Genomic DNA, 144,179 nt, shown 5'->3' with positions numbered 1-144,179 from the left:
TGACATTTCCACCACTATCCATGGTGCAGGAAAATCATTTCATTTTTCTGCACCTCTGCAGGCAATCCCAGGCAAAAACAGTGAGGATGATGACGAATATCCTGGGATCAATAAATAACGGTGCATAAGAAGTGTGTGATTAGCTCAGTATCATAGAGAAGCTAATAGAAATAGTAAAACCAATGCTGATGTTGTTAATGCAGTGGAATTGAATTCACACCTTTTTTTAATAATACCAGGTTTAAGTGCTCAATTCATCCAAATTGCAGGAAAGCGGTTGTCTTGGTTACCTGTAATGGTAAGATGAAGTGATGTGAAAATGGCTCTGATTTAGGTATCCACCTCCAATCCAGTGGAGGTGGATGACTTTTTTTGTGGTGTTCATAGTACTGAAACATCAACAGCACTGCCTCACTGTGTCGCGTAACTGAAATCTCAAAGACAAATATCTCAGCAGTTGAAAAATAAGATCATGAAGCCAAAAGTATCGATATGACATTAATCAAAGTGCATGGGTGGTTTGGAGCACTTCTCAAAAGTTTGTGTGCACAGAGCTGTAAAATTTCACTGCTTTGCACTGTGACGAACGCTCACATAGCCAGTTTGTCTGGAGCATTCAGACAGCAGTAGGCTTTTCTAATTTTAGCATGTTTTTTAAGCTATGCAGAGAAAAAATGAATTGCATTTAATTACAGTCATATGAAAAATAAAGTTTTCAAATATACGCAGTAGTAACATGCAAGGGTGTACTTTCAAAAATACAGCCTTATTGTTTCTATAGGAATTCCAACTTTTAACCAACATCATGGATGGGTGGTGATCTGGCCTAAACAACCTGGGCAAATTCCAGTCATTAAGTCAACCATGAACTCCTTATACACCAAAGTATACAGTCCTCTGGAGTCAAATGTGAGCATCTAAAAATTGGACAAAACTGAGTCATCCAATAGGACATTGATCCCAAGCACAGCAGCAAATCTACAGAGTGGCTGAAAAAGTTGCAGTCAGACTCCAGTCATGAACCCAACTGAAATGCTGTGGACTGAAGCAGCGTTGTAAAGAAGAGTGGGCTAAAATCCCTCCACAACGATGTGAGAAACTGATAAGGCCATACAGAAAATGATTACTTCATGTTATTGCTACTCATAGTGCTTTCTACAAGCTATTGAATCATGGGCTGTACTTAGTTTTTCACAGGACTGCATGGAGTCCTGTGAAAAGTTTTTTTTCACAGGACTGTGTGTACTATCAACCTCATTCATCCGTCCTGCGTCAAACAAAATGGGATGTTCAAATGACATTTCTGTCTTAAACGGACAGAGTAAAAGTGCCTAAATACAGCAGCCAATGGCGATGAAGCAATGAAGATTATGGGAACAAAGATAAACAATGTGAATGTTGACTGATGTTAACAAATGGAGTGGAGAGTTAGTCCAGACAGGGTAGTGATTATGTGCCTACATTAGCTGATTGTTTCATTCAGACTTCCAAATTGCTGGTTCATCCATCGCCTGTTTAGATACGGGCTGACTCGTCAGGTCAAGTCATATTCACGCATGTTTGTGGGGCTCAAATTTTAATCTTCTTAGCGCTCTTCTAATAGGCTCACAGTAATGCTCCGGGTCTTCCACCCCTGCACCCTCCTCCACATGTTTCCTGTTTATGTTGTTAATTTAATGCATTTTGCTCGCAGCTGAATCCTTTTTGCTATCACAGATTTGTTAAGAATGGTTCCTTTTCCTTTAAATCTAAATGTTGAATCATTTGCTATAAAAGGCCAACCACTGTTCAATCATTTCCTTGGCTGAACAATGGCTGTGATAAAGTTGGTAATATTAATAACAAATAGTGTAATGATGATGATCATGGGGAAGAAATGGTGACAGTGTAATAATGATGATGTCATAGGAGAGGTACAAGCTTTTATGATGATGATAATGAAGATAGGAATTATCATTACGAGGCTGATGTTAACGATGACAAATAAGGTGTGATGAGAGAGGTAATACACTTTTTAAAAATAACTGCTTCAGATAGGAGTTATTTCGAGGAGTCAAATATTTGTCTTACTGATACAGGTTTATTTCTCACCTTGGTATTTTGGGGATTTGTTTCAAGCGTGACTGCAGAAAGGTGAAAAGAGAAAGTTTGCTTCTTTCTTTGATGTCCTTAAAGCTTTTAGGCATGTCAGTAGGGAACTAGGTAATGTGTGGACTGTCATGGTCCAGGATGAGGGTCTTGGTTGGACTGTCTTCTCTGTATTCAGGTCAGGTTTGGTTCCTCGCTCCAGGCAGGGTCAGGCCTTGAATCCCACTAAACTCACCAGCTCTTCTTAAGCCGGCAATCATGAAACTGTTTTGATTACAGTATCTTGTTTCCTTGTGTATTAATCACGCAGTTTCTCTTTCTCCAGGTCCTCTTGGTCTTGAGCAAGAGTTTGTGACTGTCTGTTACTCACCTGGCCTCTCAACACTGGTCCCGTTTTTCTCACACAAGCCTCTGGGATTCTGCCTCCCCTGTCTCACTCATTTCCGGACCTCAGAAAGGATATCAGAACAGGCAAGGAACTCAGAACCTACAAGCCTCTGGGACCCTCACATGACCACCCCACCCTTGGGAACTTGACCCCCACCTCTCTAATTAAGCTCACTTATGCATTATCTCCAAACAAAGTAGTGGTTACTCTGGACAGTAACCACCATCTTCTAAAAACCCCTGACTAACTGCTCTCCTCTCTTCTAGAAAGCTGTTTCCAGTGACAACTGCTCCCAGTGTTCCCCCCTTAAATCCCAGTTAATGTAAATAAAACCAGACCTGAAACTGTCATTTCCTGTCTGCGCCTGCATTTGAGTCAGAAACCCTCTTAATGGTCTAGCTAGCCCATTTTTACCTTTATATATTTTATATACATGGGGGTTTTTTGGCCATATAACACATAATGCAAAGGAGCACACATTTTTTAACCTCATTAGACTGTTCTGAGTGGGGGGAAAAACTGTGTATATTTCTGTCTGTATGGCTGTAAACAAACGTCTTTGCTGAGTTTTTGGATGCGCCCTCTTGGGACACCAACATTATAGGAGCAACAGAGCTCAACTGAACTTGCAATCAGTGATTTCTTGTGGTGCAATCAGATTAAACCCAGCAGATAACAGCACAACCCTGGAGTCATGAATTATCAGCTAGCTAGCAAGCTTGGTTCGCAAGGGGGATCCACAGAGTGAATCCACACGGGTGTTTCTGAAACTTTTTTTGTTTATGTGTTGCCTATATACACTCTTAAGCCTGTCCAAGTCTTTATTATTTATTACTGCTGCCAATGTAACATTTATATAATAGTTATGAACTTCAGTAATATTTTAATATTTCAATCTCTTTGTTCAAAGTCAAATAAATTAATATGCACAATATTGTCAGCCTCTTTTTTTCCTTTTGTAGACACAGTGGATCCAGTCAAACATAACAATGCAAAAGATTAAATGCATTTTCAACATTTCAGAATTAAATTCCCCTTTTACTTAGTTATTAATGTTTAATATGAAATAATCTCAAAAAGCCAACAGCAAAACATGTTGTCAATAAAAGAAAGGCAATATATGGATGTTCTGCTATAGTAGATTCCAACATGTTAGTCTAAGAAACCCGTCTTTTACCTAAAACTCTGCAAATCTCTGGCTAGGGAAGGAAGCAACCCTGTTCTATTTGCTAAGATGAACAGCAGACTCCTGGAGTCAGAGAGTCAATAAATATCTGAAAATGACTCGGTTCTGTAATGTGTGCTCCAGCATCATGGAAAGCGAGCTCTAACTTGTTATTGATGCAGCGAATGGCGTTCAGGTTAGGGTTGATCTTTCACGTAGGAGAGTGGCTGCACCATCACTTGCAAAACCAACAAGCCGTGCACATAACATTTATTCAGAGCTGCCCAGCATATCAAGCCTTTTTAACTCGACTTCACAGACAGCTGCCCCAGTGCAAATGCAAAGTTGCAGATTTCTCCCCTTTGTAGGCAGCTCTGATGTAGGTAATCGGCACATGGTTGAGACAGTATTTTTTTGCGAGGCTCAGGTAAAATATGCAGATCCAATGCTATGAATGAATTTCATGTATTCTTTTATTTTATATAGTTATCACAGCAAAAAAGCACTACTTGGTGGCATAATGAAAATTTAAAGTGGAATGGGATCCGAGATACAAAAAATTATTCAACAGAGGCATGTAGACTATAGGAAGGGAAATCCCAGCAAATCCACGGTATCTGCTAATAAATCCATCCATCCTGTCAATGCCAGCTGTCACAGGTCAAGAAGTAGAGTACACCCTGGACACTTCATCAGTTGATGCAGGTTTAACAAAGAGAGCCAGAACCGTTTACGCTCATATTTGCAACTATGGCTGTTTTAGAATCACTAATTAACCTAACATGCATGTCTTTGGGAAGAAGCCAGAGTACCTGGAAAGCACACAGGCAGGCCACACAGAGGGACGTCAGCCAGGCTTAACCCAAGATCTTCATGCCACCCTTGCTGCAAAAACAACAACAACAACAACAACAACAAACATGCAAATAAAAGATTAAAATTTCAATCTTCAACACTGGAGCACAGACTTAGGCAGGCTGTTAGGGAAATTAACCACACAAAAGCCATAGAGACTGCCACTCGATTGAAGCAGAGTCTTCTAAGTTTTGTTATCTGTGAAAATACTTTGAATTGTCTCAACGCGTTTTATTGTTTTATTGTTTTCTGTAACTATCCCAAAACATTTTCACATTTTTATTTGAGCTCCAAAATATTGCGGGACTTGATTCTATAATTATTAGACATCCATGCTTTGTCTTTATAATAATGATAACAAATTGGTTACTGCTGAGGAAGAGACTGGTGAGTGGATATAAATGATATAATGGCTAATATGATAATGATTGTGCTAATGATGAGAATGACATGACAAATGAAATGCTAAAGAGTAAAGACAGCAGCACTAATGAGGGCAAAATGAGAGGGAATAGAAGCTAGTGGCAAGTTTGCACCAACTAAGCCAACAAGTAAGCTCAGGCCTGTCTTCATATCAGGGAAACAGCACTGAAAAACTGCTCCCCATCGTGAAACAAACAATAAAGAGAGCTGGAAAGCAACCATAGCAACCATTTATCTCAATGTAATATCACTGATGGCATAAGGGTCCAAATTAGATACAAAGCTTCAATTCATACTTGCATTTAGCTAATTTCCCACTGAATTATCATCCCCCTTTATCTCAAAAATGGCATCCCAATTTGTCTCTCTTTTTAGGGGATTCATTGGGATTTTGAAGCAGGCCCTATCCCTTGCGGATATGCATCTCCAAGAACACAGATGCTGTGTTGTTTGCTTTGCCGAGAGCCTCAAACTCCCCACAGATGCGCTCATTTCCCTGGGCAAAGGGAAATGACATGCTTCTGTGCAGAATTTGGACATATTCCCACTAATGATATAGAAATACTTGGCTAAGCAATTCTGCTGAGGACAGTTCCTGTCTCATTTGGGCAAGAGTCTTGTTTATATGAACGCAGCTCTACTCAGAACTGTGCTCTTATGTCACTTTCAAGTAACAGTAGTAATTAGGCTGCAGACTGAAAAAAAGGACCGCGTGTTGTGTGATCCACCGAATGAAGTCTTAAGCGCATATGCAAAATGTGGGCAAGAAAAAACACGTCAAATTGGAGGAATAACTGTGCCCAGTGCAACCCATATGCCACTGACTGTGGTTTCTCCAATTGTCTTGTGTAATTATTTAGCAGGAGAACCGCAGAGATCTGCTGACCACAACCTTGCCCTGGGACACGCTGCCAGCAGAATAATAATAAAGCACAAGAAGAAAATTGAGGCCACTCTCTCCAGTCTCAGGTCTTTCATTCGACATGAGTCAGACAGCAGAATGTGTTTGTATCATTTTGTGAAACCTAAATTAAATCTAAGTAGATGAGAGCAGGCCCCCAATCCTCTGAGGACTTTGTTTCTGTGTGAAAGAAGGAAGCAGGAGCCGAATTTAATATGGCTGAAACTAGCATTTGTGTTGGCAGTGTTGATTGTATGAGAGAGTGGTTTAAAAGAAGCCAGGCCAAACTGAACCACTGGAATAAGCTCTGGGGATAAGTTGAAGGATTAAGGGGGGGAAAGGAAGACCGGGGCAACGGGAAAGAAGTTTCAAAAACGAGAGAAAATGTCTACAGCATCGAGAAAGAGAGAGGGGAGGAGAGATGAGTGAGAAATGAAGATGAAGTGAGGCAGAGAGAAAAAATGAAACTGTCTAGAATGTGTTGAGACAGAGGATGAATGTTTGAGGCTATAGCTTTTAAAAACTCCAATAAAGCCAGCTGGCTCCTGGCCGCATTGGAAAATGGAAAAAGTAGGCTTTGAGTGGCGAGTCCAGGGGCCAGTGGAGCGAGGAGGGGCCCGGTGAGGCCAAGCAGCCGGGCAGCCTTCCTTTGTGAGCGAGAACTCATTTACAATGGTTAAGGCAGGGTGAGCTGCACTTAGCTAGGCCAAAAAGAACTGCAGCTTTCATCTTCAGTCTTCAACAGAACTCCGATCCATCATGTGTTTGTAATGAAACACTACATAGCATTTGTTAATCATATTCCTAAGACATGAATGCAGGAACACTTTTCGCTGTGCCTTTTCCTTCCACTGCATGACTTATATCCAGCACAAAGCTTTGCTTTAAACCAGCATGGGGTGAAGTTGTGGAGGAAATGAGCCTGCTGGGCAATGATATGACTAAGAAGCTGCTCTGCTCACAGTAAACACCAACCCTGTCTGGCCGGGCTGCAGTAATGACTGAAGAACCCTGCTGTGCCCTGACAGCCTGCTCCTCTCCACCTTCAATATTAACATCTTTTCTCAAAGTCAGGCAAAAAAAAAAACCCAAAACGCATCTGGCAATATGTTTTTGTTGTTGAACACAAAAGGTGAAATCTTGTTTTTAAGGCGTTCCCACAAACATCTCTTAAAGAAATGGTTTTTGGAGGACTAAACGTATTTAGTTCTTTTTGGTAAATTGGTTTGGCTAAACAGAAAGAGTTGAGCTCGTGAACAGCTGATTTTATCAAAGTGAAAACGAACAACTGCAAACACCTCTAAAGCTTATTAATTAAAATCTTTACCCTGCACAAATTGAATCGTGAAAAGGACATTTTGTGTTTCAGCAAAGCAATTTGCTGTAACAACTTTTTGGCAGACAACGTCCTGATGCAATTATTGTGCTCAGCATCCCAAAGCTTTGTCATTGCTTTGATATTGCTAGTTTTGGTACCAATATGCCTGCACAAACAAAAGTTAAAAAATGTGTGCGGTCTTAGTTTCTGGGATCTTTAGGCATTTATTATGTTACATTTGTAGCCAATTTATATTATAGTTAATCTTCTACATTTTTTAATATTTAATTATCATTTGTGTTCCCTGTCTGTGGTTGCCTGGTTTCCCTGAGAGACCAGAATGAGCCTTGTTCTCCCCAGTTAGTCATGTCTCTGCACCCATTTACCTTTTCCCTGCCAAGTTTGTACATCCTACGTCTGGGTCTCTGTCTAAGTGTTATGCTTCCTGTTTTACTTTGATAGTCTCTCGTCTTGTATGCATTATGTTCAGTTTTGCTTCCCTTGGTTTATTAGTTGGATTCTGTTCAGCCGTGTTCCCCAGGTATCTCCACTCTCCCCTCATCTCATGAGTGTATTTAAGTCTTCAGTTTCCCTTGTTAATTATCACATCATTGCCAATCCTCCCTTTGTGTTCTGTGTACAGCATGAAGCCACCTTTTTGAGTTTATCATCAGTTTTCAGACTCCTGCATTTGAGTCCACTCCCAGCATTGTGACAGTATTCCATGTCATTATACCACTTCAAGTTTTAATATAGTAATTATAATATGAACATGGTGGATTGAACCATCAGAACTTGTGACACTGGAGGTTACATTCAGGTCAGATCTGTTTTGCATTGTCACTGCTGCATCACTATCTATCGTCATGCTATTACTTTATACTCCTTTGACTTTTATACTGGGTGCAGCATCGCCCAGAGGCTTTGCTGTGAAAGTGGTTTTGCCGTTCATGTATTCCTAAAAGGTATTAACCATCTGTGGTTAAATTCCAGTTCTTTAATGGGGTCTTCACTCTGAAGAATGGGTGCTAGCACCAGGACACAAAAAAACGCAAGCAGCCAGAAACAGCTGGTCTCCGTGGCCCTGACACATCGCAGCATTTTTAAATACGTGCACATCAGCAGTGATGTAGCCTGCAGTGTAGCATTAGAGTCAACACATGTGGGCATGTTATGTGAAAGCTCTACCCACTTGATTAAAAAATATTGCTCAAAGAAAGCAGAATTGTTCAATATAATTCAGTTGTTTTTGTACAGCACAAAATCATAACAATCACCTCAAGGCTCTTTATATTGTTATATAAAATGCTACAAAAATACAAGTTTTCAGCCTAATCTTAAAAGTAGAGAGGGTGTCTGCCTCCCAAATCTAAACTGGGAGCTGGTTTCACAGATGACAGGCTGAAGCCTCCACCTCTCATTCTACTTTTAAATATCCTAGTAACTACGAATAAGCCTGCAGTCTGAGAGCAAAGTGCTCTATCGGGGTCATATGGTATCAATTGTTAAGCTTTACATCTTTAAAATACAGAGTAGATCCACAACATTAGAAACACTGACAGGTGAATTTTTAGTATCCAAAGTTCCATTGGGAAATACTGCGAAGTAAAAACTAAAGGAGAGAAAAGTTTTTTGTGGACTCAGAAATATTTATTTTGCAAAGTCACTTGAATAAACCAAGGGTGAGCTGCAGCAGAGGTGACCACAGGTGAGGTTCAGTTCACTAAACGGGGGCAGGTTTCTGTCAAAGAGAAAGACTTGTGTTGAGAATTTATTTTGCTTTTGTTTCCTTAATTTAAGGCAGCGAGAAGGCTGACTGGTCAGGAATTTTCCAAGAAGAAAACAGTAGAGGGTGGGCAAACCGGTGAGTTTCTGGAGGTAAGGGAATTCACAACTGCTCTTTCTGCAGGAGAGAATCGGCTCAGAATTTGAGAAGTTATTTGCACAGGAAGAGTCCTTCAGCTGACGCAGCAGGTTGCTGAGAGGCAGAGAGAAACACAAGGAGTTTTTAACCATCATAAGAGAGGCTGATTACCACAACCACTTTCAACAACAAGCTTGAGCTGGTCCTTAAGTACTAGCGAGTGATGAACAAATGAGGAGCAGGTGTCTCAACCAACAAGTGGGAAACCAGTAGGTGGAGTCCAGGGCAGACCCTGCCTATCTCCACGTGAGAGCAGGGAAAAGGCAAAATCCCCAGACCATAACAGTTTAATGGAAAGTATGTTTCTGAAAACTGCTCAGTAATGACTTCAGGAACACAGCAAAACCCTTAAACTCCTAGTCCAACCAAGGTTATGCAGCATACACTGGAACAAGCCTCCACAGGGGCTTCACCCTGCAACCCATAGGATCCAAGTATCCACTGCAAGTGTCCTTGAACACCGCCTTAGGTGATTTGTTTTAATGTTTTGTGTAAAAAAAGAAAAAGAAAAAAAAAAGTCTACTTTTGATCCAGACTTATAAATGTCAATGGATCGTGACCTGGTCAACGTAAGAATTTTCAATAATTTTTTTTTTAGATATAAAAAAGTGAAGGTATTGAGTATTAGATGATCAAAAAGCAGATGTATTTTCAGGATTTCATTCATTTTGCAATCCTTCACTTTCATGTTGCAATTCATTACAGAGCCCCATCCACCTGTTAGGAAGCAGCTTTATGCCACAAATGTGTCAGGTATGTGCATAAAAAGCATTTGGCTATATTCAGAAGCAACTCCCTTGGGAGGAAAAACATCCATTTTAGGGACAAGAACACAGTATTATCAAGGCCAAAAAGTATTTCCTGAAGGTATAATCAACGTTTGAATATATTTAGCAACGAAGCAAACGTGTATTCTATTGCTCCACTTTTCCCCTACTTGGAAAGAGCTGAAAAGTTTGTAAGTGAAAACACAAGAGAGGTATTTCTCTGTCACAGCTGTCCAAATATTTCTTCCACGGTCTTGTCTTCTTGGCAACACGGCCTTCTCACCCTGATCTGCAAATATAGAGCAGGACAGGCTTCATTGGAGAAACTGCATTTCCTGGCAGTGCAGTGTAGACAAGAGTGAAAAGGTGCTACATCCACAGAGAGGGCGTGAGTCAGTGGATTTGTCTGAAATTAAGAGCCCGTGCCCAACGAGAGATGGGGCTCACCTCGATGTCATACATAAATCCCAACTGCTCTCATTATTGAGTGAATTCATCTTGTCAGAAGCCGAGACGTGGCTCAATTTAGGCTCCAGATTGCCATCCAGTTTTATTGAGTGGTGTCTCTCCCTAGTCAGAGGGACGAGACGCCCTTGCCAAACAAGGCTGGGGTGATGACGTCCTCCGTCGACATCTTTACAACTTCATCTTTCACTGACTTTGCATACGCTTGCACTACATATTCTCACATTGTGCTGAGTCACAGTGATTTGGTAGAAGGGGTTTGTTTTTTTCTGTTAGGTTAGAACGGTCTGCATGTTTGTAAATGTGTGGGATTGCTAAATATGTCAATTTGTAATGTGAGGTTTTGGGTTTTGTTCTTTGCTGCAGATGTGACCTATTTTATATCACTGTTGCTAACTTTCTCTGAAAGCACCGAAATCAAACTCAAGACACACACCTGTCTTTGTGTTGGTGCATTTCTGTGGGCGGTTTGTCATTATTTTTGCAGTCTCTTTTGCATAGCATAACAGTGGGAATGAAGCCCCAACTCCAGTCCTGCTGGTTAGCAGACTGAAGCCAGCATGGTCACTGTTGCATCCATGCTTGTCACTCTGGGTGTGTTATCATTAACAGAAGACAGATAGCAGAGAGGAAAGAAACAGGAGGCCACTCGACGATCGATGTGGCAGGTCTCTCTCTTTTCGTCTTTTGCCCTCTCATTGTCAGTCTGAAAGCGAAAGGACTGTTTTTCTTCGGCATCTTAGGCTTCGGTTTGTTTTAAGAGGGCTGGATGTTCTGTTTGATAAGCTGGGGTAATGAATTCCTGGTGAGTGGGTTAATCTTGGGTCTGTGTACTCCACAGGAAGAAAATCAATTGCGGTTTTACTTAATTTCTTTTTTAAATCTGTGTTCACGCTCAGCTGGAAATTTGGTTAACTTGTGGAAATAAGGTGTGGAGCTTTTATCACAATGAATTTTGTAGCCAGGTTTGTAGGAATGGTTTCTCCCTGTCTAGGCTGGAGTGTGGAATGATGTAAAGGCATGGCATTTTAATTATGTTTTTCGTACTGCGAGAGCAGATGGCATCTTTAAATTAGCCTGTGGATTTTTTATTTTTTTTTTTGTCTTGTAAACAAACAGTTATATGTATTCAGTTTTTTCTCATCACGATAAATCGTGCTGTTTTTGTTTGTTTTAGGTTGGTAGATGAATGGATGTTTCCTGGCACATCGTGTTGTTCATTAGACCATCGGTGTTGAGGAATGAGGACGTGTTTACTTTCAATTTCAAGTATATTGATTGTGATGTTGTTGGAGATATTGGCTGAACATGCAGCTTAAGCCTTACTAATAATGTGTGTTTTTCCATAAAGCCATTGTGAAATCCATGAGTTTAACTCAGAATTAGACTCTGAAATAGGTCCAGGAGCTATTTCAAGATCTTATTCAACTCCTTGCCTATATGGCAAAAAGAAACTTCCAGGTAAATATGAAGCTTTTACTTTGTCACATTGGTAAATTACAAAACAGCCACATTTATGTACATTAGTTTTCTTATTGCAGGGCATCAAATAAGCCAGTGGTCCTGCAGACAAATGGACACGATGCCTTACCTTACAGGTTAGGCCAGTAACAAATACCCTGGGTAACACACTTGCAATATCAATCTAGCTACGAGCACATTCACATGAAAGGTGTGGCGTTGGCAATATATATGACCAGTCAAAGACAACGGGCAACAGAGCAGCTGATCTTAAAAAGGAAGATAAAAGATGATATTTGAAAAATATTAAGAGGTTAACGACACGAAACGGCAACACAGAGCGAAGATAAATCAGTGCTGAGTGTGTGTGAGAGCTCACAGTATTTAAAGCACTGTATGAATGTGTGTGGTCAGAAAGACTGTAAAAGAGCTACCATATTAATAAAGTCTAACCTATTTGAAGCCAGGAAAGAAAGCTGATTGTGTAGGTTAACAAAACTCATAACATGACTAGTGTAGCAATTTGATGATGATGTGGTTTCATTTAATGAGAATTAGAGAATTTTACGATTGCTATTCCATGAAGTTAATGTTTATATGTCCGTTTTATTCCTTCAGCTCCAGCCACAGTGGTGTTTTACACAGTGAGAATAAAGAAATGGAAAAACTGAATTCAAATGTAGATTTAGCTCCTTTGTTTTAAGGTGCACAGGTGCAAATAGGTGCTCTATTTTAGGATCATATATGAATGCTTGTAGAAAAATAACATTTTTGGAACTCGAAAGAATGAAGGAATAAAGTTGCATCTAAGAATCAGTATTTATTAATGATGCTTGTCAGGGAAACAGTACATGTGCACAGAGCTACGAGGCAACTTCCAGGAATGCTGACGCCATTTTCGGTAGAATTGATTGGTCAGTAGATGGTGATTTCATACCTGTTGATCTCTTATCTCAAACATAACCTACTTTAAAACAGCTTAGGTCTGCAGCGTAAGTTAGCATGGCAACATACCTTTTAGCCACACCAGAAGCTTGGGTTTTAATTTAACTGCAAACTGCGATCAAGTGAGTTGACAAAACTGAAAATCGCGAACAACAATGACGCCTTCTCTCTTGCTCTCACCTTAATGTTTTCTTTAATACCTTTTATGCAATATTACTGTCATTTTTATTATCTCACTTCACCCGTCTCATCTTCTTGTGGAGTGTCTGTACCGTAAGCACACGAATGTGTAACATATCTACATCAGATCAGGCATGGAAAAAGCCAAAGTCCACATTAGGAGATTTGAAGTGCTGATGGAGTAAATCACATGTTTGTTAGCCAGCATAATGTGGTTTATGTCCCATTTCACCCATCGTCAGTAACTTTTTTTTCTCCACTAACTAATTAACTGGTGTTAATTAATTTTGGTTAAATATGCGTCTTCACAATATTAACTTTATCAAATAAAACTATGTAAATTTTTAAACGTGATGCCAAGGGGTCCTTTACAAGCATGCATATGTAATGAGTTGGAAGTGAAAGTCCCATCTCACTGCTGCCGTAACCTTGTGCATGATGGCACTCATGCAAAGCACAACTTCTTCATATCTGTGAGATGGAAGATATGGGCCACATGGGAATGAGAACAGGCACTGTGTTTTTCATTTCTTGTTTAGAGTTTGCTTCCTGTGGTTTCATGGTATTGGTATACTGTGAGGCCAAAAAAAGGCTGGTTTTGTTTTTTTTAAATGTGACATTTCTTTTTACAAAAGGTGGTAAACAATGTTAGAAAGGTTGCCTGTATTTGAGATGTATTAAGCAACAGATCATCATTTAGCCTTTAAAAAATTTAAAAGCTATATACACATATGCCTCTGTAGATTTTTCAATAGCATTGACAAGGTTGACAATATTTTTTACTGCTGGTGAACAAGCTTTACTCTGCATAGTAATGTTAGAACCCTTTTCTAATTTCCAAAGAAAATATTGAATTTCTAGCACTGAAAAAGCAATTTTATCTAACAACACGGCCACCTGCTTTGGCGTGATTGACTAGTAGCAGGCACAGCAAACTCAAGCTCCTCTGAGCAATGTTCATCGACAAGATTGGTACACAAGAGGCCATGCAGATTCCGACGGTCAAAAATGGTACTTAAAACCTGAGTGCATACCATAAAATGAGCCTGTCTACATGTAGAGGCAGCTTCTTGTAAAGTTTGATTTATATAAATAGCATGAAATTGCTGAATAACCAACACCATGATCCGTGATGTAGACGGGCTTTTAACTTCCAAAGAAAGTAACTACACAACTGTGATAGATCCACCACTAATATGCCCAATAAATACAGTTTATTGATTAGCAACAGGATAATCCTTAAGTTAAATAAAATGAAACAGGCCGTTGTATCAAGTTTGGTCACAATATTGGCAATATCCTTCCAGTATATTGCCAATGTGTAGTACTGTGTGAAACGTTTTTAAAGTGTTGAGCAATAGTTACTTTTTCACTTTTCCCTGTTTGGTGGTTAAGACGTTAAATACTGACTTATAGCTGAATTGAATGAAGAATAAAAAGGCACTTAACCTAAGGCACCAGTGGTTGTGTCCACACATAGCAATCAATTTTATCAGAAACAAAATTTGCTTTGTATCTAAAGGCACTTTGTTAGCCTGTTGCGAAAACACATTATTTTACCACATTTCTTTAGTTTTATTTACATTTTGAAATTTAAAAAGTATAAAATAGTATTTTTTATACCTGTTAGTAAACAAGGTGATTTCCAAAGAGATATTTACCAAAAACATGTCACATTTCAGCATGACGTGCCATGTGTCTTTATAAAAAATTAATGTAACCTGGACAAATGGAGAACAAAAGAAGTGTCAGGCCCCAAAACCATCGACAGCAGATAAATATCTTTTCAAAATTGATGGAATTCTGAGCATAGGAAAGTACTATCAGATTTTGATCCATTAAATACCATCTGGAGAGCATTTAATTGACAATGGCTTCATTTTTCAGCATGACAATAATCCTAAACACTGCCAATACAGTAAAAGCGTCCCTGGACAGAAAAACACAAAGTGGAAAACCATCAGGCTGTCATATGTTGGCTGTGAAGCAGACAGGTGGGACCCAAATCTGGACTCAGCAAACAGAAGGTGAATTTAGATCGCAGCTTTTTTGCTGATAACAAATTGAATTAATAAATGATCAAACTTGGCAAGTAGAAACTGGCTGGTTGGGAGATTAAGACTAGGAAAGAAACATATGGATGGACAAGTACATGACAAATGAGGAGGACAAAACAAGGAATAGAAAGAGATGCAGACAATATATACACACACAGGAGGCGATAGGAAAGTGGAGACACCCACACACCCCACACAGCAGGGGCAAATCAGGAGTAACGAGGCATGGGAAGCAAAAGAAACCATAAACAAGCCACCATAATAAAACAGGAAGCATTAACACTGAGGCAAAAACACACAAACTTGAAAAAAGGTAGACAAACATAACGACAAGACAACACAAACGCAGACCAGACACAGAAAAATCTCGAATAACTAAAAATTATAACTATCAATACTGAATATGAACAAACACACAACCTGAACAAAAGTAATTTTAGATAAACTCAAAACCGGTTCAAGTCAAACAGAGAATATAATATAACAGAAAACAGAAGTCCAAAAGTGAAAACATTGGGTCCAAAACCCAGGATCATGACACAGACATGGATTGGTCTCCCTAGAGTCCAGATCTCAACATTACTGAAGCACTGTGTAACCTATTTCCCATTTTCCTAGCAAAATATAAAGGTGGCTTCAGACTTTTACACAGTACTGTATGTCATTTTCGTATTTTCATAGCTGTGACGATCCATGTACAAACTCAATTTGTTGGAGTCTTTTCTCGTTCTCACACTGCATTTCAGAAAAAGTGACTTGTTGTTTAAGATCCATTAACTCCAAGTCCAACATGATCACCTCAATTTCAGCTGTGTTTCAGAGCAATCCAGACGCACTGATGCACAAATATAAATGGGAATAAAACATCACCCAAATAAGCCAAAAAAGGAAGTTGTTTGGTTAATAACTGTCATTAATTCCCCATTTTTCTCTGTAATTTACAGATATTATCACATTGTGATCTAATTACATAAGTCTTTTATTTATCTGTTGTGCTTCTTTTGTAGTGCTTTCACTCTCTCCACTTCATTTGGTGGGTTTGTGCCCATCTAGAAAGTTTATCAGACACTCGAAAGAAGTCTTTTTTTTATAACTCTCCTTAATCTTTCCCACCTTTTTTATAAAAAGCATTTAGTGTGACATGAAAATAAAATACATGCTCTCTCCTTCTGTGTGCTTTGGAATTCATTCATACGGTCTGCAAAGACATATATATTAAATGCTGATACCTGATACACACACACACGATGCACACAACACACACTGTATCTCTCCAACCATTCACTGCCTCTGCATCTCCCATTTACAGCAAGAGATCTTCCAGATAACCCACTATCTCACAAATTAGAATAGTCACTCAGCCAGCTCCTCTTCAGCACATTCCTTAACCGCAGCAGATTTGTGACAGTCTCCACCACCAGGATTCAATTTAACTCTCCACTTGACATGCTGAGTATGAGATGGTGCTTTAGAACAATCTTTCTTGCGGAGGTGACAAGGATTTTCCACCGAGGCAAGTTTCACTGCTGACTATGGTGCGTGATTTGGAAATGCCCTTATGTGCAGAGCTTGACCTTGCTTGCTTGTTTTACAATGCAGTCAAATGGGTGGCATTTTCAAACTGAGTGTAGCTACTGATGAGTTTCATAGTTGCACAGCTTTACTCCCTCATTAAGTCTAAATGTCAGGCACTGCCACAGATGGAGTCATTTAACCTAGCTTGTGACAGTAAACACAGCTACTGCTATCAACCAAGAAGCGGTGCAGGTACAACAATTTGGTAGCAGATGTCAGCCTCCCTTTCAGTACAGCGCTCTTAAAATCACATATCATAAACCTTGAACCCTCTCAGCATAGTCGAATACACTGAAAGTTCTTGACCTCAGCATGTTGTGAAGCAGTCTTTGCTCTGTGGCGCAAAAAAATGTGACTCAGTGGCTTTTATGGGAAATAAAGGTATGAATCACACAAGAGAGATGAAATTGAAAATGCTGGGAAGGGTGGATTGAAAATGAACAAATGCTGGGAACTCGCCAGACAGCAGAATTAATGAACCCTCAGGAATGAGTGGTAAAATAACTGACAGGCTAAACTTCAGATGTACAGTATATTGTGCACCTTATTGCTTTGAGGGCAAAGAAATGCTTTGTTTCCAGTTGAGGTTTTAGCCATTACCACTTGATACAATACACTTTTATGGTAGTTTTTATTATTTCATTTAAAACCTTAAAGTTGCTCTTCAAAATTTACCCGACACGAACATGTTGTTTATTACCTTGTTTTTTCCTAGCAATGCATCCCAAAAGCCGGAGATATAAGTGATATAAAACAGACAATTAACAAATCCCCACATTTGAGAAGCTGGAAGCAGCTTTTGATGCTCTTAAATTAATCTGTTATCAGAACTGTTGTTGTGTTGTTGTATTGTTCATTCCTAATCAGTTAATTGTTTTGGCACTATTTTCATCAGTGTTTTCATGTTCTAGCTCCACACCTTGTCAAACAAACGCTGTCAGTCCAATGGCTAAATAATTTCCTTGTTTATTGTGTATGGTTAAAAGATTGGTTAATTAAGTGATTATTTTAATAATGCATTAAACAGTTTGGTAAGTTTCCAAGCAAAGATGCCAGACATCCCCTAGTCTCAGTATGTAAGATATGAGCTTTATGCATATTAATATAGAGGAGCAAATTAAATCTGCAGGCAAGTTCAGGCTAAATTTACACTGTGTTATTTGCGCGTAACATGTCTGACTCTCCTCGTGTCATAACACATTCTCTCAGTTTGGCAGTCTGTTTAAGCTGCAAACATCCAGTCTTCTCCTCATATTATGTCTCAGTCACGCTAGAGTAAAAATAGGACGGCAATCTCTTTGCAACTATGAAAAATGAAAAATAAAAAAAAAAAGGTGGTTACCCGGTGATTACATTGAATTTTTTTCACATTTAGCCACCAACTGCAAGTCGTTGCAAGTCGTTGCAGTGACCGGCTGGTCACATAGATGGCAAAAAAGTCTGAAGGTTGCAAATAATTGCCTAATTTATAAGCACGGACAGGCTACTAACACACTACAGCCAGTCTGTACCGATCTGCAGTCCATGTATTTGCAATGAGAGACTCGACTCAGCTGGTTGTTTTTTGCCTACACTCCTATATAGCAGCAAGGTTGCCGAGCACCTATGTCACTTTGCAGTTAAATTGCCATCCAGCAGCAACTATATGACTCATTGTGAAGGAATTTCTGAATTTACATCTCAAATCTGAGCTTCTAGTTAGACTGTTTCATACATACTTCTGTGTATGTATGTTACAAGAAATTTGCAACAAGCTTTGATAGATTTCATGATCTATCAGTTAGCTGCTGAATTATAACAAGCAGACTGGATGGAATTGGCAACTTGACCCCATTCGATCAACATTTTATCGCCATCTCATGCAACAAAGTCTGTTTGAAGACAGAAGCTGACTGTGAGTGATCACAGACCTGGTCCCCATTCTCGAAGCAACCATTTCAAAAGCAATGAGATCACAGAGCATACTGCGCACAGTCACAGTAATTTTGGTCATGACATGTCAGTGCTAATTTTTCTTTCCGCTGCCATCTGCTGATTCTCTTCCACCAACCCAGCATCCACCTGTAGGCTCCACCGTAAAATGTCTTGTTGTTCCCATTTTTTATTCTCCCTGGTTTCGCTGTACAGTCAAAAATTAACTAATTAAATAATAATAATAATGATGATGATGATGATAAATAACACATGATAGCATTTTTCTATGTTTATTATATAAATCCATTCGTTTCAGTCTGATTTTTCATGTTTGATCTTTTTTTAAAAACTATCTTCATTATCTTTCCATCTTCATTCATTTATAAGCTGCCATCGACATGTCATCGTGCCAAATTCCAACATGATTTAAAAAGATGATGACATTAATGACAGAGGTGACAGTAGAAACTGAGCTGCCTAATCACAGCACAGCTTCCTCTCAAGTGAGGAGGCTTCAGTGACACCTGCTGGTGTCCAGAGTTTTCTAAATTTGACCAGCAGAAAAGTGCCACATGATTTCTTTTGTGAGTTTAATCACCAGGTGTATTTACATACCCCAGGAGTAAGCACTGGCGAGGTGACACTGAGCAGAAGCACAAACGCCTGAGAACCGAAGAATAAACAAAGAATGTCACAGCCTATAATCCAGACACAGAGCTAAATACAATATTTAAATAAAATGGCAAAAATCTAATGACCATAATGTAGAAATGTCTGATTTACTGAGAGGACAATGAATGAACTGACGGTCATGAGAAATAAGACATGAGAACTTATGATACATCGCCATCTAGTGTTTAAATAAAAATGATAATTAAAGGTAAATGTCACAGAATATTTATTTTCTTACCAGTTACTTGCTGCATTTTAAAGTAGTTTGTTGTTCATTAAATTCCCCCAAATTCCCTAACGTAATATATAAGATAAAAATAAGAAGATTTACTTTTATGAGCATTATGTTTGTTTTGTATCTTGTACATTTATAACCTGCGCAACATGTTAGTGCCAGTGTCTTTATTTTTTCTTTTTCATTCAAGGTTGTATCATTTATTACCATATAATTACAAGACATTATATAACCTACATTAAGAATTTAAAGCAGCTTAGAAGGACTTAAATCTAGGACCTCCTTAGGACTTCCTGTTCATGTCAAGTTCAGTAGTCTACCAATAATTTAATTTATTACAATTTAAAAAATTGTCCTGTTGTTCATTTATTATTTGAGATATATTTATTTTCATTTTTCCCCAGGCTTATGTAACCCTTGTATTCAAGAACTGGAATTTCATTTTTATGCACAAAACACTCAACGAATCTCAAATGACCTTACCTTTTGAATTAATCACTAAAATTATCTTTTGTTGTAGCAAAAACTCAAAAATTGCAAAATATTTGCTTTCATAGAGAAGCCTAAACTCAAAGAAGGGAAGAAAATCAATGTAAGCAAACTGGCAAATGAAACTGTTGAATTTTTTGCGTTACTGTTGAATCTGTTTTACTAATAACCTGCTTTGTTTCCCTATTGTAAACTGCACTTTGAAAATTCTCAAACTAGTAAATTAGACAGCTCATTTAACTGTAGACCCCCAAGGATCATGCTGCATTTAATGCATTTATACCATGCAATGTGCCATGAAATTTTTTGACAAGCACAAAATGTACCTTGCTGCCCCAGGTGCAATGCGCTGCACAACATAAATAAGGTGAAATGAAGGGATGCAGCGTAAGAGGTGTATCAATATCAGAGTAATTAACGATGCTTAGAGAAAAGCCCCTTTTCGACAGCGGGGAGTCCAGTGTGTATGCAGTAAAAAGAACCATTTCATTAAATAAACTCTTTGGCTTTGTGTCTGACTTTATAATGTAAACTAATAAAAATAAACTTTACGTATAATTAAAAAGCCCAACAGACCAACATATCTGTTCTGTAAATCTTGTACATTGCAGCAATGCCCAACGCTTTCAGTGTAAAGAGAATGCAACATCTCTGATGGCTGTCAAATTTATAACCTCGTTGAATGTATGCAGTATATAATGACATCGGCTAAACCTCACACAAATTGCTGTTAGTCAATAAAAATAATTATTCCATCTGCAGTAATGTATTTTTGGTAGCGTGGCTCTGCTACACATGAAGAACGAGCACACCTCACTGCCCATCCATGCACATAAATTAAAAGCCTAAGGAATAGAAATGAGCAGCAAGATGTATCCGCAGCACATAAAAGAAGCAATCAGTGACAACAGATATGACAGTAGTAGTTAGTTCTGACAGCAATATAAAGAGAAAATAGGGTTACATTTCGCTCCTAATACCTTTTGGGGTGTAGAGTCAAGCTAAAGTTTAAGTGTCCTGTATGAGATTTGGTAATTGGGTGTGTAGCTTGATATCAGCTGATATATCCCAATTGGGCTGATTCTGCCCTGACGTTTCTGAACAAGTGCTGGAAGTAATGGTGAACCAGCGATGGTCTTAATCTAGTTGAATCACCGTTATCATTATTTTAAACACTGCTTAAACCTGTAAAAAGTCACAATCAAGTTGTAAGAATCAATACCTGCGCTATCTGTAGATTAATGAGTGCAGTTATAGCATATTGTGTGTTAATGTTATCCTTTGTTCACCCATTTCCTATTACAACTGAAAAGCTGTGACAAAGCTCTTAGCGTAAATGTGACTTTTTTTTAATAGACAAGAAATATTTTCATTCACACTACAATAAATCAAATGACAAGAAATTCCAGCAAAACACAATACAAGCATTTCATCCTCATACAGTCCCAAAAGAGTTAAAACATTAGTGTGTTACACGCAGGCAGAGCTGCACTCATAAACATCTGAGTGTCAATACAGCGCCTAATTAGCAGCAGTGGAAAATGAAAGCAGGCGGAGGCTCACGCTGCACACATCAGTGAATCAATCAGTATGAATCTGTTCAGTTTGCATAAATGTAAACAAACGCTTCTTTTTTTTCATCTAAATCAATCAGTTCCCCACCTATGAAAAACAAATGTTATTATCCTCATTAAACCATCATCCACCCATGAAAGATATAAGGGGGTCTCCCTTTAACCTTAACACTGGTGTTTTGGGCCCTTGCCCCCACCCCCATCCTTTACAGTTCCAGGGCACTGAGTAGGTATTTCAGTATTAATTAATGAATTCCTTCGGCTGAATGTCCCAGCATATAAAAATACTCAGGGGAGCAAAAGTTATGCAATCTTAATGAGCAAGCAATTTGAATCTTAAGAACTGCTGTCTCTAACAGAATCAGCATTATAGCTATCATCAATATCAGCTCCAGATCCATATCTGTACTCTTTATGTGTGCCCAGGATCACCATTTTCAACATCTTTATTCGTTTTTTTTTATCCTGATTTCCGTTTTTTCATTTTATTCTGTTTTAAGTTGGGACAGGTGCTTTTTCTTCTTTCAAATATTAAATGTGTTGCTATTGTACTCTGATTACCCCATTTTTAATGTGCCTTTAAAAAAAAAATGTATGCCGAATTCATAATATTCCTCATATTCAAATATTATATCCAAGTATATTGCGTTTGAGCCCTACCGCACTACATAAAATATAAATACACATTTCATAAACAGTGCACAGATATTTCCATGACACCTAAGCTCAATCTTCAGCAAGTTGACATCATTAAAAGCAGGCTAGACATTCCACACAGTTAAACAAGTCATAATAACGCTTTTGTTATAGATGGAAATGTATTCTCTGCCAACATTTGATGCTGGAGGAGTTTTATCCGTTTTCACTTGACTCCATTTACAATTATTAAAACTTTTGACTTGTAATTTCCTGCAACTCAACCTTTTGTTATACAATAAATTCTTCTTGTTTTAAATACAGTACACTTTTAGATCCTTAGAGGCCTCAGTCATCTTAAACATTATTCCTACTATGTTTACATTTAGTAAGTGGGATCCAGGTGGGATCATTTTCTAAATCCAAGGAATGGAATATACTTTCTAATATATTATATCTGATGCTATTACTCCAAGTATTCTGCATTGGAACAATTCCCAACTCTCTGCACATGAATTGCACTGTGTAGAGAGTTTACACTCACAATATCTTGTTTCATTAATCATGTCACTTGGGGGAAAGAGGGTGTTACCATCCCCAATGCACTCATCAAAAACAAAGCTCTCCAGACAGAAGTGAAGCAGGTGTTTTCTATTACATGTTATGAATATGAGCTCTTTGACTGTTCACCACCAGGACACCCATTAAATATCCCATATGTCATCACCTCTGTTCAACTGTTTGCATGAAGTTAAAATTTGGTTGTCACATAATTTTCTTACATTGAACGAGAATAAGACTGAAATCATAGTCTTTGGTAGTCACACTCCGCCAGACCAGTTAGCTGATGCCCTAGGCCCTCTCGCTAGCCATCTCTCGCTCACTGTAAGAAACCTCAGAGTGTTCCTGGATGGCTCGTTTAAACTTGAGAAACAGGTCTCCACTGTGGTAAAAAACAGCTTTTACCAGTTGTGTCAGATATCTAAAGCAAAGCCATTCCTTCCTTTAAAGGACCTTGAAAAGCTTATCCACGCATTTATTACAACCAGAACACTCTTCTCTTTACCGGCTTCAGTTAATTCAAAATGCAGCTGCGCGTCTTTTAACAGGTACGAGAATCTATGAACACATAACTCCAATTTTAGCCAAATTACATTGGCTCCCTGTTAAATATCGCATAGATTTTAAAATTCTTTTGTTCACTTTTAAAATTCTGAATAATTTAGCGCCCAGCTATCTTTCTGAACTACTCCACTTATACAATCCCAACAGAGCACTTAGATCGTCCATTCACAGGTCAACCTAGGTCTCGAATGAAGTCGAGAGGTGACCGGGCCTTTGCATCCGTGGCACCAAGACTCTGGAATAACCTCCCTGTTCATATTCGTACTGCCGAGTCTATCCAGTCTTTTAAATCACGTCTTAAAACTTATCTTTTTACTTTGGCTTTTGATTCTGACTAGTTGGCTGGTCTAGCTTGTTGTGTTGTTACCTATTGTTTGTTGTCCTCTTTTATTGTTTGTTTTAATTGTCTCATGCTTTTACTGACTGTGAAGCACTATGGTCAACACTGTTGTTTTAATATGTGCTATATAAATAAATTTTGGTTTGATTTGATTTGATCATTAAAATGTTGTAAATGTCACCCATTCATAAAAATGTTTTGTTGCACTGAATACATTTTGGAAAGTGTCATGGCAGTGCTTCTCTTCCAAAGTGTTACAAATTCACATGATAATGATATTCTAATGATACTCTAATGAGCTTTTAATTAGTCTGCTCCATTTTGTTTCTGTTTTGTAGTATCAGATGGATTTCATGGCCTGAAGAGTGATGCGTGCCAAGCCTGCTTAAAGATTTTTTTTTTTTAATCCAATAACTTTTAATTTCATGTGTTATAAATATAAGGCAGCACTCGTGCTTTATTTCCTACTGCTACCTTCAAACTCAGGTTTTACCTTAAGGTGAACAGAGCTCGTGTGTTTTACTACAGGAACTCTGTATCTCAATCTGAAAAGGTCAGCACACACCGAAAGAAAGAAGAAAAAAAAGGTCAGGAGGGATCGACCTGTCTTTGGCCTGTAGAACAGTGCTGAATATGGCATCAACAGCCTTCTGTTGCTGGAGGTAGGGTGAGTGTGTGCGTGTTTTTGCTATACTCATATTATATTATGGGGCATTCAAATGTTTACATTGTGGTGACCATTCTCCTCTTTTTCAATAACAATAAATAAATATATAAATAAAAGCCTTCATTGAAATGAATCTATCAGTTTAGGTATGAAGATTTTGTTAAGTGTGATAGTAAAGTTATCCTTCATTTTCAGTTGGGGTGGATAATTATTATGATTAGTCATGCATTGTTTAGCCTGTAGTTCCGGTTAGGTTGGTTGTCATTCCTGAAATCTATGAAGTGTGCATGTGTATACGTGTGTGTGTGTGTTGCTAGTTTGAGCCTGGAGGATGAAGCAAAAGTGAAACATCTTCTTAGTCACACCTTTCTAATTAAAATACTGCCTACAGTAGCAAGAAAATACCTCATTTCTTTACAATACTGAAAAGTTGCCTTTGCACCACATGATGGCGCTCTGGCATCAGCTTTATGACTCAAACCACTCAAGCAAACTTGTAGGTGGGGGTTGTATTTGTGCTTTAACCCGTTCGACCGCCACTACGTGACGGTTTACGGGCAAGACCGGGCTTGCTCCTGCCACAGGAGAGAGACCTCTCAGAGGCACAACTGATATTTTTCAAAGATGGATGGAAAAGCAGCAACAAATAAAAAGCCTCTGGGCATTATGAATTTGATTTACTGGCTTATTTCTCAAGTGAAACTGAAACCAGTGGATAGAAAAACATCTGTGTAGTAGTTCATAGAGAATAGTACAGATGGATTACATCTTTAAGGGTATCCATGCACTTCCCTTCCCTTTTTTTCAGCTATTGCTTGGCAATATTTCAAGCCAAGTGGGGTTAATTTAGAGAGATACAGCAAAAGGCGTACTTACATTTATGACAGACAGTATGTTTTTTTGTTGCATCAGCTCCAAGTTGATGACTCTCTGTGCATAATGTTAGTGAGCTGCAATTAAAAATGAATATACTGTGACCATGACTGTGAATGAATAAATAAACAGGTCTTGGCACGGACAGCTGAGGGTGATCATGCACAACCTTCGCAGGAGTGGTTTACAGCTGGGTGACTGATGACTTGTGCAGAAGCAGAGTCCACTCAGAATGCTGTTACCGAATGTAAAATGAATGAGCTTTGCACCAACATCACAGAGCTGCATTACATAAAAATCCTGTGCATGACACTTTGCTACACCTTTATGTTGTACTGTCGTCTATAGTGTGTTAGTTCAATAGCTTTGTACAGGCCCCCCAAAACAACAGATTTTCTGACTGCTCAGTGGCCATCTAACCTTAAGAAGCGTTTTATTTATGAAATTTAGGTCATAGCCCCGTAGCAAATTACATACATCCAGTTTCCTAACCAGAGTCAAGGTGGGAATATTTTAGCTGTCGCGGAATAAGAGACAGGGTACAACCTAGACAAGTCACCACTCCATCACGGGGGCTCTAACACAGAGAAATAACCAATTTAGAATAACCTATTATCCTAACAGTCTTATCTCTGGACTGTGGGAAGCTCAGGTACCCAGAGAGAGCGCATGTGGGCACAGGTAGAACATGCAGACTCTACACTCAGTGGTTTCAAACCCAGGTCTCTTTTGACAGTCCTAACCACTTTATAAAAACATCTTTGGGTCTATTAATATCTCACATTCTTTTGTATTTAAGGTGAACACACACACACATTGCCACACACATTGTGGCTAAAACATCGTTAAAAAAAAGCATTACCCAGACTGTAAAATGCTCTAGAGGCAAGTCCTTGCCTGTGTACTGTGCAGTTCTTCGAGTTGTCATTTTGGTAGACGGATGTAAAATATTAATAACATAATTTGGAAAATCTGTGTCAGCGAACTACTGAGAAATGACTCACTCTAATGTGAATTCCTGTCATCCCTTTACCTGGTGGAAAAATGTGGGATAGAATAGTTTTCTTCTTCTGTCTACACATACTCCCAACTGCATTTACTTCGTAAAGCAAGACAGAAATGTTGGATATTAAAGCTATTTGTCTTATCGCTCAGTTTAGACATACGGTTATTATGAGGAAAGAGAATATGCCAAGACTAATGCAAGAGGCTGTAACAGATAAGTGATGGCGAGTGAGAGCTGGTGACCTAATACTGTGCACAGTGTCTCTATTCTATTCTGTACCAGTCACAAGGTCGAGTACCACGCTTACGGGGGAGTCGTGCCCTCCTTTGGCCGGTAACACCGGGTCTGTCAGTCTGTGAGCTCCCATGCAATTTACCAATCCAACACGGGTGTGCGCACTGCCGCTTTCAAGTCAGCGATTCCCATCAGAGTCTGCATCAGCGAGAACGACGCGCAATCAGGAAATTAGACCTACGCGCCTTCAAAATAAATGAAACTATATGGTTTGCAAATGAACTTCGCACTGGCACTGAGAGTACAGAGCAAGTACAGATATATTATAAACAGAGGAAACACGAATCAAAATAAGGAAGAAACAGGACAAAATAAGGTTCTTCTGTACCCAACAGGTTGATTTTGTTCATCTGGACGTAGCGTTTTCAATGGGAGAAACGTTTCGTCACTCATCTGACTTCTTCAGTCTCATATCATTTACTTAACTGGATGGTTGAGCATGCATCAAGATGTCAAGACAAGGTTCTTCTGTTTCAGAATAAGACGAAAAAACTCGGATTAACTAACCTGGGAAAATCAGCAACTGTAGGGGTATTTGAGATGTCTTATTCCTTTCCAAAACAGAAATATTAAATAAGTTTTCGTTTGTTTTATTTGCCAGACCAGACAATACACTGAACACAGGTTAAAACGACAAGTTGAACACACTGTGGTGTTTAGAAATGTACTATGAATTTGTATCTGTTTACAGGTTTGTTTTATGATTTATTTGTTGTATTTTTAAGTAAAACTACATAAAGGATAAATAATATATTTAGTTCCAACCTTAAAGTGTATATAACTCCACCTCCACTCTAAGCTACTGCACCTGAAGCGCGCGAATTCTTTATTTTGAAATTATCTGACCGGATGTGGAGTCTCATCCCCCTCCCCTTTCTCCGCTCTGTGTTGACACCGGCCATTCAGCAGATCCCCACAGAGCAGCCTCGACTGCCGGATTCACAGACCCCAGCTCCCCTCAGTTCCTGTTTCCGCCGCAGCCGTCCTACTCAGTTTTGTGGAGCAACACGTCTCGGCCGTCTGCTGCTTCAGGACCCAGCCTCCGCAGCTCGGGTTGGATGCCTCTGGAAGCCGGCGTATCAAGTCAAGGTAGGTAGCAGATCACGCTGCTCGCATGGCGGAAATGTTGAAGCAGCGGAGGCAGTGCTCAGCTCGTTACATCCCGGCCTGTTGACTGCGTCGCTGGTTAGATCAAACAGCGGTCACGGTAGGAAGCGATTTCAGGTCCCGTTACATCCGCGCTTTTTACTCTCCATCAGGGGGTCTCTCTTGTTGACACCTGGCTGCTTTACATACCCACAAACTGCCTTGCGACCCCCCCCGTTTTTTGTTTTTTTTTTTATCGCTCGTTCGCGTTGAGAAAAGCAAGTGCTCGGAACAAATTGGTTTACAGTGTGACCGCGTCAGGACCCGGGTAGTTAGTGTGAAAGCGCCTTTTAAGACCCAATAATCACCTGCATGAACGAGCAGCGGGTTAATTTTTGATATCAACAGTGCTGGAAATGTGTAGCCTATATGCTAGCCGCTTTTCTGTGTGTCGTTAAATAAGGATGCAATGCTTTTGACCTCCAGTCTCGCGCACACAACGTGTTAATAAAGACACATGACACCGGCGTGTGTGTTTGACAAGTGTGTGCCTCCTTTCCTTTGCTGTGTTGTATTTATGCGTGGCGGGCAGACAAAGCAACTGCCTGTGTGTAAGCCTCAGTGCACAACTGCTAGTATCTGGAATCGCTTTGTATCACCAGAGCCAGGCGTGCGTTTGTTTTCGGTATCTGGAGGTGTGGGTAGTGTTTGCTGAGGCCTCTGATATGGGATTTTTGGGAAATAAAAACTGCTCAGTTAAGTTCATGCTGCATCGCGTCAGGTAGGTCAGAGGGGGTGAGATCTGCTTCCCATCTTCACTCGCACGCGTGCACGTTCCGATAAAGCTGGTGATGATGTGCACGGCATCGCCCACACGCACGGAGGAAGTATGTGTTTTGTGTGTGGTGTAGCTCAACTGATAAGAGTCTGGGCCGTCAGGGCTGGTAAGGCCTGAGGTTCAACTCCCAGCAGGGGCACCCATTAGAAGATGTATTCCTTCATAGTGATGTGAGTACCACCAAATAGCTCGTGATAAATGTACAACTTAGGCAGCAAAAGCTCTTGGTATATGAATGGCTGTAATACTGCGATGATGTCAGAGCTCGAGCTAAAATCAAAGCATGTCAGAAAGAAGCATAGTGAAAGGCTCTTTTTAATTGTGTTCCATAAGACAGATTATAAGTGCGGTATCTTATTTCTTTTTCATGAAAATCGATTCGTAAAGCATGGCTCTTTTTTTTTTTGCTTGACTTTATTATTTCATATCACTTAATGTCTGGAGCAGATATTACAAGACATATTTCATCTCCATGAAGCACACAAGTGATTTTTCTTCCTTCAATGGCATATGGCCCGACTATAATTTATTAGTCTGTAATGTTGTATAGTGCCACAATTATCCCCAGAGTGTTGATCCATTTGCTGCCGATATTCCTTGTGCTCCCATTTGAATTGTATTTGCTGACAAGGGAGAAACGCAACACCTATGGACAACTAATTCATCATTAATGTTATCTAATAAAGTCAGCCTTGGTAACTGGAAGCAGATTGATTGAGTTAGTAGCCCTAATCCATTCATGAATAAGTAAACAGCTGTATATATTGCTGGGACAGCAGTCTATGCCACGGCAGGGGAGCTCGGTCTTGGATTCCAGTGGCAGCCACTGTGCTGCTTCAGATAGACGGGTGGTTATATTTGAGCTGCTTTAAACTGTCAGGGGGCAATTATTTTACATAAAAGCAACTGTGACTCACGCTTTGGCAACAATTTGCTCTGATCTGGGCTTTGCCATCTGAGAAATGAATGGGCATAGCCATGGGTGGACCCATTTATACCAGCCAAGTATTAATAATTTCATTTGAGTAGTTCATTCGCGGGTGCCTTATTTGGATGAAGCACTTAGATGAAGCAATAGTGATAACGCTCACATGCAGTTACCCAGAAAATTTACTTGGCATGTTTGAACTTTTTTTTTGTAAAATGCCACCCCTGATTGTGTTCCTTCTGTTTGTTGGGTTTATTAGAATAGACACATATTACATTTGCAGCTATGTAGCTACTGGCACGCATGATACTGCATCTATAATGCACGAGAATGTGCTTTCCAGAGAAGTACACTTCAGCTGATCCATTTCCCCCCCCATTCCCCTTTTGTTTCCCTGCCTCTGTCTCTGCCCTTTGCGCTTCCACCTTCAGTGCCTCATGCCGCTGTCTGTCTTCATTTTTTTTGACTAATGACTTCATTAAACATATTACTGTTGCTCTGGCAAAGAGGTTGGATGCGGGGCGATGAGCAAAAATGGGCGGTGACTCATTTAATAGGTGTATTTAACGTGTGCACATTTGTCACGTGGCGAGCACCGTTCCTCTGTTTGGCTTAGCGCAGCGAGTCCCTGCCAAGTGGTGTTTTTATTTAAAATAGCATTTGGATTTGTTTTTCATTTCAATTCTTTCTGCAGCACCAGCCTGTCACCTGCACAGCAAGCGACTCTGTTTGCATGAAAAGCCATTCTAATTTCAAGCATCACAGTGTTTTGGCTTAGTGTACAGTTTGTGTGTGTATAATTCTTGATGTTGGCTTCAGGGTGCTGTGTATACATCCCCTTTCTCCCCCTGTTGTCCCAGATATATCCTTTTTTTTTTTTTTTCTTCCCCTCTCTAAAAACGTCAGACGGATGAGAAGGCTGAATTGTGCTGTGGAGGAAACAAACAGCACATTTTGAAGACATGCTCCTAGTTTTGGGGTCTCATGCTATAAACACAAAGAACAACTGAAGTGAAGAGGCTATGCAAGACATGGCAATGCTTGTAGGGAGATGCAGTAACAATGTTACCAAAAGAGGCTCATCCGCGAGCATTGATTTGTTGGTATTGTTAATCTCTGTGCTGGGTATTCGAATTCCAGACAATGTACTGTAAATAGAGCAGAGGCCATTGAAAAGAAGCTTTTGCCTTTGTTGTCCCTGCTTTTGGGAAGAAAAAGGCGGAAATGATTATGTATGGAAACATGGACACATACCCATTTTTGAGCTGTATTATTAGGTGCTCGGTCTGTAAAGATAGAAGAGATAAAGAATAGCTGGTTCATGAATGCGGTTCAGTGAGCAATTGCTGTATGACCAGTGCTGGCATTTGGCTGGCATTTTTCATATTAGAGTGGTTGTTTGGGGTTTGTTTTATCTCTCTTTTGCCCTCTAGGATTTGAAAATGTCCTTATGGAGATGAGAAAATAATCACTAACATATTAAGATATTAATGAGTTTGTTGGGACTGTGTTTTGTGGGTTTGGCTAGGATCTGTACAAGAAACGAGCTGAGCAGCATTCAGGTATTGTACTTTTTGTGCACCTGCAGAATGCAGCATTTCTAAAGGGCAAAATCTGTAGGAAAAAGACCTTTCTGCATCACTCTTCTCCTGCTGTCATCCTGCTGGAGGGCCATTATTATCCGTATTGTAAGACAGAGTGACTGTCTAGTGATTGCATGAGCCAATCACGGGGCGAGTATAGGGCAGGTTTCCATGGTGAAAAGCGGGCTGGCCCGTGAGGTTGCTGAAGCTCAGCTTGAGTAGGCTAGCCTGATCCAGGCTGATAGCATTCTCCGGCAGCAGAAGAAGAAAAGGGCCCTGGAAGGCCTGCCCTGCTGTCTGCCTGTCTAAATGTCTTGTTGTTTGTCTTCCCATCTTTACTCACTTGAATATCTAAGGACAGGATAGAAGAAGTGGGGTTTGGAATAGGAATTCAGTCAGACAGGCACAATAGGAGCTTGAGCCGATAGCCATGTGCCATCAGATTTGATTTGTGTAGGGAGTGGAGATAGATCACATGTCTTTGCTACATCTATCTCGGGTGGGTTTGGAGGATGTTAGAACATGCACTGGGGTTGAGGGATAGCTCTGAGTGTACCCTGTGTCTGTTAATTTTGTTGTGACCAGTCAGACATTCGGACCAGGGCTCCCCCTAGAAGAGTATGCTGCCCCCTCTCTGTTTGGCCCTGCAGGGACGTTGCCCAGCCTGCAGTTCACCCGCATCACTGAGAATGTGTACTTGTGCGTGCACACTCACTTGTGTAGGCTTGCTTTTGCTTTTTCTTGGGGAGTTATTGCTGCAGCAGTCTGAGGTGGGAAGTGGGTCTTACGACATTTCTTCTCGGCTCATTGGAGCCATCCATAAATAGGCATGTACCCATCCACTTGCAGCTCTTAAATTCCCTCCTTCCCCTGTTTCTTCTGCTTTTCAGTAGGAGGCACTTAAGTCCCCCTTGCTGCACACTCTCCCACGTGCCTTTGCATTAATTTATGTCTTTCTATGTAATATATGTATGTATTCTAGTTTTGTATCTCTGTGTAAGCGTCACACGAAGACAAGTAGAATGCAAGCGGCGCCTTCTGCTTGTGGAACTGAATTCATATGGGTATGAGACACAGTGGGAATTTTTAGCTCATCACAAGTTGCTCAGGGATTCACTGTGGGACTCAGACAGCCCCCGAAACCACCCATCTACCCACAAAACCCCTGATGCTCAGTGCCCATGGCCCATCAAACAGCCTTGTTAGCCCCTCTGAGTCCACAGCTCAGGCCAGGATCAGCACAGGCATGGAGGGCTGGAGGGATTCAGAGATGCTAAAAATTCTTTGCCGTCTGACAAGTTTACTGTGCTGTGTGGTTTTTATGGACCCTACACTGTCTAAGTTAAAACAAGATCTAAAATTATCAGGCTCTAAGGAATGTTTCTAGCGCGGGAGACTCCAGAAAGTCGTCACTAGTGTCATCCAAGGCTGAACGGGACAGATATTTTGGAGTAAAGAAGAGGCAGATGGGTATGGATGGAAAATTAGGAGGGAAAAGAGTCTCAGTAACTGGGGCAGCTGTGTAGCTTGAAGCACAAATTCTCAGATTGCCCACCTCACCCCTGCTTAAAAAAAAAAAAAAACCAGAGTCGGAGAGCCAGATGCTGGACATTAGGATCACAGTGACAATAATTTGCATTCATTCGAACACAGAATGCACAGGCCCTCCACAAGACACACACACACACACACACACACACACACACACACACACACACACACACACACACACACACACACAGGGTAGAAAAGAACACGACTATGAGCTCATCTGACAGAATGGGTGCATTTCCCACACTTGGGTAAAAAGGTTGTGTGACAGGCGTGCACGGGGGTTTGTGGATATTATTCTGTTTTCAGCATCAAACCAAAATTCCCAGCAGCACACAAGGACTGCTGAATGTCCTCCATTTAGCCAGTGGTATCCAATGGTACTAGCCAGTATTGGATGGCCTGCATGTGACCTCTATGCAGGTCCAGAGAGGGTTCAACCCCAGGCTCCTGTGAAAGTGGGACCTGGACTGTGATGAAAGGCGTGCATTATCGTTCTCCCAGGCAGGGGGCCTATTTGTGTCACTGTTGCCAGTTCTGCTTCCTGAAGGGTTTATTTGCCTTGGTGGGGAGAGTGTTTGTGGATTTTTGCAGTCGCACTATTGATCCTTAAGGGATAAATTCATCTCTGTAACCTCCATTGAGAGGTCAGAATGCAGGGTCAGCCACACTGTGTAACCATTGTAGCTGGAAGAGATGCCGTGTTTAGCGCTGAGCCCCCCCCCCCATGTGTGTGCCATTTGTCCATCTCTATATCTGTCACAGAGTTCACTATGAGTGTGTGTGACATTTGCTGCGTGTGTTACTGATGGTTGTCAGTGTAGGGCGGCGGCTGAGAGGATTGAGTGGGATCGTAGAGGATTGGCCTGATTGGATTTCCGTTGTAGGAGGCTTGTCACCTGGCACAGCATGGTGCTCTGGAAGACAGCAGGGTAGCAATCAGACAGCAGTCACACTGTGAATATACAGCAAAATTTGCATTCAGGCATTGCGGACTCAAGCATTCACTGTAAAAAAGAAAATATTAGATTGCACTTTCTCTGTACCATAAATGATGACTCACAGATTTATTTATTTATTTTAACCAGCCTCAAGACACCTGAATACAATGCAGTTAAAAGTTATTTTGTGTTTTCTGAGTAATACTGGATAGTTTAGAGCTGATTGTAATTTGTAGGTAGTATTCAGTACACCAAGTATGCACTCGGTATGTTAAAGTTAGATTTAAAAGGCTAAAACGACGGGGCATTTCTATATTACGATCATTAGTCTGTATTTTTCAAACTAGTGATGATATAGTCATCCCATACTGACGAACCGATACACCAAAAAAGATCCTAAAAGCTCAGATATGCCCACTCTCTTTCCCTCCTAAATATGGACTGTCTGTTTCCCCTAAGCTGAATAAAACAGCTTGCTCCATTGAGCTTGTCGAGCCTTTTCACTGGGGGTTGTTGAAAAGCACTCTGGGAAATATAGGAAATCGCTAACTGAAGTAGAATTAGATGAGGAAAGCTGAAGGAAAGTGGGCACAACAAAATAGTAATTATAAAAATCACAGAATAACTCCTGGAATGCATTGTTCATCACATATTGATGGTTTTCAGTGCTGTGAGAGCATCTTATAGAAGATTTTTTTGTTGTTGTTTTTAGTTGTTTTCTCAAAGCTCTCTTTTAGTGCTTTCCTTTAGTGGATTTAATTGAAGACACCAGCAAAAAGTCAGATGGTAGTTTTCCTTTTTTTTAAACAAAGAAGGACTGGAATCTTAACTAGATAACAGCAAAAGGTGTGTTCATCTGTAATCATTAACATACTTTAACCAATTAAGTCCTTAAACCTAACATATTAAGGTCTGTCTAACAGATTCAAATTGAAGTGGATGTAAGCAGCCATCTCCTAGTTTAGTTTCTATTTATAAAGCCCAGAATCTTGGAAGTGTCTTACTGCTTTTACGGTCAAATGAGCGGCATTGTTGTTTCCTTGGACTTAAACTTGTACAAAGTGCATATTTTATTAAAATTTTAAACACAGCTACTTTTAAAAAATCCTATTCAAATGCAGAAAGAATAAAACATGACGTGTGTGTGTGTGTGTATATATATATGTATTTTATTTGGGGGGGGGGTAGATTGAATCCGTTGGAATTCAAACACTGTCTGCTCATCCTCCACAACTATATATCTGGTAGATAACATCACATCAACAAACACAAACACAGCCCAGATCGGTGTGCGGTCCGTTTTTTTTCTTTAATTTTGTCTGTCTGCTACTCTCATAAATCTGATCTTTGGAAGGACTGCAAGATGTCAGCAAATTATCCTAAAGCACTGCAGTCCTGGTGTTCCTCAAAGACAGTAACTCAGTATCGAATGTGGTGGACAGAACCTTTTTTTTTTTGGTGTTAATTTTCCAGATAAAGAGAAATGTTTGCTCATTCTGCAAACTGGGGTCTCTCAAAACAGATTACAGCGTGTTCCTCGCGATGATTATACCTGTGCAGTGTGCTCGCCCAAAGACAAAAGAGAGCAACACTGCAAAATGGGGACAAAGCATCACATCAGCGCATTTGACACATACTGCAGTTGCGATGCATTTGCAGAATGGATTCAAGGTTTTAATAGTTAGCTTAATAGATGTAACTTGAAACACGTCCAGGAGCTTTTGCTTTTGGAATATAGTTGAAATGTGTCTCATCGGACCTCCTTGATGTCCAGTCTCATGCTGGTTAATGGTATTTCTGGGTATTAAGGAGTACTGTGTGCCAGAGAAGTCTCACTTCCAATCTTTCATTTATTGATTGAGTTATAAAATGAATTTGTAATGCTCATGTTGCAGGCTTTGCATTAGAGCAGTGTCAGGATGAATTTCCAGTCCAAGTATAGTGCAGACGCCAGTTGTTTGTGGGTTGCAGTACAAAAAATGAGTGTGTGTGTTTATTCCCAAGACATCATTTACATCAAGTTGTCCATCCATCAAATAGGAGCACATTGATTTTTTTTTTCTTTTTCTCAGTTCCACAACACTCCTAAAATATGTAATTGGAGAAGTGAAAAAGACGTTCTTTTGCAAACGGTAACCGCAGCTGTACAAATAAATCAAGCTGTACTTTTTGGTACAAAGTGTCTGAGGGTTTTACATGCGTCTTTTTTGCATGTACTGACATCTTTCCTGTAAGGTTACGCCTTCACAGTTGCTTCAAAAAATAATGTTTAAGGAACAAACATCTTCTTGTGTTATTTGTTGTTGAGCGTAGTGTCGAAGTCTGCTGCAGCAGAGTGCAGTTACTCGGGTACAACTTGAACTAGTGGCTGCTACAGTGCAAGGTTAAGTGTTCTCTGGTGTTTCTGTAACATCAACCAGACTTCTATATATTAGCAGTTTGCTTGGAGGAAGAAACCAGCCTCAGACTAAAGGTTTTGATGTGGAGAAGTGTGTTGGAAGCTCATTTTATTTCTGACAGCCGGAAAGAAAGGAGGAACAAAGCAAACATTTTCATTTTCATTTTCTCTCTCATCATGTAGCTTTGTCCCAGCTTTGGTTCCTACTTGCTTTAATTTCTGATTTTTTTTTTTTAAATGTTTTTTTTAGTTCTTGTTGGAGAGGAGGATGTTATTTCTCAAAAAAAGAAAGAAAGAAGGAAAGAAAGAAAGAAGGAAAGAAAGAAAGAAAACGCAACAAAAAACACTGCAGCTGTAACATCTTGCTCTGTTTGTTTACCCGGGAAAGACTCTGAATCCTGCGGGACCTGTTCTCCAGATCCAGCACCTGTGCTTTAGCTCTGAGTCAGGTTCATAGGCCACCTTTGCTTTCCCACATCAGCACTTTTCTTTTAAATTTTGTATCTTGCTGTCTCTGCAAGATCGTTGATGCCACTGAGTTCTCCTCTGTGTTTGTAAGAGTGGCAGCACTGGCATTCACCTATGGCAAAGCCCTTTGGTAAACCAGCATGAGACCATTTGCATCTGACATTCTTGTCATGTTGCTCTAGAGGTGTTGCATCATATAGCCTCACCTCCTACTCTTCCCATCTTTATGTGCTGTCGCTGTACCATCCCCACCACAACCCCACTGCTCCTCAGTACCAGAGCTATCAGTGCAGTGGACTTTAAAGGACCTGCTTGGCAGACCCATTTCTCAGTTTTAGCTGTGGTCTGGGAGAGTAATAACAACATGCCAGTCAGATATAAGAGCCCCTAATGGGGACTCAGTGAGATGACACAGCAGTCCAAGGCCTATTATGCAGTTGGAGCTGTGGGGACAGATGGGGAGAGAAGACAAAAGAGAGCAAGTGACCGACTGGATCAAAAAAGGAAAAACTTGAAACATTCCTCATAGAAACGGCAGGAAAGTGGAGCACAAGACCGAATAGACAGGATGGAGGTATTCTGAAGCAGTGGGATGCATTCTGTTTGTCTACGTCGGTGGCCCAGAGCTAGTTTTGACGAGGATCGAGGAGACACTCGTGTGATGCCAACCACATGACCAGATTTTCAAATATGCATCTGTGAAAAAGCTGAGTGACAAGCTGCTCCAGAAACAGAAAACAGCCTCTCCTAGCCTGATTTTCTTTCTCTTTTTTTTTTAACTTTACTTTGATCTTGTTACAACAGCAAAGAATTGAAGTTGGCACATCAACTCAGTGAGGCGCTTTTCAACACCTAGCAAGGGCTTTGCCTCCTCACTTTGATTTGTGGAGTAAATGAAGGATTTTCATAGATGAATCAAGTGTTATGGTTGTCCTCCAACTTTTGATGTTTATATAAAAATGAAAACAGTTGCAGCCACCCGAACGGCGGTGCTATCATGTTGGAGGATGAATGAAGAGAGCCGCAACCCCCGGACGCCTTTTTATTTCTCGCCACTCCACTTGCACAGCACAGAGCGTGTACTCGAGAGTCACAGTGTTACCCTATAGTTGTGTCCTTGATTCGAGAGCTGATTTACATATCCCCTCTTGAACTACTTGTCCTAGTGAATGAGCAGGTCTTTACAGCATGAACAGGGTCAAGCCCGACGAAGGTCAAGCTGTAAAGGTCAAAGTTCATCTGTAAGCTACCCCATCAATCGAAAGCTGACCCATCCACTCGACTGAAATAACAAAAGACCTCATGCACTCTGTCTCTTGTTCCTTCATGGCAGCATCATCCGCCTTACTCACTTTTTGCTCTCCTCTGGCAATTGGCGCCCTAATTGAGGCACTCTTGAGCCATGTTTATCACCGTGGCAACGTTGCCCTGCAGATAATCATTGTCTTGTGGATTAGCATAACAACAGAGAAGAGGCTTTTGCTTTAATTCCTCTAACACTGGACCAAGCTCCTTTGTGTCGGCTCGCCTGCCAGGCTTGTCTTAACTGGGATTAGAATCATAGGCCCTCACATTGCGCTCCCGCCCCTGTCCTCATAGTTATTTGAACTCTCTCAGTGCCTTTGGATGTTTCTTGCAGAAATGATTTTTACCTAATCATTTTTGACCATTTCAAAGTTGGGAGGAAAAATGTGAATCTCCAACATCTATTCAAGTACTCAGGTCCATTAACTAGGCTTCATCCTGCCCTGCTCTCCTAGGATTTGAGTTATTAAGATTATCTATTTATAGCAAGAGAAAGGAAAACACAACTGCTAGCTTTGTCCAAGCAGCTTGTAGAGTATTGTTTGTACAAAATGGATTTAATGGTCTTGGGTCTTAGGTTTTGAAGATAAATCAATATATTTTCAGATCAGATAAAGGATGAAACAGTGCAGTTTATCGCTACAGTACGTGCAAAAATATTGAGCCTCCTGTCATTTTTTTTTATATTTTACTATGGAATTGGTGCCTAAACGTTCTTGGGCAAGCTTTTTTCTTCCAGGCTTCGCATGACTCTTCCCCTACATATTGATAACAACTTGAACAAAAGATTTAAATTTACATTCATCACTCAATTGCCACTGATTTTCATTCCAGTTGTTTTGTAATTTGTCATACCTCTGCCTTTTGTCCCTGTTTTCCTTCCTTAAGAATAGCTTCTTTAAATCTACCCTGCAACTGAGACCTTTCTCAGGAGGTTCAGTGGTGAATCAACGCAAGGCCCAGATGCATCTCTGTGGTGCTGTGTCAGGTGTAGTTCTTAAAGAAATGACTTTCAAATACTGTTTATGTGATGTAGGCATGCCACTTCTCCTTTTTGTCCTGCTACCTCAAATTTTTTAAAGGATACACTGCACACCATTTCAAGTTTTCAGCTAACAGCTCTTTGCGACAGACTGCTAGTAACAAAGCGTCTAAGAAATCATCAATTCTCTTGCTAAGTTCATCCTTATCCCCTGAGTTAGGTGCCTTGCTCCTGTGCTTTAGTGTTTAATAAGTTGGTGTTAAGTGGCTGAACAAAAGGGGGGGCAACATTCTTTTGAACATGGTCACGTATATGGACTGAATTGAATATGAGTGAAAAAACAGCCCATGTCATACTCCTCATTAGAAGTATTAAGAAATGAGGGCTAGTGCAAGATTTTTGCACAGTACTGTATACAACTTGATATCACATTACATAAAGTTTTCTAATCTGTTTTCTGATGTGCCAATGCTTGTAACTTTCAGGCAGCCCTGCCCCTACACTTGCTCTGCACCTCCAACTCACTCACAAATAACTGATGCTCTGTCTTCCTTTGACCCATTTTTCTAAAAAAAAATCTCTTATCTACCCGATTGTTTCCTTAACCAATTATTCTTAAAATGCACCTCCTTCTGCTCGCTCCAGAAATAAATTGTGTGTGAAAGCACGTGGTTCAATATGCTTCAAACGAACTAGTTAATATTTGCCCTGCCAACAATTTAAAAGTGTTTAGACCTTTCAGAGGTGCGAAAAAAGTTGGTACAGAGACTAAATTTAAAACTCTTTGTACTTCTTAAATCTTTGGATACCTCACCACAGTGTTTTTTGTTTTTTTTTAAATGCCTGTCTACATGAAGGGAGCGTGCTATTCAAATGCTCAGTTTGTGTCAGAATGTTACAAAAATTGTTGGAGGCGATGGATATTTCAATTCCTGCTTGAGCACACTGACACTTTAATCTTTGTTGGAAATCGTAACCTAGCAGACACCAAAGTCTTACCTACAAATGTGAAAAATATTCAAACTAATTCAAATTATGCCCATGTAACATTAATATAACATTCAAAATGGCATGCAGAAATGCCTGGCTGGATTTGTGAGAAGTGAGTCACAGCTGGGAGAAAGTGGGCGGCTGGTGGCAAGTGTAGGGAGAGGAGGCAGGCATGTAACAGGAGCACGCTATGATGTCCTTTCCTAATCTGCCGGTGCACTGCAGAAGGGGCTCCCATGGGAGATTGGGTGTAACCACTTGTCTGTGCCTGCTGGCAGAGGGGAGCTGGGAGAGAGGCGGAGGAGTGAAGGGGAGAGGAAAGGCATATGGGGGAGTGGGGCCAGCCGCTGACCTCGTAAGCACACGAGATTAGGAAGAATAATAAAAAGAGGTCTTTGCAGTGCTTCACTAATACGCGTGGTAATTTAAAGACACTCCGAAAAGAAATGTCAGCGATGTGTGGGTGGACACATTTAATGTGTGCGTATGAGTGAGAGCGAGAGAGATGGAGAGAATGATGCACACGCAACAATCCCCATGGAGGATTCCTGTGGTAAACCATTCTCAGCGTCTCAAGCAAACAAATGGTGAGCCGTGCAAACGGAATTTCAGGCCCTCTTAAAAAGATGACCACACCATTAAAAGGAAGCTCCTTTTTACGATTAGCAGACTCTATGTGCTTTTGCCACACACACAAACACAAACACACACCCTTCCTTGTCCTTTTTATTTTGTGGGATGCTGGTTTCACACGTTTTCCTGCGGCTGAAATGATCTAAGTGTGTTATCCCTTTGCCAGGCTTTTCCCCATTCTGATTAGCTGGTTCTTAAACCCAGGAGCCAACAGTGTTTAATTCAGTTTAACTTTCACTTGGCAAGACCTTGGCAACATAACATCGCCAGTAGCTCTGCATAACATTTCTCATATTAAATCTGACAAAGTTTTGCGACCATTCTTTGACCCAACCCAAAAATCTAAATAATGATTAACACTCCTGACTAGTTGTATTCACCTGCAACATAGGGCTGAGCAGTGGGGGAGGGCGAGTGGTATGAGGTAGGCTGCTGGAGGAGGTGACATCTGTGACCCAGCACAACAGTGGTGGATGCTGGACACATGCTCCTTCCTCAAAGGCTACTGGCACCCTTTCTGCCTCATTGGGCTCATGCCCATACACACACACCACATTTTTAAATACATCAGAATGAAGCCACTGTACATTCAGTTACTGTGAAGTGAAATTGATTCAATTTACCTTTAGGATATAAAGACTGTTTAAAATATTTTCCCCATACACAATCATTTTGCCCGTTACACTGTATAGATTTTCTTCTTCATTTGAGACGGTTAACCTATAGTCAACGAGCTGCCAGCAGTAACTTTGCAGAGCTGATACTAGCTCAGTTTTTCCTAAAGTCAAATGGAAAACCCATCTGAGGAATGGCTGCTGCTCCACTTTCTTCATTATTATAACAGTAGAGAAACACACACACACACACAAAATGTACTGCACATGTGCATTCCAAATTTAGAACTTTCTCTTGCTTCAAAAAGTGAAAATCAGATGATTGATCGTGCTTGCGGAGTTATTAACCCATTATATTTACAAAGCCATTAGCTGCCTGATAATTGAACTGTTAATTAAAGAAAAGGCCTTAGTTCCCCCCTACTGAGTCCCAAACCTCCCTCGCTGAGATGAAGACTATTGCATACAGTAAAGTCCACGTAAGCCACACACACACACATGGACACACTTGTCATTACAAATGCTGAAATCTCAGAATAAGTCAAAAGTGTTATTCTTTAATTTTCTTTTTTAAACACAGCTCTACACCTCCGTGTTGCCCTTTCCGTCTTCCAAACTCTCTAGAGGGAGTGTGTTTCTCCTCCTGGTTTCTTTTTGCATTCTGATAAAGCAAACGCTCCCTCTGATGTGCTTTATCTCCTCTCATCTCCTGCAGTAAAGACTGTCTCTGTTTGTTTTATGCTTCCTGCCAGCTCTTTCTTTTTACTTTTTACTTTTTTTTTTCTTTTTTTTTTTTAAAGCCTTCTCATCTCAGGCGACACCCAGTGCTTCATCCCAGCACACAATGGATCAAAATTGTCAGAATAACTAAATGGTGTGCTGACCTACCTCCCGACCCTTGCTGTTTATCAAATTCTATCATATACTGTAGCTGGATACCCTCTACCCCCACCCCCCTCCATCCGCAGCCTCCCATTCTGTGAGAGGTATAGATTTGTTGCTCCACATCTCTGGCAGTGCAGTGCTCTGTTTGCTTACTGCCGTTGACATAGTGTGTGTCCAGTGCAGGCTACGCTTGGCTGCATCAGGGTAATGCTGCTGGCTAGCACAGATCCAGCAAACAAACAACATATATTATATTGGAGGCAGAGAAAGAGTAGTTATATAGCCAAGGGGTCCACAGTGTGGATGTTTTTGTATGCATACTAGTGTGTTTTTATCCATGATTGTGTTAGTTTGTGCATTGACCTACTATGGTGGCTACACTGCAAGAAGCACTAGACCCAGACTGTGTCCAGGTTTAAGGCAGTGGTGTAATGGCATCAGTCAAACTTGCCAGAAGGAGAAACAGGGGACCAGTGCACAGCGGGCAAATTTGTGTACACTCACAGCATGCAGCTTTGCATTGCTTGTTCATGTGCGGTCTAAAGCATTGGTCAACATAACTCTGGGAAACAGGAAAATAGAGGTTTAAATCATCAACTGATTAAGCTGAATGAGAATTAAAATAACAGTTTTGAGTTTTGTAAGCTTTCAGTTTAAAAAATCTTTGAGTTTTGGAATGTCAGTCTGTCCATAAAAAAAGAAAAAAGAAACTAAAGGCTCTAAACTGGAGCTATGAGATAGGAGATATTTCATTGTTTAGGAACATCTTTTTCCAGCACTACTACACTAATGGAAACGGGTCAAGTCAGGCACACAGCTAAAACACAGTTGGGTAAAAGAACAGCGGAATGAATCACTATATGAGGGGATGCTGAAAAGGTGAGGAAACCCTTTTATCAAGCTAAGCAAGTAATGCTGTAAATGATACGCTTTGAAAAAGCTGACTACTGGATGCTGGAAAGACGATGAAAACGCTGGAGCTGTAAGCCTCTCTGCAAACGGGACCTATTATGTTCATATTCAACTTCATAACTTTATTCCTGGGCCCTGTAAGAGTAGCTTTGCGGTTTAAAAGTAATCCTTATTTACCTCATGCAGGGTCTTTGTGCAGCCCCTCAGTTAATCCACTTCCTGGACAAAGCTGTTTCAGCTTCCTTCCTGCTCCCATTAAGGCTGATTGGCTTTCCTTTGCAACCAGAAGATTTAAGTAATGGGTAGGTGGTGCTCCTGTACGTTCAGTCTCCGCTCATGCACATCGTATAAAGCCAAGAGTTGTAAACAAATAAATAAATAAATAAAACTGAACATTTATAGCAGGTAAAAAAAAAGCATAACAGCTCCTCTTTTTATAGAGCTGCATCTTAACCTTACAGATAACCAGTTAAATGAAGGTATAATTAATGTTTCTAAGTCAGTCAAATAAAGGCTGAGTGCAAATAAGTTAATAAATAACTGCTAATGTGAAATTTGAGTAAATCTGAGATGCTCCATCAGCACTACACAGTCAGCAGTCCTTTAGTGAAGACCTGCTTGCAAAGGACTGGCTCCAGGCAGCCTTCCTGTCCGTCCACACTGTGAACTCCAGTGCCACTATGGAGCTTTGTTTTCTTTCTCTAGCCTTAAAATTTAAAACTTTCTGTCTTTGAGAAAGCACTGAAATTAATTTTACAGTAGGTTTGCCACTGGCTTTAGAGGCAGTTAGCTCTGCCTGAGAGGGGCCGCTGCCCTAGAATAAAGGTGGTGAAGGATTCTAGCTGGTTTTCTGTTCACTTCCCTTTTTCCGTAAAGCATTGATCCCATTTAATTCCGTGGCCATGAGATTAAAAACGTAGCATTTTTTTGTTTCTCGTCGTGGATTTTTCTGTCTCCTGCTACATTAATATTTTCATTTCATGTCTTTCATCATATTTGTCAGCCTCTTCGTGATTTTCTGTGGCATGCGAATGCAAAAGGCTCAGGTCATGTGATTAATATCAAAGGACCAGCAGTTCTGTTAAGGGATGCCCCTGTCAATATGATCTGACACACTTACAATATCTCATTTTCTCTCCATCTGTCACCGTCCCCCTGCGCTTGCTTTATTTCTCACGGCCCGTTATATAAACACGGGTTGCTGACAGATATGTAGAGTTACACGAACTCATCATGGCCTCCTGATAACTGTAACATTGCTTGTACTCGATCCGTCTCTTTCTCTCTTTCCACACACATGAAGGCAGACACTGGCATGAGCTCAGGTGTGGATATGAGGTGACAGTCTGCGCTCCCTGTCAGATCCTGAGCTCCCACCAACTTTCCAGATGGCCATTGGAGTCGGCTCCACGCCTTCTGCTCACATGACACTCCCCGTGTCCTTCCAGCCCCTGCTCCCTTTAGCAAAGTACAAAATTACAAATGAAGAGAAAGATGTTTTGCACACACAAAAAAATTCTCATTAGTATTAATCTTGTAGCAATTACAGTTTAGGGATTTCTGGCACTTACTTCCAAAGTGAATTACAAAGCGAAATATAGTGAAAAGGTCAAAGCTTCAAAACACTTTCTATTTCTAGTGAAAAGCTTAATTCTGAGAAAGCCACAAGCCAGAAAACCTTTAAGTTTATATGTGTAAATGAATGACTGTGGATAGGGATAATGTAATTTTGATTTGATAACTTTGATTACTGTGGTCACTATTTAAGTCATTTAAACGTAATTAGGCCATTTCCTTTGTGTTTAACTTTAATCCAACTGAAAACCAGATAGATAGATAAATGGGGTGGGTGTGGGTGGGGCTTGCACCATCTGCTAGAGTTAGGCCCACACTAGAGGGTGTTTTTGACCCCATCTCACAAAAGCCACTGCCAGTCCCTGTTGGCTGCAGCCTCCACCACAGTAAAAAAAAATTGCTGCTGCTGCTTACCATTAATGATATTTCCACATGAGGAAGGATACATAAACTTTGCTATGACTCTCCATTATTTTGCTTAAGCAGTTTGGGTGAAAACACTGCTGTAAAGTAGAGAGATGTGCTGGATTCAAAACACAAGACAATACAAGAGCATCATTATGTCATTACACAACCTTGTGGTAGGTCAAGCCCAGAAACACATAACTTAGCCTCCAGGAGGTTTCCTGGTCAGATGGCTAAACCACTTCAACTTCAACTTGATGTTTTGTTACCCTTCCAGAGTGATTGAGCTTTTCTTCTTTTCTCTTAGGGAGAGCTCAGCTACCTTTTGGAAGAAGCTCATTTCTGCTGGTCTACAATCTAATGCTTTCGGTCTCTACCTGGAGCCTGTGGTCATAGGCGAGGGTTGGAACATAGATCGACCAGTAAATTAATGGCTTTGCTTTAGCTCTTAGCTATCTCATCATCACAGTAGACCGGTGTAGCATCCCTATCACCACTGATGCCTCACCAGTCATTTTGTCAGTCTCTTTTGTTTTTATTTTTTATAGTTAAAATTACTTAGTCCCGTCTTGAATTACTTGAAACAGATCTGGTGTCCTTTTGGCCTTTTTGGCGCATGAAGTCTGGGAAAAATCTCTGGAGAATCAAGCTGGGACGTTGTCTGAAGTTGGACATCACACTAGGGACCTGGCAGGATAAGGATCATCATGCAATTCAGCATCTGATATTTGGTCAAATCGAAAACTTTAGGGTTTAAAAATAGCTTGTTTCCTGATGTTCTGTAAACAAAAGCATACTAAACGGCCAGCATTTCAAGCAAACTCTTCCTTTTTTCAGTCAAATTCTAGATTTGCATTTTCGCAATAAGGAAGTAAAAAAAAAAAGAAAAAAAATCAGAAATAGAGAATCATGTAAATTTGTAATGCAAAAAAGGAAGAATTACTAGCAGGTTCCTGGTGCAAAAGCTTTAGTCATGGGAAAGACCCACCAGGCACTCACTATATTTATCTTGTAGGCGAAAATGAAACGGCTTTTATAAATGGTCCAAAGATTGAATTTGCTGGATATGTCAGCAACACAAAAACAGGAAAAACTGACTTGAATTTTTTTATTTCTTTCTTCTTTTTTTTTAAACACAGATCATTAAATTATTCAGTGAAAGTCTGCAGAGGATGTGCGCTCTTGTTTTGCAATGCCCTGTTTCACATTCATACAGCAGCTCAGATTCACTGGGGGAGTCCTGCAGGAGTCCTGCACATGTTTGTTTCTTACAGTACGCCACAGCTATGCCTGAGCAGATTGGATAGTGTGTACTTTACCAGTGGGTACATGTGAGAGTGGGGGGAAAAAAGGGTCATTTAGCATCATTGGGGGAACTTCTGGTCACACTGCCATGTGTGCGACTTGTTGCTGGTCTTCATTTATCAACCTTGATTCAAGCCACGTGTTAATCCTTTAATTTGGTTCCCATCATCACACCTTTCGCTCATTATTGCTACAAGCCTCAGCTATTCAAAAGATGTATTCCCATTTGCTCTCTATGCTCAGCAGCACCCCTTTTCATTATCGTGCTTCATTCACTCCACACTGTTCTGTTAATACATTCCTCCTTTCACCCCCCAAGTGAATTCTTTTGTGCTGTATATTATAAACTCCCAATTTTTTTTAAAATCCCCATCATGATCATCTCTCCTGCTGCCCATTCCCCCTGTTCCTTTTCATCCCCTCCCTTTTAGTCTTCCTCGCCATGTGCTCTGTGTACCCATCCTCCCACAACCGCCTCCCCCTCTCCTTGCATTTCGCTCTCCCTCCCTGTCTCCGTCCTTACTGCAGGGTTGAATCATCCCCGTTTCTGCTTGCCTTGTCACGTTTGGCCCCCGTGCGCGTCTGTCCAGGCCTCATCACACGGTGATGGCGCTAGCTGGGCTGACATCTCGCCGCAGAGCTACAGGCTTCTGATGTCCATGGCGCTGGCGCTGACCTGTCCCTCACTGCAAAGCACTGCCATCATCAAAAATGAGACACGTTTCTGCCCCGGGGGTTATTAATTGCCAAGTATGGTATGAGCATCCATGCCATTTTCAGATTAAAAGAAGAAAGAGACATTTTATATCTTCATCCTCTTTTTTTCTCCCCCTTTCTTTTTCTTTTATCAAAGACCTGCACTAACTGGCTGCAGATTTTTAGGCCTTTTCATGTAGTTCGTATCCCGCTGTCTCCTCACTTGGTATTCTTTGGTTGTTGTCGGTTAGAGGGACCACATCAGCACTATTCTCTTCAGAGCTGTCCCTCACAAGGGAGCTACCTCTTCCACGCGCACTCGGCTTCAAACGACACACCTCAGATCACACGCAGGCATATGCTCACATGCACTCTGAGCAGCAGAACTTCCACCCTTGATGTGAAAGTGCATACAAATGGCAGCAGCGGCAGACTCCTCGGTGGAAAATTGAGTCATGGTCCTTCTGCTCGCGTACACTGACAGACAAGCCAAGCAAAAAATGGAATCAAAATGTCACTATATTGGGGAGTGTGTGGGCATGAGCAATGTTGCTGCGTGATTCTGTAATAAGCACATGGAAATCAAATCAAGCCAACCCCAGGCTCATTAAATAAAACATGGGGGTAGGGACACATTCCTCCTCATACTGTAACCTTGCACATTCATAATAAGTGCTCCTCCCTAATGTGAAGCGGATAGATGTTATGCAGGTTGACATCATGTGGCTGTGTGCTTCTTAACTATGTCCTGCTGTTCTGCAGGGTCCTGTAGTATGAGGTCATTGTTCAGATTTGGCTTCTGCAAGACTAATTTTGGCTTTGTGTGGTCCTCATGCTGGAATATTATTGCGTGTTGATCTGGTACATACTTTCCTTTTATAGACTGTGCCACCAAATTTATCTGCATCCTACAATCTGTTGCAGTGAAATAATAAAAACCATAAATAGTAGGTCTTTCTTTTTAGTTAAAAAAAACAAACAGAAATAAGTAATAAAGCATGGAGCAAAATAAAAAATTAATATGCACTAAAAAATGTAATTTGACTTATTTAAGGGCTCTTAAATTTTAGGCCATTGTGTATTTAGGCCATTATTTTAGATATTTCAATAATTTAAGGACAAAAACTTGGTTGAGATTGCTCCTCCACTACTGGCTAGGAGTTATTTGTCAGCAAAAGCATTCAAATTGTTGTTTCAGTAATTACTGAGGATGCAGCAATCTAACATTTTATTCCTTACACGGTATTAAATTGCTGATGTTATCTTGCAAATACAGGAAACGAGGGATACCAGCAGAAACTGCTAGCACTGAAAATCACTTGATGGGCCGTTACTGAATAAAACACTAAATTTTACAGTTTAAAAGATGGCCTTTGGCACTTTCTTGTAACCACACAAAAGTTGCTTTTAGGATTACTGACTAAAACCTAATATGTGTAGCAAATGTGTTAAATTCATTTCCACCCCCTTAAAAATATTTCTAAAGACTACCTTTGTTGGTTCTTTACTGCCAGCTGTAAACGACTGAGATATTGTGCAGCCACTGGCAGGAATATATGCCGGCTGGTTGATGCAAAGAAAGTAAATAAACTGGTACTTCTCCATTTTTAATGTCATGTTGTTATAAGATTTTCATAAACACAGTAATAGACATGTAGAACCATAAAGAGATAAAATACTTTAAAATTAAAATTCAGTAGCACTCTAATCCACTGATATATCCACACCTGAGTGGCATGAAGTTTGACTGAGCAGGGAGTACAGTATGAATCTTAGTAACTGTTGCCAGAGCTAATGAAGGCTAGTATTCTGCTCATGTTCAAGCAAACGGTGCTTCTCTTTTGTTTATGTATTTTTGTTATTTAAATACCACATCCTGTTTTGGCTGTACCACTTAGTCATGTGAAACGGAAAGTTTTCACAGGACTCTATGCAGTTTTCTGAAAAAGTACACCTCTTTGACTTCCATTGGAATTAAGAGGCTCAGTAGCACCCAGGTGCTGCTAATGAAATGAAGCGTTCAGGTGTGTGTTAACACAAGAGCTGACGTCCCAGAAAATGAAATCCAAGGTCAGGCCGTGCAGTGCAGATAGTTTAAAAAACAAACAAAAAAAAGAAAACCCTCAACAGCTACATCTCAGACCTCGGTTAGCATGTTAAAGTTCATGAGGGTTCAGGAAGCTGAACAAGAATGACCTGTTTAGAAGGGTTGCCAAGAGAAATTCTTTTTTTTTCTAAAAAAGTACAAGGCAACACAGCTTAGGTTTATAACGTTAAATTGTAGTTCCTGAACCACAAGTTCAGGAACAGTATCTTTTGGAAATGGGGAATCTGACATATTTGGAGATATTTGACCATAAGGAACAGCTTAAGAAAAAACACACACACATTTTCTACCAACTGTCATGCACAGTGGTTGGAGGGGTGATGATTTGGTCTTTTGTGGCCACATGATCTGGGCAACAGAGTCAACCATCAACTCCTCTGTACACCAAAGTATTCTAGATACAAATGTCTGTCAAAGGCCAGCTGTCTGACAGCTAAAGCTAGGCTAAAAATAGATCATGCAACATGACAATGATCCCAAGCACAGCAGCACATCTGCAACAGAATGGCTAAAAAAGAAAAGACTTGCAATGGAAGTGTCGCAATGGCCAAGTCAGAATCTAGACTTCAACCTGTGGTTAAAGAAACCTGTGAATAAACAAATGCCCACAAACCTCAATGAACTGAAGCAATCTCTCATGCAGCACTTTCAGTTTTTATTCATTTAAGAATTTGAATTCTTCGGTATTTAAAGGTATTGATGTACAACTAAATGCTGATTTTATGTTTTTTTTCCTTTGCAGGCATAAAGCAAAAATCTTGTCCACTTATTTTGTGGACCATTTTAAATTTCAAAACTTCTTGAGTACTGCAATATCTGTAATATAGTTCATTTATCAAAATCTGACAGCCTCTTGCAGTATTAGACGTCACCTCTCTCTCTTGATTTGATTTAAGCACTGCTAGGATAGCTGTAACAAACACTTCTGGGAGATGGGCAGAGAAGCTGCTGGGTGTCAGGATTTGATACCCCCACTGATCTTGGCGATCTCTAGCCAGCGCAGCACGTCATAGGAATGAGAAAAATAAAAGGAAAGGAGAGCCCATTTAGATCAGGCCATGCTGATCCATCCAGAGTGATGGCTGAGAGATCTGCAAAGAGGACTGCGGCTGTGACAGACAGTGTTCATTAATGTTCCAGCTTTTGCTGTAGAGTCCAATCAGAGGTCTCCACACACAAGCACTCTCAAAGACCTAAACCTCTCTCACATACACATGACCATCCAAGCAATGAGACAGGCGGGCTAAGCGTAGGCACTGATGGCTTCACTGCCTCAATTGATGGGTGCTTAGAGGGGAGTGGAAAAAGGATAGCAGGAGATGCAGGGCCAGGGACACTGAGCATGAGAGAGATGAAGCGGCGGGTCTGCTCTGTCGATGACTCTCTGATAGCCTGAGATTAACGCCACTTCTGTTCAACATGCAAAGCCATTACATTAACCCACATGCTGCCCAGCTGTTTCTAATAACTGCTTTAGCTCTGAAACTCTTTGGGTGTCACCAGGTACCCTACAACTTTAATAAAGCTGCCTCACTGCTAGGTGCTGAATTATACTAGTCAAAAGATGTTAGTCATTTAGCCAGTGCTTGTATCCAGAGTGAGTCACAAGGACAGCAACAATGGAATTAGTTTATGGTCATAAATTGCCAACGGTACAGGGTGCCAATATTGCATAAATTTCAGTCTGTACAAGGAGCTAGCATAGCTGCGTTGTGGCAGAATGTGATCGTGAATCTACAGTTGCTGCAGTGTGACAGACTTGGCAAGGATCAGAGCAGTGTCTGTCACAGCACCGCGTGTGTTTGTACTGTCATTCAAATGTTTACCTCCCAAATACCCATCTGAAATGTAATCAGCAATGTGTGTATTGATTGTAAGCCTGTTTGGGGGTGTGATTGACTCAAACGCTGGACAAACAGGCAGATTGCCTGCAAGCTTTTTCCTTAGCTAAAAAAGGACAAATGCAGAATGGGGTTGTCTCTCTGTGATCTGTCCTTGACCTAGCTAAGGACAGGAGTGTAAAGTAATTAAAGTATGTTAGGGGTGTTTTGTGAATGGTTTGCTTTATAGAGATAAGTCAATTTTTAGTTTAATTTGAAAGTGTCAAAATCCGCTTAAACATCAATGTGATGCCATTGCTGTGAAAAAGAACATTTTTTTTAAAACCATAATTAATTAAAGGATGTCTTGTTTTTTGTTGGTCTGCTCAAATGGATTGGAACTATAAGCAACCAGAGCAAGTTTTCTCTGAACAAGAGAAACAATATGAGGAAGAAAACAACTTCCTCATGTGGAATAGAGTTTTTGCAATTCCTACCAACAGCCGTATTTAATGTGAAGCAGGAGATTACCACTGAAATATGTGTGGAAGATTACAAATTGACAAAAGTAATGGCTAATAATCAAAAGTCTCAAGCTTTCCTCAGCTGTAATTTAACAGAAATTGTAACTTTGTAAAACCAATGTGTAATTGCCTCAGTAATGATGCACACATGGAGAAGGGTTTTAAATTGAAATTTTTTATTTTTTTCGGAAAGTCTTACACTCTCCAGAGAGCACTTGTCTGTTTCACAATTATTTAACTTATCAAATAGCCTGTGTCCCAGAAAATGATCCGTTTTTTTAATCAGACTAATTGTTACGTTGTTAGTATGCTTCATTAATCTTGGTTCGTTAACTAATGCTTTGTGTTTTATAACTTGGTTTAACTTTTATTTGCTCACATTTTTCACAGTAAGCGTTCTGCTGTATGACTCTAACTTGTGCGTGCATATCCTGCTTTACTGTGAAAAGTCCTGTGTAATCACATGAGGCAGTGGGAAGCAGACACGAGAGCGATCATTCTCATTAGCGGAACTCATACTTCTGGGTTTGCTCTATGTGTACAAGTAGTTTTAAGTGTCTGCTGGACACACAACAGCCTACATAGCTTGGAGCGGTTGGAATGAAAACAGATCAGGTTTTGCTCCATCAGGAGTCGGGTGGTGTAATGAATTCCAGTAGGCTGAGCATGCTAACGAGTTCATTATTCCTGCTTCGTTTAGGGGTAATTAGCATTTTGCATCCAAAGCCATTCAACATTGGCTTGCTCGTGTCAAATTAAGGCAAGTGTGAATTTAGATAAATATTTGCATAAGCGTGAAGGTACAGCAGGCTTTCAGTGGTGGCGGTTTTTCTGAAACATCCAAAACTTTAGGGAGTGAAAAGGATCTCTATCGAGGTTCAGAATCTCTTCATGAGACCATGAACAGAGCTGATCCTTCCAGTCATACTAACCCGCTTGCCGGCTTCAAACCTGCTTCCTCGCTATTGTTTTTTGTTTTCATTATCTTAACAAGCAACAAACCATACAAGCTAGATCAGATAAGAAGACTTGTTTAGGTCTCAGAATAACAGCTTCCTTTAGTTGTTTGTGTGCTACACTTATTCTCTTATTTCCTTGAGTACGTAGTCATGATGGTGGATGTGCAAATGCATTTATTTCAAACCTCAAAAGTCTCCTATGCTTCATTAAATATTTTTACGGAGGACGTCCAATCAATGTTAGTGAAAAGACAGATTCAAGCACATCCCAGTAGAGACAGATTGATTTTTCTAAAATGTCAGTGATTTACTTTCTCTTACCAAATGTGCAACATTGACAGTTGCATGTGTTTTAGCCCTCATCAGGATCTTCAAACAACAATGTACATTTTTACTTCAACAATTTTGCAGACCCCAGAGGGGTCTAAGGAGCTTGGAAAGAAAAGCGTCCAGACTTCTTTAAGTTGCTTGAAGACGTTTCACCTCTCATCCGAGAAGCTTCTTCAGTTCTAAGGTCAAATGGTGGAGAGTCCCAGATTTAAGCCCTATGGGAAGTAAAATGTCTTCAAGCAACTTAAAGAAGTCCAGACGCTTTTCTTTCCAAGATCCTTAAACTACGATGACCTGAATGACTTGAGAACCTTCACAGACAGATCCCAGAGGGCTTTGCCAAAATGTTTGATAGTTTTTCACCAACGTAATTCCTAACCCTGAATGATTAACTTGTATCCCTCAACTAGTAATTAATTCCCTTAAATGAATGATTTGCACCCTAAAACTGGGAGTAGTCTTACACACATACACATTCATTTTACATGCATTTGTGAATTTATAAAGCACAAAACGCATAAATGTGATTATCCATAAAGATTCATTATGTAATCAATAATATATGTTGTCTTCACTTGAAATTGCATTACTTTTGTACCCAAGATTAAAGCAAATGATGTCTCTCCAGCTGTTAACAAATGCAGTACTGCCAAAAAAGGGGAAAAAGCTTGTTCACAAAAGTAAAACATCTAAGTTAGCAATTAGTGTGAAATGTATTCACAGGAAGGTTTTTTAATATTGCTGCCAACAGCATGAGGCACATCGCTTCTACAATCAGACTCAGATATGGACTGGGAATGATACATTACCACAATGTTTGCTGTGTGCATCAAGTCTCCACCCAGTGGTATTTTTCACAGTGAGCCTTTGTTGTCTTGAATAAATAGACATATTACTGTGAGTCCAGAGTTCAGCCCACACTGCTGGTTAGCCACAGGCACACACTCGGTCTTCAAGGGGAAAAACAAGTTCATTTGTTGGCTATTTTTTACCTTTAATGGTCTATATTTAGGAAAGATTCTAACGATTTAGAAAAGATCATCAGCGCTATAGAAATAAAGACTTGACAAACTATTTCTTGGAATGCCTGCTTGAACAAAAGCATATCTAGAAGTTAAATCTCGTGAGGTTAGGAGAAGGAAGTGTGTGGCAGTTTTATAAAATCTTGCCTCCATATTACTCACAAGTATGACCTGACCCATTGTCACAGTTATAGATACACTTAATCTGACTAAGCGAATAAAACACAAAGTGGTATTGTTCACATTTTTATTGGTCATATTGAGTACTCATTGACATTGCAGGATGGAAAAATTGAAAGCTTTCAACATAGTGACTTTTAGAAACTCTCTTATACCCACTTTTAAATATTTCTCCCTATAGAAAACCGTACATTAATATTTCTGGGATGTATAACATAGCATTTTGGTTAAAGTCAGCAAGACCTCAGTCACACAGGCCTGGAGACTGGTTGGCAACATCCAGTTGCTAAAGGAAAACATGTATTTGACGATTGATTGCTGGAGTTTGTTGGCTGTCGCTAGGTGAAATTAGCTTCAACCAGTGCTGCATTGAAAAGCTTTTAGCACATTGCTGTAGTCGCCTGTGGTTTGCATGGAAGATATCGACTTGCCTGCAAACACTTACCATTTACTCTCTGAGCTGTAGTGAAAGTTGAAAGTTGAAACCAGAAATGTGCAATGTGGAATGTTCACGTTCAATAGTTTAGGTTTCATTTTTTACAATTTAGAAGTAGATTGCAAGTGTTTGTAGTCAAGTCAGTGTCTCGCCAACCAGTTGCAGAATACAGAGTTTTCTGGTTTCAGCAAGACCAGTGTTTTGTTGGGAGGAGCACACATCTCATCAGTAATAAGACTTTGTATGAAAAGTTCCAATTTCATCATCTTAATTGAAACAGCTGACTCCAAGAGCAGCCTTTGAAGCAGTTGTTAGAATAGAGGTTAACTTAACTTTTTCCATCTTGGAATTATTGCTCTAATCACATGCACGGTACATCATCAGTGATGGCATGTTTACACCGAGCACATTAAGCTGGTATTAGTGATTTTTTTTTTTTTTTAACACTTTTCTAATTCTGCCTTGAAACACCCGTGGTGTGTCTGCAGCTGTTTTTAGCTCTGTAGATGTGACGGAGGGTTGTGCATTTCTTTTGAAGAGCATACCACTGCTTGTGCACAACTGGGATTTGTAAACTTCACATCACAAAGATATCTCTCCCTCTCTCTTTTTCTTTCCTCTCAGAAATGTGAAACTTGGAAAGAAAGAAATAATCTAGCAGATTTCTGCAGGATGAATATTTAGTTGCTAGGCAACGGTTTTTGGCATTCAACAGGAATCCTCAAGTAAAGGAGGTGGTGAAAGAGGCAGGCGGGTTGGGGTGCGTTTGTGGCAAAACAGAAACATGAGTGGATCAAAATAGGTTGTATGAACAAAATGGCAATTTCCCCAGGCTTGAAGTGGCTGTGTTGTTTTGACAAATTGGCCCACATGTAGGACAGTTGTTTACCAAACCAAGGCCATTTGAACAGCATGTCCCACCATTTTTTGCAGCCACTTTAGGGAGCACTTACTCATATCTATATAATTTTAAACAGTGATTTTTTTTGGGGGGGGGGGGGGGGGGGGATTGTAAAGCTTCTGTGCATTTAACTGTTTGTTTTTCTAAAAAAAAAGAGGATGTTTATATTTTTATTTCAGGAACCTTTAACGCAGCTTCCTCACTAAACTCCTGCAGCAAGCATAACTGTCCATATTCATCTACTCTGGCCACCGTTGTTGCTCCTTCATGTTCTTTGAGTTGTTGTAGCCATTATGTGCCTCTCTCTGCCCTCAGGCAACCAGTGAAGAAGTCCATGACATTGATGCAGGATTTTCTTAACATGGTTCCCCATCCAAGCTCATTTTCTTCGTCAAATCGGGAGTTCGGATATTTATAATCTTGGGGCACCAGCTAATGGTATTTGCAGAGTGAAATCAGTTTAGCGCGTGTTTTCTGTAATGGCTTTGACTGCGTGGCATTGCCAGCGGCCCTGTCTTGAATGGTGGAAGGATGGCTCTAATTTGGGCTAATGGGTGACTCAGCCATCATCATCATGTGTCCCTCAGTGGGCTGCAGATGGCTGGTGAGCCATGGGTGCAGCAGAGCCACCCTTGCACATACAGAACAACACGATGCATCAAGCCAGTGACACTTGCAGCTAACTCTGACCTTTGTAGAGCCGCATCCACTGAGCGGGGGAAAGATAAAATGAGACTTGCTTGGCTATGGGTGAACAGAACACAGAAGAGGTTAATCAGTCCCCACGCTAATAGTTTAATTTGTCATTAGATTAGATTAAAGCATTGAACCTTCCCTTGAGCAATAGTCTTAGGAGATAGCTGCGGTTGTGCACGTATCAAATACCTGGGAAATGATAACGCATTCTGAGTGACTGCTTCTTTTTGCTCGACCTCAACTTACCTCCACGTGCAATAGAGACGAGGTGAGCAAATCACAGTGGCAGCTGGAAAGCAAGGTGTTGGCGGGGGGCTGCAGGTTCCTGCTGGGGCTTCTGACTGAGGCCAGGCAGGAGTGCTGCAGTCCCTAGTTACATTTCACAGTATCTGCTAACAAAAACAATTCCAGTAAACATTCACGTACAGCGTTCATATTCGACAGCTCATCGTAATGTTTTGTCTCATATCAACAATTAGGGCTGTGCGATATGACCAAAATCTCATATCCCGATATTAAGACATCTATCGTCCGATAACGATATAAATCACAAAAATGTAACATTTTCTGTAAATTCTGTGAATGTCGGGCAGCTCGACTTGCGTGAAGTGTTTCCAGCTGGGCATCGCGTACCTGGAGTCGAGTGTATTAACTGATGCATGAAACGATACATTTTTAGACATAGGTTGTAACGGCCGCCGTTTTCTTTGTGAGTATTTATTACACAGCGTGCTGCGGGGAAAAGCCTGTTCTAACGTTTGAGTCTAAGGTTTATTTTTTAGCACCTGACGGCTCTTTTTTGCTTCTCATCCGTAAATACTCTGCATCTTTCACGTGATTCAGTTTATTTTGAAAAGTCTCAACAGGATCTTGAGCTTTATTGTGAAAGGTTTATGTGGAAAATAAACAAGCGGACACGAGGTGGTTTTACCGTCGTTGTTGCTAACGACAACGCATAAAAACAAGCGGTTGTCTGTCTGTAGTGTGGTTATATTAAATATAAGAGTAAAGAGAGAACTTTAGGAAATTAATATAGCCACTACAGTGACCATCAAAATAATGAAAAAATATTGCCGTAAACAGTTTATTTTGCGACACCACGAAACAAACGATAGCGTAAAATGAAACGATAGACGTTTTTATATCGTCATCCGATATATATCGTTATATCGAACAGCCCTATCAACAATGGAGCCATAAGCATACTGCCCCACCCCCAGCCCTTCCCATCCCCACGTAACCTTGGCAACAGTGTCACATTATTACATTGTAATGTTGTCTGTGGAGGAGAAAGGGTAGGTGATGGGAGGTGGTAGCATGTGGAGGTCCCAGGAGAGAAGCCGGGCAGTTTACATCTGTATTCAGAAATATAAGTTTGTCCCCGCCCCACCCCCCACCGAGACCCATTACCAGGGTCAGAGTTCTGGTCTCCAGGCAACTGCGCTGCACAGGCCTCAGTGTGCAACCTGCCAAAGATTACCCATGTGATCTGGGTGCATATGGCACGTCTGGATTTTGAGGAGGTATCTAGTGGCTGGTATGGAACATCTGTGGTTAAGCCAGTAAAAGGAATGAGGATGACTCGCTTTTCTGTGCATACTGACTTAAACTGGGAAGTCTAGGGAAATTAACAACTCTGCAAGGCGTTTTAGACTTTATATATGCTAATTAGGTCTGTTATGTTTTTAAATGAAAGATTTCAGAAGGCTTTATTTAGGAAACTCCTTCACTCCACAAAGTTTCTCTTGAGTAGATGGCAGATGGTAGCTCACATGGCAGTGAGCTACCATATGCCATCTACCGAACATTCACTGCCATACAGGTGAATGTGAATAAAAAGCCAGTTTGCCATTAATGATGGTCATGGTAATCAAAAAGAGATAAAATTTGGAGTATAGACCTATATTGTCCAGGTCATCTGGTCAATTGATTGGCCAGTATGGTCTGCACTGCCCCAAATGTCCTTGTTCTGACGATTTCCAATATTACTTACATAAAAACTTCTACAAGAACCTTAATAGAATCAAACTGTTTATCCCAATCAACGTTTACTATACGTTTACGCAGAGCTGGCGAAAACTAATTCATGCTGCGTCATTGTCACAGAACACTGCATTTTATTCAAAAACAATAGGCTAACTTGTCAAGTAAGTTCAGCTTATGTGGTTCCACCAACCACAACATGAGCTTGTAAGATCTTGGATATTCTATATGATTGCTCTACTGACAGTTTTACAACATTAAGCATGTTCAGCAACAGTGAATGTGAATATTAGCGGCTCCACCCAGATCAAGCTGGATATGAAGGCTACATCTTTAAAAATAGAAAACCAAGACTTTCAAAGGTTGATTCCAACCCTGGTAATTAAAATGATATATAAACAAAGTCATTCTTGCCAGCTGCCTTTGTCTTGATGGCTAATCAAGATAAAAGTGTTAAAGAGATTCATTTATTTTCTGAGTGTTCTTATGCCTCAGTAAAGCTGGAACTCACTACTATGTAGTAACAGTATCTTTTACAAGAGTTTAACTTTAAATATAACAGCAAGTCCTTCATTAAAATGTTGCATAGCCAAACTTCAATGTATCACAGGTGGAGGAAATTGGATGTAATTATTCTTGTTTCTTTTTTAACTCTAGGCAGTTCTTTCTATTGCAATTTTAAATGAAAAGCTACAGATTCAAAGCCAGGATGAAGTATATGTGAATTATTGAACTACAGTTAGCATAATGAATTGTACTTTTATGTAAAATTAGAGTGGGTGCACATAATTACATCAACTTGTAAGTTGTAATGCTTTTTAATAAAATAGCCTTGAATGTGACATAAATTTTGTGAAGCCCCTTTTGTATTGGCCACAAAATAAGTTAAAAAATCAATAAGTATATTATTGTTGTTTTAAATAAAGATTAAAACACTTCCAACACTGCATATTCCAGTATAACCCTATCACAAATTACAGCCTGAGAAATTACAGTAATAAACCTCTGACATGGTTAACAAAAAGTGCCTTAAAGGCGTCACAAAAGTACAATTTGTATTGCAGAACTGTTGCATGGGATTTCATTAGAATGTACAGATCTTATGGTATGTATTTTATCTCTTGTTTGGAGACAGCCACCATCCAAAGAACATAGAACATATTCAGTACGGTCACAGTGTTTCAAGGATAAGTATGGCAAATTTGCATGACTAAGTTAGGTAACATTAGTCGTATTAATTTGAAATGGCAAGGGACTTTCTTGGCTGTGTGAAAATAAGATATTGAGCTGAGTCGATGAAATGTCAACAGAAATGCAGCCAAAGTACAGCCTACTTCAATTTGGACACAAAGCTGAAAATTAATAAAAACAGGTGTCAAACAAGCAGTGGGCTGCAGATTTAGATGTATTTTACAAGCCATTAATAAGCATATTCCACGCCTCCATCGCCCATCACTAAAAGTGACTGCCAGCTATTAGAAAATGCTGCTTATACCACAAGTTTTTATGCATTTAATGAAGCCTAATTTGCTTGTGTGCATGGTTGGTATGATTTCTCTCTAAGTCCTTCTTTTCCCACTGCCTCACCTCCGTCTCTAAAAGAGCTGCCGGAATCAAATCAAATGAAGTCAAACGCATTTCAAACACCCCCACCCCTTTTGAGGAACTCCCCTGATGTCTCTGGCACCAGCGTAAATATGAGATGACATTAAGAAAGTGTTTAAACATCCAGCTGAGCGCACGTGAGAGCTACGCAGAGCACATGCACAGACTCGAACGCAAACATCGCTACATAAAGATAATTCAAAGCAATGGCATGTCACAGGTTGTGTACATAATGTTCCTTCCTCACTGCCCCTGTAGTCCCACAGTGCCTAGTTGAAAGGACCTGTAACCCAGCGTGTACAACTTTTTTTTTTTTTCTCCCCCAGGAGACAGCCTATAATGAGAAGGCACCATTATGGGTCCAGCAGGAGCCCGTGCCTCTGTGCCGCTGCTACTACCACAGTTACCCATGAGGTCTTTTTCTTTGTTAGTTAAGGGAAAGAGCAGCCGCAGACGTCCCCCGCTCTCTGCTTGTTAGCCAGCAGTAATGACTAGGCTGTGGGGAGCCAGGCAACCAGGCCAAGACGCTGGCAGCCCGTTCCCCTCTGCTGGCCCTCAGCTCACCGACAGGAAGGGGAACAGAAGCAGACACCACAGAGGACACACTGGGAGGATCAGATCCGACAGACTGAGGAGGAAAGGAGGAGTGTAGAGGGGAGGAGAGTTCTACCTCCGGACAGACCGAGACCAAACTAGACCATTACCGACACACACACAAGTACGCGGGATCTAACTAGCACCCTGCCAGTTCATAGACCTGGGATTATATCTGTGCTAGCTGAGCAAGATCAATGTGCACTTTGTACAGAATGTGCCTCGTAGGTTTATGTGATTCTCCAGGATCATGTATTCACAGAGATATGATTAGAATTTCTAAGCCGTGTGGTTGTTTGAATTGGAGAACTTCAACATCTTCGCTCAGGGTTTTCCAGCACAATCAAATAAGATTTGCTTTTATCTCAGATACAAAATACAATAAAAACAAAGTGTGCCTGTGGTGTTTTAGCACATGAAAGCGATTTGAAAATACATTTCACAGTTGAGTTATTTCTGTGATCTTGCATGTAGCAGTTTCCACATTTTTATTTATAAATGATCTATACGCAGTCGCATTGCAGTGTGCCGTCGCAGATGGATATCACGTATGACCAGATCAATAATTCATCTGGATTACAAGGCAATATAGTGGCAGTAACATGGAAACGACTGTTTGTCACCATGGCCACTGAAGGTTACCTGGAAAATCAATGTGAATAATCCACATGTATGTCATGTAGCAATAAATATGTGGAGACAATATATATTTTAATGCACTCCAAGGACCTATTAACAATGAGGGACAGAAGCTGAAGGATTTAAATTCAATTCGATTACCAGTATTTTGGTTCGCAGAGCTGAAGATGAAAACGCTGATGCTGCCTGAGGGGTGGATTAGCTGTTTAGGAAGGATTTTGATGCTCGGCATCGATAGTTTGTGGCGGGGAAGTAGTGAAAAGCCAGGGCAGCAGATCTTAAAGACATACACCAGCAAGATGCATTTTACCACAGAAGATGGCATTTTACCAGTATGTGCCTCAGCTTGGTCTCCATCTCTTTATGTGAACTGCAGATCGAATGCAACATTGTGTAAAGACTCATAAACAACATCTGCAGCAGTGGCAACCGTGCACTCCCTCAGTGCCTCGTTTTCCTGCCAAGACCGCCTTTGTTCCCTCTCATCTGCTCAGGCCATCATCCCTTTCTCTCCCTTCCTTGCTGTTTTCTGTCAGTGCCTTCGGGAAGACCCATCTTTCATGTGAACTGTTGACTTAGCACGGGCTCGGCCAGTCCTGCACCGTGGATTCACTTGAATGGAACTGAGCTGAGCTGACTGCAGTGCTGAAACACAATAGGCAGTGCATTATTGATTGTGTTTGTGATCTAACCTCGGTGCTTGGGAGTACCCCCACCTCCCCCTTTCCCTCCTACTCCTCCCTACCTATGCATAATTTCTGCAGCAAAACAGAATTTTTTTCCTCCCCCCACTCTAATGAAAACTTGGGTGAACTATAAGAGATTTCCAATAACTCTTGATTCGGCATTCGAGTGCATCTCCCTCTGTTTACCCACTGGTGGAATCTAGCTCTGGGCCTGTCAGAGGTCAGCATGGCAGACTGAGAGAAATGTAGAGAAAGCCTGTACAAGAGCAAAACGGGAGAGCTCTGTTATAAATAGATGTCATCAATCAGGGGAATGTCCTTCATTTGGCATGCGTCAGTCCTGGAGGGAGAAATGCATATTCAGTCTTGAACAATGACTGTCAGTCACACTGCTTTCCCTAGACACATGACAGCTGTGCACAGTAGCTTGTTACACACTTAGGAAATAGGCGCTGCAAGCAAGTAGTGGGGAAAAAGCTCAATCATTCCCCAAGGGAACTAAATAAGCAACAAAATATTATCCTCCCCAGAGGACGATTGATGGACTTTCCTGTTGTCTAGACTCGATTCAGCATTGATGTTTAAGACAGCTGACTCGATGCGCAGGAAAGATTACATATTCTGTGTAATGTTGCCATCATGTCTGATGTGCAACATGGCTGTCTTGTAGAATCCCAGAACGTCACCAAGGAGAACGTGACATTTTCCCTGCGGGTTCTCCCGACTGATCCTCGCAACTGTAAAGGGTGCAGTATGTTGTTACCGTGTTATTGAAACAAGGGATGCAGCTGCTCCCAGTTGGATCACAATGTTCCGCCAGCAGGGGAAGAACTGTTTAGTCTCTCCCTTCACTTCCAGATTTTACAAAGTCACGTTGTGTAAACTCCTGCTCTGGCTTTACAGAGTACTAATAAGGTCTCAGTGGTGCCTTTCCTGGATAGAAAACGCATACTTCTGTTTTTGCAGGGACGCATTAATTAATCTCTTTATTTTCCTGTGGAAGAGACGGTAGTAAGACGAGGGGTTTGTGTTTGCAAGTTTGAGTTGAACAGTGCAGCGTTAGCACTGCTTGGCACGTTGAGTTGTTTTCACCTGTTGTTAATGTAATTTGATCAACAGGTTCTGCTTAGTAGAGAGGAGAAAAGTAGTGACTGTTTTCTCAGAACTTGTTAATATGGGTCAAGGTAGACTGCATGCCCGTGTTTCCTTTTAGTATTTAGCAAACAGCATTCCCTAGAGCTGCTTTTTTTTTTTTTTTTTCTTTTGCATGGACTCCTGTAACTTTTTTTTTATTGTCCTCTGGAGGAACGTAGAGTTGAACCATTTAGGGCCAAGCATGAATAAATACACTGAAAAGGCCTCTGGTTATGAAAGACCACAGAGGGAATGTTTGCTCTGTAGCCTGTAATTGTCAGTTTCATTACACTAACAACCAATTCAGGCAAGTCAAGGCTGAATGTAGTGAATGTGATTAGTGTCTCCACTAAAGCAGAAACGCTTCTGTGTGATGATAGGATTGTTTTACTACAATACCAGAATAAACTCCTGTCGAACCAGGCGAAGGAAATCATGCCAGCAGTTGCTGCCGTGCTACCTATAAATCCCACAAACCTTCCACTTGAAGGTCCACACATGGAAACTGTTACAGTCTATACATTTAAGTACAAAAGACTTACAAACAACTCACATCAAGTGGAAGGAGCAGCCGAGCGGAAGCTGATGGGCAAAGCAGACAAACACAGTGCCAGACGTAGAGCCCAAGTGGAAGAGACAGAGGAGAAGTGAGGCGGACGAACGAGTACGGACCCGAAGCAGAAAACACAACCTGACGGGGACGAGGAGCTCTGTCAATATGGCTTGTGTGGTGACGCATGCATGCCACTGCGGTGAAAGGACACAAAAAAGTGCAAGAAGCTTAAAAAAAACTATGGAAGCAGAAGGACAGAGTGATGTTAAACATAGGCTGTGACGTGCAAAAATTGGATATTCACTTAAAAAATTGTACTCCATGTGTCACAGATTCTACAAATTCCTGCCTAATCAACAGCCAAACTCGTTAATATCCAAAACCTCTCAATCCAAACACTGCTAAGTATTTTCTCGTCATTAAAAGAGGGTAAGAGTACTTTAACATTTTCAAACAACCCTCACCCAAAGCCAAGCAATTAAATGGGAAAACTCAGTGTAAGCTTACCCAAGTCTGCTCCAGGCAGGTCCCGCTTGGTTTGGGTTTAAATGTCAAGCTCTAACAAAAATCTGTAAAGATGAGGAAGAGGAAATGGAGTTAAAAGGAAACCAGCGACCAGAATAAAGCAAAAGGGAGTGAAGCGGGGAGTTGAAAGGGGGACAGTAGCACACCTGCAAAGAAGCAGTCAGGCAGGGGTAAGTCACAAAAACACCCAATCTCAGCTTGTCAATTATTAATTTTGGAGTCTGCTTTAGCATTTATTCATGCTGGCTTCCAGTCCATCACAGGGCCGATCCAGACAGGCCGATTCATGCAGTTGTTGGCAAATTTGAATTTTCATTTCATCTCACATGCGTGTCTTTGGAGAGCAGCAGGAAACCGTCGAAGCTGTGAGAAACTCGGAAAGCAAACACGGAGGGTGAAGTCCTGACTATTCAGTTTGAATATCTGACAGATACGATGTAATAAATTTAGGGAAGGGCGTTTCAATCCTGTCCCTTCCACACAAACACACCCGCAAACAGAGAGACCTGTTCATGTTGTTCAGTGCTTTTCTTTTTCTTTTTTAATAGCATGGTGTTTAGCATCGTATCAGAAATAATTCGAACTTTTTTTAAACTTAGAAACAGAACTTTAGAATCCAGAGTGTGTCCTGGATCAAGGTGGTTAGCACCTAATTTCCCAATTAAGCTAACTTCACACAGAATGCCCAGGACACTCTTGCTGTGTCCGACACCAATTTATAGAACCACCTCATTATTTTGTGTATACATACATACATATATATATATGTGTGGAGAGAGAGAGGGGGAAAGAGAGAGAGCGAGCACTCGGGAAAACAACAGAAAGAAGAATATTTTAAGACGAGAAATAGTTGCGTGACCCATCCTTTATTAAAATCCATAAATCTCTAATGAAGGACTATTTAAAGTGGATTCCAGTCCAGACTTCATAATAAAGTACTTTGTTTTAAAAGGAAGCCAGGAGACTATAAGAAAATATATTTTCTTATTTTTTTAGTCTAAATGCCTGAATTTAAAAGTAAAACTTTGCTATATAAGCATGTCACATGTTACTGGTGATATGTCTTTTTTGCATTGTAGAGGATTTAAGGTCAAAGGGCAAAGTAGCTAAGAGGTAAAGACGAGAGGATGGAGGTAATGTAGCGGAGAGCGATGAATCCATGGGAGCTATGTGTTACTGCTGTTTATAGAACTTCTTCTCTGTATTAGTCAGGACTCGGGCCCCTCGGGGAACATTTTTCATCTCTCCCTCTGTCTTCGACTCTACCACCGCCATCTTTCTTCTGATTACCACCTCCATGGATTCCTCTTTTCGTACCACACTCATTTTTATTTTCCCTCTTTGTCTTTCAATACAACTATTTTATTTTTATTTTTTTTAAATCTTGGTGTTCTTGCTGTCTGGGCATTCTTGTGCTGTTTACTTTTTCCTCTTCTTAGTATTCCTCGTCTGTTGTTGCCTAGATCTCGCTGCCTTTTTAAATTTTTTTTTGGTTTTTTTAGCCAAAGCTCTTCGTTTTCTTGCTTTATCATTCAAGCCTTGGCTTCGGAAAAGGGCACTTTGGCTTGTAGAAAGGGGGAACCACATTTGCCCTGAGCCAGGGTATAATGGGAGTTAACCACTGACCGTAAATTCTGTTGCAGAGGATGAGTGAGGTAGGAAATGTGCAGCAGTTGGGCGCGCTGCTTATTGTGTTGAAAATGTAACTTATCGCACAAGAGACCGCAGAGGACCCTGTTCTCGTCAATCTAGGTTTTTATTGGAAGATTGCAATAGAAGACCAGAACAATTTTTCTCTCCCTCTCCCCCTGTGGCTGGTGTCCCTTAACCACTGATTTCCAACCTCAAACACCTTCTTCCTCTGTCTGTTCTCGCTGCAGTGACATTTCTTATTTTCTCCCTTTACTTTCTTCCAGGTCTTGTTACGTGGGCTGGTCACACATAAGGTCATTTCATCATGATTTTGTCTTTCTTTTCTTTTTTTCTTCTGGTAGTGGATCAGAAAGAGACTGTTAAGAGTGTAATAACTGAAGTCCTCCTTTTAGAGCACTTTTAAAACACCTTTTTTTTAACTATCAATTTAATTGTGACTTGATGGCAAGTTATAAGAAATGTCACAGAGTGCGAGCCTGTCCAACGAGTCTCGTTCCAAAGGTATGATTGTATTCTGGGAAAAAATCCATATCCAGTGGATACGGGCATATCATATTATGCATCGCTGCATATTCCGATGATAAAAATCATGCAGGTGAGGACAGTGTAACTGTAGCTATGCACTCACTGTCACTCTCTGTGTCCTCTTTATTCCTCCTTCTCACCTTCCCTCTCTGGCCATAGATTTTCTTCTATTATCCCCATTTTTTTTCTTTTTTCCCTCCACTCGCCTTTCTCCTGTGTATTCTGCCACTCATTAGACCACTTTGAAGTGACTGAATGAAGGTTGGCACCCTCTATATGGGGTCACTGCAGGCTCAGCCACCCTCCCTCACTGCCCCCATCACTTTAGCTCGTCCCCGGCACCCCAGGCTGTGAAAGGTCAGCCGTCATTGGGACTCATTATGAGTAACAGAAACTAGAACGGACAGTAGCTGTGTGTGTGGGTACCAGCAGCAGTATAGATCACGGTGGAGGTAAAGCACAGACCTTGAGCTTGTGCTTTTTTGCTGCTCATAAATAATGATGGTCATTATGCATACCACTTAACTGTGGTATTCATAAAGTAAACAATCAATTTGTAGTTTCCCCTAATAAACACAGGCACTGAAACTTAATGCCCTTTATGCACCAACCATGATGTATATCGCTGCATGAGTGGCATTGACACTTGTTCTATCCCCCCCCTTCTCTCAGACACATTCACAAATGCAATGCTGCAAAGCCAGTTCATCACCCTCACTGAAATGTTGAATTTACAATCATGTCCTTGACCACGTCTGGACCCTGAGATCCACCTTCAGTCGTCAGGAGACAGATTGGGTTGGCAGGCACAGCACCCGCCCAGTTTCATTTGGGCATAAAAAGTAATAAAACACAGGACTGATTGGTGGATTTTTACTGCTAATCATATGTCCCTGTGTCCCAATTAAAAGCCTGTTTGTATAAACCTCTGGCATAAACAAGCCTTAGCCCACCCACACCCCATGAGGGCACTAAAGCAGGAGTTTGAGAAGTCATGTTTGTGGGTACCTATCTTTTGTCACTATGTGAGCACCTGTGCATGTGTGAATGCGTGTGCTCGTGTATCCTGCTGTCAGCGAATTCTCCATAGAGATAACCTTGAAGGAGAGGCTGTGTGCTGAGCTCTGATACTGAATGCCAAGCTGCAGTGGACTCAGTGGTTGTGTGGCTAGAACTTCTCTGAGACCTTTAGCCACTTCTCTTAGATTTAATCCCAAACCTGCAATGAAGTGGGCTGCCAGAAGTGATCTTGCTGCCTCCAAGTTATCATCAAAGCCCCTTCAGACATATCCTGTGTTCCATGTTGGTTTTGTGTCATAGAGTGTTTATATCTAAAGGATATATGGTTTGGTTTGTAAAGACCTGTTTTAAACCCCTGGACTTAGTATTTTAGACTTGGAGTCAACTGCCTGAATAAGCACCCTGGACCTAATATCCCCTACAAATTTGCAAATTACTTTCAGTGTGGCTCAAGTGTGAATGTATGCAGTCACATTTACAACACTCTCAAGAATTGGGCTCTTTCCAGGAATCTGTAAAGTTTCCAGGAATCTAGTTAAACTAGAATGTTTTTATGCATATGCATCAACCATTAGGGTTTCCATTCTGTGCTATTAGCATGCTGTAACTGTAATGAATGAGTTTAACTGTGAGGTGGTGTTTTTTGGATGCTGGCAGTGGGGAACTATAATCACCAACAGGTGTAGCAAGAGCTGCACTTATATATCTCAGCTGCTTACGCAATGTTTTATGGCTTCAGGTCCACCATACATTATTCCTGTGAAGACTTTATTTTGTCGTTGTGCTTTCAGCCCTTTTGATTAAACAAATTAAGTTGGGCTGGTTTTAGTAATGCCTGTTATTTGCTTTGTGTTCACAAAGTGCAAACAGAATCCTTGTTCCCGTGAGCCCTGTTTAAGAAAATGATACACTATGCATCACTATAAACTAAAAATATAAAGCTCCTCAAACTAGACATTAACATATGTTCCAGCAAAAATACTTGGCAAAAATAAAGTAAATAATATCCACCCTGTAGCGCAGTTGCTTGCTATGCCCAGTTTGAATTTAAGCCTTGATAATCAGCATCTTGGCCAGCAAAATAACAAACTGGAGAGTGGTAAATGGCAGAAGACAATTTTTTATTTTATTTTTTTCACCCAGATTTTGTTTGGATTCATTGTATTTGGTGACGCTCGGTTCTATGATGCTACTATACTGTTATGTCTAAGACATCAAAGATCATAAATCAAATCTGTCATATGTTAGGAGGCTAGATAGTAGATGTTGTATTATAAAATATTATAAAACTAAAATATTAATTTATATGATATACTTGTTCAGTTATTTTAGTATATTTTGATAATGTCCCAAGCACACTTTCCAGCTGCTTTATTCAGTCCACCTTGGTGATACTGGGTTGGATCCCCCTATTTGCCTTCAGAACTGCATTAATTCTTCATGGCACAGATTCAACAAGCTGTTGGAAACATTCCTCAGAGATTTTGATACATATTCCCATGATAGCATCACATAGTTGCCTTAGATTTGTTGGCTTCATATCCATGATACAAATCATCTGTTCCACCACATACCTAAAGTGCACGTTTGCACGGAGATCTGGTGACTGCGGAGGCCATTTGAGTACAGGGAACACACTGTCATGTTCAGGAAACCAGCTTTAGATGATCTCAGCTTTGTGACATGGTGTGCCGTCTTGCTGAAAGCAGTCATCGCAAGATGGAGACACTGTGGTCATAAGGGGATGGGCATTGTCAACAACAATATTCAGATAGGCTGCGGTGTGTAAACAATGCTCAGTTGGTACCAGAGGGTCCAAAGTGTGCCAAGGACACCAATACACCATCACCAGCAGCCTGAACTGTTGATACAAGGCAGAATGGGTCAATGTTTTCATGTTTTTTACACCAATTTTTGGCCTGAACTTCACAGTAGAGCTAAAGATTTATCAGACTGCACAATGTTGTTTTTTTTCTTTCTTTTTTTTTCTTTCTTTTTTTCTTTTGGAATTTTCTGTTATGAGTCGTACCCTCAGTTTCCTACTCTTAACTGAAAGGAGTACCACACCGGGTGGTGTGGTCTTCTGCTGTTGGACTCCATCTGTTTCAGGGTTCATATTCAGAGATGATCTTCCCCGCACCGTTGTTGTAATAAGTGGTGCAGCAAGAGCCGCACTTGTATATCTCAGCTGTTACAGCTTTGCTTGCGCAATGTTTTATGGCTTCAGGTCCACCATAGATTATTCCTGCGCAGACTTTATTTTGTCCTTGTGCTTTTAGCTTTTTGTTGTAATGAGTGGCTGTATGAGACTGTCGGCTTCCTATCAACTAGAAAAAACCTGCCCATTTTCTGACTACTGACATCATCCAGAGAACTGCCGCTCATTGGATATCATGTCATTTTCTGACCATTTTCTATAGATGTTAAAGATGATTTTGAGAAAAAGATGTTTTGAAATACTCAGACCACCTGTCTGCCACGCTGAAAGTCATATAAATCACCTTTCTTCCCATTCCAATACTTTGTTTGAACTTAAGCAGATCTACGTGCATAAATGCATTGGTTTGCTGCCAGCACCCCCCCCCCCCCCCCCCCCCCCTTTTTTTTTTCTTTTTGTTTTTAAAGCTACCATGTTTCCTGCCTGCAACTGCAGAAATTAAACTGTGTTGAAATGATCTCAGTGTATAATGCATTAGCTATGGGCTTTTCATGTATATAAAATACATTACATTCATTTGCACATCATGCCCTTTCATCTCGCCAGTTCACCATCTACCCGTTATTCTCCTCTTTCCCCACGCCAAGCTTTCACCCTGCCTTTTAGCTTAAGTTAATGGACTCCTGCACATTCTGCTTAGAAATGTTGTAAAGTAAACAGCAGCTCATGAAATATTCACCGCTCTCCTCTGTGTGGAGGTGTATGTCTGTGCGTGTCTGCGTGTGCAGTCGGCTGTACTAAGCCGTGCGGCTCCCACACACCCACTCAGAGTCACACGCATGCATATGAAACACAAGGGGCACCCCAAAAAGCTAAGGGTGTCTCCGTATCCTGGCTATGAGCCAGCAGAGAAGCGAGTGGGAGCACTTTGGCATTGAGTGACTCATACATTTGCTGGTATTCATATTGGCGGGGGGGAAAAAAGTCACACTCAAAATTCAATCTCAATATTTAGTTGCAAATGGCTGAAAACAGGAGGACGAACATGTAAGGTTAGGATACTCTATTGTATGTTATTCATAATCCTGAACCATGCTATTTCAACTGTTGCTGTCTCTTTTTGGATCCTTTTTTTTAAGTAGAAAGCCACCAGTTTTTAAAATTCTGGCCCGATAATGGTTTTTAAAATAACAGTTTGGCTGGTAGTTAGTTTCTTTTAAATAAGTTTGCATGTTGAATGGAACAGTGGGTGAAGCTCTTGTTAGTCTCTCAAGTCTGACATTGAGACACCAGGGGTTTTATCTCCCATTTTGAGAATGAAGAACAAGGGACACAGTCTGTTCTAATGACAGAGCAGGGTTGTAAGCACACTGAATAATTCCTGGATAAGCACCAGCCAAAGATAAATGTCATTGTTTGGCACTGTGATATTAGCAGACATTAATGGTAGTCTGATAAATGCCATTCCCTGATTCTTTTACTCATTTTACTTTTCATGTATTCTTTAGAATACTTAAAATGTGTCAACCCTACGACTCCACTACATATATCGTCCTTCCCATGTAAACAGACGGCCTAAGGAATCAAAGGTCGCTGGACTACACCTCAACACCAGCTGAGAAAATAATCAGAAAGGCTGCTCTACAGCGTTTGGAAGTAAACCATAAGAAACCAGCGCAGCTTTGTGCTTTTATTTATTTATTTTTTAAAAGGCTGCTTCTCCAACAACAGCTTGTTCACTCGCTGGAGGATAAATAATGGTTAAAAATTGACGCCAGCGCTGCTACATCTGTGCCGTCCAAACACCAGCAAGAATGCCCCCTGCTTTGTGCTCGTAAGCTGATATGGAGAATCGCATGTCTCCAACCGGCGATATGCTGGGATGGAAAACTCACAGTTCTGTTGAATACGTTGACAGTATCAGCAGAAAATACATCTTCTTTTCAATCATAGGTCACATTTAGATTCATCTGTCAAAGAGATATTTCTGCATCAGAGCTATGAATGTGTAAATGGCTTTTCCACTTTCATTTTTTTCCCCCATCGGCATTCTTTCACTGCTGCTATGCATTTGTTCCTTATCCTCTTCTACCTGTCTGTTTTCTAGACACATGCATCATATCTCCCTGCCACCGCACTATAAACCACGGCACAAACACAATCTGCTATATGTCCTCCTTAGGGTTGCCCTAGCAACACACGCCAATGCATCTCCTCCGCCAACAAAACGATAAGTTACTATCTATAGCCGTATAGGTGACTCTCTTGGAGTTGTCCTCGAAGTAGAGTGGTTGTGTTGGCGTAATAGAAGCCGTCCTAAGCAGAGCTGCATGCATAATTCAGTAGTGGACCTCATCCCGGCGCTTATTGTCTGGAGACCGGAGGCCGTTGATAAGAGATAACCTCTGCTGCAGCCTTAGTCACTCGGAAGAATCACCAGCAGGAGTGAAAACGGGTCAACTCTGCTGACCCCTCAGGCTTCTTTATGTTGCCACAGCACAGTGACATTTTGTGACAGGTCTGACAGTCCACCCTGCAGTGCCACATGTACCACACCAGCCTTGACCGTGAAGGGCATAGTGAGAGAATGATGATGTTTGAAACCCAAGGTCACAAGGAAGATTTGAAGCGTGTAGGTGGCGCAGACCAAGCTTCTGTTTATGAGCAGCACTTATTCATTCCATTCATAAAATTGCAGGTCTTCACATTCAGGCCGAAACAGTCACGTATTTCATTTTGTCTACAGTTGCTAAAGTCTGACAACTCTAGTGGGGGGGTTCTTCTGTACTTGGTGGGTAAAGGAGGAGGGGTTTGGGGGAAGGAAGCTGAACAAAGAAGAGGCACGAAATGGCCAACTTCTCTAAAATCTCATTGTCAGCATATCTGTCACCCAGTCCAGCTTAAAAATGATTGTGCCACAGTGGGGAACTTTCATTTATTTAACTGACATTATTATAATTTTCATTATTTATGTACCCCCCATTTGACTCAAGGGCAGATGTGAGAGGTTTGCAAAAATGCAAAAATCTTCAGTGCTTGGCTCGATTCAGCTATATTTCTAGTAGCATATTTCACTGACAGATCTTCATCAGTGGAATAAATTATATCAAAAATATCACAGTAGAAAACATTTTCTCTTTAATCAGGCCACATTCTGCATATTGAATAGATGTCTCCTCATTCATTTAATTAGAAGAGTCATTGTATGTGATTCTCTTTTCCTTTGACACTTCATCACAGCCAAGGCTAAGCTGTAAGGCACGATGAAAAGGAATTGTTAAACCTTCCTCATTCATTTTATGGAGACATTGACAGGATTTGATAATTGTCGTAATGCGCAGTTAGTAAAGATGGATTTAATATAAGGAGATAGAATTAACCAATAATCCTCTAGGTTTTCAACTTCTTAATGAGTATTTCTATTTTATGTTGTTTCTTTTGTTTTGTTTTGTTTTTGGTTTAACTGCAAGTGGTTGATCCAAGGTTGTGTTATTTAACATCTAGACACCTTCTGTTCTCAGTGACATGGCTCATTTTTTCTCACTTTCAGCATTTAGACATCTTAATAACCTCATCGACATACTGCGATTTAGCCCATAAGCGAATGGATATTAGCTCACGAAAAAAGTGGAGCTCACACTGAGGTGGGTTGCAAAGCAACTTGCAGATATGGAGTGAGAGAAAAGCTGTTAAATCGTGCAGCATATCTGAGATTGCCAAGAAGAACAAATGAGTCATCGGTTGATCTGCCAGTATAGTGGCTGAGCTTGACTTTGTGGCTTTCCATTACTAACTTTAGTCATTAGTGCAGAAGATTATTGTGCTTGGTTTTCATATATGATATACCGTGTATACTACACGGCCGTGCGGTAGACTGGTGACCCATCAAAGGTGCTCCTTGTCTGTCATCCTATGAGAGAACAAGAACAAGATTCCCCGTTTGATCCCAAGAGGAGACAGAAATCCCTTTTGGAGCTGCATCCAGTGTGGAAATCCACCAAATCATGTGACAACCCCCTTCTGAATAAGGGGGCAGCCGAAAGTAGCTTAAAGTGATAAAGAGGACTTGCACAGCATAACATTTTCAGACTTAGTTTGTCTAGTACGAGTGACGATTTAGAGAAACGGGGTAGGTCTGTTCCCCATAATTCAACGCGGTATTCTCTTCATTTGCCAGTCCCTGCTGTTGAATAACCTCTTCCTTGAAGTATCCACTTTATAACACACTTTCTCTGTCAAATATTTTTGAAGCCTGGCTCAAGACAGTACTGGTGACCTCTCAGACTTCTGAGGGCTTTATCCAGAGGCACAGAATAGCTTATACAGCTGTTTTACAGCTGTTTTTAAAGTGCTGTTAGTGATTGTCATTAAGATAAATTTCATGACAATTTTTATTTTGTTTACAAAACCAAAAAAAACTGTAGTGCCCTGAATTTGTTTTTATTGTATGTGTGTATGTGTATTTTGTCCTTTGTAGCGTTTCATTATCTTGACTGATACCACTTCACTAGTTGGTGTCCCAGTAAGCCCATTTCCTTATGTTAATTTCCCCAAAGTTCTCTTATTATACCGGTTAAAATATTACTAGCTCAGCTTAACTTTTTTTTTTTTTGTATAAGTAGAGCCAATAGCTAGAAATTTTATCTCAGAATTTTCTCATATCCGATTTGGCAGCAGTTGCCTGTCTCATCCGGCAGTTTCGCATTTATCAGTTTTAGTCTGCTGCACACGAACCTCATTATATTCCCTCAAACACAGTGACAAGGGTTTATGCAGCCTGGCTTTTAGTAAAGTCCCAGTCGTGCATTAGCTGGTGGAGTGCTATCCTCTCGCACCTCTTATTTTCCATAATAAAACACAGCTCAGCAAATCTGTGTGCCGCATGCATAAAGGAGAGCCACCCTCGTGTCAGCCCAGGTTAGTCACAACAGGAGCACCGGCAAGGAAGGAATGTCTGCTCAGATTTTAATAATCCCACATCATTTGGTGAGGAATGAAGACGAATCGTTTGCAGCTCGTTGTTTCAGAGATCTCAGCTGTTGCATTCTGGGCAGTTTGCGCCACTGAAGCATGAACAGCCTCTATAGCACTGCAACATGGCACCATTAGTGGCCTACATATCAGCTATGCTGCTATGGCATACATGGTTAGTTACTCTTAACCTACTTCCATGCTGCCAGGCGAACTCCAGCAGGGACATTTTCTTCCGTCTTGAACGCTCAAAACAAGAAACACCAGAGACACCGTGACGTTGTCAATCAACCCCATCCCACCAGCTCCGCTCACATAAAGACTAAGATGCTTGGCATTACTCCAGCACACTGTGGTGTACAGTCAGAGATGTTAGCGTACACACACATTCACTTGGATGAAGTGTACACGCACGCGTATCTGCCAGTCTTCATCCCATCACAGGACTAGTCTCTGTTGCGTGGCAGGGCTTTGTTGGGGAGTTGACAGCGAAGGTTGCTTCATAAACCCGGCACGCGTCCATCAAAATCTCCCCCGCTGCTTTGAGAATGAAGGGAAGTGATGATCCAGGGTTTTTTGTTTTTTTTCTGTTTTTTTTCTCTGCCCTATTAACTCACTATATCACCTTGGCAGTGCTGTATTCTGTCACTGAGGCTACCAGGATGGCAGGGGGACACTTGGGAAGAAGAATAGTCAGTCTTCCACAAAAATAAATAATTAAATGTCATTTAGTCATGCTTTAACTAAGATCGAGGTAGAGCGTGTTTGAAGGGCGGTTGTAGGAGGATGTAGGTGAGTTAGTGAGCGTCCGGTTCGTGAAATAAAAATTTGTTTGTATAGAGGCTTCTGTATGTCGACTTTCACGTGCATGTTGAGGAAGTGACTGTTGACAGACTGGAATATGTGCGCGTCCCTGTCCTTCCTCGACAGCAGTGCAGCATAGCTGAGGGACTGCACATCGCTACGTATATGCAAATTGCAGTGTCACACTGATCAATCCTGTAGGCTGCTGAGACAGGGTAATGTCGGGACTATTCAGCAGCATCTTGGCTGTCTGTCTGCCTGTCTGTTTGTCTGGCCTGTTCCGCACTGTGTTTCTGTGTTGCACTCTTCTGTCTGATGCTTTGCTCTCTGCTTCTCCTCTTCAGGAATACTTCTCTGCCAAGTTGGCCTACTTGGCAAACTATTCAGTGGCTGTAATTTGCTTCTGTTTTCCTATCAAGCACAGAACGTATTTGCAAATCAAAACTTTGTGCAACAGGTTTAACTGAGTCCAATGTCTTTCTTTGTTTCTACAGGATGCAACTTGAATAAAACATATCCTGTGGGAGTGGAAGGACACAGAAAGGTGGTGTTGGACGACCTTGTCAACGGGGATCTGGGTGGAGGAGAGAAGATACCAATCGGGCTGTGAAAACTCAGACTTCTGAGCATATTACCCAATCATGCTTTAGCACAGAGGAGAGGCTGGTTTATTGCTGGAGAAACACCCACTGTATTTTTTCCGAACACTCCTTGGTCATAAACAGACACATTTCCCATCTGTCATTTCCCATACCTGCCGAGATGTCAATGCCACTGTGGCATTTGTGGTGACGGAGCACAAAGTGCGTGTGCGCATCCGGCTGGGAGGCCGGCGGGTCGGTGGGTGTACAGGCACACCTAGAGGCATTTTTGGGTTGCGTTGCTGAAACATGCGGCCCTGGGCGGGTTCATGGCGTTGGATTACCCTGGTGCTTTTGGCCTGGGGAACACTCCTCTTCTACATTGGTGGTCACTTGGTGAGGGACAGCGAGCATCCGGAGCGGTCCAGCCGGGAGCTCTCCAAGATCTTGGCCAAGTTGGAGCGACTCAAGCAGCAGAACGAGGACCTGCGGCGCATGGCCGAATCGCTCAGGTAAACTGCATGTTTACTTACTTGCACACTACAATTAACTGTTAATATTTCTTTTCAGTTTAAGTCCCTACTGGTTGTGTCTTTCTGGACTGAGTTATTATCCACTGTCTTCTTTTTCCTTTTCTGAAGATGTTCAGATAGCATCAAAGCAAAGCTAGAGTAGAGTTTGCAATTTTGATATGTATTTGTAGGTTTTTTTAAAAGGTTTTTATTAAAATGGATCTGTTCCCAGAGTTTTGTTACTACTAAATCTAGAGATCAGACTTTTGGCACAAAACACACTTGAGAACAGATGTATTGCATCTCTTGCTTTGCCTCTTAAGTAAACTTTTGAGTTGATAAAAGTTCTGTTGTGCAATGACTCCTTCCTCCTGCCCAGCAATGAGCACACAGTCTAGATTCCTGGCGGCCCAATCAGTAGTTTTCCAAATGAATGAATTTGGCAATGAAATGATTGTTTCCTAAGAATTTATGGAACTTTAAGCAGCATCTGTCTACATCGGCATCTTGCGTCTGGCTTGAAGTTAAAATGCTTTAGTTGAGTTTTATCAGCTGATCAGTGTTCAGTTTCAAAGCTGATCATGGGTGTTGCAGATGCTGCCTGTGACAGACAGATGGATGGTCTGTCGCACACCTCAGCAGATTTTGTTGTGTCATTTTGGAAGACAATAGCACATTGTACGAGCCCATTAACCACACAGCGTCTTTCGCACATTCGCTCTATGTGTAATAGAGAGACAGATGGTTCTGTTCTTATCGCCGCATGCCGCCGATGTTTCTATGCACACATAAAGTCTACGCCTGTGCATGGGTGCCTGTGACTGCGCATGCATGTGGGCGGGAAGTGGTAGCGCGATCCAGTGTGTACCATATTAATAGGGAACTTCAGATGTTGCCATTGCTGCTCCTCTGTGATATTCCGATTCACTTTGATGCGGGGCCCTCATCAGTGTACACAAACATAAAAAAAACACACGCGTGCACATTGCTTCAGACAGCTGGTCCCTGATTAAATCCCTTGCTTTTGTAATTATTCAAAATTGGCTTTAAAACAAAGGTGGAATTCATGGCATAAAAAACAAGTGCATCTTTCACTCGGCCAGTGTCCAGATGGGTCCCCGGCACACTGCACGCTTGTTGCTTGTTATTGAGTTCGGTTGTTGATCTGGGACTGAGGCCTCCGCAGTTGTTTACTGGGGCACTGCTACAGGGCCTTCACAAGTCCCTCTAAGCTTCTGCTAAGTATCCAGCACAGCAAGCCAAAAGCGGGCAACAGGCTTTCTGAGGTTAAGCTTTATGAGCGATCGACAGCAACAGTGGTTGGTTTGTCTTGTTCACGTCATTGTCTCTTTGTGCATGTGTGTGTTTGTGTGCGTCTGCGTAATAGTCAGATACAGGTCCAAGAGAGAGCTCCAGCACCTCATCCCATCGTCTCTCTCTTATCCCTATATTAGAGCTCTAATAGACGCAAAAAGGCTGTTAGTGAGCTGCCCATCATCCCTGCCACAGCCTCTTACTTCTCTGTTCATTGCCGCCTCTTGTTCCTCGTTTCACTCCTCCTTCACCTACAACCCTCCCTCCTCGTCCTCCTTCTCCTACCAAACTGCTGACAGAGGTATGGCACAGAGCCAGACTCTATCCCGCAGGTTGTCACAGAATGACTGACTATGTAACAAGTCACTAGCTCACTGATCGACTAGCGAAACGCGTGCCTAACCCAATTCGCAGTTTTACACGTTCTGCTGATTTGGTCCGAGAACATGAATCTCTGAATCTTGTACAAGAACCAGAGCCAATCCTTTTAAAGTACCTAACTATCACATTAGTGCGCTCATTTTTCACGAGTGGCCTCAAACCCATAAAACCAGCGTTATTGCACATTTTGCTGAATAGAAACCCACTGCACTGACACTGATGTATAGTTCACAGTAGAATTTAACTCGGTTACTGTCATCACACCGCAGCAGAACTTGATAGATGTGTTATGTATTATCAGGCATTGTGGTGCATTAATTATATACCTGAAGGGATCTTGTTTACATTGTCTCATTCTCTTTGTAATAGAGAGTGAAGCTGCAGCAGTTTGCACGCGATATTGATTTTCTTGATCACAAATTAGGAAAGTCGCTGAGATGACAAAAAATGCTCAGTTATACAACCTTTACTCTGCACGCTTTTTACAAAGTTTTGCTGAACTCTTCATTTCTGAAATGGAATTGTCATATAAAATTAATCAATCAGCACTTAGGTTCAAATTAGTATCACCTGGCTGGCCTACCGATCGAGTGCAGCGATTCGGTTATTCAGGCCACTCCTGTGCAATTTGAGTGACAGGCAGCGTGCCAGCCTACCAATCGCCCAGTAGCATTAATGAGAGGTTAGCACGAGGTCAAGTTGCTCGGTCTGTCTGGCTCCACCCTCTCTGCAGCTGCTTGTCACCTCAGGCGTGAAGCCAGTGCTCCTGTGGAGACGGTGACATGCGCCAGCCTGATGGTCTGACATCGGAGAGAACGAGGAGCGAGAGTGACAGCTGGGCTGAGCGATGAGGACCTGATCGATTCCCCCAGGCATGCCAGCAGAGGGACGGAGGGAGGGAGGGGACAATGCAGAGAAGGAGAAGAGGATGGGAGCATGATGGATGGCGTGAGGACTGCGCTAAGTAAAGAGCAGCAAGGAAGAAATGAAAAATGAGGACCGAGGGGATGAGAAGGGTTGCCGAGACCACAGTCATTGCCTTAATCTGCTTTAAATGTTATTTCAGCCTACCCCAGTGTTAACAGGCTGAGATATACAATCAAATACTAGACGCTAAAACAGGCAGTTCTCTAAATTTATCTTCAATAAACACAGTTCACAGTGTTTCAGGTGACCCAGTGCATGTAGTGTCCATGATTCAAAGCAGATACAAGAAATTATTTGCATACACAACAACATGTGGCCCTGATCTAGGACAGAAAAGGGCACGATTTAGACAAATTGTCTTTTAATGGTATAGGCCATTGGCCATTAGACCTCAATTACTTGCCTTCTGCGTGTCCTTGTTTGTTGTTTAGCTTCTGGCTACATTAGGTTGTAAAATCTACACAGTGCTTTTTTGCATACATTTGCCTCATATGTCGCTACCTTTTATGTTAAATTGAAATGTAAATTTGAACTGTAGACCAGATATCTTTTCTGTGAGGCTACTGTTCTCTCATGTGAAAAGGGACAGTGAGAAGATCTACCTATGCTGTGATTTAAGAGTTTAAGAGTGCAACCGCACCGAGCAGATGCTGCTGCCGTTTACAGACCTGAACTCCCATCGACCCGCCCGTCGCTCAGGCCCAGCGAGAGATGGTCTACTACCATAGACACTAGCTCCATTGTTGAAGCTGTCTGGGGTCTGGACATCTCTGTCAAGTAGGACTCAGAGCAGAGCTGGCTCGCCCTGGATATGCTGAGGCGTTGAAGCATGCGAGGCAAAAATGCACCATTCAGAATCCGTTTACTTGGAAGAACAGTGACTCAGTGGATGCAGCAAAGGAAGGAGGCAGAAAACGTAACTAATATGACACGGGGTTGAAATATATTATGCAAAATTACAAAACATCTACGCATATAACGTCAGCAAATAATACTGTAAATGGTGATGGCATTTATGTTTTATAAGAATTCCTTATCCGTTTTTAAAAACGAATGCTGAACATTGGTCGCAGTTTTCATGGCGAGCCCAGGCTTTTCCACCAATTTGTAGTATGCACTACGCTTGTATTGTTGTAGTTTATTAGCTTGACTTATTGGAGTCAAGTGACTTAAGATGTTTGAATTCCCAGAAAAGGCTGGAACATGTCGGTCGAGCCTTAAAAGCTTGTGATAATTGAGATGTATATGAGCATGCAGGTTTTTCATTAATGCAAAGGAAAATTGTGTTTATCTTTACATGCCTACACCATCCATCCATATGCATTGCATTTCTAGGTTAGCATATTGGTTGACTTAAAAAGTAAACCTCAGGATTATTTAATCTTACTGCTCTACCCATGTCTGATAACCCTGTGAACTCCATGGTTACCGAGTGCAGGAGGCGGTGGAGTGATAGCTATGGCAACAGTTCACAGATAAACTGGGTTGGAAGAAAGTGGGTTGAATGTTCAACCTCACCTGCTTTCCAGTTCAGTACTCAGAAATTGAATGCAAGATCACCCCCTGCTTTCACAGCTTTGTCTTTCATTCCTCTGCTATTTCCCCCCCTACTTCACGTACCACCTCCCCTGACTCAGTTTTTTTTTTTCGCCTGCTACTTCTCCTGTATTGTTTGATTAAGATGCTGTTGAATCCAGCTGCCTTGTCTAGTCTCTATTTTAGATCGTCAAGAGATTCTTTTTTTCCTTCTTTTGGCTCTTAATACCTCTGAGTGTTTCAGTATACTTTTGTAAAATCTGCATACAGAATCTTGGTAGGAGATACTTATGTTGAACCGACACTGTAGCACTGTTAAAAATCCACTCATTGAGGCATTTAATATAATGAACATGTATTAAGGTTTTGCAGACTATATGACTCTAATTAGATGATCAATTTGGACATGTGACAATCATGATGACAATGCGTGATCAAGTGAATAAAGCCCGATCCACATAGGCCTAGAGGCCAGTATACATCCTTTTGGCTATCACTGGTTGGGATGCAAAAATGTGTATCCCCTTAGTTGTTGTGAGTGGTTGCTGGAGAGTGATGGAAGCTTTCTACAGACCAGTTGACTAAGTGTGGCACAGATCGGAAACATGTTTCAAAAGGTGGTAAATTTTCATTTAAGGCAAACATTCTGCATTTCCAGTTTGTATTGCACTTTTTTTTCAAGTTTTACTACTGCTGGGTTAGCAGTTAGCATGTATATGCAGAAAACATGGTTAAATACAGGCATTTGCTCCAGCAAATAAAACAAACACTAGGAGGTTTTTGGTGCAGCACCTTTTTGTAATAAATTTTACCCAGTGAGATCCGACAATCTCCAGGAACCACTGCCAACCAGTCAGGAAATACATTTTCTTCCCTAGCAACTGGTAATTGTAGTATGGGGGACAACTCCAATGTGCACATGATATCATGTGAGAAACCTCACTTCCTTTGGGTCCAAGTGCATCAATTCTGCTTGACCTGTAGAAGTTTATTTGTTTAATGGGATTTGATTAATTTCGTAAGGTTTTATAAGCTAATAAACACTTTTAAATTACTTCATTAATTTAATTAAGGGAATTGCACCATTCTCAAAACAGAATTGGTGGCAAATGGTGGGGGGGGGATTATACATTTTTGATCTCAACAGTTGTCTGGCTGTTGTTTTTAATGTTTTTAATAATGGAAGTCTAATAATTTTTAGTCTAGATTAGCTCAATATTTATCGTAGATTTTGAGCTCTGTGAAAGAGAGATAACTATAGATTTGATATGTTGGGAGCATTTTGTTGAACTCTACATAAAGGGCAGCAAAATGAACTTTTGATAATAAATAAGTAGCAAAAGAAATACTCTCATCAAAAGACATCTATATTTGTAATTGTGAACATAAAAACTCCACAGACTGGACTACTGCAATGTAACCCTGCGTCTTTTCAGCCCCTGCAGATGCCAAAAACATTTCAGGTTACCTAGATCGCCTTGTCTTCTATTTTTTTTTTGTGCGTGTGCTTTGTCAAAGAACAAAAAGTAACACTAGGAAATGATGTCACTTTGTAACTGTCCTACTTCCTGTACAATGGAGTAACTACTGGATTAAGGCCTTTAGGGACGGCTTTTCTGAACATGGTTAGCTGTGAAAAAAGATACAACAGCTGATATTTGGTTTGAAAATGCACCTGGGTCCTTTTTTAAAAAAGATCTGTGTCAGGAAGCTGTAACGGGACACATCATAGATTTCACAGAGAAAAGAAGCCCTGATTTAAGTAATGCATATAAATATCAGTGGTGCCACAATGTTATGCAGAGGTTTAGCATTCCGTGATGCAGTTACATAATGCAGATGTCAAATAACCTCTCTTTTCTCTTTAGTTTCCATGGCTTTGAAGCACAATGCTCAGTTAGTGCTCAGTGAAGTGGGAGGCCAGGGCTTCTGGGGAGTGAGGGGGAAGTTGTGTGGCAAGAAAGGCTACTGCAACTTTAAAAGTCTCATCTTTATGCCTGCCAGCGACTGATGTTCCTTATTCATGGAGCAAATTGAGTTTGCATGCCTTGATGACTCATTAACATGGCCTTTGCAGCACTTCACTAATGCCCCTGTGCATTTGGACATATTCAATTTTTAATGAGTTTATGTAGAGAAATTGATTTTGTATAATGTCAGTGGCATTTTTTTTTTCCTTTGGCTAATTTGAACTCTGTTGTCAGAGTGCTCATTTGTATTTTTATTATATGCATGTAATTCATATTCATATAGAAAGTGAAAGTTTTGTATTATTTGTGTTTGTTGGTTGTATAAATACATGCCAAAGGTCTAATGCCTGTCTTTTAAGTAGATCTGACTACTCTGAGTGTCGCCGGGGCGGCATCTTGCCTTGACGCCAACGCAGATTTCGAAAACAGTACCAGCATCACAGTAACAAAAGGGCCACCATAGTCTCTGGAGCACTAATGTAGCATACGGTATATGCTGTAATCAGAGGGAATTCCCAATGCGTCTGGCAATAAACAGTCAAAGTACAGTAACAAATTGTGAATAATCAATTTAGTGCTCTAGTATAGCTTTTATGTAGCTGTGGTTTTTCTGAAATGGTAATTTAGTGTCATCTTTGTATGCTATGATCCTGCCACTAAATCAAATTTGTATCCATTAAGGAGTTAAAACGTTAGCCCGTGGAGGTATTGCATTACAAACTCAATGCATTTGCCATTCTTGTAGTAAAAGGAGAACCATGTTCTAGCTTTAGAGTTGCTTTTATTTTTTTCTGTCTTCTACATTATTTGATCAAATGTAACACATGGCATTTCACCATCATTTGCCTTTCACTTCAGAGACTGCTCAGTGGATTCTTGGGAAATTTTTGTGAAACTGTAGAGTAGGAGACAGGTCGGCCTTAACAAACATGGAGAGTGATTCAGTGCCCTGTGCATAATCTTGAGCTCTGAATAAATAAATCAGGACAGGGCTCTGGAACGCTGCGCTGTGGTGTTTTTAGTAAATGAAATGGAATTTTCAGTGGCGAACACTGCGAGATGCCGGCTTTCGTGGCTTAGTTTTGAATGCAGCTTTTAAGTCAGAAGAGATGTGGTTCACTAACCAGTGCATGATGGAAGATAAACATTTTCACTGATTCATCAGAATACAAAGCTACATTATTAGACTGTTAAAAAGTCAGGTTGGTAGTAATCGAGTTTGTGTTCCAGCGACTTTTACATCAAGTTAGCCTTGCACTACATGTGTTTTACCTGTTTTCAATTGAGATGCAAAGACATATTTGCAAAAATCTGACATTTTGATAGATTTTTGACTTGGGTGGGGAATAAACATGACATTGATGCGTGCAAACGATTTTTATCTGTCGTTAAACATCAGATTCGCTCCGGCTAAATGTTCAAGCATTGTGTGAGAGCTCAAAGACTCTGTAATATATCAAAGAATTTCTGTATGTGCATCTGCTTGTCACCACAACACTTTTACGATTTGCCTCAAACTGATTGCTGCTTAAGACATAAATGGGTAAAACACCAAATTAGAGGTTGTTTGAATTAGAGTTTGATTTTGAGGTTCTCTTGCCTGCTGCATATGTCAATTTTAAAGATGTTGGAGAATTTTTTCTTCTTTGGTATGATTTGGAAAATATATTTGCAATTTTAGAATTAGGAAAATGTTCCATTTGTTTCCTATAAACTAAATTTATAATAAACATTTTTTTTTTAAAACAAACAAAGAATCAGTACTCAAATATTGGCCGTTACCCCATTAAAATCACTGTAAATTTAAAACTCATGGCTTTATTTTGTCCATTCTAAATAAGCAATTTAAAGACTTACAAGTACACAGCATATACATTCTGTGGCCCTTCATTATTGAGATTAGAAAAACTAATTTCTTGCAGTGTCTCCTTTATTTATCTATTCAATTTTACAGTTGCAGCACAGCTTATCTGCAGAGATGGATATTTTTGCTCTTTTCTCTTACTAGTGATGTACATGTTCCCAAATTCACCTGTTATATCTCCTATTGTGTCCCTCAGGATACCAGAGGGTCAAGCAGATGCCGGGTCCTTGGCAGCAGGAAGGCTGCGCTCCCTGGAGGACCAACTAACCAGAGCCAAACAGAAGATCCACAGCTTCCAGAAACTTACTGGAGATGGTAAGCAGAGTGGAGTTACCTAAAAGGTTGCAGGGAAGAATTTGGCACAGAGCTTACAAATATGAGGGAAAAAAATTGATTTTCAAGGTGTGGGCTGACTATGAGCTTTGAGTCTATGACTCCTATGAGCTTTTTCCTGCAGCGAGAATCTGAGTCTAGTCTGGCGTTAAGCCTGCTCTAGCTCTGGAGCAATAATGGGAAAGCCACATGATGAGATGGACAGGGTTATGTGTGTATTTGCCACCCTAAGCATGGTCAGAGGGGCAGGTAAGCTGTCAGGTGAGCAAAGAAATGTGTGAATGAAATGGAAGCAGTGGGGATGTACCATTGGCAAGAGTGAAAGGTGAGAGAAAAAAAACAGACCTAGAGAAAAGTGGGGGAAAAAAAGACATGCGAGCTTGGAGGGCAGAGCAGGGTCAGTCTCCATCTTGCCGCAGGGGGAGGAAAAAGCTAAAAATACCCTTCAGCTTTTTTCCACAAGGGAGGCAGTAAAGAGAAAAGAGAATATGTGAGAAACGAGGGAAAAATAAGAGCTTTTCCCTCTTCACCAACTCCTTCCCCTGCTTGAGGCTGTTCTTTCCTTCCCTCGATTTTTTTTCTTCTGTTTTTCTCCACAAAAATGAGAGCAGGCAGCTGTGTTATCCATGTAGGTTACTCCACATTGTTTGGCTCAGGGAGGATCTCAATACTCCTCCTATGTTAGAAAAACACGAGAGCGCCATCGCAAGCAGGAGGGAAAAAGTGATCAAGTTGTTAATAATGAGGTCAAAAAAACACCCAGAGACAGAGTATGAAAGAAGAAGACTCTAATGGTTATGTTCCCAGACCTTGCTTTGTGCTTGTAGGTTATTTACGCTCTCATAATCTAATGCTCAGATATTCTGAAAGTCCTCCTGGCACCTTGTTTCTTCTAGCTGAGTAACTCAATAGTGCTACGCCTGCACTGTAAAATATAACTTGTTGTTTCAACTTAAAAATATGAGGTAAAGGGCTGCCTTAAAATTTTAAGTTAAGTCAAGAAATAGAGTTTGTTCTTATAACACAACCAATTGTTATCTTAATGAAAAATCACATGTTGTCTAAACTTTCATCTTAGTTTAGTTGACTGAGATTTGTTAGTCAGTTCAACTCCTTTAATTGTCATTTTTACTTGGGAAAACCCTTTCAGCTAAATTAAAATAATCTATTGTTTAAACTCTTGTCCTAGTTCAGTTGACTTGGGTTTTTTAGTTAATTCAAATACTTTAGTAGTTCTTTTAACTTAGGAATCTATTTTAGCTTAACTAACATAATCTGTTAGCTAAGTTGATTTAAGTTTATTAATTAACTGAGCTCCTTAAGGTAGCTGAGTGAACTTGTAAATCAGTTTCATTTTAATTATCAGAGTTGATTGACTGGATGTAAAGAAAAATGTGTATTAAACATCTTAAGTTTTGTTTTTGTTTTTTTAGCTTTCTAACATCCATTTCAGCAAAACTACCTGTTAGGTTTATCTTAGATCTCAGGTTTAAATACCTACATTCCTTTAAATTAATTTTCTGTTGTTTACAGAAAAAAAATAAAACCCCACAGATTCCATTAAAGTCTATCTGATCATTTCAGGCAGAAGTTTGTTTTAAGAACATGACAAGACAATTACTCATGAGCACCCAACATTCACCATTTATTGTGCCATCTTAGTCATCTGAGAAACAGAAAAATCAGTGACGTAGCTCATCAGGCTCACAATCCATCAAAACTCAAAGGTTGCTCCCTGTGAAACAATAAATTTGAACTTGGTCTTGAGCCCAGTTTGGGTGAAGATTAAATTCTGACCAATACTCTAGGAGCAGTAGTGATTCTTGTGAAGTAACAACATAAAGTCTGCATTAATGTAATGTATCAACGGGACACTTGCTATTTTAGAAAAGTTATTCTTTACATTTGCAAACTTTTTAAACTTCATTGTGCTCAGTCACACCTGTTAGCATAAAACTTGAAATATTAAAATAGTACAAAACCTTTGATAAGTGACAGTAAAGATCAGTTTATAACAACTAAGACATCAAACTCTTGTATTTGTCTTCGTTTACAATTGCAACAAATTCCACAGAACCAATATCTCTGAAAATGAGTGCATGCTTCTGAAACATTTGATAATATGGATATTTCAGAAACATCAGTTTGAGTCTGCTCAATTGCAAAACAAAGGAATACTGACTTGCATGAGATAAGCATCTGCAGAGTCCACCATTATATTGTTGTTCACATAAGTTTCTTAAACCATGAACAAATGAGTAATTGTTTAATCTGGGATGTAAAGTGTAGTCATTTAGTGACATACAAAAGTGAGAATGAGAACTTGCAAGAATAAAAAAACAAACAGTAAAATTAAAAACTGTCCTTAACACCAAGGCAATTGTATGCTGTCAGCATACAATTACAGTTCTGCATGGCTTTCTGCAAGAGTCTGTTTCTTAGACCATGCACTGGTGAGATGCACTGCCTTCCACCAATGTTCATTAGGATGTTCTGAATGACTTCAAAGATGTCCTTAAGTTCCTTTGGATAGTCTATGTTGAAGGCAAAAAGAAGGCCCATCAGCATGGAAATGGCACTTGAGACATCCCTCAGATTAGACAGGATTACTGCCGCCTCAAGGACAACCAACACATCGATGATGTCTTCTTCTTTCACCATCGCAATGCCAACTTTCATCCTCTTAGAAAACGTGTCTTCAATACCTGTCGGCTATAAAAGGGTTCAAAGACAAAAAAATAAAAAAAAATTACACAATTACAATTACACAATATCCCTTGTGCTTAAGAATTCATGTCTTTCCAAAGAAGAGCCATACTGATGCCTTGGATGATGGTGATTGGCTTTGGGTAACACTTATTAGTTGTTAAAGTTTTTTCAGAATGAGATATGCACCCCCATGTTACAAATCCATTTCTTGCTTTAAACAAAGACCATGTTCATAAATAACTGAGCATGTCTTCAATTGCAGAATTCAAACAAAATTTTCAATTTAAATGGTAAATGGCCTGTATTTGTATAGCGCTTTACTAGTCCCCTAAGGACTCCAAAGCGCTTTACACATTCAGTCATTCACACACATGGGTGGATGACTGAATCGTGACTCAAGAGTTGACAGTTCGTCTTATAATCGGAAGGTTGCGGGTTCGAGCCCCGGCTCCAACAGTTTCAGTCGTTGTGTCCTTGGGCAAGACACTTCACCTGTTGCCTACTGGTGGTGGTCAGAGGGCCCGGTGGTGCCAGTGTCCGGCAGCCTCGCCTCTGTCAGTGCGCCCCAGGGTGGCTGTGGCTACAATGTAGCTTGCCATCACCAGTGTGTGAATTTAAATCTACGTATGCTAAATATTGGCTGTGCTCTAAACCAAATCTGGCTGAGAATACATGAAATGTGCAAACTGCAGCTACACTACAGGATCAGATTGTGGCTCCATAGACAATGCTTCTTTAATCAGTTTATTGATTAGAGTTTATTTTTTCCCCCTATATTAACAGCATGAAAAAAGAGCATATAGACATGGCTGAACAGGTTGCATAATTGGCACTGAATATCAACATCCACCTTTACCCAGCTGCCCAATGACTCTCGGCCAGTAACCTTTAATTGCTTACCCAGTCTACACAGTCTCTTTTCCAGGGTCCAGGACATTTCACCAAAGTATTGCCCCCCACAGCTGTAGCAGCCACTGCAGCCCCTTAAATATCCTAATATCTCTGCCATTACAATATACAATGTGAGAAATCAAACGTAAAGCTGAAGTGAACAGTACAGCAGCGAAATGTCAAAGACCCTGGTGAAGACATGAATAAACACAAGACACTAATAATATCAATGCTAGCTTGCCAGTTAGTTTCTCTGAAACCCAGACCAAATCCAGTGTCAAAGATCTTGTAATAATACATTTGGTGAGGAAAAAGTACACATGTTATCATGTGGCATCTATTGTTTCATAGATGCCACATGTTTCATTTAAAATCCACTGTGGTGCTGTCATTATTAAATTTACTAAAAGAAACAATGCTAACCTTCACAGTCTTGAAAGTGTGTGAGGGCTCTTCCTTTAGAAAATGAGGTCCTCTGTCCTCTTCCTTTGTGTAGGGCTCTGGTCAAAGAAGTCAAAAAGAAAACAAAAACACTTTTTAAACAGTGTTTATGAAACATGTAGACAGCTCCAAATTCACAGCTTTTAGATACATAATTCCATCAATATATGATTATCATTGGAGATTTTGAATCAGGCTTATCAGGACATTCAAGTAGAATATGATATCCAACCTACCACCAATATACACAGATTCTGTAAAAGTTACCACACTAAATGTCCGGTTGTGAAATATGATGACTGACTTTACTTATCAGCTTTCTTTCAATGAGTTCATCAGTTGAACTGGATAACCTAAAACTTAAACAAAGGATTAGATTTCGCAGTTGAACACTTACATCATCTCCGAAGCATTTTATGAGCCTAGTTAGCCCTCCTATGCCGCTCTTGATTTTGTACAGCTCCACGAACCTCTCCATAATGGTCAAGCACAGCAAAAAGGAACCCTTTCAGGTCAACAGATGTAAGACGGGCAAATTCTGCTTCAACCTGAGCAATAGAAGAAGAGGGGTGGAGAGTACAGGCAGAATAAAAAAAAGATTCTTTGAGACCCAAATTTAAGCAAACGGTCATCTGAGGCCCATTAGAGAAAACACAAACACACAAAAGCAAACAAACAAAAAGATGCACTTTACCTGCCGTTCAGCAAACAAGGAAGTTCAGAGAACAATAAGCTCTGTCTTGAAATCTTTTAAAGTAGAATGATTGTGAAAATGACTTATGTGATGTAAAACTTTAGTAAACGTGTGATTAAAAGAACACTGAGTAAAAGGACAAGTAACAGTTTCCTTATTCCTCAGATGTTTACCTTGATGAGCAATACTGTTTTAGTCCAACTGCCTCATTAAAGTTACACAACAGGCTTTTTACATTAAAGCCAGCAAGTCCATTACATACTCCCTTTTTAGATCTGAAATACTGTGCACATTCTGTGTATATGTAGTGGACAGCAATTTACCCAAAAGAGCGCAAAGTTTGCAAGTCCACCTCATTTAAATGACAAAGTCAGATGTGATCATCTAGACCTGTGAAAATAAATTAATGACAAACCTGCAGTTATGGATGTTATTACAACCACAAGAACCTAAACAGTCTGCTCCACTGCTTTTGTTAATGAATCATTTGTTGGTAACAGGTCTGAATATTTAGTTTATGCCACCTGCATGTGATCATCAATAGTGCCATATTACTTCTTAAGAAGTACCCTGACACTACAATCTTTTTATCATTTGTTCTACAGAGCTATTAAATTACAATATAATCTGAGGTGTTTCCAGTATGACAAAATGCACAAATTGTAACTTACCATTTGACTCCACTGACAAAAATAAATCCCCAGCATCAAGTTTGGCTTCACAGACCTAAAATAAGTAAAATAAAAATATATGTTATAATTATATTGTTTTCGCCATTTATTCATGTTTGCTAATTTTCTGACATATAAACAATGTTAGTTTTGTTACAATACAGAGAATGCAGTTTAATTAAAAGGTAAATTATGCAAAAAAAAAAAAACCTTCTGCAGTATACCATGCCAAAAATCAGTGTCTCTGATGCCAATTATTTTATCACTACAGCTCTTTTAGTATGGAAACTCACACAAACTAGTCATACTGATCACAAGAGTTCAAAAATAAGTCAAAATAGTGAGCTGTTGTTAAGCATAAAGCATTTCAGGGTAACAAATAACTGCACAATATAATTAAAGCAAAAAATAAACACACTGGAGGACTATCTGATAAAAACTAATATAATGCTGGTTTGTAGACCATATTTTGTCTCAGTCCTCAGTGCACTCTTGCAGCTTAGCATGCAGCAGTTAATAACAACTTAAGTGATTACATAGGAGTAAACAGATGACAACAAGCATCCGAGTCCTGCCAAAAAGTTCTTTTTGAACCCAGTCAGTTATTGGAAATATTGCCAAAATGAACTTCCACCAAAATACAACAGCCTGTGAACTTGAAAGAAATTTACAAGTACAGAGACAATATGAAATAAGCTTTATTAATTAGCTGAGTTAGCTTGCTAATATCGCAACAGTGGTTGAGTGCACAACCTTAAAGCTAGCGGCACAATACTTGTGATTTGGTCAGTGCCACATTAAACCCATAAAAAAGGCCATGTGTCAGTTTATTAGGTCAAGTTTGGTCATGACACACAAGCTGGACCTTGTCGGCTAAAGTTACATTAGCTAAAGCAAACATTTCGGTAAAAGAGAAAAACACACATCATGCCATAAATTCAAAACATGTTCCAACTTTTGTAGCTCTCTTTCCTTATAGTTATAACCAATGTTACTCACCTTGAAAGCATATTCCAAAGAAGACGATCAGAAAACGTCCAAGTAAAGTGAGCATGTCGTTAACCGCCAATTCCCCATGATGCACCTCGGTAGCAGTCACGTGAGGCAGTTTTGAATCCTGCTGTGCTCAACTTACCCACGTTGTCAAGTTCACATAAGTTTCTGATTTAGCTGGACATGAGTTTTCAAGTTAGCTTTTTTTGGTGTAATTGGGACGTTTTTAACTTGTAATTCTATGTTATAACAACAACTTCAGTCATCTATCGTCAAACTGATATAGAATAATATGTTGAAATAACAAACAGCTAGAATTACATTTTACAGTGTGTGCCTAAAATGTCACACAAGCTGAGTGTCTTTGTTGGTCGTTGTAGGTCCCGGGCCCACTCAGGAGGAGCTGCGGCGGAGGGTGGAGAATGGGGTTAAGGAGTTCTGGTACTTTGTCCGCAGTGAGGTGAAGAAACTGGCCAATGTTGAGCCCAGCGAGAGGCAGAAGTACGCTGATACACTCCTGCAGGACCTGGGACACCAGGAGAGGTGGGCATATGAAGCTGCTGCTTGGAAAAAAGTGGGAAACACTCACAGTGAAACCAGTTATAAAAATCATGGTTTTTTGCCTTTGATTTAGTGTCATTTAGTGGAAATTTTAATATATGCACATAAATGCTATCTGTTGGTTTGCTTTCTCTTTTTTTTTTCGGAGCAAAATTGCAGCAGGTTCGGTCGAGGAAAAGCATTCTACATCCTGAAAATAATATACTTTGTTTTGTAGGGTCTAAAAGCATTTAAAAATCCCTCACCTATCAAACTATTAGATGCTCAGACTTTTTAGTCATGTAAGAGGCCCCAACACTGGACAGTCCACAGAACCACAGCACAAGCCTGGTAATTTTCCATTTAAAACGCCTTTCAAATCAGGAAACAAAGATATATAAACAACCTGTAAATGTTTAACATTTACAATGTTGTAAATGTTGAGCAGTTAACATACAGGAGTTGGCGCAGTATCCCACTAGGGAAAAAAAAGTCCCTGCGAAAGCGCATGTAATTCCACCCTTACACCGCCCCCGGAATAAAAGCATATAAATGTGCTGACAATTATATGTATTTGTGCAGCAGAAGGGTCAATAATGCTTATGTTTGGGATGTTAATAACAATCTGCGGGGCATTAGTTTCCTGGTCCCTGTAGTTAGCGCTCCAGGCCAGTAAGGACAAGTGATGAAATCTATAAGTTCATGATCCCACAGAGAATGGAGCTGTTAAACATCCAAACTCGACATCAAATGCTTGGTTAAATAGGTTTATCGGTTAGTTGCTAAATTAATCAGAAGTGTTTCATATTTCACAAAGTAGTTTATAAGTTTAAAAACTAGGGTATCGCATCGAAAGCAGTATTGAAAAATTAAAAACGGCGCTGAGCCCTATTAATATGTAAAGTGTTTTTCACAGCCTCTCCGTTCTTTTAGTTAGGATTTTAAAGTAAAACTGGAAACTCGGCACAGCTTATCATACGTGTGTCCAAGTCTAAAGAAAAGGGCTTGCACAACTGTCAGTCATGGCTACTTTTGATAAATTCAAACTTTTTTGTCACCTTTAGGACTAAATAATTATTAAGGAACCAATTAGTTATTTAGGCAAACAGGTTTTTAAAAAGAAACTGTAGGCACTTGGATTATAGATGTGACTAGTGCTAATGCCATCTGTAATAAATGGGATAAAATCCTGATAGTCTTGAAAGCAGCGCTACGATAGCTGCTGAGTAACAAAGGGCAAAGGTCATGGACACACTTTCTGTCATTTGGATTGCAGCTTTGCAGAGGGCTGAACTGAGAAAAGCCGGGTGTCACTTTGCCAAGTGGTTCCATTGTAATCCCAATGAAGTGGCTTATAAGACCCATTGTCTTAGTCATTGCTGCCTAAGAAGCTTTCCACAGACTGATTCCACCGCCTAATACACAGGCAGACATGAGCACACAGTCACAGACTTTCACACGCATTCGCTTTCTATCTAACGCCCCTCCCTCCTCCCCTCCTCGCTGCAAAGATGGAGCAGAGGTGGAAGGAGCAGGGAAATGTTTGACTTAAATAAATCCTTATTTAAATTCTGCTCAGCAAGGTTAAAAGGTCATTGCCTTGAAAATTTCCAAGCCAAAATGTAGCACGTTCAAAAAAAAAAAAAAAAAACTCTAAGCACTTTCCTGCGTTTATCCACTGAAAGTGCTGAAAGTGATCACTGCATTATAGAGGGCTTTTAATTTGACTACGTTTTACAGTAGAGCTGGGCGATATAAGATTTTTTCATATCACGATATGTTTTTTTCATTTCAGGCAATAACGATATATATCACGATATAAGCCAAATAACTATATTTGTAAGATTTAAATGTGCCGTTGCTCAAAAGTAAAATGTGAAATAATCTGCAGCTTGTTTTGATTTAAATATTTATTTCCCATAATAAGTTCAACAGGGTAGATGTACTTGAGACTTCAGTTTCAGATAAATAAAGGCAAATATTGCAAAGTACACAAAAGGCAGCCGCTAAAGCGTTTAAGTTTCAAAATAGAACAAACAAAACGGACTACTAAATTGTCAATTCCACTTAGAAACAAAATATTAATTCTAAAAATAAATCTTAGGTCGTTTTACAGAAGAACAGACAAAATTGACTAACTTTTGTCAATATCAAATAAACTGAGAACTAAAAGGAAATTCTCAATCTCTCCTTGTTGTATAGCTTAGCTTTTCAAACAGTTTTAACAGTTACTTTAGTCTGACAAAAGCCGAATGACGAATTAGCGCTTTCAGTCAGAGATTGAGCATGCACCGGTTTATTGTATTTCCAGACTTGCTTTCCGCACAATTTACAGTGCGCGCTAATCTGTTTTCGTTCAGACTTGAAAAGCCGAAATACCTTCACACTACTTCTGTGGCCCTTCCGTTCGACAATCTCTACGGCAATGGAACTATCATCGGTTTTCTTTTTGGTAACCTTCGCTCACGCTCTCAGTTGATTTTTCTCTAGTCGGCAAACTCATTTCCTTCATTACCCGGGCTGCATGGCTGCAAAAACAAATACACGTGTGCGCCTTGGCGCTTGTGCTGTATGTAACAAGTCACGTGACGTGACGCTGCGGCTGTGATTGGTTCGGCTCTGCTACTTCATTTGGATTGGCTGTTCTTTTTTTCTTTTTTTTAAGAGGACAAGAGAGATGAGGCCTATCACAATAGTTAAATTTTTCTATCGAGAAAAATTTATTTCGCAATACATATCGTTATCATTCTATCGCCCAGCTCTATTTTACAGGTAGCTGAAATGAAGTGGAAGTTCATAAAGAACTGTCATAAAACAGCAGGTCAAAGTTTGAATGTCTGCAGCAGGAAATTAAGCAATCAAAAATGTGTCACAGTAGTTGTGCTTTTGTGTGTGTTATGGTTTCTCGGTAATATGCTATAATAGCACTGTAAGCTCAGTGTAAACTTAACCTTAAGCCTAAAATAATCTAGCTGAGATAACGGTTTAAAATCACGGTAAAAAGCACGCCATGTTAAAGAAGATCATGTGATATTGACAAAATCTCCAGAAAAAAGACTCTGTTTATCTAACACCAATAATCTAGTTGATCGGGCTGATTTGCATACTGTAGAAAGCACCCAGAGAAAGAAATGTGTAATTTGGGCTACAGAACATCTGGCAATTTTTATGACTTCTGTTGAGATAATTACTACATGTCTGAAAGATGGAGGGATTTGTAAGTTATATTCAACAGTGCTACAAACATATCCGCTGGGTAGCCTAAACTCATATAACTGCGCTGCTAGAGAATGAAAGCCTCACTGAAAGCCTGTAACTGAAACCAGAATAAATTCACAGAGTAGAGCACAGCAATTAAAAAAATATTTAGATGATAAAAAAGAACCTCTTGTCTTTCCTCCCTTTTGCACATAATTTGTCTCAACTGACTCGGTGATATTTATGCTTTAATCTGAAACCTGTAATTGCTCTGCAGTCGGTGCTGAGAAAAGTTGTGCAGCTGCAGCCTTCAGCGCTTCACTTTCGGCCAATCAAAGGCTGTGGTGAAGCTCACGAGCTCCATCCGTAAGACCCCCCACACACATAGCCGCACACGATACAGTGCATATGCTAGGTTTCATATCAGCGTGGTGTTCTCCTGCCTTGCTGCCAAATCCCTCAGGGCTTGTCTGTGGATTCCTTCTTGTTAGGTTTTTGCAACGGGTCAGGTTTGCCTTTCCTTTGCACAGAGCGTTGGTTATGGCTCCCCTGTGCACTACAGGAGGAGACATCCATTTACATGCTGTGGTTCCAGCTTCAAAATGGGACAGTGACTAATGATGCTGTCTTCGTTAGCTTTAACAAGTAAGACGCCATTCGCTGTGCCACACTGTTAAAAAGGGGCCATGGTACGGTTTTGTGTCGCACACATTTAAAATGCATTTTCAGACGTATATGTTGCGAAAAGAGGCACGTAAGCTTATGAAGTAATACTTTTTAGGTTTCTCCTCTGCAGGGTTTTGGATTGTCAAGTAGATGTATTATTAACTTTTCAGCATATTCAGCTGCCTCTCTAGTCAGTTTCTCGTCCTTGGCTGAACACCAACTCAACTGCCTTGGACTGTTTTGTTCTGGAGCTTCAGTGAACTTCCTTAAGTGCATGTGAACCCCTTTTCTGCAGCAGATTTTCTTAAAGAGGCGCTCCTGCTCTCAACAGACCCCCAAAACAGAAGAAGTGCTACTGTCGCAAGCCCCATGTCTATAGAGTGGATGTGGTGCACATCCAGTGGCAGGATGAAATTCTCTCATGAAAAGTAGCAAAATATATATAGAGAGGACTCTCACAATAGAGCCTTTCAGAGCTGACATTTTGACTTGTCACAGTATGTAAATCACAGTTTTTAAAAAAAAAAAATAGGAAATTCCAATTTTTTGTGCATGCTGATTCACTGTTGCAGCTCATTTGGGTCTCTTAACAGAACTGATCTATTGATAATTTGACCTGTATGTCCCCTGCTGTAACACTTTATAGAGTTTCCAGGAAACTTTTTAACAACCTGGACAGGAAGCCACCCAATAGGAAAAGTACAAGGTGGGAACGGGTGGGGTAAACTGGAGTGAGTAGATTATTTACTAGTAAATTGAGATGCTATTGTTTAAAAAAGAAAAAAAAAAGGTGAGTTAAAATACCTGGGTGGTCTACCTACACCTAACTGAAGTTTATGTTTAAGAAACACTGCGTTACTTTCATCTTGTCTGTGTCCTTGTATGCACTGCTGATTATACGTTAAAGAACTCTGTCACACAGGATGTGACTGATTTGGGTCAAACAAATGACTAATAAATTATGTGTGTCTGCGCGTGTGTGTTTGTGTGTATATGTGTGTGTGAGAGAGATGCTTTTGTTTTTGCCCTTAGCTGCATATATCTCAGTTCTCGTGTAACTTTGGAAGCGGATGGTCACGATATTAAGCGGCATGTGACACATACACAAATTTTCTGCCAGCAACATGCAGATGGCCAGCTTAATCCAAAAAGCAGCTAAACAACCAGAAAGACACTGTTGTCAGTCAGCATTAGAATTTTTTTCCTGTTAATATAAAAGACTATTCAGACTTTTTAATGCTTTACTCGCACAATATACTATTGTCTGGTTGATTTTCTTATCCAAGTGTTTCACAGGTAAGGTGTATACCATTATAAGATTGGGGAAACTGTTATGCTACAGAGAGGGAACATTTCCTTTTATTGAGGACAGTTTATGTCCAGGAAAGCAGAGATAGAGGTTAGAATAAAAATTGATTACATATTATGTAAGAACTCCTTTTGAATCATTTCATCATATAGATGAAAGATAAAAGGAGCCGGCTGAGGTGGTTCGAGCATCTGATGGGGATACCTCCTAGGCGCCTCCTGGGCATGGTGTTGCTGGGATGTCCTACTAAGAGGAGGCCCTGGGGCAGACCCAGGACATGCTGGAGAGGTTATATCTCTCAGCTGGCCTCGGCGTACCCTTGAATGAGCTGGAGGAGGTGGGTGGGGTGAGGGAGGTCTGAGCTTGTCTGTTTACACTCCTGCCCCCACAGCCTATACCCATATGAGTGCAGATGGATGTTGCACATTTAATACTGCCCACATATCAATCATAGAAGTGGGCAATATGGTTATGGACTAAATACGTAATTTTATGTTTTGATATTTATATATCTAGATATCAGTGGCAGTAAGTCTATTAATTTACCAGTGGTAACAAAACCTATAGCTTTGTTTCTGTATTTAACACAGAACTATAACCTGTGAATTCTGATTGATCGTGGGCCTGATGAGCCACTAGTCATTAAAGTTCTAATTATTTTACATTGTAATCTCCATTTCCAGTACAATTCATATTAAGCAGTGTTCATATTACCAACAAATTGACTTTTTATGTCCTTAATTAATATTAGCCTGTGACTGGATACTTTTCACACATCCTGAAAGTCTCATGCTTTGCACAGCGAAAGATGATTAACTTGTTGACCTGTTAAGGACATAAGGTTGTGTGTTTTATTATCTTTGAGAATGTACACATATTACCAAGGAGTACCTAATATAAGTGCGCTAATTGCATTTAAAAGCTTTGTGCCAGATGTTGACACTGTTAATGAGAGCAAAAGAGTGTCTGTTCTAAATACGGGGTGGTGTGTTTCACTGCAGTCAGATTATTAAGTACCAGCCTCTCAGAGATGTACTTTTGCTTTTTGGGTAGGAACTGTGGGTGTTTAGCACTAAAAGCAATGCTCATAGATGTGAAGTGCAGTGTTTTGCAGATGCACTGCTTTTAATGTGGCATTACTGGCAATGCCCACATCTGGAAAAGGTGTTTGTTTTTTGTTTTTTTGTACAGAGCTAACAAATTACATGTGCCTAGCAGACTTCTCGAGTGATAAAGTTTTGAAATTTGTGTGTCTGCAGGTCCATCATGACAGACTTGTACTACCTCAGCCAGGCAGATGGAGTTGGTGAATGGAGAATGAAGGAGGCTAAAGACCTGTCGGATCTGGTCCAAAACAGAATCACCTATCTACAGGTATCCACAGACACACCAGCTGCCGAGCCAACTGGACTGTACCATTTCACACACAAACATACACAAAGGTGTCGGAGAAATAACTATGCTGTGAGCATCGATGAAAATATTTTCTTCACACAAATAAATGCACATATGCATACACCAGAAATATCTTTCGCACTTGCTTGTCTCATTTGCACCGTCCATATCTGTCAACATCAGTTTGCACAACTAGCAGGTGAGTGGTACGATAGCAGACGGTTTCAGCAGTCACATCCGACAAGCTGGAAACTTGTTGTTTGTCAGCAGTTTAGTGTCACCTACACACATGCGGCAAAGCACAGAAAAAGTGACAGATCAGCAGATGTGGATATGCGAAAATGCAAAAAAATCTCAATGCACTACAATAACAGACACAAATGCTCACACTCACCAGGAGTCACAGAGATGCACATACACTTAGAGGCCAGTGCATGCACAATCCAAGACCCGGGACGCATTCCCTCGCTTCAGCTGCCCTGCTCCCCTTCTCCAGCTCTGGTGCTGCAGGGTTCCCGGGCGGGGCGTTGTGGTGCGGCACCATGCCCTGCAGCATTAATGAGCCGGTGTGTTTGACGAAGAGGACCCAGTCAGTCTGGCTGGGTGGAGACAGCACCACTAACAGCTGCTGTCACCACCGCTGAGGGATCACACCGCTCTACCAGCTGCCATCACTAATTCATCACACACACACACATACACATACACATTCGTGTACAGATGGATTCATCCGCACCTATGCGGGCAACTGGCGCACATTCACACAACCTCAGCTTCACATATGCACATGCTCATACCCGAAGAGTGTGTGCACGTGAGTGTGTCTCTTTCAACATCCCTTATGCATACTCACACATATATGCATACTCACACAGACGGACTCCTCCCTCCTGTCCTCCTGTCTCTGCCACTCGCACCAGCCTCTCCTTTCATTCCCGGTTTAACTAACTCCATTTCTCCGTCTGCTCCATCTGTCCACTCACAACATCGAGGCTCACTTCTTCAGATGGCGCTCTGTTGGACAAGCCTTTCATCTATTTTTGCACTATGAGCCTTTGCGTAGTGGTGTTAATAGCTAATGAACAAAATCATGTTTTTGATCTTTGGTGCTTTTGCACACCATTTCCCAGAGACCACTTATCACTATAAATCTGTCCAGTGCTTGGCATGGCGTACTTGTGTGCAAAAGGGTGTGCTTATAATCACAATCACCCTAGCCAGCTCTACAAAGCTTTATTGCATCTTTCAGCTGATTTGTTTTGCTTTTATTTGTGTAATTTTGGCCCCAGCAGGCAGCTGTTTTGATTCAAAGAGCTACTGTACAAGCTCAGTAAAAACGGGAGATTTGGCAGCTCTATGGTTGTGTTCACCTCTTACAGCTTTAAGATTGTTGTCCAGATAGATTTGATCACCTTTGCCCCTCAGTGCCAGAGATCCAATCAGAGTAATGTTTACTAATCACTTGGAGTAAGGCATGGTATAAATCAAGTGCTCATGTCAATGCCAAAGAAGGAAAGCAGATCGTGTACCTGTTAATAACACATCTAGTGGCATCAAGAGTGCGAGCGTTCATCCCATCACAGTGTTAACGCTGAAGAATCAAAAGACAGTCAGCCTTGATCTATGATTGAATGTTGTGTTAGCTTTTGTCTGTTGTACTTACATGTACCCTTGTGCGTAGGTATAGAGTTTAAATCCCATTCACAAAAAGCAGACTTCTCGTGTAACCGGAAAAACAATTCAATAGAAAACCAATTGCGGAATGCAAAACATTTTGCCGTTGCTTCCAACAAAGAAATCTATCAGGAAAAGCAAAATATGAAATAATTTCATAAAATGATCCATGAATGAATGAAGGAAACGACACATGCTAAAACCTTTTAAAAAGTTCTTCCTGTATTGGATTTTCTAATAATGATATTAGATTTTGTTTTTTTCTCAGGTGAAGCTCGTGCAGCCATTGTAGATGTTCATGCTAATTAACCAGTCCCTCTAAATGACACGCTATTGCACCTTCATGTGTAAAATATGTCACAGCCTGTCAGCAAGAGGTGTTTTTCCTAAAAAGGCATCCGTGAGGAAAATGCAGAAGCTTTAATGAGCTGAATATATTACGCAGTTTATTGCTGAAACATCAACATATTATTGTAAGTCTCCTGCCAGCAAAGTGCAGCAACACCGATTTTACTTCAGATGTGCTGGAGTCTTACTTTAGAGGGGGTCTATTATGCTCATTTACAGCGTCGTATATTCTACTTTTGGACTATACTAGAGTAACTTGACACGATTCACAGTTCAAGCTAATACTAATATATAACTGCTCATCTTACAGTGCTCTGTTTGAAATGAGCTGTTTTCACTCTTTTGTCTTTCCCTTTACGTTCTGGGCCTTACTCTACGATGCTTGTTCAAGGATATCTTTCCATTACCTGCATTCGTTTACTCTAAAATTGTCGATCTGTTTAAATGATCACACAAAGGTTGTTATCCACCAAGTTAACCTGCATTCACACAAAAGGGCTGGCGTTGGCAGCATCTGACGAGCCTTAAAGTGGTGTTTCACAGATCACATGACTCTTCTTCCACGAAAATGATCACTATGAGCCCCTACAACAGAAACATTATCAAATGTATAGAGAAATTAGAAAATTCAACAGTAAAACGATAAACATTTTAATTCCAGTTGATTGTTTTATCACAGATTGTGTTCTAAGTGCTGCTATTTATTTTCTAAGGTGACAGCTGCACCTTAAAACTCTGAAACTTTAAAGTTTACTAACTAATAAACAAGAAGTTGAAATCGCTTCAATTTGATTTGGATCAAAGAGAAATTAATTTTGTCCCAGCCGGTTTGAAACTGAAACTCAGAACATAACCTGCTCCTGATATTTGATGCTATTTAAAAAGAATCGTTAATCGTTCTACTGTTCAGGCACAGACGTCTGAGGGATCTTCCAGGAGTTGTGACACTATTTTCTGGAGAACTGATTTATCAGTAGGTAGTGATTTTATACCTGTTGATCTCTAAACTGGATCTTAACCTGCTTCAGCACAGGTTAGGTTCACAGCATAAGTTACCATGGCGATTTAGAGACGTTACGTGGATAAGCCAAAATCTTGCTTTGTAGTATAGACCTCTCATTGGTTGCCTGTTGTAAACAGAACATTCACAGCCAGAGCCATGTGCCTGAGATGACAGTATTAAGTATACCCCCCCTCTCTATGACATCACTCAGATCCAAGAGTAGAAAAACTGCTTGAAATCAAACATTTAGAACAGTCTGAAGTCTTGGTTTTTATTCATACGTCCACTGATCTCATGTTTTTTTACATCTAATATAATCATCCAGTCTGGTAACATTAAATGTGTGTGACAAAAATAGGAAAACACACAAGGAACCCTTTAAACAACTTGTCATGAGTGAATTTCAGCATCACAGTGGATAATTACCTAAGCTCGGCATACTTCTGTCTCAAATTCAGTGGTCCTCAGCCATAGTCCCTAAATAAACAATATCTCCGTGGTGTCTCTAGTGTGAATCACTCTGCAGCTGATGCTGTGTTTCACACTCAAAAAAAGAACAATTTAAACAGCCACTTAACCTACAGTACAAAGCGCTACTCGAAGGCTGCCTTTGTGCATGCATCTGCCGTCATTATCCTTGAACCACGTCTCTTAAGCGCTGCAGTCATTCCTGCTGCACCATTACCGCCCTGGCATCCAACGGTGGCCTCCACGCCGCGAGATTCATTCTACAGAATGATCTCATGCACGTACTGTGACTCGAGGGCCAGGTTTGACACTGAAAACAAGCTCAGGATGCCACTGTAGATTATTAGTACAGTAAGTTAGCCTACACCTATGGGGGTAGTAGCGGCAGCCTGTAACTCGAAGGGAAATACCTGTGTGGCTTGTTCTGTCACCTCTATGGCTGCTGTACTCTGTTCATGTTATTGAGCAGCAGCGGTGGTAATCAGTTTTCTTCACATAAAGGATCCTCTCTTCTTCCCTTTTTTTCCTTTTCCTTTTTTTTTATTGCCTCCTGTCCTCTTTTTACATTCATCACCGCAGTTTTTTTTTAATGCTTTCATCCCTTTTCCTCGCTGCTTCCCTCCTCCTCCACCCTCTCTTCCTTTTCCTCCCCTGCTAGTGTATGATAGGCAGCGTTAGCCGGTGGGTGCCGGGCGGCCTGATTACTGTGAACCATCCACAGCTGCAGCAGCCTAATGAGGAAAACACTCCCATCAGCCGGTAATTGCTGTTTAGGAAGCTGGTTGGCATGAGCGTTGTGGAGTCGCTCAGACCGGCTGCTGAGCGAATCGCTACCCGCCCGGCAACTCATCGACAGCACAGCATGTGTCGCTCTCTTCTGGTTTCCGATTTTTTTATTTATTTTTTTAACATTAAAAAAAAGAGAGAGAAATCCTTGTTTCTTCCCCCAGCGCCTCTCATTTGGTATTCTTCCCCTCAGACTTTGTGTGATATTGAAGCTAATGTTCAAGAAGAGGAATGAGACTGAAGTAGCGGGGAAGATGGGGGATTAGAGGGAGTGGAAAAGGAGACAAGCAGAAGGGAAGTTGCAAGAAATAAAGCGGTATAGAGAAAGCATGAGTGGTAAAAGGAGTGATTGTAAAGGTGAAACATTGAGAATGCAGCAAAAGAAAGGGGCTGTGAACCGTGAAGGCACGAGCGAAGGTAAATGATGAGGCTTTCAATAGTCTACATTTTTACTTACTGTCAACAAATCACAGGAAAAGAGCTCATCTGACAGTTTGTCGTCTTTATAGGCTCAGTAATTTCTTGAAACAGGTGGTAAACTGCAGTTTAACTGTCATCTAGTGTTATATATTTATACATGGTATATAATACTGAGAGCTATACTTTGCTTAATGTTGATATGCACTAGTAAATATGTATGGAACTGAAAATGTTCTACAGTCACTGTTTTTACTATAATGAAGACAACAGTTTCACACATTTTTAGGGCCATAATTTGTTGGATTAAGGTTTTGGTAGTAATCAATATGTGATTAAAGTAGATATACTTCAGGAGATTTAACAAAAAGGTTTTGGATGAATTTTGGGGGAATTATAGCCATTTTTGTGCACAGTCCTCTATTGTCAGATGCTCAAAACTAGTTGAGCAGACTATTGTCATTTCAAATATAAGGATTGTTTTTAATTACTAGGATGAAAGTCTCCCATCAGTGGCTGCTTGTAGTCTAGAATTCATAGACATCTTCAAATGCTGGGTTTTCTCCCTTGAAATGCTCTTCCAGGCTTTTACCAAAGCCACCTTTAGTTGCTGTTTTTGTAATTAATGACTGAAAGGATGCTATGCTGGGTTGAGATCAGGCAACTGACTTGGCCATTAAAGAATATCCCAATTTGTCTTGAGAAACCTCGGGTTGTTTTTGCAGTATGCTTTGGATTATTATCCTTTGCACTACGAAACGCTGTCTAATCCATTTTGCAACTTTTAGTTAAAACTGAGCAGAGAGTATAGATCTGTACATTTCACAATCCATCCCACTGTTTCTACCAGCATTCACATCATAAATAAAACACCAGTGACCCAGATCCACTGTCAGCCACACATGCCTATTCCATAACACTGCCTCCCTCATGTCTGACAGATACAGTAGTAAAGAGGGAGGCCTCACCTGGCCATGAAACTGTTCTTCAGGCAATAATCCTACTAATTTAAGCTTCTGAAAATAGGGGAGTCTGTATAAAAATCACTATAATTCTTAAACAATGCAAGACTATAGAAGTAAAGAAGTATAGAATGTATATCCTTTAACAATAGAAGGTATGAGACTAAAAAGGAGAGGGGGAGGAGGCGAAATTAATTTAAAAAGTAGAGAAAAATAGCATGTACAGCAGGAAAGGCAACCTGGGAGTAAGCAGGCATCGTGAAATTAGAGTGGTGTATTAGATAGGAAAAGGACACAAAACAATATCAGCCATTTGATATTAAAAGTCAGAGAGTAGGTCTTTGAGAGATACAAGGTGGAGGTCAAGCAATAAAAAATGTTGAACCACTGTTTCCTTCTCCCAGAACCCCCCAGACTGCAGTAAGGCGAGAAAGCTGGTGTGTAACATCAATAAGGGCTGTGGTTACGGCTGCCAGCTCCACCATGTCGTCTACTGCTTCATGATCGCTTATGGCACCCAGCGCACGCTCATTCTGGAGTCTCACAACTGGCGCTATGCTCCCGGCGGCTGGGAAACTGTCTTTCTGCCCGTCAGTAACACCTGCACTGACCGCTCTGGGGCCACCACTGGACACTGGTCAGGTGAGTACACACAAAATTAACAGCACAACAATGAATTACAGTGAAAGCCTCGGAGATGCCAGTTGTGACTAGTTGCGCGCTGATTTCTGGACGATCCCACCTAAAACAGGCTTTGCCAGACCTTTTCTTTCATGCTGTTACAGCGAAAGCAAAGTGTGAATTCCCTGGCTAAGCATTACTATGCAATTCTTGTTAAAACGTTTTGGCAGCCAGTGTAGCAGCACGTTAATGTTCATAGATTTTAAAGCCAAAAAAGAAAAAAATCATCTTCTGTATGCACCTCACTCCTCTGACCTACAGTAATTTTATATGTGCAAAAGTCTCTGATAGAGCCTAGAGGCTGATATTGAAGGGTAAATTTTGATTCACAATTTCCTGCACATCCTGTAGTTTTAATCACAGACCGAGCATAAATAAAACTGCATCAATTAGAGCTAATTTATGGAATCCTAAGTCAAGAGGACTGTTCTCATTTTTTTGTTGTAGCCCCAGGCTGTGGCAGAGACTGACTGAAGGGTCTTATATTCCCATACAGCTTCGCTATTGCATCATTTTCCTGTCAAAAATCTATTTTGATTCCAAGTTAATTTTCAGCTGCATGTAAAAATGCTTTTTTCGCATATGTAAGTGAAAATGAACAAGATTCTCTTTCACTTAAAAACAGTCCATCAACCATTTTTGTCAAAGTAGGATTGTTATTCCATCTACAGTACTCTACATTTAGCAGCATTGCTCTGTTCTGGTACACCCTGCCCTTCAGTGCACAAACATGGAAAGACAATGACATGATTAATGGTTAAGTTAGAAACAGCGTGAAATGGAGGAACAAGGATAGAGGTCAACTGCAAAGCATCTTCCAGATACAACATCAACCTAGAAACTGGCGACCTCCAGTCACACAAGAAAAATGTGTATTCCTGGTTTGGCTTGCAAGTGGTTGCTGGAGGTTGATCAGTCAGTGACTCCCCCATAACCACAAGTTGCTATGGAAAAAACTGTATTGTCTGACTGACTGGCAAGTGGGTGCAAATGGCTGATAGTAAGGAGTGCTGCACAAAAATCCCCTTTGTGATTATTTTTTGCAAAAAGAATTAGTTGACCGTAGTTTGCATGGAAGATACAAATTGACTTGTCTGCAAACCCTTGCCACCTGATCTTTGAATAATAGTAAAACTGAAATGTGCAAACAAACCAGAAAAGAAAATTTGCTTTCACACTAAGCCTTAGCAGCCATCTCCAGAGAAGTTGGCATCTTCCATGCAAACAACGAGAAACCATGACAATATGCTAAGCGACCAAAGCGGTCAAGAGGGTTTTTGGTGCACCCTCTTCAACCTCCAGAAACCACTTGCCAACCAGTTAGAAAATATATATTTCCCTTAGCGACCAGTGGTTGATATGGATCTCTGACTGGTCCTAGGGCTGTGTGCCTGAGGGACCTGAAATAGCACATATTCCAGGTGAGCTCTGTCCATAGTACATGTGGAAGGATATTGGCTAAAAAAATCAGCCAATAAGTGCTGGTGCTGAAATCAGCTGACTCCCATAGTTGGCTCATCTTAAATTTGTGGCCTGCCAGAACTAATCCTATGCTCGATTTTTTTTATTATTTGAAGACATTTTAAGTATATGCCAGGGGACGCTTAAAGGGAATATAAATATTCATGCAGGTTTCGGGCACAGCTTTAAACCCGAGTCTCTTATTTCATATTTCACATTTGTATTTTTTGCAACAGTAGAAATGCCCATACCTGCACAGCTTTAGGCATTTGCCAAAGGAATACTCTGGCAGCAAAACCAGTGTCATACTCATCACCTTCAGATTTACATACAGACAATGCTAGTGTGGCTGTTGATTCATGGTGTTGTTATTTTTGCGTGATATTAGAATTCTGCACACTTACGGTTCATTGTGAACACCGTTGAAGCAAAAGTTAGTTCGTATGTACAGCTGATACCAGAATACCTTAGGCCAAAGATTGATGGGGCTGTTGGGAGGAAAAAGATCTCCCTACTAATGCAGAGGCAGCAGAATCATTTATAAATGAATTCAACCGTTTTATAAAGTGGAAGTGCAGTTTTAATATGACTGAGTCCCACAGTATATGTTTGTTTTTCCCACTTCTAAGCTGACATTACCGGAGCATATGGAAAGGGAGCTCAGTTATGACTTAGAAGTGTTACTATGAGACTGTACCTGCCTCCCTCTTTATCACGTTATCTTCCACTGCCTCCTCGTTCTCGTCGCCATGTCCTTTCAGCTCTTCATTTTACTCCTATCGCATTATTTTACTTGTGCTCTCCTGGGCTCTCCCTTCTTATCTCCTGCTCTCCCTCTGCCTTCCCTCTCTTATTCTCCTGTCTTTCATGTGTCCTTTTCCACTTTTTAATGTATTTCTTAGGAGTTTGTCTTGCAAACAGTCTCCTATAGATCCATATATGCCATCTGGCAGCTCACATCAGCAGGCAGCTCCCTCCAAATGTCACTACCCTCCTTAGGCCTTTTAGCATTCTGAATTGTTGTCCTTATAAAAGCCTGCAATTTGCAGAGGCAGTAGTTTCTGATAATCAAGCCAGCTAACTAGCTGGGCATAGCTAATGTAATCCTGTTGGGTACTTGGCTACGCCTGTGGTCATGCCTGTTTTGTTAACAGTGCAAGCAAGTACTTTCCTTGGGGCACTAGACCACAAAGGGATGCTAAAGCCTTGGATTAATAAGTAGATATACATTGAATATCTCGCTAATTAAGTGGAGTGTTTGCCCATGCCAGTGCAATTACAGTGTTTAATGTAGTGAATACTGATCTCTTCAGAACTTGTAGTAGTGCCAATACAAGCTGAATTCCCAGATGGTAGTGAGCGCTCCCTTTTGAGGACACTTTATTTTCTACTTTTGTTTCTCTCAAATTCTCCTCTTCAAAATGTTCTTCATCATTTGGTTGCGTTTGTCACCACTTGTTTGTGTTTACATTCATGTAGAAACATGCTTTGGGTTGTCGTGTACTGAGTTATGCTTTTGTATTGTTTCTGTTTATGTGGGGAAATGGACTTTTCTGGTATATTGTGTAGCAGCCCTTCACAATTCCAATTTCCTTATATATCTGTACACGGTTATCCCACTTTCTGTTAAGTGTTTTCCCCCAGGACGTGAGACATTTATAGACCTAGAGAGGATCCATGGTGTATGCATATGTGACAGGGTATTTCTATCAGGAAAACATAGTGCTTGCGGGAAACATCAAAGATAGCAATGAAGTCATTATGGGACCCGCTGATTTTCTTTCCGCAAATGGGAAACAAAAAACAAAACATTACAAGACGATCCACCCTGAAATAATCAGGACATACAGGGTTGCCTTCTATGGTTTGCTCTACAGCTGAAACAAATAGAAGGATAGAAAAACATAGCTGTATGCCATTATGATTCTACCCAAATTTTGCTTTTGACACCACGAAATGTGCCTTTCAACAGGAAGTATGGCTAAAAAATAAAAAATATAACAATTTTTAAGGGTTGGGATAGTGATAAATATACAGTATTAGTATTTCCTAGTCTCTTTTCTCTGTTGGTTTTGGACCCTGGACACTAGTACTTATAAAGTATCACAATACTGACAGTGAAACAACTGGTTTTATCCTTTTATTATTTAGATTTTTACTATATTTTTTTCTGGCTATATTTTTTCTTTTTAATTTGACCAAAGATCATAATCCAGTTAATATAAATGTAATTCATACCAGATAGGACCTCTAACTACAGAAAAAGACTATATGGATAGAAGTACCATAAACCCATTCAATGAAGCTTCTTGCACACAGTTGTTGTGCTGATGTTAATGCCTGAGGAAGTTAGGAAAACACTGCGGTTATTGAGTCAGCAGTGTTAACAACTGTCACACACCAAGCATCAACACTCAGCAACCACCGCTCCGTAACTTTACGTGGTCTGCTACTTTGTGACTGAGTTGCTGCCGTTCTTAAACACTTCGGTTTGCAAAAAATTGTTAAAAATAATGCATTTCCTTCTCTACCCCTGCTGACTGTTTATTCAACTTGTTCATGTTGCTTTTCTGCCACAACTTTTGTTTTCATGGGACAGCTGGAGAGCTTAACACCGTCACTCGTCTGGTATAACAGACTAAAGTCTCGACACACAGAGAGGAAACCAGGCTTCTTTTGGAACAATGGTTCGTTGATCAAAGAGCTAATTTGCCAAAGAGAGAATATTCCTTTGAGGTTCTTTGTGGAGATATTACTGCCTTATGTGCGAGTCTGAGAGCAGCAGGAGAAACATAATGTTCCCTGCCATGGATAGACTGGAACAAGAGATCTCCAAGTTCATAAACTAAGTCTCAAATGTATTATGAATGGAGAGGCTCCATATTTTGAGTCTGGATGGTGTCACTCACAGCTCAACAGTTTCTTAGCCATGTTGATCTCATAAAATATTCATTAGGCTCGGTATACATCAGCGACTTAAAATACAGTTTAGGAATTCCGTGTCAGTGCAGACCCATATGCTCTCAGTGATGATGCATACAGGAAATGAATGTAGGGGTTTTGGAGTTGAGATACAATTTAGAGTAGCTTTGTGATCTAATTAAGTAGCTGTGGGAGGAAGACATACTGCATATCTGTACATTTGTGCCAAGAAGTGAAGGCCTCCAAATATGCCCATTCCCCCTTATGTGAATCATGCCAATTCTGTTATATAAGCAAAGACAGACTTGGGAATATTTTTTCTTTTCAATATTTAATGCTTGCAACCAATTTATATTCAGTTCATGCTCCTGCATACACACACACACACACACACAAATTGAAGCCTCTGTTGCTGCCCTTGTTTTTAACATGTTTTTTATGTACCCTTTCTGTGAAAGGCCATTTTTAATGACTCATTATGCCATTTATCTTGAAGTGTGCTATGGAGGCAGTGTTTGCAGCTGTACTAGGGGCTGTCTGTGGCAGTTACAAAAGCCACTTAAGTTTGACAGAACATAGGCCTCAAACTTGTTTTTACCTAAATCCGGGGTTTACGCGCAAACTCTGCTCAGGCTTTAAGACTGAAAGAGAGTGGAGGTTGTGTCTGCCAGCCATATCCCTTCTGGTGAGATGAGATTAGCTGGAGCTCTTTGTCTGTGTTTTTGTGTGTGAATACATATTTCCCTTTTTATTTGGGTCTCCATTAGTTATCATTGTCAAACCACCCCTTGTTCCACTGTTCAGAAGCTTCTGTACATGTGCACGCTCATGTGTCCGTGTTCCCACTGGCATTTTTGTCACTGGGTGCGTCCATGTTTGCATGCTTGTGTGCGTTTCCCACTTTTGTTCACACATGCAGGTGTGTGTCATGCACCTGCAAGTGTCTTTGTGTAGAGGCAGTTGGCCTTGAAGGCTAGGGGAGGTCTGGCAGTGCTCAGGGGCGCTTTATTTCCCAAAGAGGTGACCTTCATAATCAGTCGTGCTCAACCCTTCTGCTCAGGGCTCCTTCCAAGAAGGACTTAGCCTAAGGGTGCCACACCACCAGCCACCCCTTCAACCCCTCTCCCCAAACCCTCAAATCCAAATCTTTGCCTCAGCCCTCTGGCCCTCTACAACCTTGACAGAAAGGAGCTTGACTTGGCCTTTCAGCAAGGAGAGGTGAACAATAGCTGTCAGTCATCAGAGCTGGACACACTACAGTTGAGGATTTGGACTGATAGTGGAAACAGAATAGGAATTAATATAGAAACTATCACACTCTATCATACTGTATATAGAGTGAGCATTTAAGTTGGAAAAAACAGGTCTGAAAGGAATGCTGATTGTTTATATCTGCATGATTTACATCTTTCATTTTGCTTGAAAAGCTTTTATTTCCAAGAGTTTTTAGAAAAGCTGGTTATAGTCATGTGCACAGAGCCTTCCTTCAGTCTCTACTGCTGTTTGCTATTTCAAGTTGCTTTGTTTCACTCGTTATTCTGCAGTGAGCAGCGTTTCGCTCTTTAGACAGATCAGCAAGATTGCTTGAGTTTCTCTGCCATAACTCTTTGTTTAAGTAACAGCCAGAGCATCACCTGCACACACTTTTCTGTGTTAACATATGGGTAGGGATGGTCTTTATACCAACTACCCAGTGCTTTCACTGTCAGCCTCACTAATTTAACATGGAATATATAATGAGCGATGGAACTTTACACATAATGGAACCATTGCAGGACAACTAATTATAGCAGAACATGCTGATGTCTGTAAGCTTTACAACTGCACTCTTAGAGCTTAACTGACACGTCCACGCCAGACGCTGCACTGCAAACTCAACAGTTCCTGTAACGATTTCAGATGGAATGCTTTTGTGTTCCAGTAGACAAAATTTTATTGTGAAATATTTCCAGGCATATTATATGCATCTGTACCCCCCCTCACTTGTTTTTGTTTGGGGCCATTCATTTATTTAGCCCTTTTCAGATATTGAAATCTTAGCATTGCTGCTTCATCAGTCTGTTAAAAGTGATGGTAGTGGGTAGTAACAGGTTGACCACAGTTTACCTTTAGAACTAGCTTAATTCTTTGTGGAAACATTTAGAGGAGATATTGATCCATACTGATATAATAGCATCACACTGCTGCACATCCATGATGTGAATCTCCTGAGATGCAGCAGAGACATTTGCAGTTGCAACCTTGGGCATTAGCTTGGGTTATTGTGGTAGTCTGCACTCTGACCTAGTCCTACACGTAAACCCTTGCTAGTAAAAGCCTGTCCAAACTTTTAACAAGAAAGTGAACGGAGTGCACATTCTGACATGACTTGTTGGAATGAAATAAAAGTGTCATGTGAGACCTAGTTTTTAATTGACTGCCTGTTTTTATTTTAGGCCATATGGGTTTCCTCCAGATTTCATTTACTGTTTTCTTACCTTAATTGGTCAGTTGCCCAATCTAACCTCCGTTTGATCCCAAGCCTTTCAAGGGAAATGAATTAATTTTTATTTGCATAGCCCAATGTCACCAATTTTCCACAGAGGGCTTTGCAAATTATTCAGCATTTCTTCTATGCTTTAACCCCTGATTAGAATAATTGGGGGAAAAACTCGCCTGTAAGAGTTTGAACAGTTAGTGAAAAACTCAAGTATTCATTTAATGCTCTTCTTCTTTCTTCCAGTGTAAAGGGAATATCTTTTGGTTTTCAGTTGGTATTCAGGCAGCATGCTGTGTTTTTTGCCTTTGAGAAACTGTGACAAAGCCCTTGAAGTTTTAAAGCTACCTGCTCTGCTATGATCCATGTAGGTGAGGCCCATGATAAGGACGTCCAAGTTGTGGAGCTGCCCATAGTGGACAGTCTCCACCCTCGCCCTCCATACCTGCCCCTGGCGATCCCCGAGGACCTGGCGCCACGCTTGCAGCGTCTGCACGGCGACCCGTCCGTATGGTGGGTTTCCCAGTTTGTCAAGTACCTGGTGCGTCCTCAGGCGTGGCTTGAGAAGGAGATCCAGCAGACCACTGCCAAGCTGGGCTTCAAACACCCCATAATTGGGTAAATACGTTCAGCTTTCTTGTCTCTATGTGCATGTTACTTTGCCGCTAAGTAATAATGGCTTTTTTTTCCTATAGCATTGCTCTGCAGTAAACGAAATGAGAGAAAACAAAGACACAGCCATAAGAGCTTTGGTGGAATATAAACACTGCTTTGGGTGAGGTTAATATGAGGTTAATAGAATAGTATTAAAATTAACTTAATTTGATAATCGTGTTTTGTTTGCTTATTTTTATTTATTTATTTTCTCTTACCTTCACCCTTAGAATGCGTTCGCTTTTTCCATTACCACACCGTCAATACTCAGACATCTTATATTCATGCAAATCAGCCTATTTAAAGAAATGTCATCACTCAGTACCCATCGCTGAGTGTTTTTCTAATAGCAGTCGCATGCTATACCGGAGTGTGCCTCATTTTTATTGTAATGGCCCTACTGCTAAATCCATGGAGAATACTGATTTGATATTTTGACTTATAAATATAAATAAATGCTAAAGGTGTGTGTGATTTCAGAATTAGTCAAACCTGACAAGAAAGCGGTACCTTTACGACGGTATTAAAAACGAGTGGCCTGGCAGCTTGGCCTGGCAGCTTTTCTTCTACCTTCATCAGTCCTTGTTACCTAAAGGTTAAGCCTGGCTATTTTTATTTGTTGTTATGCTGAAGGAAATCATAAAGAAAAATGAATCTGTTCCACTAGCATGTGTTGTCTGAGTTGTATGTAGCTTTCCACAATGAAGTTGAGAAATTGTCTTACAGCATCCTTTTTTTTATCATTATTATTATTATTTTTTTAGCTGTTTAAGATGCTGCATTTCAAAGTTTACTGTATGATCATTTGAGTGAAAAATCTTAGCATTTTGGGATTTGGGACATGTAGACGAAGGTCTTCTGTGGCTACCTGCTTGTCATTTGGAAATGTTAGCAAACCAAAAAGAGAACTTCTAACATTTAAAAGGGTCAGAGTGCGCCCAAACGCTTGTTGATGGAGTTGCAGAAGCTGGTGATAGCCTAGCATACTCAGCCGGATGGTGGACACGTACATGCTCATGCAAGTTAGTCGTGTTTGAGTATTTTGCTCGCTCTATACGTCTGCACAAGCGGCACACCGCTTTGGTTATATCCTTATTGGCGACTTTTTTTTTTTAGTGATGTCAGCGTTAACGCGCCGTCATCACAACTAACGCGAATAACAATTAACCCATCTGGAGCGCAGACTGAGTCAAAATCCCTGAAATGCCTCTGTCAACGCATTTCGGGCAGTTTGTCATTGTTGTTCATTCTGCGCTCCAGATGAGTTGAGCACGTTAAAAAGTTTAATCGCGTTAATCATGATGACCGCGTTAACGTTAATGCTGACAGCCCTAATGTGTGTGTTTTTTGGGTTTTTTTAATTAGTTCCTCCATGTTTGGACTTCTTCTGCGTTGTAAACGCGCAAATCAGTCCGTGCATGATTACATTGCTCCGCCCATCAAAAAGTCTGGGCATGCGCAAATATATCGCCCATCGTCGATTACTGGACTGATGGTTGTCGGTTGAAAAATGTTTACATATCGCCCAACCCTAATTCACAATACTGAATACATTACATCTATGTGTTTACTATAAACTATAGTAGCATATGTGACATTTCAGGAGAGCTTGCAAACAAAATTTGGGAAAATGTTATTCAGAAGCATTATAATATTTCACAGTTTCTTCTTAGCATCTCCCGGAGCACTGGAGAGCATTGTATGGTTCATATTTCAAAATAGTCATTAGTTATCCTTTACTAGGCTTTGGTGCAGCTATTTCAGTTCATCCTCTATCAAAAACAGGCCATTTCAGCTCCTCTCCCTACCTTTAACACTCCTTTCTTTTGATTGGCTGCCCACTGCAAACAGAAGGTTTGAAGGTCAGGTTAGTGGGGCTTCTATGGAAACAGTCATGTGACCTTATTGAGGATATCCTCTATCACTGGCATCATTCGAACCCGGGAGAAGAATAAAAGGTCAGACTGAGTATTTGGGGCAGTCGGAAGCCTGACTTTTATCTCACAGGGATTACTTTTACATCCACTGACCTCATTAGTTGAAACCTGTTTAATATGAACATCAGCCACAGCAGTATATATACACAACAGAAAAATTATAGGTCCTCTTAAAATTTGACATTTACGAGATTACAAATACTTAAATATTACTTTTTAGGAAACTTGGCGTCAGCTGTGTGGATGAGAGCATCTTTGCCAAATATGTCATCAGCAGGTCTGATTTCAGTCATCGATAATGTGTTCGCTTTTATTCTTGTGCCACCTCCAGAGATTTGGCTCGCACTGCTTGAAAGTGATTTGATACTCCTTATTGTCCAGCTCAGCATTGTTGAAAAGTATTCACAAGTATGACGAGATCAGTTCCCACGAGGGCCACTCCTTTGTGGGAACGCACACAGTCGCAGTACTGTAAGCCACTTTTGACAGCAGCCTTCTAAGAAATGGGTTAGACATGTAGCTGTTTATTTACTTGTTTACTTTTCTCTGTATCCCTGTCAGGCACTCAGTCAACCAACATTCATGTGCTGTCTGCCAGCCCCTCTTGGCTCATAAATAATTCCTTCCTGCACCACTTCAAACCTGGATCAAATGAGACTTTGCGAATATATCTCGGCAGTTGTTTTAACCCTCTTGGTCTAGAAGTAGGGAGGAGGATTTTTATATATTAGGACAAGACACATAATGACTAGTAAGCTGTCACTCATCTGAAAGTCTGTGAAATGAGTGCCAGGTACTTTGCTGAGATCATCTTGAAATTCTGCTCCATCCCATGAGACTGACTCCTCCGCCTGGTGAAGGAAGTAGTTCAAAATAAAATTAAATTTAAAAAAAAAAAAGCTAAGAGATATCTTCTAATATTTTTTGAAGTCAGCCTGGATTAGTTCTGTCATCCTCTTCATAACTCTCACATCCATATGTTCCTAGTCTTTTGTGCCAGCTTCTTGGCCTTCATAACTTCTCCTTTTTCTTCTTTACATTTTGCTGCAAGCGAGCTTCGCAGGTCGTCTCACTTTTCCTGTCCTGCTCTGCTTTAGTTCTCACTCCGGCTTGTTCCACTCACTCTCTTTCTTCCTCTGACTCTCTGTCCTTATTCTTTGTGGGCTTTTCTTTTTTTTTTTAACTTCTCTGCCTTTCATCACCCCTGTCACTGTGTCTCATTCTCCCCCATCCTCTTTTAGCCCCCCGCCCCTTCCTTTTTCACTTTTTTCTTTTTCAAATTCAGTGACTCATCCCAGCGTAGTCAATCTCTACCATCTTCTCACATCCGCTCATTTATGATTGTTCTTCTGTCTTCATTTGTTCATTCTGCTCCAGGATTTTTCCCGTTTTTATGCTTCTCCCTCACTTCTTCCTCATGTTCCCAAGGCATAGATCTATACCCACAATTCTCTCATCATTTTCCACACATCTCTATCACAGTTCTTTGTGTTCCCCCCTCCCTACACACATATATCCCACCCTTTTCTCCCTACATATCGCTGGGGAAAAGGGTTATTGAAATGAGGCGCTGCGTAGAACAAAGTTTTTATCCCTTTTCCCCCCTCTTCCCTTCTCAGCTCTTGATATAGCCACTCCACTCTGTAGTGATGTTGCAACAAAGTGCATGTGTGCTTCTATCAGCACTGTGAGGGAAGGCATTATAAGTGTGTCTGTAGAGTGGGGGGTTGGTGGATGTAAGATGTGAAAGTTGGACTGAAAGGAAAAGGCAAGAGGGCGGCACTAGTGGGAAAGGCTAGGGTTGATGGAGAGAGTACCAAGAGGGGATAGAAAGGCAGCTTGTCCCCAGAGCAACCAGCAACTGCCAGCCGACCTCATGCGCCTCAGCCACCACACCACCACTCATGCCCCGCTGCTCCCTTTGGATGCGAGCTGCAGAAAAGCTGGAAGCCACAGACTAAAAGCAGCAGGTCCGCAGATATAGAGGGGTTCCCAAGTGGTGAATTTACCGTGAAGTCTTGTGTCATGTGTATTCTGTTTTTCCTTCTTTTTTTTTAACAGCTTCTATTAGACTGTGCACATTTAAAATCTCTTAGCTCATTGCAAACTCAGGCTAAAATATATCTTTTGGAACAAACATAAAGAAATCAATAATACAAATAATACAAAAATCTACATGAAAAAGAAAGCTTTAGATATTTTTCACTGGCATTTTTTCTGTCCTTAAAGACACTCTAGTGTATAAACAGCAGCATATTTGCTTTTAATTCAACTTTTTTAAAGCTTTTTGGTTCCTTTACGAACAATTCAGGTAATTTTCAATATATGATATCACTCATGAAGTAGGATCTTTTTTCCCTTTTTTGTGTTGGCGGTAATCTCATAATAGATGACATGTTAACAAGTTTTAAAGGTCTGGTGTACACTAAAGGGAAAATATATATGATTGTAAAAGTATAACCTTTTTTGTGCTCACAGAGTGTGATCTGGATCATGATATGACCATCACAGTCACCAAAGATTCATCCATTAAAGTCATTTAGGAGTGATATAATAGCACTACCCACACTACCCATCACCAAATTGCCAACAGAGAATATAATTTAGTCTCTCATAGAGGCTTACTGTAGCCCTGACAGCTCATTAGGATACTTGATGATGGCATTATATTTAATTTGTCATAATCTATAATTATGAGCACTGGAGATAAATCTTAATAACAACTTTGACATGTTTTGGTGTCAAAGTACAAGTTGCATCAGCAGTGATTCTACAGCTTTTGTGTATGTAATTATCATATGAGCTGTTTTCTAAAGATTCAAATGTTAATAGCAGCTACAGTTCCAAAGCCCAGCAGCCCAGAGCTCCGGTGGGCAGAGTACTGAGGTCATACTCAAACAAATAATTCATTTTGTCTGTATGCTATTGTCGTAGTCTGCCAGGATCAGCGCTTGCTGCGTCTAGGGTGCGGGTGTTTGATGTCTATAATGTATGTTTTTACACCCACCATGAGAATTAGTCTGCCTTGGCAATATTGTATGAATAGGGAGGAGTGAATTGAATTATTGTGGCAGTTGTGTGGGAGAGCGCTGGTGGGATTGGGGGGGGCTAAGAGCGAAGCAGTACCTCACGGCGGCCTCTGCCGCTCTGACAGAGAGAGAAAAGAGCGAGATAAAACGAGGGTTTGTGGGAACAAAAAAACGGGAGACATGAAAGAAGAACAGGAGCAGGAGAGAGGCACCGTGACAAAGGATGGGAAAGCCTGATGTCGAGACCTCTGTCCGATCAGAGACATCGACGCTGAATGAAAGACTCACGGCGCCCATTCACCTCCTGTTCTCACCTCCATTCTGTGGGTTTCATTGCCACGTAAATAAAGGCGAGCAAGCTCACTAGTTACTGATTGATCTGTGGCCAGTGGTAGAAATTAGAGACAAAGTGTTTATTCTCTCAACATCTGACTCTTCTAACTTTTTTACTTCTGCTTCATTCTCACAAAAGAGTTCAAGGCAACCGGGAGGTTACAGATTTTTTTCCAACTCCCAAAGCAGCTGAGAGATCCCGAGTAAGTGGAAGTAATAGGTTTCACCTAGGTGCCTCTGACTGTAGATTTTCCAGTGGAACTACTTCTTGTCCAGCAGCAGACAGCTGGTTTTACTGGCCGGCTCCCATAGTGGAATTATATGAATGTGGAAAAGGCACACATGTTTGGCCCCCCCAAAAGAAGTGAACACTTAAAATGTCCTTTTCTCCAGTCTCATATTTATAAATTTCATTTTCTCCCTGAGGGCAGAAGTCACAATGTAGATATAGCTGGGTAGTTGCGTAAGTGAATAGTTATGGTTGGAATAAAATTGTGTTTCTGCGCCCATCAGGTTGACAGATGGTTTTGTGTCCGAGGAGGAGTTCTCATCGTTTGTTCCGTTTTCAAGCTGTGCTCTTTTTGTCAAATGTACAGCAGTGACAGCACTCTCTCTTTGTCCTTTCTTACTGGAAGCGAGGACAAGGATACTTAAAAAAAAAAAAAAGAAAAAGAAAGGAATAAAAACATCTGGGTTGGTTATTGCTCTTTCTGTCCATTTTTCTGTCTCGCTACAGCCTTTAAACTTCTCTCTCTTGTCACTGTTGGCCTTTCTTGTTTACTTTGTCTCTGTCCTAGCATTTTTTTTTTTTGTGGGTGTGCATTTACACCAACAATGGAAAGATTCCCAAAACATGCCATTAAAGTAAAAGTGCTGTTTCCTTTTTACGTTTGCAGCAGAATAAATGCAGTTGTGAACAAAACATGAATTTACTGTTATTTTGAGATCGGTGTAGATTTAAAACTAGGTTTCGTCAATGACAGTAACAAAAAGTGTATTTTCTTTTCTCGTCACGACTGTGTGCTTCTTTTCGCCCGACTGTTATTGACTTCTAACCGTTTTAAAAATAAATCCCTTAACTTTGTCACCTCAGTTAATCTATGTTTTCCATTCCTCATTATTAGGAACTTTGGCCGTATTTATTGAACATCCATCAGCAGTGCAGTCATGTGAAAGTTTTCACTGGACTCTATGAAGTCTTTTTCGGCCACTCTGTTGTAGATTTACTCCTGTGCTTATGATCATTGTCCTGTTGCATGACTCAGGCTCGGCCAAGCTTTAGCTGTCAGACATACGGCCTCTTTCACTCTTAAATACTTTGGTAGGAGTTCATGATCAGTTCAAGGTGCTCCGCTCCTGTGGCTTCAAAACAAGCCCAAATCCTCATCCTTCCACCACCATGCCTGACGGCTAATATGAGGTGTTTGTGCTAATGTGCTATATGTCTTTCACCAGACATGGCGCCGTGTTTTATGGCCAAACATCTCCACTTTTATTTGTCTAAAGGACATTTTTCCAGTCTTGTGGTTTGTTCAGATGAAACTTTGCAAAGCTAATCTGTGCGTCATGCTCTTTTTTTAGAGAGACAAGGCTTTTTCCTAGAAACCCTTCAAGATGAGCCATACTTGTCTTTTACTCTTATTGTGGAGACTGCTCCACACTAGCAAAATGCCAAAACCTGTGTTTTTTGTAGAGGCAGCCGCATGTGCTGATGATCAATAAACCAGGCTCATCTGATTATCACACTTGGTTGCTACTTGCACTTGTAATTCCTTTGGAAGTCATAAGAGTTTGTGTTCCCTGAATGTGTTTGAATATAGACTTTTTTTTTCTTTCTTTCTTTCTTTGTTTATTTTTTTTTTTGTAAGGCGCAGTAAAAATATTGTGATCAATCTCTGGGATCTTCAAAATATTTCAGCAGTTGCAGATGTTCCAGTTGTTGTAGATGAAATTTTTAGCTTAGTCAACCAGTAACCAGTATTGAAAGAAATTATGTTCCTCCGGCAATGTAAACACAAGAACTAGGCACCGTGTGACGCAATTATTAGTTGCTCCATCATAACTGTGTTACTGCTCTTTTATGGCCTGGAGAGAAAATGCCGAACATTTAAACACAGACTTCATTCAAGATATCAGAAAGCCAAGCAAATAACCAGTTTAATGCAATGAAAAACCTTTGATTAGTAGTAGCCTAATGGTGTAAGTTTAACATTGATGACTAATTTGTTGCCCTATGTTTGTCTCTCTCTGTCTCCAGAGTCCATGTGAGGAGGACAGATAAAGTGGGGACTGAGGCAGCCTTCCATCCCATAGAGGAGTACATGCTGCATGTGGAGGAGCAGTTCCAACTTCTGGCCAGGCGTGCTCACGTCGACAAGAAACGGGTTTACCTAGCTACCGATGACCCATCTTTGCTGCAAGAAGCTAAGACCAAGTCAGTGTGTAGGAGTGTGTGTGTGTGTGTGTGTGTGTGTGTGTATAATCTGTAAGAGTGTTTATGTCCGACTGATGTGAGCGTGTTTTTGTATCTGCCCGTGTTCATTTTGCTTCCTTAGTGTGTATTTGAAGTATTTATTTGTGTTTCTGTGTGCATATCACTTTCAGGTACCCAGACTATGAGTTCATTAGCGATAACTCCATCTCGTGGTCGGCCGGCCTTCACAACCGCTACACCGAGAACTCACTTAGAGGAGTCATTCTTGACATCCACTTCCTCTCCCAAACCGACTTCTTGGTCTGCACTTTCTCTTCACAGGTCAGTTCACGCTTTCCAGTTCATTTTTGGAGAGAGCACGAAACGGTGTCTTTGATATGTTTTCACATGAAACTGAAGGTCAGGATGGATTTGATGTTGGGATGAAAGCAGCTCGGAGTAACTCGGAGAGCTGACTGGAATGTTGATGCTTTCAGACACGGAGGCGAGAAAGCAAATATAGTTGATGCGGAGTAAAAATAAACCTTGTAATCTGTCAGGATGTGCCGTTAACTATATTTCAAGTATTCTCAAGCTTACGCTTAAAGGTTCTTTTCATAACCTGCGTAAAAGCTGCTTTATTGATAAGACCTGCAGCCTTTCAGTGATCTGTTGTCAGCATCCTATATTTCGCCTTTGTAGTCTGCTCTCACACTCTGAGGGGTAGTTTAGCTTTGGCCAAAACAATAACGAGGCATGCACGACACTTTCCCCGCACTATTATGTTGCTGTAATTTGTTTTGTACACGAACTAAAAAAGTGTTTATACTATATACCCAAGTATAAGTGTATTGATAGTGAATTTGACTTGGCTGGCTTATAGCCAGTGCCTTACTTTGTTCTTGGCTAGTGCTGGAATAGTGAAATATATAAAATCAGCACCACTTAGCACAGGGGTGTCAAACTCAGTCACAGAAAATTAATACCTGGATCCAACTCAAACAGCCACACTGTGTTGATATTTATTGAGAAACATACTTGAATTTATTGTTTTTTTCATCTGTTCTGTGACTTCTTAGAATTCAGATTTAAGATCTAAACCGGTCTTAGAGATTAAACAAACAGATGAGATCACATTAAAAATGAAAGATACATAAGTGACATTAGTTTTTGTGTCTTACTTTCTTTAAAGTCTGAGTCATTTCTAATGAAATCGTTTTCTCACAGCTTGTAGGCGGAGCTGGGGCATCGTTTTGGCGATAAAACGTGGGAACTGCGCAGCGCCCACGTAGCCATACTTTGTCTTGAGTGTTTTACTAAACTGGAGTTTGATCAGTTTGATTTAAATGTTTGTAGGTGCTCTTTCCAGAATGACTTACTGAGAAAGGGAAACTTAATTTTCTGGGCAAATCTCCACGTGAGCTCGTTGCTATGCATGCTCAGGTTTTTTTCAGCAAAACGTCCACTTGTAGCAAATGTAGCAGTAGAGACTGGTTTTGTCATCGATTGGCAGGACGCAGGAAGAAACCAGCATTTCCCACATTTTAAGAGCTCTGACTGCAGCGTACATGTCTATGCTCACGCGGTCCCGCCCCTAAAGTCGGAGGTTTAGCGCTTTGAGATGTTTCATTATGTTGCACAGAAACCCCAACTCACACTGCCACTTTTCATGTCAGAGCTCTGTGGCGTCTCTCCCCTTGCTTTCCCTGTACTGACAAATTTCCTCAGACAACTCGAAACATCTGTTCAGCGCTTTCCATCGGCTTAGCCATCGCACCTCAGTGTGACGGGGCTTCACGTTGGGAACTCATCTCCTCCAGAGGTGATGGAAATTAGCGACGATTCAAACCTTTGGCTCACTTAAAGTTAACTGTGGGTGTTGCTGTGCTCATTACATGTTTAGTTTTCAGAGTTTTAACACACAAACCTTCCTGGTGTGTGACGCAGCGTGCAGTTTTTCTTTCAGCATGCTCACACGGCTGCTCTTCTCTCTGCACATAGCAGGCACTCCTTTCTGCTTAAGCTTCACCTCAAAAACTGCTTGCTTTTTGACTTTGACACATGACATTGCGCACTTTAACCATACATTGGTTCAAAAACTCTCCTTCAGTAAATGCTGCGATGTAGTTATTTCTTCCACCACAGTAAATCTGGCTTTTACAGCAGCTTTACTTTGAGATTTTGTTTGTCTGCTGTGACACCAGACTTTTTTTTTCTTTTGTTTGTTTTTAACTCTTCTACCTTCTGGAGTTTCTGCTTTGTTTTTCTTTTAAAGTGTTCAAGAGCCTGTCCGCCAGTTTGTCCGTGCATCTGTCCGTTCACATTCACGTGAACGGACAGTGCTTGTTTTGGTGCTTCATTTGCTCATGTCGTCTGATGGTATTTTCTTTCATTTTTCCACATCAGCTCCACACATAAAGGATAAACCTGTTTGTCTTATGTTATTGAGCAGATGCTCTTCCTCCCACCTGTATTGAAAGTCCAGCTTTCATTTGTTCATTTCTTTAACTCAAAATGACTGGATGATCACAAGACTCTGAGTATGTCAATCAAGAGTCAGGAGGCCATGATTAACGTGCCAACATACCAGCTATCGCAATACTACAGCCTGTAGTCCAACTGGTGTGCTTGTGCATGCCTGTTCTGAGTGACGTATTATAGCATGCACTTTCTGGCATATTGGGGATTATGCACCTCAATATGAACCCACCAGTCACTAGGGAAGATCATGTATTTCCAGACTAGCTGACAAGTGTATCCTAGAGGTTCCTGGCTGTGACTTCATGAAGCCGGTCATATTATGGTTGTTTAGCTTACATGGAAGCTGCTAACTTATTTGCAAACACTTGCTAACTACCAGACTTCTGTCTTTAAACAGTGTAACCCAAACCAGAAATGTAGCCAGCACATTTTAAAAGGCAAAGCTTTTATTTTGAAGGGGAAATTTTCTCCATCTCTGGTTTGGATCATGCTTATCACAGTTTCACAAGTGTGTTTGTAGAGAAGTCTGCTTTTTTTCATTCAAACTACAGGTGAGCGTGGGAATCTGCTACCAAGCAAAGCAATCACGAGGAGGTTTTTGCCAACATGTCAGGGAATACACATTTTTCCATAGCAACCAGTGGTTTCTAGGGAGTTGCTGACTGGTCTCTAGGTCTGTGTAATAGTGGCTTTACCAGGTGATTTCCTAGCATAATACTTGCCAAACAGACTGGGAATTCACATTTTTCTGTCATGCAGTGACCGTAATAGAAGGATGGTCGTGGTCCGGTCTCTAGGCCAGTGTAGTGATTAATGGACTCCACATCAACAAGCTGTCGTTAGCTAGCATTGCTCACTATTGGCAGCATTGCAGAGCTGAAGAGCCACGGCACTCGGGAGCAAGCATTAAATTCCTGCTCTTTGCTTATTCACAAATTAATGCTAATTGCACTGAGATCAGTGTAAAGTCTGTTAGAGGCACCTGAGAGAGTCAGTACACATTCATAAATGTGCTGTAGGAATAAAAAGTCGAATCTATGTTAGGAAGCTTTTGAATTTATCAGTGTGAACCACTTTGATAATCAGTCATGTGGTCACCAGCAAACACATAGTTTCCATCCATAAGTCAGTTACCGTGTGCTAGGACTGAAATTAAATGTCTATGTCTCTAAGAAGTCCCTCTTCGTCTTTCAACACGATTATCACCAAGACTGCTTTAGATCTTGAGCATGTATGGATGTTTCTATAAAAATAACACCTGGCTGTGCTTCTGTTTCAGGTCTGCCGTGTGGCTTATGAGATTATGCAGACACTGCATCCAGACGCCTCCTCCTTCTTCTACTCTCTGGATGACATCTACTACTTCGGAGGTCAAAACGCCCACAATCAGATTGCTGTCTACCCCCACCAGCCCCGCAATAGCGAGGACATTCCCCTGGAGCCCGGCGACGTGATCGGCGTGGCCGGGAACCACTGGGACGGCTACTCCAAAGGCATCAACCGCAAACTGGGCCGCACCGGCCTCTACCCTTCCTACAAGGTCAGAGAGAAAATCGAGACCGTGAAGTACCCGATGTACCCCGAGGCAGACAAACTGCTCAACTCTCAAAATAAGTAAAAGAAGAAATGATCGAAAAAAATTAAGAGCAGGAGTGAGGAAAAAAAACATGTAGTCTCCGATTCCAGAGACGGAGGCTGCTTTTGTACAGAAGAGAGAGGCGTACTTAGTGCGCTAAGCTGAGAAGAAAAGAGGAAGCCTGTACCCAGGGGTGATAGGAATGCGAATGCACTCTGTGTGTTAATGCGTGAGCGTGAATGTGTGTGTATGTGGGAGAGAACGCGTGTGCGCACTTGTGTAAATGCCTGTGCATATGTCAGGTCATGGAAGACTTGCACCCTACCACTACTCCCCCGCCTGACGTTCTGATATCGGGTCCGTAGACATTTAGACGTGAACATTGATTTTAAATAAAGCAAGAAAACAATTAAAAATCTACACAACCGACCGAGCCGTCTCTCTCCCGAGACGGCGCTGGGACTACTGTAGAGTGAGCTTCGAATCAATGACTGAGGAGAAAAAAAATGACAAACTGGAAAAGAAGTGTTTTGATTTTTTTTTAATTTAATTATTTTCAGTGGTTTTGATTCTAATCTTGCCTTTTTTGTTGTTGTTCGTTTTCTCTTGTTTTTGTTTACTGGATGTACTGTACCCTCTTCTCGCCATGCTCACCGCCCCAACACCCCCCTCGATCCCCTTCCTCCTTACCCCTCTTACTGTGCTTCCTCCATCTCGTCTCTTCACGTGCAATTAATTTTACAATACCATGTTGTGCTTTTATCAAGTGTCTTTTAAAGGTCTTAATTTTGTATGTATGGGGCTTGTGCATTGTATACTGTACTGTGTGTGTGTGTGTGTGTGTGTGTGTGTTGAAAGAGAGGATGAATGGGTGCGATCAAAGTGTGCCTGTGTGTGCTGTTTAAATCTAAGGGGCCATGTCATGACCAGGTGCCTGGTTACTGGTGAGCAGTTTTTTTGGTTGTTTTTTTTTATTTCTTCCTTCCCTTCCCCGAATGAATGTTTGTGCAGCTGAGACTGGCAGCGACAGTGGGGACTGTCCTCATCCCCTCAGAACAACGGGGAACGCCAGTCACTCCGCTGGTAACGAACAATGGTAAGATTATGTGGAGTGTGGTGAACTCACAGTGCACGCGCACAGACACACACGCAGACACAAGAGCCGTCCCGAGGCTCACCAAACGAAGCACTCCACTGACATTATGTCCTTTTCGGCATCTTTGCTGTTTCTTCTGTCCATCTGTTTATCTTTTTGTTTGTTGTTTGTTTTTTAAAATTTTAACATTGCTATTTTAAAATAAATGAGGAAAATATGCCTATGTTGAAAATGATAATGATGTGTCATATCAAAATTCCCCATCATGAAGGCTTTTTTGTTTTTCATAACTTATGTTCTTGGGCATTGTCTTTGATAACCACAGATCGAATAAACTTGAGAAACCAACACTGCATTTTTTCCCCCTCCGGTCTGGTTCTGTTCACCATCTGCTCCTCCGTCTCTTAACTCTCAATGAGCGCTTCACTCAATCAGGCTAAACATGCTTCAGCTACACTGCACTCATTACAAGCTGAGAATCAAGGCTTCATATTCTGAAGGGCATCCATCCATTTTTCAAGAGCATAACTCATCGTCCGAAGTTAATCTTTCAGTATCTCCATTTTTTTTTTTTTTAAAGTAAAAAAACAGGAAAACCCCGACTCTCATCAGCGTAACTTTGTGCTGAACATTGGGGGGGGTCAAGATCTATGTCTAAATAAATAAATAAATAAATCTGGGTAAATTCCATGATGATTTGCTGGTAATACCTGAAATTAGTAAAGAAAATCAACAGCCTATTTCTGCAAGATAATTCCAAATTTTATTGAGGGGGTTATATTGGTTGGGTCTGATTACTGGGGGGGTCATAACCCCCCTAACCCCCCTGGAATTTACGCCCCTGCCGACTCTCAAAGCGATATCATTTTGAAACCCTCAGATTAGAGCCCGCTCCTAACTTCAAAAAGCAGCAGTAGTTTGTTTTATAAATCATTCAGCGAGAAAGTGAATTTATTTGAGTCATTTCAAAGCAGGAACTCTTTAAATTTGTCCTTTGATTTACATTTCAAACTGAACACCAAGATCAGTACCTTCACAACTGAGACATTGCAATCCTTCATTTAAATATAGCTTGTGACAGCTACATGACATTTCTGCCCCAAATGCCAAACAGGTTTCCCCGTGGACTCACAATGTAGGTACGTCAGCGAGGCATTCATAAACTTCCTGCTCTTGTCTGCTGTCCTATTTCTTACTTCCTGCATGTCTAAATCGTTTATGATCTTGTTCTCTGTGTCTTATTTATGGGCTGTCTTGTTACTTTCTTACTCAGGGGGCTCTGGGAGTTTCATTACAGATCCCTCTTTAATTTCGACGCTGATCTGCATGCTTCATCGGACACCCATAAGGAAAGCCGTGGTACTGGTAGAGATGATGAGCTTTTTGGTACGATTGAGGGAGAATAATAGTTTTATTGCTTTTTTTTTTTTTTTTTTCCCTCCCCCTCCAACGCTTCACAACAATCCACAACCAATTTAGCCCACGTCGACAAAGCGTTCACAATGCACATGCAGTGTGCAGCAGTTCATTGAACATCTCTTTTTCACTGGAAAAAGAGTCCCTCGTGGGCTTTATATAAACGCAGCTAACTGGAGGGCACTTTAATTAAAATACACTCTTTGCTGTCACACTGGCCTGTAACAGTTGTTTAAGAGAGACGTTAGTTCAGTTAATTATTCTGTTAATTGGCCACCGCTCCTGATAGAAAGCGTTCAGATTTTGCAGCAGGCAGCTTTCTTTCTCTGCACTTCTGGTGTAATTGTTGCACGGCTCTTTGAAAGCACTGCAAGGCCATTTGTGGACCCCCCACATGCAGTTGTGTGTTAAAAGGGAAATTGTCGCAACTGATTACCTCACTCAGTTCCAAATGCATGCGTTTTCTCCACAGTTCCACCATTTTTTTCACTTCTCTCTTAGACTAATAGAGCAATATTCACACAAACATAGATTTTAAAGACAAACTTCCTGCGAGTCATAAAGAGACCCCCTATCAATGTGATTACACTGCAACAGATAAAAACCAGAAGCATAGAAAACTGTCCTCACTGACAGCAATTCTGGGTCTATGAGACCAGAGTTGTGAACAAAAAGCTAACCAGAGCATCCTAATATGTAAGTATGTACAGTTCACCATAGAAAGAGTTCATGATGTTAAGGTACAGCTCATGGTAATGGCAGCTGTTTAAAAGAACAAACAGCTGTCAAAGCATACAAACGACAGATATTACCACTAGAGAACTTAAATATCTAAACTTCATAACAATTCAACCACACCTGGATATTTCACTTTCAGCATGAAAAAGTGAGCACCTAAGTTGGTGAAGGTCAATCACTGCAAATGGAATAACATTTTTTTTTTGTATATTTCTGTCTGGACCAAAGAAATTGATAAATCAGTCCAAAATTAGTGATTTATATTTATAGAGAGATAAAACTGAAGCTTCTAACTGTTCAGTTACACTAGTGTAAAAATAGGTTGTCAGGCTTCTTTAGGAATAACTGGTGATTGCTTGCTCATTCAAGTTGGTTGCCCAGAGGTTGAGGTTGTTGCACGCTCCGCTACTGGTTGCAAGGCAATTGCACAGTTCACCTGGTGTGAGGCATGAATAAAAATACTGTGAGAGTGGTTTAAAAGTAAGTACTTAATGTGAATTTCTGTGTATGTAGAAGCTAACAGATTTTCCATTTTTGCCAATTTTATAATTGGCAACTTGACCTGATTCAACCGCAGACTGATAGCAGACGGCCTCTGTGCTTTTTCCCATTTTTTTGTCTTCTTGACCCACCAAAATCATTCTGTCTTTGAAGCAGCCATTTCAAAATTAAAAAGATTGCAAGTTCATTGCACATGGTTTCAAGAATTTCATCCTTGCCTTGGTCTCCAGTCACCGTTTTCTCTTGTGTGACTTTAGCACAAGAGGAAGAGACTATCAACAGAAGTCAGGAAGGGGAAACCATCTGCCGCAACTTGTTGGGCTGGTGAGAGGAAAAAGATGACAGAAGAAGAAGAAAAGAGTATAAAGAGAATAGACTTCAGAGAATAGACAAGCATGATCCTTGCCATGTATAAAATCAAGAGGCTAGTGTGTCAAGCATTTAAATCAGACAAGCTCAGACTGGGAAAGCTTCATTTTGGCTCTTGCTGATCTGATCTCAAGGACTTCGCATTGCCCTCTTTCTTACAGTTAAATGACCTGAAGGTGACGATTACTTCAGAGCCAATCTGGTGACTAATAACTCTTCAGTGTACGCGAGGACATGTGATTGTTGTTTCAAAAATGTGAGCCTACCTTTTAAGTTTGGGGGAACAGACTGGGATTTCAATGTGGCCGTGTAACTGATGGAATTCATATTATAGATAAGTGGTTTCCCCATCGCCTTGTGGAATTCTAATCTTGTAAAGGGCAGCTGAATTAATTCTGACTGACTCATGAAAAAAGGGAGAGGGAATGGAAATGATTATTGTAGTCCAGGCTGGCTCCAATCAGTACTCTGTTGGCACAGCAGTAACAAGTGAAGTCTGCCCCACGGTAGCTGGCCCACATCAAAGCTGAGGGGAGGAACTCCAACTAGAAATGGTCAGGTTTTTACAGGGCGAAGACTGTAGGTGACAATCTTTCCCATCATCACTTTAAATCAACTCGGCAATTAGCATGGGTTTGGATTTTATTAGCTCTGTTTTTTGTTTGTTTTTTAACCCAGCTGTTATCTCGCGTCGCTATGCGGCTCATTCTATAAAGCAGTTTTTTGGCACAGAGCGGGCCCAGCTAAAGTGGTTAAGAAACACATCATCACTCAGAGGCACAAAGGCATTTTATTTGGCACATGTGCCGCACGCTACGATCCCTGCTGTGAATGCACTAAATCAGTAGTTTTAATGGAGTGCTGACTCACGGGAGACTATATTATTTGGAAAGTAAAAACCACCGCAAACCCTGGCATCTTATTTATATTTATATACAGCACAAATTATAGGTTTTGTTATTTTTTTAAATTGTTCTTACATGATAAGTTTAGCAGGTTCGCTGTCCTTCTGAGGCTGATGATAGTAAGAAAGAAATTTGAAAGGATTTGTCATTTTGCTTCACTGCTTTAGTTGTGAGAAACACTATCCTTAGACCAGGACAATCTCAAAAGTTGCTCATATTTTTTTTGTTTTACGTGTTAAGTGAAGCTATTTTGACATTAACTGATCAGGAATATTGCCTGATGGAGTCCACTCCCTAGTATTGGTGGAGAAGGAAATTAACAGCAGTTGTCGTTGAGTTGGATGGATGCGATGTGAGCTGATGAGCTCACCGGATGCCGGTTCTGAGGAAGACTGAAGATGAATGAGGCAGAGAAGAGTTTCATCAATCTGACACTGAAATGATAGCTGACAGCAGCAGAGAAAGGAATAGTCTTTTAAAGATTTGATTGATTACTCTTAAGGCTCTTCTTGGCCAGGCTTCCCCACCATTACCACCACCACCAAACTGTGCACAGCCTGAAGTCCTCCGACAAGAACCTGCTGGCTGTCTCCCTGTCTAGCTTTAAGACTAAAGTGAGCCAGGTCTTTGACTGATCTGCCAGAGGAGCTCAGGCTCATCAAAGATCTGTTCTTTTAATTAATCTTTTAAAACTCATTTTTATCCCTTTTCTTGTGAGCGACATTTTAATATTATTTTCATTTATGTTTTTTTCCTCCCTGTATCGCTGTGCTTGTTTGCTCTGCTGGGTATAAAGCACTGCATAACCCTGAATTCAAAGGTACTATATGAATAAACATTATTGTTACTATTATTAAAATAAATGGCTCCGAGACAAAGGCAGTGGCAAAATCCATTTGGTTTAACTGAAAGAAACAATGCGCTCAGGCTTTTCAGGAGATGACTTGGAAGCAGGTGTAAATCCATAATGTGAGCATCAGGATTCCTGATTGTGATGCATTGTGCAAGGACAAAAAGATGAGTCGAATCTATCGATATATATTACATTTTCCATAAGTCACTGGTAGTTGCTGACAATCTTCAACTTTACATACGGCACACTAAATTTGGTGATACTAGATTTAAAGTACTATACCTGTAAACCTCCATTTCGTATTGAGAGCGGTGTGCTGCTTTTTAGTTGAAAATAAAAGCAGAACACTGTTCACAGCAAGTTGTTTCACAAAGAGCACAGCTGGTCTGAGAGCTGGGTTATGCCACAGATAATTGAGCCGCAGTCGCTCGACTCTCTGTTTCTTCCTTTGTTGTAAACCAGACAAAGCTCTTTGTTATACCAGCCAGATGAAGACCGAGTGTGTTATTAGCAATGATGTCATAATAATGCAGGATAATGATGGCTGTGGATCTAATATTGTTATTATGGTGTACAATAGTGTTTTAAAGGATAATTGTGGTTTGCTTCAGCTTCAGTCTTACGATAGTTTAATAGTTTTGATCGTTAACTTCATCTGCGGATTGTTGTAGGTTTAACTGGGAATGTGTGAAACTCCCTCTGATAGTAAAACACAAGTAAACCCTATCATTACACAGCTCAGCCTTCAAAATGCTTTGTTTAAGGCTGTTTTTTTTTTTTTTTACTACTCTTGGCTCTGATATTAGTGAGAATAGATATCCTTAATGTGGTCTTTTCAGCCATAGCTCTCTCCATCAGCCACACCTCCCTGCTCCTCAAACTTTGGGCCAGATTTACTAACGTACCCCTCCAGGGCAAACTGGGTTTTGGGGGTACAAAAAGTACTGCCTGTATTTGCAAAGAGAGTGCAGTGACAAGATTTTGTGGAAGAGGAGGGAGAACAGATTTTGACCCTGTTGCATATGCATTTCTGGGAGTTCCTTTCTCAAGGTGTAAAATATAGGCAGGAGAGTATTTAAATCAATCAAAGAAAGCGGATGGACTTCTTTCGTTTCATGAAGACTTTTGACCTCTCATCTGAGAGGCTTCTTCAGTTCGATGACTTAAAATAGGTTACATAATATGGTGAGGTAATGTGTCACAGTGGTTTCACCAGAAACCTCTGGTAGTAATGACCCACACCTTGGCTCATATGATGAGGCACATGATTAATAGTGGGTCAACGACCCTCTTAGGGGGCAACCCCCACTAGAGTTTAAATACCTGGGACTCTCCATCATTTGATTTCTAGAACAGAAGATGAGAGGTGACACGTCTTCACGAAACAGAAGAAGTCCAGTGTGTTTGATACGGTGGTAGTTGTTGCTGCACGAAGGGGGCACTGCAGAGATTTAAGAGCGCGTGCTAGAAAAGTGAAACATTTCTCCACTTGTGTCAATTTATTTGTGGTGCTGGATGAAAACATGATTTTAAAAAAAATCTAAACCAATATTTAACGGAGAAAAAGTGTCTTATTTTTTGCGCTTGTTATTGAAATGAACTGACTGCGCCTGTGTTTCGAAAACAGTCCCACTTTTGTAAATTACCCGTAAAACTAATCATGCCTGTTAGTGCTGTTTTGAGATTGCCCACGGATTTCATGTAGAGGGTGATTTCATATGAAAGGAATCATGCGATGCTACCCTAGCAGGTCAACAAGAAAAATAAGGGGCTGGTATTGAGCAATGCAAGTCTACTTTAAAGCAAATAGTGAAACCAAATTCTCTGCTTCAAACGTGCTTAACTGCCTACAAACAGCTGTTAACATGAAACGTTAACCATCCATCCATCAATCCTCTGCTTATCCTATTCAGAGGAGGGAGATTGAATATCTTGGGCAAAAGATCATGTTGCATATGCAGAAGCCAGGGAAGGATGCATTCAAGGAGGACATGCAGGGAAGTGGTGTAAAAGACAAGGATGCAGAGGATAGAGTGAGGTGCAGGCACACTATCCTTTGAGACAACACCTAAAGGGAGCAGCCAAAAGAAGGACATGATCCAGTTTGCAGTGTGAAGCCCATCCCAGCTGTCATAGGGCAAAAGGCAGGGTACTCCCAGACAGGTTAAACCACAGAGAATGTGATACAATTTTAATTGACCTGTTGCTTCGGAATCAATTTGTTTGCAACAACTTGAAATTACTAGAACGTCTGTGCTGCACTTTTCCTCATTGCTCCCTGTTACACATCCAACAGCAACTTATACATGTTTAATCACAGGGCCATCAAGGTAATCTAGCAGCACCACCTTTCAGCATTTTTCATTAAAATGTTTGTTTGTTTGTTTGTTTTTAGTAACTAACAGATGTGGAATAGGAAAGCCAAGGCTCCACTTTACGTTTTGTTTTATTTTTATTCCGATCTTTTGCGCTTCCTTTTCTCTCAGTCTTTGACATTCGAACTCTGTATCAGTGCTTGCTTTCCTATCTGAGAGGAGGATAAATAGAGAGAGATCGGCCCTGAACTAAAACTTACTAAAGCGATGCATGTGAACACAAAAAACAGCCTAATGAAAGATCCTTTATCTTTCAGTAATAACGCACTCTGTAATTAACTGCCACGGCCGCTGTGCCTGGATTAGACCGGTCAATCTCTTGGCTTGTTCACAGCTTGTAAGTTCAGCTTGAATTCTTGCCATTTTTGGACTTGCACTGTAGTCAGCGATACTTCAAGGGGCTACGGTGTTATCAAAACCAATCAAAGTGATGCTAAATCTGCACCATATTCAATTTTAAAAAGTCATCTTTTATGCTATAATTCTTCTTTGATAGCGATGTTACATCTGACAGTAAACTAATGGGCAGTGTGTCAGTGGGACGTCTGATCTGCTGTACAGCAGAAAGAATAATGTTCCATAGGGGGATAAAAAAAAAAAAAAAGCCACTATCCCATTGTGTGTCCACGTGAAGCCTCCTGCAGCAGCAGTGGAGAGAAGAGCCCAAATCTCACGGTCCCCGCCCCGCCTCCCCCTGCTGCTGCCTGCGGGGTATAGCCTGCTGTGATGACCATTAGCGTCTGGCTGAGGCTGCAGGAGATAACAGGTGATTTAAGGCCCTGTACCCCAACACAGCCAGAGAGAAATGGCCAGTTGCTGCTTATCTCCCCCTCCGCCATACTCCACCCACTTTTACATTAGGCTCCCCTATTCAAAGCCATCTGTCTTCCCAGTCAGGGTTTGATAAAACCTCCTGCGTACTTCACGAAGGGGGAGGAGCAGGAGGCTGAGGAGACACACGCCGCCACTCCGCCTGCATACTTATAGACACAGCAGTTCGGAGGAACACAGTCGAAGTCGACAACGCCACACTGGCTGAATACTTTATACAAGCTGACTTAGAGCCTGGGGCGACACAGTGGGACTCGACAACAATAGAGGCGTGCGGCACACAAAAGATACTGTACCTGGTTGTAAAAAGAGAGACCTGAGTGTATAACATCACCCCTGGACTAATTGCAAATCAATGGCCTCGGTAAGATGAATGTGGTAGGGATAATAATTGCCTAGAGCTGCAGTACATCAACCATTCATGAACAGTGGCATACACCCATCACAGCACCGTCAACGAAAGCTGCAAAGATGTTATCATGCCTCAACAGGGGGGGGGGGAAAGCATATGAGCATATGTCAGCGATGGCTCTCTATCTCTGAGCAGTGCGGTGACAATGACAGAAATGTCATTTCTTCTGATTGCTCGGAAAGCGCCGCCATGTCTGTGGACTCGTGGTTAAATCTTAAAGCCATAACATATTGTTACGCCTCCAGCTGGAAAAGGGATTACTTCATCCCTTTTGGACGTGTATATATGAGTAGATACCCGCTGTCTTTAGGGCACGAAAGAAAAATGTCTGTTGTCTTAAGGAAAGCGCAGAGAAGATCCAGAGAAGATTGGACGTAAACACACAGACAGCTAAATTCAGATGTGAAGCAAGGGTTGTATAATTGCCTAGTGTTTGCTGATTTTCCCACACTGGCGGCTAAGTGGGCAGTGGCTTTCTTCCTCTGGTTGCCGCTCTGTAATTATGGTGTCATTGTGTGACAGCAGAATAGCCTTGGCAGCAAGTAAAGGACAGAAAGTTCTCCTGTCGCTGGACAAACTGAGAGAGAGTGGATTTTTTTTTATCATTGTCCATCGACCTTTCTCATCAAGCCTCACATTTTTTCCCTTTCCTGTCCTCTACCTCTGTCCTCCATCTCCCTTCACTCCATCAAAACCCAGTGAGAATTTCAACTTAATGCTTTTGCACGTGTTAAATATATAAGGTTTTCTTCCAGATTATGGCCCAAGCCTAGAGTGGATGGCACCACTGGCAGAGCTGGAGTGAGGAAATATACTGTCATCTAGTACACGAGGAGTGAATCAGTAGAGTTAAAGACTTCCTTTAAGTCTATTTGAGCCCAGCCCTTAAGATGATTGGGCTGAGTAGATGTCAGGGTAGCTGCAGATTAAGAGTCTACAGCCAGTCTGTAATTACAGTGGGATTGTTTTTTTTGGGGGGGGGGGGGCGTCTGATGACACAGTTATTGTGTCAGACAATTATGAAGTCATAAATTCTTGACATACCTTTGCCAAGACACATGATAGACTTGTTAGAACTACCCTGTCATTAACACTCTGCATTATGTCATTGGGAATAAGTTACTTGGAACTATTGCGTGCACAAAAAGAATAGATTTTTTTTGTTTTTATGGCATGAATCAAACTAATTGTCTTACCAGGGCACTGATGTCAAAGGATGCCTTGTGTGTAATGGGGAGAAGCAAGAGGCGTCTGACAAAACAGCATTATGTTACACCTCGGGATGAAAACACGTTAGTCATGTTGGTATCTTTCGCTTCACCATGAGCTTTGGACTGCTATTAGTCAGTGTCACAGACGGGCTGTGGAAGCTGACACATGAAAGGGATAAAAGGGGGGAAAAACAGATAGATTGCAGGGTTTTTTTGTCCATGTGCTGCTCTAGCAGTTATTATACGTTACATGGGATAAAGCACTTGTCATGCCTAACACTCAACTGTCATGCCTGACCACTTGCATCTTTCAGAGCGGGGCTGTTTTGGTGATTATGTCATGTATAGTGCTGTGCAAAAGTTTTGAACCACCTGTCATTTCTTTCTTCTTCTAGGAAAATGGGAAATAGCTGCAGCAGCTTATTGAAACATCCAAACAGTGTACAAAAATGAAGTTTGTACAACTCCAACAAGCTTGAACGTCCATATTTGCTATGACCTCCTTTATTCTTCAACTCCGTCTGAATTCTCTTAGAGATGCTTTCATGCCACATTTTAAGTAGTCTTCAGGAATAGTTTTTCAGGCTCCTTGAAGGACTTTTAAAGCTCTTCTTTGGATGTTGGCTGCCTTTTCTTCGAATCTGTCAAAATGATCCCACAGTGCTTCAGTAATGTTGAGGTCCAGGCTCTGGGGAGGAACTGTTGTCCCTCTCTCCTGACATCCTCATTACATACTGACCATGATTTGAACCAAACAGTTGGATTTGGTTTGGACTCATCACTCATCATCGTCAATCATTACACTTTTTCGCTGAGTGATAAGTGGTGTTTTCATAGGTTCAACCTAAGAAGTGGGAACAAATTATGTGTTTTTGTGACAGGCTGCTAGCAACAAAATCCCTAAAATCAGTTCTTTGCTAAGTTTTCTGTTGTTAATGTTACTTGGCTGAACAAAAAACAAATAAAAAGCATTGCCTTAAAAATGGTCAGGTACAAGGACTGAACTGAAAATGAGTGAAAAAGCATCCAGTGTCCAAACAAAAACTTTTTCTCATGACCACTTTAAAAAAAATACAAGGAAGTCTGGCTCCTTGGAAGAAAAGTATTTTTTAAAAATGAGTAGTGGCTTAAGACATTTTGTCTAAATCTTGCATTACACACACTGTTCCCTGCACCACAGACTGTGAAAAATGGATGTAGCTGTCACCCTTCGGTTTGTAAACCTCGTTTTTGAACCCTTCACTCCAGCTTTATCTCCACTGCCTTCTTGGTGGTTTATTTGGAGTCACAGGTGGCCATATTTAGATGGCAAGCTTTGTTAGGAGGATACAGCCACAGACAGAATTGGCAACAAGCAACAAACAGGCACAGATACAGGCTAATCACTGCTAAGTAACTTACAAATAGAATATTCACTTGATTCACCAAGACTTGAGGCCAGATTACTTGGATGGCTGTTATTGTCATCAACTGCAAAGCAAGCCATGTTATTTGTCAGATAATGGCATTAAAATGCCCCTAAAGGCAGAAACACATTTGAGAGATTCAGTTCAGTAACTCAAATTAGCTGAGGTGAACCCTAGGAGACAACTAACAGCCTGTGTCACTACTCACCTGTCACTCAGAACCACTAATGATGAATAACTTTAAGGATTAATAACATTTATGCCCACTAATGTAAAATTCTCACTATTTTATTTTAAGCAGGAGGGAAGGATGACTCTGGAATCACATCAGCAAACAGGAAGGTGTGACGTGGATGTGGGCTGAACATTAAAACATTATAACAGGCAGACTGCCGCGACACACTATATTTAACCATGCTCAGAATTTTAGTGTGCCAACATGCCAGCTTTTGCTAACACGGAGGAAACACCATTAGTGCGTTAAGTGCTGAATATATTAAAAGTGTCTTGATTAGTTAGAAGTTGGAAAGCTAAAGTTAATACAGTTCATTTTGATGGGAGCATGAATATGTAAAGGAGAAGTCACCGCAAGCCTCTGGTCGCTAAGATATTCCAGTGTGGACCAAAGTGGGCAATTGACCACCTGAGACTGCCTCGTCGAGTGTAACGCTGCTAGCACATGAAATTTAAAAAGCTTCTGACACTGCAGCAGCCAGGCTACCTCATTCCTTGTACCTGCCTCTGCTTATTTTGGCTGCCTCTCCTCTTATTACTGTACATTTGTCTCTGTCTCAGACAAATAATGCCGAAAAGCAAAATTGCACTGCATGGTGTATGATAATTGAAGTGCACTGAAAAAAAAACAGAAAGAAAAAAAAAAGTCCTCCACTGATGGACTACGCTTGTGGCATTTCAGTAGAAATGTAGAAGCATTTGCCAGTTGGCACCCTACCAAGAAAAGACTTCATTCATAAATTTTCACAGCTACAAATTCACTGCCAGGATTTTTTTAATAGACCCCCACCCCCACCACCACCATCACCACCACCACGCCCCCCGGAAATCTTTACTGGCCCTGGTTCCAGAAAAGGCTTTAATGTCACTTTGTGCATATTTTAATCATGTGTTAATTCTGGCACGTGTATCCAACATCACCCCGCAATTATCCAGTTAATATTACAGGAAGCAGCAGTTAAAGGAGCTTAGGATGAAAGGTACTACCTGTAAGCCTTATTATGAATAAGCCCAAATCTTCCCATCCACATTAGTCATTGGAGTAATTCTGCAGAGGATATTTTCTCCATCACTTACTTTTGTTTCTCTCTTTAAAGGAGAGTGCTTTTAACTATTTACAGGATCTATAACTCTTTGATTCTGGCAGATAGCTAAAAACATCATATTTGAACGTTTCTTTTAAAGCGCAGCATTCTGTTTTGTCTCCAGCCTCTCTGTGCCTGTAAAGTTGATTTGTGAGGGTAACACGGGCATATGGTTCAGGCTTTTGAAGCCTGGCCCAGTGAAGTTTCTATAATTCCAAGCATTTTTTTTCCCCCTGTGCATATGGGTGAATTCATGGAGTTTGGAGGTTCGATTAGACATGCTGTTAGATTACTGCCTCAAGCCCCAGTCTCCCTGTGATGATGGCCTCGCCCTTGACCTGGTACTTTCCTGTGATCCTAGCCCCTGTCATCTTTGGGTACAGCAAGATGCTTCTGCTGTGTGTGTTTGTGTGTGTGTGTTATCACATTTGTAGATACATGTGTGCGCAAGTCAGACATATTTCTGTCTTTTTTTTTTTCCAGTTTTGATGACCTGGAAAAAATGTCATACTGCCCCTTTTATTGCTGTCGTTTGTGTAACCCACCTGATCCCGCCGAATTGTCTATTGTTAGCCCTGCAGACCAAGCACTCGGTCATATTTCAATGTGGCCTTGGTGACGCTGGTTCCAAGATCGATGGATGCCTTTTGCTCTCTTTGTAGACATTGTTGAAATTACATGGAGCTTATGACTTCTATTTTCATTCCAACTGTGATGCAAGCTGACTTTTGACCAGCATTACAGCCTGTGGTCAAATTGCATTTCAGAGAGATTGCCACCTCACAAGCCAAAGCATTCATCAGAAATATTCTATTGATTAATCAAACCTTGAGTAATTTTCTTTGTTAGATTCCTGCAATCTCATTCTAAAATAAGAACTCAGAAATCAAACTTTCTCGCACATGCTGTTCATGCTCTTTTGATTCTCATGGCCCCGTTCAAGGCGGCGAGACCTCGCCCGACGCCCTCTCACAGTGTGAGCGGGTCGAAATTACGAGCAAGTATATATTAGGATTCCTAAGCACGCTGTTCATCAGCTGCACAGTGGGGGTTATTTCATTCCCAAGTTTAGTGGAAGATTCAGGTTATTCATTTCCTCCCAGATGTTTGCCAATTTACTTAACATCCATAAAATATACTCAGTACCTCGAAGCAAACAAGCCCCCTTGCTAATCATAGGTTACTCACTGAGAGGCTGATTTTAAAGCTGTCAGTTTCCGCGCAAGATGACATAATTCTAATGTCACTCAGACAGAGCAGCACACAGCAGAGGTCTAACAGTGTAACAAACTCCATATAGAAAACAGTTACAGTTATAGGTTTGACTTACTCTCCCTCTTACTTTTCCTCTTATGGGCTATTTACAGCAAAGTTTTCACTTTCAAACTGACTTTCTTGAAGTCTTGTACAATATCCACTTGATTCCTTTTTGCAGATTTCTTTAAATTACACACACACACAAGTGATATGGGAGATCTTGTGGCAATCAATAAGTGGTCAGGCATGATACTATTTACAACTTCAAATACATTTTAATGTTTAATATCAAGCTAAAAATCAGTTAAAATGAAAGAAGCAAATTAGCAGGCATGAGTTTTTCACTCATTTATTACCGGCCAGTCCTCACATGGTCTCAAAGATATTTTGTCAGCACTGCTAGTGTCTCCCAGATATACACCAGGTGTCATTTGGTAAGTGCCATAAACCCAGGGTTATGGCAATAGTGTGGTGAGGTTGTCACTCCTAATTCATCACATATGGTTGTAAAGGACCCTTTGACATTGCATTCATCACACCGGGTGAGCTTTACTTTTCTCAGAGTTGCACCTACCGACGAGAGTGCTTGCTTAACCCTGGCCCGTGGTCAGTGAAAACGAAAGGTAGACGTGAGAAGAAGGGAATAATTAAAAAAAAGTAACTAAATACCAAAAATCTTCCAGTCAGGATCCAAGTCAGTTAAAACAGCTAAAATGTTTATGGTTGAATATAAATATTTAATGTGAAGTTATGAGCTTGTTTAAAAAGTTTTGTGACTCTGGCCTTGTACATTTCTACGTGCTGTGGTTGGTATATTTGTGACTACTTTTTAAAAAGTGCATATCTATACCTAGCATATCATAAAAACTCAAAGTTTCAAGGTATGCTAAATAGGCTGGTTATTCACTTCCAGTATTTTTTTGCATGTATTATCTCGAAACCTTTCATGCCAGAACATAGTGTATAAATTTCAGCACGAAGGCTGTTACTACATATTGCACTCAAAAAATGTCTTCTATGGTCAGTTTACTCAAACCTTAAATGGAAATGATTGTGTGTATAACTTATTTACGCTGGTTTAAGGGTGTGAGTTCTGCTAGCGAGGGATTCATCAAGCAGGCATGAGCGATTCACACATAAATATGTGATAGGGAATAGCTCCATTAAACCTAATGTCCTTGTTATGATGAATAATCAGTATTTACCTGAGAGAGAAATGTTTTCATGGAAGCTACTTTTTCATGAAAGCTGTCCCCAAGAACGCAGAAGGGTCATGGTTGGTCAAACCCATCGTGGTATGTGACATAAATGTTTTGTGTGTGTGTGTGTGTGCTTCTACATTTTTCTGTTTTCCTGTTTTATAAGATGGAAAAAAATATGACAGTCTATGACATTGCATGTGCACTGGCTTGTTAAATTGTTAAAGTTCCTGCGTGAGACATTGTTTGATATTTAAACTTTGAAAATGTTTAAATTCTTATATATGATTTTATAAGAATTTCTCCAAACTTGACTTATTTAGTATATTTGACCATTTTGTCACTGTTTCTGTGGGGTTGTTAAATACTTGACACGATGTTTAAGGGTTTAAAAATCACCACATTTTCAGCACATAGTCCTTTGGCTTCATTTTAACTATTGCAGATCAACAAAAAAAAAAAATACTGTGGAACAGATTGTGATGAGTACATACTGTATCTGACAGCTTGAATAATGAGATGCAAAGCAGGCCTGTGTCTTCAGATTGTCACAGGATTAACTTAGCTGAGTTTTTATTCATCCGGGGAATGGTTTTGCTGAGCAGGCGTGTTCCTTTGCATACTTGTTCTTTTTTAGCTCTGCTCTACTTCAGTCTTACACAGTAGATTTACACCGGGGGACTGCCCGCTAAAACCACAGTACTCCACTGCTAGGTGCTGAGCTTCACTTGGTCAATTTTATGTCAGATTTGTTGCTCAAAAGCACTCGAGTAGCAGCGGGGTAAAGACTTTTGTTGTCTGACAGGTTTTGCCGGGATGTTCTGGGAGAACCAAAATGATTTGTCTAGCCTGTGGGGCAGGACGAGACAGAAAGTAAGCTCCAGCCTCCTTCTAGATTAATAATGCAGTGACACTATTCAGGGTCTCCATGACTAATCCAAAGCCCCTGAGTGCCTCACTGTGAGATGGTACCTTCAAGAAAAGGATTGTCCGCCGTGTGGTCTGGGCAACACAAGCTGCTAAGAGTTCATAACGCAGAGCAAAAATCCCAGTTTATCCATCCCAAAAGAGTTTTTGCTCTGTCTGTTCTGTGCCACACAGGGCCGCCACACAAGGGTGTCATGATCAATATTCCTGAGAGCGCCTGCCAAGGCTCCTCTGAGATGAGGTAAAGACAGATCTTATCTACCGTGTGTTTGTGTGTGTGTGTGTTTGAAAGAAGTGTGGATTGCGAGACACAGCGAGGGAGCGAGTGAAAGACAGATGGAGCAAGAGTTAGATGGAGAGAGTTCGACACTGACTGAACAGCCAGGCTCCATCGGAGATAAATGTAGGGGGATGCACTCTGAATAATTTATACACGCCAAAAATAAAATCAAAAACCTTGTTCTTGCTCCTTACAGATAGATGAGTTGCCTGGGATCCCGGGAGACTTGCAGACAAAGTAGCGAGGGTGGGAAATTGTGCTGGGACACAGCAGCATGCAGGTCTTACCTTTTATCCAGCTGCCATTAGTGCTACATGATTCATAGCGGCTTAATGAGCATTCATATTTCAACGCAGAATGTATTTTTAATTTATTTGGACTAATTTGTATGGATTTGGAATTTAATAATACAAAGACATGGTTGCATAAGCTCAGTTTACTCTTTGTGCTCCAAAAGTCGAGTTACCTGTATTAGCAGAATATACAAAATTACACAAAAGTATGTTTCCAATCTGTTAGCACTAAACTGAGGCGCTGTAACCAGTGTACAAAATTTAAATGTCAAAGGAGAACTTGCATTTAAAGTGTGTAATTACTAAGAATCCGTTACAACTATGGCAACGGTATTGTTTTTTAATATTCTTTATTTCATTGCATTAGGTGCAGAGAACAGAGAAAATGAAACAATCAAACTGCTACTTGCTGCAAACCTAAATGAAGAATATTAAATATTAAAAATGCATGTTGTGTATTTGTTTGCAGAGTACATTAATATATCCTTTTAAACTTCAAATGAATCTTGCAATAGCTGGGGCTTATTTTTAAGATTTCCAGCCTTGAAAAATATATATTATATACTATTTATTTATTTATTTTTACCAAATGCAATACAGAGATCAGGTGCACTCAAGGCACAAGGAGGCCCTTAGGCAACTGCAGGTCGCCCAGCACATTTGGACAAGGTGCAAATGGGATGTCTTGACCAACAGACAGCTTGATAGTCTCATGAATTTCTAACCACAGGGTCTGACCTTTTAGGCATGCCTATAAGAAATGGATCAGAGTGCTATGACTGCACTCACACATCCAGTAAGATATTAGTTTGACCTTGCAGAGACATTTGAAAAGTCCTGGAAGTTTTGTCTAGTGTCACAAAAGGGAAAATGTTCCTCTTTTAAGCCCTTAAAACATCTCATATATCATTTCACATTCAAATAAGTGCTGTTGAATCAGTTTCAAAGTAACAGCTATTAGCCACAACATTAAAAATGTCTGAGTAATACCATATAGTCCCCCCCCCTCGTGCCCCAGAAACATTCCTGATGAGTCTGAATATGGACAAAAAGCCACTGAAAATCCATTGCAACAAGTGATGGTCCGTGGATCACGCTTGTTCCACTACATTCAATTCAATTTTATTTATATAGCACCAAATCACAACAACCTCACAAGGAATTTTATATAGTTGTTTTGATAGAAACCCAATGATCCTTATAAGTGAGCACTTGGCTACACTGTAAAACTCAGAGTCTCGTTCTCCAGCAGAACTCCAGAACTGTTCGACTTGATTGGGATCTGTGAAGCGTCTTTTATTATGCTCCTTGAACCAGTTTTTGCAGAGTGGATGGGAGCATTATTTTTTTAGCTGTGCCAGGACTGGGGGATTTTCAGCAAACCACTGCATCGTAAGTAGGTGAGCAGTGTGTTTCACGTCATCTATCATTGGTTTTAATGTTATGGCTTATTGGTGTATATAGTACAGACTGTCTGCGTAAGCCCCTTATTTTTCCCATATCTGTGGCATGCTACACAAAATAGCATCAAGTACATCATGCAGTTGGACTTTCATTTTTGTTTATGTGCAGATTAAACAGTGTTTGGATGCTTTTAAAGTGCAGCAACTGTGTTTTTCTCACCTTTCAGATGGTGTTATCTCATTTTCCCAGTTTTAATGACCCCTGACCTCAGCTTATTATTAGGTAAACAAACCTGAAATGTCTTAATTTCTCAACTACTGAAAAAAAGCAAATAAGAATACATCCCCAAATGTCAAACTCTTCCTTTAACAAAGACATTGGGGAACATTTGGGAACATAGGGCTTGTGGCTCCGAAAGGAAAGGTGAGATTGAAATAGATTTAGAACTCCATTTTTCTGGGGTTAAGTAGGCTAAGAGTAAGACCTAGTGAAAAAGAGATGAAAAAAGACGGAAGCCTAGTTCTTACCGCATGGGTGACAAATTCCAACCCCCCCTTTTTCCTTTAAAAATGTACTACGGGCATCAGCTGGGGAAGCTCCAAATCCAGGGATTCACTCCCTGACAACACAGAAGTCAGCATTTCTTATTGCGCCCTTTAGTCACTCTGTCCAAATTCTGCCAAAAGCCCTGCACAGATCAACCACTAAGTGCCGGTTTTTGTCGAACTGCTAAGGATATCTCTTGTTCCACCATTTCCGCACACAGTGGGCTTTTTTTCTCTAGCAATCTAATAAAACATCTATCAGTGCAAGTTTTACCTGCTGAGTTAGATTTCCAGTAGTACCCACTGTAATTTCTTACACATAATCTAAAGTGAATGAGCTTCCTCTTCCCCGAGCAAAACCATATTTCTACTAAGGTTTATGAGATTTATGTGGGAAATCGTATTTGTTCACATTTTATTTTATTTTCAATATTTCTCCTGCTTTCTACATCCCAATCGCAAAAACCTAGAATTCAACACATATATCAAACATGAATTTGAAGCACTGTAAACACAGGGGCGATGTGTAAAGAAGCATTTTTCAGCCAGTGCTCGGATCTTTAAAGTTTTACTTTAACTGATCACATTAAATTGTTTCCATATGGCAGCATCCCATTTGGTATAATTTCCCTTTTGAAATACACAGTTGGCGTCTTCCCTCACTGTCACGCTCTGTGATGGTCTATTTATAAACCTTTGGAGAAGTAAAAGTCATCCTGCCACTTGCAAATTAAATGTTTTGAATATGATTTAAGTCTATGTGGGGAATATTGATGGAGGTTTTCTTGTAAGGCAGCATATTTTAGAGAACTGCTCTTACAATAAATTATAAATTCTTGAACTCCAGCTCTACTCAGAAATCTATCAAGTGCAACATTTATGAGCAAAAACAATATTAGTGTGAAACAAATTTTGCACGCATAGTCAATAATCATGCAGCATTGCCATAAGGCAGTAGTTTAGTTCCAAGGAAAGTGCACCTTCTATTCCCCACATTTAAATGGTTTTCACTGGATTTTTTTGTTTTTTCTCTTTTAAAAGCCCATATAGTCATAAAGCTGGTGCATGTCACCCTTACCCACCACACAAGTAATCATAAAGTTTCAACATACTGCACATATATTCAAGCCAACAAAGTCTACACTAGTTGAAATCCTACTTTCGGTAACACAGGTGACCTCCTTTATGCACTAAATACTATAATGTTTAATTCAGTGAGCCAAATTAATAATATTAATAACTGCTCTGCTTGAATGTGGCTAACTTCGTGGGCAATTAATAAGTTATCTTTATGGAACGCAGTCAGTATCCATATCTTGGTTCTGCACATTCATTTCTGGTGCCTGAAGATAGGTTGCAATTTAGATGTGTTTTGCTGCCTCAGACAGAAACACAATAAGTGATGAATGGATAAAAATAAAAATATATGTAAAATATATATATATATATTAGTCTTGTTATGGGGCTGGTGAAATTATTCATCTTCAGTTGTCACCGTTCCACATGTGTAGGAACTCAGAAGCCTCGAGGCATACGTTAGTCTGTCCTTTCCATAATTCAGGCCACAGATCCATCCACTCCACTAAGTTGACTAATTGTGACATGGAAGAACAGTTACTTGATTGGAAAAGAAAAGGTCCAATGAGACACAGGACGACTAACAATTAACCAACCACTGTCATGGGAGGGATCAACGCTGTTGTCAAGCTGTGCTCCATGACAGGGATGCTTTAAAAAGCTGGTGCTTGCTGACTTTTAGCTCCCCTGAGGCACTGCTGCTGAACATCAAATAGAAGAACATGCTGGCTTAACTAAGGCTAAACCAGTAGCTATCTGTGCATTACTGATGACTTTACGTATTCAGGTGGATGCGGTTAGCAAGGGAAAATAAGTCCTCCTCCCCATGGAAACCACTTAAAGATGTGGCCAGACCGAAAATGAAAGTTGACAAACCTATCTGATATCCAGTGACGGTTAGGAGTATGCTCAGTGTGCATACACGCACTTTGCAGCTGTTTTCCCGTGTAATGTAGTGAAGT

General features: G+C 40.7%; 1 protein-coding gene across 2 annotated transcripts; it reads left to right on the top strand.

The window, feature by feature from the left end:
• The first annotated feature begins 24,142 nt into the window (after positions 1-24,142).
• On the top strand, positions 24,143-124,254 carry fut8b (fucosyltransferase 8b (alpha (1,6) fucosyltransferase)). 2 transcript variants are annotated; one of them, XM_019346113.2, is made up of 10 exons: positions 24,143-24,164; positions 74,752-75,350; positions 83,539-83,657; positions 90,455-90,617; positions 97,047-97,161; positions 103,245-103,482; positions 110,752-110,998; positions 118,591-118,767; positions 118,938-119,088; positions 122,507-124,254. In XM_019346113.2, the coding sequence occupies exons 2-10, from the start codon at positions 75,148-75,150 to the stop codon at positions 122,843-122,845; spliced, it is 1,752 nt and encodes a 583-aa protein (XP_019201658.1). In that variant the 5' UTR covers positions 24,143-24,164; positions 74,752-75,147; the 3' UTR covers positions 122,846-124,254. The 2 variants fall into 2 exon arrangements, with proteins under 2 accessions (XP_019201658.1, XP_003446397.1); XM_003446349.5 differs by lacking the exon at positions 24,143-24,164 and adding an exon at positions 27,214-27,426.
• The last annotated feature ends 19,925 nt before the right edge of the window (positions 124,255-144,179 follow it).

Source organism: Oreochromis niloticus, linkage group LG15, assembly GCF_001858045.2.
Source record: "Oreochromis niloticus isolate F11D_XX linkage group LG15, O_niloticus_UMD_NMBU, whole genome shotgun sequence".
In the NCBI taxonomy this organism is placed as follows: Eukaryota; Metazoa; Chordata; class Actinopteri; order Cichliformes; family Cichlidae; genus Oreochromis; species Oreochromis niloticus.
Note: the sequence above shows the minus strand (reverse complement) of the source record. Positions and strands in the feature narration are given on the sequence as shown.

What these genes read in the sequence shown, in the direction of transcription:
- fut8b (XM_019346113.2), top strand. Translation starts at nt 75,148, where the DNA reads ATGCGGCCCTGGGCGGGTTCATGGCGTTGGATTACCCTGGTGCTTTTG. An exon ending in CGCATGGCCGAATCGCTCAG is followed by an intron (nt 75,351 to 83,538) that starts GTAAACTGCATG and finishes TGTGTCCCTCAG; the next exon opens with GATACCAGAGGGTCAAGCAG. An exon ending in ACAGAATCACCTATCTACAG is followed by an intron (nt 97,162 to 103,244) that starts GTATCCACAGAC and finishes TCCTTCTCCCAG; the next exon opens with AACCCCCCAGACTGCAGTAA.